Genomic DNA, 121,796 nt, shown 5'->3' with positions numbered 1-121,796 from the left:
GAGAGGGACTCCATCTGGAAAGCAGCCCTCATGCGTCTGGGGATGGCAGATGTAAGTGGGAAGGGAGACTTCATTGGACGCGTGACTATGCATGGGCGACCTCTCCAGCTGGTACCAGGGGAGCAGAGAACTGTGAAGGGCTGCGTGCGCGGAAGGACTCCGGTTCCAGACTGCTGCGCTCTGGTAGAACCAACCTCAGCTAATGGAAACCTGACCTGTCTTCACACACTGTCGCCGGTAAGTGGAGGTGTCGTTTTTGTGACAGTCAGAAATATTGGCGGCGTGCCCATCACCCTTACTTCAGCTACCTCACTGGCCATACTCAGGGCTGTGAAGGAGATCCACAGCATGGAGTCGCCAAAAGAGCAGCAGCAAACCAGCAGACATCAAGCCCGGTGCCACACACAGACCGCGACACATCTAAAAGACATTGACCTATCGCACCTGAGGGATGACGAGCACAGAAAGCTCCAGCAATTCCTCGAGAGAAATGGCGATGTCTTTTCCCACCATTCGACGGACTACGGCCATACGACGTCGATTACCCACCAGATTCCCCTCGTCGACCCCGTCCCTTTCCGTCTCCCCTACCGGAGGATCCCGCCAGCCCTCTACCAGGACGTGAAAGACATGTTGAAGGAGATGAATGATGCCGGTGTTATACGACCAAGCAGCAGCCCATATGCCTCCCCCATTGTCATCGCCAAGAAGAAGGATGGAAGTCTACGCTTCTGCATAGACTACCGAAAACTGAATGGCAAGACGGTGAGAGATGCATACCCACTCCCCAGGATCGAGGAAGCCTTGGACTCGCTTGGTAAGGCCAAATACTTCAGCACGTTGGACCTTACTTCTGGCTACTGGCAGGTGGAGGTCGACGAGCACGACAAGGCAAAGACGGCATTCACGACTCCGATGGGCCTCTTCGAGTGCAACCGGATGCCATTTGGGCTTCAGAATGCCCCTGCCACATTTCAGAGGTTAATGATGACCTGCCTGGGGGACCTGAACATGAATTCCGTCCTCATCTACCTCGATGACGTCATCGTCTTCTCCACGACACTCGACGAGCACCTGGAACGTTTGCAGACAGTGTTTGACAGACTGAGGCAGCACGGCCTGAAACTCAAACCTTCCAAGTGCCGTATACTGCAGAGAGAGGTTGGCTACCTTGGGCACATTGTCTCCGCAAAGGGAGTAGCGACTGACCCGGAGAAGCTGGCGAAGGTAGCTGATTGGCCACGACCACGTAACAAGAAGGAAGTGCAGCAGTTCCTCGGATTCTGCGGGTACTATCGCAGGTATGTCAAGTCGTACTCTGAGATCGCGGCCCCGCTGTACCGTCTGACAAGCGGCGACCCAAGGAAGAAGAGAGGGAAGAAGACAGCTGCGCCGGTTCCCTATGAATGGTCTGATGAGTGTGAAGCTGCGTTCGCTGAGTTGAAGAAGAGGCTCACTTCTGCGCCGATCCTCGGGTACGCAGACTACTCGTTGCCGTTCACCCTAGAGACAGATGCGTCTGGACTGGGACTCGGAGCCGTTCTCTCCCAGAAACAAGATGGCGTACAGAGGGTCATCGCATATGGCAGCAGAGGCCTCAGCCCAGCAGAGACGAGGTACCCAGCCCACAAGCTCGAGTACCTGGCACTGAAATGGGCGATCACAGACAAGTTCAAGGACTTCTTGTACGGTAACAAGTTCGTTGTATTCACAGACAACAACCCGCTGAAGTATGCCACCTCCTCTGCCAAACTAGACGCGACAGGTCAACGCTGGGCAGCTGAATTGGCCAACTATGACTTCCAGGTGGTCTACCGGTCTGGGAAGGCTAACGCCAACGCAGACGCGCTTTCTCGGTTGCCAGCCCCCGACAAGAAGGACCTCTCCCCATCCCGCCCAGGTGATGATAGTAACGTTGAACCTGCTGTCCCCACTGCCCAAATTGCCCAACAGGTCAAAGTTCCTCAACCGCACTTCGAGGCCCTGCCATCATTGAGCGTACAGGAACTCCAGAGGGCGCAATCAGATGATGACGGCATGGCGGCTGTGATCGAGTACATCAGGGAGTCAACCAAGCCACCTAGGCGTCATCGAGCTCAACTTCCCAGCCAGGTCAAGAACTTGTTATGGCAGTGGGAGCGTCTATCCCTACGCGATGGCCTCCTTGTCAGGACGATAGCGAAGGAAGGGAGAGATGTCACTCAGCTGGTGCTGCCCACAACACTTCGACCAATGGCGATGCAGGAACTCCATGACAGGATGGGTCACGTGGGACCAGAGCGCACGCTGGACCTCCTAAGGGAGCGATTCTACTGGCCTAAGATGGAGGAGACTGTGAAGGAGTGGTGCAGTTCTTGTGAACGTTGCAGTCTCAGACGATCTGCGAAGGCAAGCCATAGGGCTCCCCTCACCACCATCCAGACGAGTCGGCCACTGGAACTGGTGTCAATGGACTTCCTGACTCTCGAGAAGTCAAAGGGTGGGATTGAGAATGTGTTGGTTCTAACCGACCATTTTACACGCTTCTCTAAGGCCTACCCGACACGCGACCAGAAGGCATCAACGGTTGCTCAGGTACTGTGGTCGAAGTATATATGTAACTTTGGATTTCCAGAAAGGCTGCTGTCTGACCAGGGGAGAAGCTTCGAAAGCGGCGTCGTGAGGGAGCTATGTAAGCTGGCTGGTATTACCAAGTCCCGAACCACCTCCTATCATCCACAGGGAAATGGGATGACCGAACGCTTTAATAGGACCCTCATCCACCTTCTATGCTCCCTCGATCCCGAGGAGAAGAGAGACTGGAAGAGCCACGTCGAGACCCTGACACACGCCTACAATTGTACCAAACACGAGTCGACCGGGTATGCCCCATTCTTCCTCATGTTTGGACGACACCCACGACTACCAATCGACCTACTACTAGACCGGACTACAATCGACGACGACCTTGACCACGACGGATTCGTGCAGAATCTTCGTGATAACTTAGCCTCTGCCTATGCACGCACCAGTGCATTGGCGAAGAAAGCCAGCGACCGACAAAAGGCATTCTACGACCGACGATCCCGTGACGACCCTCTGCACCCAGGCGACCGAGTACTGGTGAAACGGGTCGCATTTCAAGGAAAGCACAAGCTGTCGGACAAGTGGGAGCCTCATCCGTACGTGGTCACCAAAAAAGTGAGTGAACTTGTCTATGTTGTTCAGCGAGAGGGTGCTGAGACTGAACGCACTCTACACCGCAACCTCCTGACTCGATGCAACTTTCTCCCGACTGAGTGCCATGATACTGCGGAGCTTCCTCTACCAGCCGAGATTCTGACATCCTCAGACGATATCCGTGAGATGGAGACGCCGGAGACTGACGTGGAGGAGGTGGGCCAGACCTTCGTCTATGGTGGTGTACGCAACACTCAACCCATAGAGCAGCGAAATGTCCCGGACATCCCAGTTCAATCAGATGGACTGCAGCCTACCACCGAAACCACTCAGCCCCATCCAGCGACAGAGGACCAGGAGACATGTGACGGCCAGTCCACCATTCCCGCTGACGACGGCGAGGGACGACAGGCTCCGATGGATGACGGGCAGGACGTGGTGATCAACATGCCAGCCGAAGACGACGACCAGCACACTCCGGGGGTCGTCACTAGCCAGCCAACCGCCGAGGCAGCGAGCGAGACGTCACAACACGGCAACACGACTGTTTCCAGCGCAGACCAGGTAGACGAGGACAGTCAACTGAGGGTACGCAGCCGCAGACAAAGACAGCCTGTGGAGCGTCTGCAATACACGAGCCTGGGAAATATAAACCAACTCACAGCAATGCAGGACGCTTTTCGTGCTGCTTGCAACTTTGTTAAAAGTTTGACAACTCCAAATGTAAATATTTAGTGATTCATATATTTAATGGTTAAGTCTCCGAGGACGGCGACTTTTTCAGTAGAGGGGAGGGAGATGGAAGAAGGAAAGATAGATTGGCATAAGAAGGGTGAAATAGGTTAACGTTTGGGGAGCAAAATCAGGGGTATACACAAAATTTTCATATTTGGTTTCGAAATATTCCTCTTTTTGCAATTGCAATCTTTATCAGTATTCATTGGATACTATGTTAAGTGCTCGATACAAAAGCATGTATTTGCAGTGTTCAAAGACGATCACCTTGCTGTACCTGCAGATGTGACGAGCAAAATTATTGATTTTATGTATTGCATTTAATATAATTTCAATATTTTTAATTTGTTAATGACGAGGACGTCATTCAATAATGATGGGGAGGATGTAACACGGGTATGTTGGAGAACATACAGTTGCTCTAGTCTGAGTTCAAGATCCCTCCTTGGTAAACTCTTTTGTTTCCTGATGAAAAGGCCACCAGGCGACCACGCACCCGGCGTTTGTTTGGTAAACAAATCCCTTTCTTACCTGAGAGCTGAATGAACATCATCTGGCGTGGGTCAGCACAAGTTCTTCACTTTGCAGAACTGTGTTGATCAAGCCAGATGTGTTCTCCCCCTGCTCTCTATACAGGTAAGAATTATTCTACTTCATATACTCCCTTGCTCTCTCTGTTATGTTTCACATATTGATATGTTATTAATCATGTGTGTTTTTATTTCATAATCACAGGATTTCCAAATCATAGATATGGTTGAGAATCCGTTATATTAATTCATAACATATGAAGTTATGATTTTACTCATCAGTTAACGTTTGGTCGCCGCCCTGCAATAGTAGTTTATTCCAGTTGTTGAAAACAACCAATGAGATATATACATTATTCTCAGCTTTCTATACAGACTTGATATATTCAAGGAGTTGAGGAGTGATCTGTAGTTGTCTTTAAGCGATGTGCATTTGGTAACTGGCTCAGTTGCAAGATACTGTGGAAGTAATTATGTATTGCTAAGTTAGGCGTTAGCGACTGTGGAAATGCTGTCATATTATCGACAAATTAATTTATTAATATGCCGGTGGATATTTTATTAGATATGCCCTTCGCAGTATTCAATGTATATATAGTGTTAAAATCTAAGTAGGCGTATATGTATGTGGGAACGTGCCCCATACTGCTGTATAGAATGTATAGCTTTTCGTTTAATCCAGAAAATACGTTGCATGTGAAGGAACTCATGGCTTTTCTTAGTGTACTATATCATGTTATGTAGAGGGTGGCATTAGTTTGTGTGTGTGTGTGTGTGTGTGTGTGTGTGTGTGTGCGTGTGTGTGTGCGTGTATGTGTTACCTGCGCCCAGTGTTAGTCACTAGCATATAGAAGAGGTAGTTGATTTCATGTAGAGAAGGACGCTAGTTTTCCTGCTTAGGCCCGCTTGTATTGTTAAAGTAAGTTTTGTACACAAGGCAGTGGACAGGGTGTGCATTCGTATGTTATAGTACGATAGATAAATGGGGTCTGCACGAGTAGACTATGCCGGCTGACCACGGCTTTTTAAGACCGCACTACGGCGGAGGGCCATTGTCAAGTTTCTTTACTTATGTGGAGGCCGGAAAGATGTGCTGGTAGCTCTTTTGTTTCAAGGTCTTAATGGGAGAAGTCCCTCCCCATCTCCTTTTCTCTCTAGGCCTGGAAGAGGCGAAAAGAGGAGCTAACTTTTTGTAGTACATGCACAGTGCCCACGCTGGTTAAAGTTTCTTTTGTATACTTTGTTGGCTTTTTAAACGCTGGGGAGCCCAGCGTCTTCTCGCCTTAGCTTTTATTTTAGTTTGTGAGTTTACAAAGTGCTTAATCCATGGCAGGGCTCTGCATCGGGGCTTTTACCAATGTACAGTATTCTGTTGAGTGTAGTTGAGAGCGTGTATGTAATGTATATATATAGAGATAAGTTAAGCCAATGTGTACAGAAATGAAGTTTGAGTTAATGAGAAATAGTAAATGTAATAGGACATCTGGTGATAGAGTAACATGTAGTTAATAGTACTAAGGGGTAGTTTGGATAATGTGTTGTATGTAATATGTCAGTGTACATAGTGTATGGGGAAACTTGTGATTGTTGCGTTTTTGTAAATTGAAAGTATTATGTATCATGTTGAATGTGAATAAAGACTTTGCAGAACTGTGTTGATCAAGCCAGATGTGTTCTCCCCCTGCTCTCTATACAGGTGTCATATCTCGCGAGGTTAGGGACCCGTTCTTGCATCGTCACCCCCCCCCCCCCTTCTTCTTCTTTTTGTTGAGTGAACGCCCCCTGCGTCCCCTTACCCACAAGCAGGCTACGACTATACACACAGGAAAGCAAGTGCGCTGTTAGCTGTCGCGCTTGCAACGAAACACGGGCGTTACATATATATATATATATATATATATATATATATATATATATATATATAGATAGATAGTGTGATGATGCTGATATTCCTACCGTACGCCTCTGTCATCTTAAATGAAATTATAGTTGAGACAATGTAGATAACAGAAGACATTCATGCGACATCTTCTGTTATCTACATTGTCTCAACTATATATATATATATATATATATATATATATATATATATATATATATATACATATATATATATACATGTATATATATATATGATGTATATATATATATATATATATATATATATATATATATATATATATATATATATATATATATGTATGTAACGACGAGTGAATTATCATAAGTCTTTGGGATAAATCATACATTTCTAACCAGCAACATTTTTCCTTTACTCATCTCTCCTTCATCTCTCCTTCATCACCTTCACATGGTTCAGTGTGCAAGATTTCTCTCAAAGGCATTAATTTACATGAAAATAAAGGAAATACTATCAATGCTGCACAGTTCATAAAAACGTTCCTCCAGGCTTATCATTGCGATGAAAAAAAAATCACAAAAAGATGAAAAATAAAAATTGAGTGACCGTTACGTGTGTTATACAGATGTGATCAGTGTCTGTAGGGTCAGTACAGTGACGATAAGAAAGCCCTACCGATTTGGTACCATTGCATTCTCGGCTTCAACGGCAGTATGTGATGAGCAAATTTTTTTTTCTACACGCAAGTTCCATATCTTTTCTTTCGGAACAGAACAAAAAGAAAATGTTACAACTTTATCAATCTCTTACAGGTTTTCATAATTTATGTGTGTCCGAATGGACATAAGCTGACGGCGGGGACTATTTGAGCACACGATGGAGCTGTGCATGTTTGTATGTATACTAGTACAGTATACAGTAATCACCTCAATTACATGTATAAGTGGAACTCGAAACGATCACATTATTTTGCCAAGTCTCTATTAATTTGGCATGTCCGTATGTGCGTGGATGTGCATGTGCGGAGGGTATCTCTGTGTGTGTCTGTATGTGTGTTTACGTTCGTTTACGTGTGTATGTGTGTGACATGACGTGTGTGAATGTGTATCGCAGTGCTACCACAACCATCACTTCACACAGAGGGACCCACTTCTTCGCCTAAACGACTAAGTGAAAATACTACAAAAAAATATCCACTTTTTTATGCTGTCCGTCTACCTCTGCTATACAGACACACGCTCTATCTGAATGATTCCGTGACAGAGGTCAAAGTCTTAAAAAAAAAGTCAAAATTACAATATGATCAACTCGTATTACACGATGTAACTTACTATAGGACAAGAACCAATGCTTGGCTGAAAAAGGGTACAGTTGTTGGTTGTCTTTTTTCGAGAAGCCATGTGAAAAAGACTATTATTTTATTTGTGTTTAAAGGATCACTATTTTTGACACTTCATCACAGTCATGCTACAAACCGCCCCATTAAAATATGCATAAAATTATACCTTCGACGTGGTGTCGCTGAATCACATGACCTGTGATTTCACATGCACCTAGAACGACTGTCTCACGAAGAGTATTGGCGGACGTATGTACATGGATGTTGGTTGCTTTACTTCGGCAACGCTCCAATCAGAACTTTTGTTTCAGGCGTGGCAACATTACAAATTGACAGACGTCTTCATCGATATCCTGTAACAATTAGGACCACATGCAGCTACTTGCTGCGAAATTAAATGCAGAAATGCAGATATGCCAGCGTACAGATAGGTACCAAGATCGATTCTGATTTCTGAGTGTGACATCACCTTAAGGCAGTTTTTTAAAGGCGTTTCCAATAGACTTGTTTGATATTCTGCAGTTTCAATGAAAGCTGTTTTTTTTTTTTTTTAGAGAGAGAGAAATCAACGATAGATTCGACACTGTTCGAAGTCAGAAGAACATACTACATTGAACAAGCATCAATGTTTGTTTGTTTGTGTACTAGTACTACGTGTGTTTTCTCTTTTAACATTGGACTTTTAGATGTTTGAGTGTACTTGGAAGTACGAATTACGGTCTCTTTGCGCTGGCCTTGAGATATGATACGGTTGTACAAATTGTACTGAATGAATTCCTCACTGAAGAGTGCAAGTCTTCCTGCTGCCTTGTCTTGATTGGTCCAGTCTCATCATTGATATGAATTATTTACAAATTCCTGATCTAAGAGAACGAAATAGTTTCAGAATTTATATGAATTACATAGATTGAGACTAACCTCTTCAAAGATAACTTTTTCCACGCAGTTCAAACTGGGTTTGTCATTTAAGAGAGAGCTATGTTTTTGTATGGTGGCTATGAACAAAACGATTTCTGTACACTTCGCGCTGACCGTCTCCGTTTTTCAACTTTTCTTGAAAAAGTTACGATACTAGAGCTGACCGTAGTTTCAATTCTCGGATTTTTTTGCAGATTTTCTTGTTAGCACATTTGTGATTATAACGCCGCACACTTCCAATTGTACAGTATTTATAGGAAATCATTAATTCTAATTGACCTAAAGTTTATACATGTGACTCGAACTAATGAATAATTTGTCCCTGTCTTTCTCTCAGTCTCTTCATTTTCCTTCGATCTCACCACATGAATAATTTTCTCTATTCCCGATTCTCGATTCTTTGCCTTGTTATAGACAAAGTATTTAACCATCCGACACTATGTATCATGGGGTGGATACCAAATTTTTTAGTTTTTATCTCAAATTTTATCATATTTTCACAAATTTTTCACAAAATATTTGATCACTTTTGATTATCCTCTGATTACCTGACGTAGCAATTAGACACTGTTTTGTTTTTCTTTTTTGTTGGTGACTATCAAACTGCTCACATCTTACATATTGACTGGGTAAACAAAAGTATTCCGACACCAAATCTGTAAAGATTGTCAGTTCGTTTCTTGTTGGCGTTGTTTTCATTGGCTTAATATTTCGGACCGGGTCAAAGTTCGTTGATTCTGTAAGAGTCCGCTTTTGCCCATCACAGGCATTTCCGTAATTTGCTTCAAAATGTCCACATATCTGGGAATTTCGGAAAGCGTCTTGCAATTATGTTTGGGGATGGACTGCTAGGTTCCTATAGACTCGGGCAGACATCACACCCGTCACTCAAACGTAATCTGTGACTGTCGCTGGAGACGCTCTCCTCAAAAGAAACACTTTTCATCTAGCTACAAGCTGGCAGGCTGCCGGGGCTGTAAATGGACAAATTTTATCCCCCGCAATTTAGCGCAAGAGCTAATTAAAGCTGGAGTGATGGACGTAGGATGTTGAATGGGCCTCTCGCTGTGTGTAAATTCACAGATAATGCCTGGCCTATACTCGAATCATAAGACCCTGAATACGATCCAGCCACTGCGCTAATAACCAAACGATACCTTATGCCACAGTTCTTTCTTTTTTCTGCCCACGCCCATTCACCTTCCGAACCCGGACCATTGATGCAGCTACCTGGACCTCGCTTAAATACACCTCACCGTTCGGATTTAACAATACGTAATCGATTTGCAGCTTCGAGCAAAGGCTTGGCTTTGGTTTTGAGGGGAGGAGTAAGAAATCAACTATGTTTAGTCTCCTATAGAAAACGGAAAATCGTAGGAGGGAGAAAGGCCAGGAAGGAATTAGAAAGCGGAGACGGCACAATCATTTGGGGGCAGGGCAATTGGAAGGTGATGCCGTTAAAGAATGATGCTATCTCCTTCGACCGGCCCTTTGTCATCGGTTCCTCCTGGGGCCCCCGGAGTTAAGGCTCGCGCGATGTCAATCTTAACTCCCCATTTCACCTGTCAATATCCTCTGACCTACGCCATTGTGATGAGCAAAACTTCGGTGTGGGGTCTTCATTTGGCTCCAGTTATTATCTGGTTAGCTAACCACAGGCAAAATGGGGAGAAAGGATAATCGTTGTTTTTTGGCCATCCCTCTTGTCAACCGGTAATTTGGTGTCATTAAAGTCGCCGGATAAAAACGAACTCGGCAATTCCACTTTCTTTCTCATCAATGATACAAAAAAAAGCCACATATCTAAACTGGTTGACAGCAAGGTGGGCAGAAGATTCCATCTACAGTTTTATAACCGACTTCCATCAGAATTGTGGACGGAGAGGCGTGAAACTTGGAGACGCTAACAGACAGAGTCATTAGAGGGAAAGTGATACAATGTAAATAACATTGTGACAGCGGTCGCTCAAGGAATTAAAACCGATCAGAGCCTGTTGGTCTATAATACGTGATGCCATTCTAGCTATCATTTATTTTATTGTCAACTCGTCAAACTGCCAGACGAAACGAACGTCTCCTATTAGGATTCTAAAGAATAAGAAGAAGATGAAGAAAGAGGAGGAACAGGAATGAAAAGAGACTCGCTCCGTTACAGGCATCTGCTTAATTTCAGATTAAGTCTTTGAGCCATACATAATGCAGAAGATTGCCTGGAAAAGGGAACTTATGAGGGATATAAAAAAAAAAAAACTGTCAGGACTGGGTATACATAGATTAATTGTATCTCTTTGACATCAGAGGAAACGAAATGAGATCCAAATAGCCCCACCTATATCGAAGAACGTTAAGAACCACATAGCTCTGACTGTTGTTGCCTTTACCCTCGGGGGTGATCCCACACCCCCTTTCACGCTCCTGCATGGTTCCGAACCAGTCAAGATGGTGCAGCAATGCAGGCATTAATTCAGCTATCCATTCCCTATCAATGACTGCAAGGTGTGAAAGTCCTTCGATGGTTCTTTCCTCCAGCGCTTTCTCATCATTAAAAAAAAAAAAACATACTAAGAAAACTAAACTATTCAATGTATTTTATTTATTTTTCGGGGGGGGGGGGTTGGATTTGATGAATTATCTTTGCAATTTACCCATTTAAGAATTACCTGGTACTTTTCTTTACTTTTTCTCTCCCTCCTTTCCCCTATCTCTCTCAGAACATGTACATCAAAAAGACTCATTGATACTCTTTTTTTTTGGGGGGGGGGGGAAGGATGTGCAAAAGTGAAAAGATTTCCTGACGATTATTAAGCTGGCTTTGTAGAAACAGGCGCCGATGTGTCCCGCTCTCGAATAGCCCGACCCAAGTCGAATAGAGGGAGCTGATGAATAATGGTGTTAGCGCTTACAAAATGTTGCGATACGAATAAGAAAATTGAATAATTTGAGTCTGTCATGTTGTTTTGACAACCAAGAATCATACCCCCACCCCACCCCCACCCCCTCAGACTGGGCAGGCCCTGCTAGGTGGAAGGATGAGCCACTCGAATTTCATCTCTTGCAATATTGCTTTCATAGAGTAGACGTCAACGGCACATATTATTAGCAACAACTATTGAATTGAATTTCACTTTTCGATGAGTTTGCACATTCAATCTCCCGCAATACTATAAAAGTTTCGATTAACGTTTGTGTAGTGGATGTTGTTATAACCATACGTTGCTGCGAAGAACATGTTAGATTGAGTGATATTGATCGGTCCGGAAAGACCAGTTAGTCATATTAAGTAAGGCCAAGATGAGGACTATGCCAGTTCGGAGTTTGCTCATGTTTGTACAAAACCTATTTGACCTTTCTTTTTGTTTTTTCTCAGTTGGTTAGGTACTTCACTCGTTTTCAAACCATGTATAAGCTTGCCCGACTTAACAATGTATGAATTTTTTTATCAATCACGCTCAAACGCAAATTGAACTTGTGTAAACCAGGTTACCAGAATGGTTCGTCAATAACACTAGGAGAAGCATCCTTTGCATTGATTGTATTAATAAACTTTTCTTTCTTTATATTGCCAAATATCAGGCTTGTTGTCAGGTGGATTCGCTGACAAGCACCATTTATTACTGTCATGAATCATCGTATCATAGATGCTTATCTTTTGTAAATTTAAAAACAATCACGCCTGCCATTGCCTGCTGCATGGTACAAATTAGTGACCTTTTTTCTGCTCATGCGCAAAGTGGAACCGCGAACTGCCTTATAATAAAATCCGAGTGTCTCTTTGAAGGTATGTTCCAACTGTACTCTTTAAACTTCATTCTACCTATAGGGAAACGTTCTTCTTGCTGACCACTATATTCCGTACCACTACACACTAGTTGTAATCTCGGAAAAAAACGAAACAAAACAAAACAAAACCCCGAAGTCTGCAGGACATAGTTGTCCAGCGGACACGGGATGAGACACCCTACCGGAAAGCTGGGGGAGTATTCTCAAACCTCCACACCTTCCACTGACGTGCAGTCTGGCAGTTTACTTGACACACCAGCCTACATAATGTGCATAGGCTATATAATATATAGTCGTTTTACCACTCTGGATTCATGTCATCCCATCCTGTGTGTATCATAATGATGTATTATTTAAGTTTACACATTTAAAGTGTTTTGCTGTTTAGCATATTCACTGAACTGAAATGAAATAATCATGCCATGTCCTCATCTGTTGTGGCACGAGGAGTAAAAAAAAAAAAAAAAAAGACGGAAATATGTGTATGTTTTACTTCTTTTCAAGAAGAAATGTTGGATTGTGATGAGATTTGGAAATATCTAACGATGGAATATTCTTATTGAGAATTAAACCTACAGTTAAATGAGTGTTCCTTCTTCAATGAACACTCTGTCAGGGCAATTACTAACAAATATCCACTGTCTAAATATTATATAGGCCTATACATAGTATAGATTAATAATAATTATTTATGACATAAGAATTTGGATACAAAATATTTCATTCTCTTTCAGTGATTATACTCAAAATGTTATTTCTAATCAGTATAGATTTAACAAAATAATAATAATACAAAATTTTTGAAGAGTTAAGTACCACTAAGGGGCCCATGCAGGCACATTCAGACCCTGCATTATGCACTTTGCACAATTACCCACATAATATTTTCCACTTTGTTTTCTTTTTTCCCCTCTCTTCAATACTCCATTCCCAAAGCCACCATCATTTTAAGCATATAGGCTTACGATGTGCGGTCTGCTGCATTTTTCCCTTCGTCAATATTCGTTTATTTGACATTGATTGGTCTTACTTGATAACAAATAAGCAAGTTTTGTGAACATTGTGCTCTGTTGTCCGTTATGTTGATAAAGAATTACCAATGATGTTATTTTGTTGTGAAATGTTGAAAAATACAGAAATATAACCAAATAAATTCATCCTCACATAATTATACAAGACAACTGCTTTCCACAGGACTTCATATTTATCATTTCATTCAAACTCCACACAGCCTGAAGTCACACAACTCAAGTCATTTTCTGTTAACACATCTCGCATGAATTTTTATTATTATCTTGCGTTCGTAAAACTCCACATCCTTTAAATAGGAGAAGGATATACATCATATCCTGTGTAATTAAAAAAAAAAGAATCACTGCTAAGGACAATGAAGTATGGCATGAGTTATTTGTATTCTAAGCAACACAAATTTATTACGAACTGCAAGCACGGTTTTGTTTCTGCACCGTTCGGCAGCTTTTGGAACCTTATTTCATGCACGTTTGATAAGCACACATGGTCAGTCAGATGTTACTAATACCGGTAATACACTTTATTACAAGGATAATTCTTTCAGCCGAATATTCAAATAAAGATATCTACTTATTCGTAAACGATACAATTTGATTGTGCTTACAGTGGTTAGTTTTACAAGCAAGAACACAAAACAGTAACGATCATTCGTCTTTTGACGGGGCTACAATTATCCCCTACACGGGCTCTATCTTCATGCCTATCCCAATCAGAGATGATCCAGACTTGTATATAGCCTTTATCAATTTCACATTAAACGACAACATTTTTTGAGGGATTACGAAAATAATGTTCTTACGCTAGCACAGAAATTATCTTGAACGATTACTTCTGATTAATGAAATCTGTTCTTTGTTAATGTAAATTCTGAAAATATTTCGATAATTACAGCTGTAGAATCCCTTCTCACATCAGAATCGAATTGATAGAGTATCATATTCAACCAGGTTTACATTCGAATCGCAATGAAATGGAACAGTGTAAAACTGCGAGAACGGGTTTCTCTTTACCCAAAACTTTTAACTCAAACAAGGTTGGAAAGTGGAAGAAGCTCGACGCAAACACGTGACCATCCCTAAGGGTCACATGATGCGGCATGGCGGACTCTGATTAATGACTGCATGTAGACGGATCCCGTTACATAACGCCATGAACCCTGCATGTTGATCTCAATTTTCGATGGCATAGTAACATATGGAAGCAAGTGATGAATTGACCAAGTGCTGTCACAATACTGGCGGTCAAAGACTTTCACCATGTTTTTAACAATATATACCAGATTAATTACAATCAACTCAGTTTAAACATGTTAAACAGCGCTTAAAAAAAAACATATCGTTTTAATCCTATTAACCTAGTAACACATACATCGAAGCTCATGAATAAAAATCATTACTTTTTACGTTCTTACTTCTTGCTATAAAGAGAGTTAACATTTACACCTTGTTACACATTAAACTATACAGACATTGGATTTCTAAATCCTTTCGTGAAAGCGTTAACTTCAACGCACAATTGATATCCTGTCCGACTCAATTTTATCAACAACTTGTGGCAGAATTCGATACATTTTTATCACCAAACCCTGATTAAGCTCGATCTCGACTGAAGTAAATGTACCATCCTCACAGTTTCAGCTACTGAAAAGTCGTTGTGGTTTAGTGGACAGGCCAATAGACCTTCAATCAAGAGGTACGTCGTTCAAGTCCGCCAGCAGCAGCGCACATGTCCCGAAGTGCTTTTATAGGCAATGCAAGGCAAGACAGTTATTTTCAGTCCCTAGGCGGGGAGATGGGGGGGGGGGGGGGTGATCTAAAGCCGTCGATCTTGCTATGGACATTTCAGTGTTTCCAAAGCCAAAGTTACTATACCACCTAAATCACATGAAACACAAACACACACACACACACACACGTACATAATGTGCTTTTCTTTAACTCGAGCAGTAGACGAGCTAAAATATGTATATACAGTACATCACTATCGTCAGAGTAACATAGTGTATCAAAGTTTGGTCGGTCTATTTGACCATGAGTATTTGGTCTAGCGGCTTCCGCTTGAAGTCCGGGACGGTGGCGTCGTCGGCCGGGAAACCTAGCGGCAGAAGAAGCAGCACCTTCTCGTTGGCTGGACGGTCCAGTAGGGTTCGGAGCTTCGGTCCTGCGTTCATCGGCGTGCTCGTGAGAGTAACGAGACCGGCGTTCTACGAGGTGGTGGTGGTGGTGGTGGGGGGGGGGGGGGAGGTGACAGGAGGCATCATAATACAAACATTGTGCATGTAAAGTTATATAGACTTCACTTGTTTTAAACCGCGGGCCGAGGTGCTTTTTCTTTTCATCTCGTGTCTCAAACTTCAAATCAAGACGTAATTTATTCCACATACAAATTATGTAAAAAGTTATATGAAGTCATATCTGAAACTCGACAGAAACAAAACCTGCACATTTTCTGAAAATTTGGAAAACACACCAAAAAATTGCCACCAGTTTCTCGTTTCCTCGACAGGAATGACCAATGCACAAAACATTGCTCAGAGCATGATTTGCGGACTGTCCGATTTTTTTTTTTATTTCAATTGTTATGAAATACATGCCCTGATAACATTAGTAAGAATTCTATTGGCATTCATGACAATGATAACAAAAATCATCATTATGATAATGATTCATTGTGATAATATTGACGATGATGACAATAGTAATGACAATAATAATGAAAATGGGCAATTTCGTGGCTAGTATAACGTTACATTATTTAAGCAAATTTTCTAATTTGCTTTTGTCACTAAATCCCCATTCATTCAAGTCACAATCATGTTACAACATGTTCATTTTTCCCAGGTTTAGAATATTTAAAAATCTGAATACAATTAAACAAATTAATATTAGAGTTGCCATGGTAACTCAAAAGGCCAGTTGGTAAAGTTGCCAAAAAAAGACATGACTATTATTGCTGAAGACTTTTATTCCATCCATGATTGTATAAATAGACAATAAAGCCGAGGATGCGAAAGCTCCTACTACCCAGCTAGCATCATGCGACATATTATGATTGTCTTCATTGTCACAATCATAAATATACGTATACAGTATGTGTATATATATATATATATATATATATATATATATGCTTTACAGCATCGAGCACTTTTCAATCATATATATATATATATATATATATATATATATATATGCTAGCTTTACGTCAGGTTAATGTGTGTGGCACACATACACACACTATAGCTTCTGACCACACGAGGGGTTTGGGACGAACACCGATCTAGGGCTTTCAATAGCTCAGTCGGTAGAGCACCGGTCTAGTAATCCGGAGGTCTCGGGTTCGAATCCCGATGAAAACCCAAGTTCTTTGCTCAAAGTGTTCACTATATTATGTATATATATATATATATATATATATATATATATATATACATATATATATATATCATATTGTATATTGCGGATATGAAATACAGGTAGAGCAAGAGGAACAAGTACGTACCTGTATAGCTGCCAGGAGAAGACCTACAGAGATTGATGTGCTTATCTCGTGGTAATAGTGCGTCTGTCTCCTACCGTCAGGCCGCTGACCATACGTCTGGAAGTAATACAAAAGATAGGTAGGGATGTTTTTGAAGAGGTTTAGGGGATGGTAATCTTAATGATATCGAGTACAATGATTATAATGATGACAATAGCAATTATAGTAACTGTTAAGATAATCGAAATAATGATAATAATAGTGTTGATGGTAATATTAATGCTAATAATGATGATGAAAATAATAATAATAACAACAATAATGATAATAATAATAATGAATTAAATATCAATAATATTGATAATGATACTAATGATAACGATGTGAGTTCTCAAATACAATGATTAATGAAATCATTGCAAGACGTCAGCCGTTTTGTCTTGCGATATCAAGATAAATTTTACATCTCAGTGATCGCTCGACAACCTCGAGTCACAGAAACTGTCTCAACCTTTTCAATAGATGGCGCAATGCACACTTCTGCTAAGTTCTAAGTTCTCTGTTCAATCATTAAGTCCTGTCAAAATGAATGTCATAACGAGAGTCTTGGGGGAAGATGGAAGGTCTTCGCATCATTTAAAAGGAGGACACTGCCGAGAGGTTCTGTAGCTCAAGCTATGATGGTATTTTCACTGTCCTGTCCCACTGCGTTAAAGAAACATTTTCTCCATTCAAAATGACAAACTTAAAGCCAAGTAAAAAAAGAAAGTAGTTTCTCGTCCGGGTTTTTTGAGCAAGGCGATGAGGGAGGTCCTTACTATTTGATATCTTACTATTTTTTCGAGGATTGTCAAAATGAAAGTAATATGTGTTTCTCGTCCGGTAATTCTGAGAAAAGTAACGAGAGAGGGCTTTACTATTTTCTATATCCAATTTATGAAATGAAATATCACTCTGTTAAGTGGTAGCTGTGTTATGAGAGACCAGGTCCCAAGTGTATGTCTTGCCTGCACTCTCAAACATTTTCAAACAAATAGATATATGTACCATACTTGAAATGAAACTTCATGCATGCAGAAATACATTTGCTTTTTCTTTCCATTACAGATGTCAAGGGAAAATGACCATCTTAATACTGGTATTTAGTGTTGTAATGGCATTTCTGATACCAGTGTACTTGCAATTCTGATGTATTGTGCTATTAATTGAAACAGGTATAAAACATGTCTTTCAACAAATGTACGACTGAAATAAATTCCATGATATTCAAAACACTGCTTTATTTATTATTGTGTTTGTGACATTTTGTGTCCACACAGCTGGTACAGTGTATGTATATGCATTTCTTCACAGTACAATTGTAGCACATTCAACTGGAAACTGGCTTGTACAATTGCAGATGGATGTCAAAATGATACGATTTACGGCATTATAGCATTAAACAAAGATGTTTCTTCATGTTCTAAAAAGACATTTGATAATCACTCATCATTTGGATGATGATTGTACAAGTGGAAACTCGATATAACGAGATGGTCGGGACCGAGTCGTGTTCCTCGTTATAGCCGATATCTCGTTATATCAGTAGACATAAAAGAAGGCATAACATAAAGACATTAATTTGCACACGTGGGACTACCCATCATCTTTCAATCAATACTGATAACTTGCTGTGTGTGAGGTAATTACTCACCTTTATGGGTAAGGAGATGTTTTTTTCGCCAATGAAATCCGATATCAAGAATGTTTTTCTTATCAATTGTAGAATACATGTTTGAATTTGTAAATCTACATAGCTTGCGATTGTGTGAAGATCGTCTGTGGATTGGTATGTGGTTATGGTATGGGTGTTGTGTGTGGAAAGCTTGAATAATGTGGTCCGCACAATGCTGTGTGTGTGTGTTTGACACATTCTGTATGTACATTATGACTGCATGTGTGTGTGTAGATTGGGAATTCCCTACGTAGAAAGCCAATCACAGCATCAGATTGCCTCACACTTGCTAAACGTCATGATGATGTCATGTATACGGCCGTCCCACCACATTTTCTGCATGTATCAGTGCGCACACACACACACACACACACACACGTACACGTACAACATCCGGTGCTAGCTGTAGAGTGAACTGTCATGAAGAAAATGTGTGTGTACAAGACAGTTTTTGGCGCATCGAGCTTTACAATCTCGGACCGTGATAGCACAGGCGAAGTTAAGCTTTACCCGACGACATTTTGTTTTACCTCGCTATATATATATCAGGTTTAATTGGCTATGTTTTTCTTTGTTTGGAAATCACAAAATTTATCTCGTTATAGCAGTTATTTCGTTATAGCCGATCTCGCTATAAGAGTAGCATTTTACATGAACTTGTTTGGAGGGAAATTTGGGACCGGAAAAATTTCCTCGTAATAACCGATATCTCGTTATAGCAGTGTTCGTTTTATATACCGAGCTTCCCCTGCCCTGTATACCACACTACAGATGTAGTGGTCAGTGAATTTACGTCGTAAAGAAAAGTATCCCGCAGAAATACGATACAAACCAGAATCCGTGGAAAAGTTATTTATTTTGTAGATACACCCATTTTATAATTCCACATTTGCTGGAAAAGCGCATTCATTTTCTCTCCAAAATACATTGCCGTCAGGTGCAACGTTTTGGAGCAGAGTGTATACGGGCCTCTACACATTCGAATGTGTTCATGCGTGCGATGGCCTGGGGAGCCGATTTGGACAGCTAGCAAGTTACAGACACGGCCGAAAAAATAGTAAATATCAAAAAAGTCGATGCGGCAACTGAAAATCGATGCGGGCGGGGAGCGGGCTGGGACGAGAATTATGAATTTCTTGGTATTTTCAGCGCCATTTTGAAAATAGTAAATAGTAAAAAAATCGATGCGGCGGCCAAAATCGATGCGCGCGAGGACGAGAAACTGGTTTCTTTTTTTACTTGGCCTAATGGTGAGAAGGAAATAACGTAAATAAAGCGTACTATGATAATTCATATCGATAACGTATATTGGTGACGCACTCAATAGATGTCACCAATTTCCATTAATCTGGTATTCGATTTCTAGAGATATTTGTTCACGCAGAAGCCTGTCTTCATTTAAGAAATTTCTGAAAATATACCTTTTAGCAAATTACACATAGTCAATTTATCATATCATTTGTCTTAAGTTTTGTATTGTTATGTTTTGTTTAAATTGTGTTTGTTGGTTTTCTGTCCATGTCTACACTTTGTACTTTAAAATCAGTTATTTCGTGCATACTCGTACATAAGGGAACTTACTTTACAAGGCCTTTTTGGCTTTAATCATGTTCTCTTTTTTCATTTTCACAGATATGTAAATGATTGATTATCTTTTTGCAGTATTGTAAAATTCAATACTGTTGTATTATTTTGTCAAAAATGAGATGAATAAATGAATTGATATAATTGTGATCACTAATTGATATGCATTTTAGTTTATTTACAAAGAATGGTATACTATTATAACAATGTTCTGTACTACGACTGTTTGTCATTTTCCTATCATGTAACAACCTGTTTGAAGACGATAATGAGGTAGGGCGCCATCTCTAGGTAGGGTTTCCGCCAGGTGGTTCCCACCGCCTTGAGGTCGTCCACCCACGTCTTGCCCATCCTCTTTTCGTAGTTGACCTTCTCCTCGGCTTCTATGATTTCCCGGATGTGCCTTTTAACTTCCGGGTCCTTGACTGCTACGAACGTCCATGGCTCGGTGTGTGCCCCGCTTGGTCCCGTTCCTATAATGATATGAAAAAGGTTCACTGGATACAACGGATGAAGATTTGAGTGTATCAAAGTGTCGAAATTGTAGTTATCTGCACTATTTGAAGAAAATGCTAATAAGTTGTTCTGCTTCAGTTTGCCTCGTGTCGACCTAGTGGAGCTGTTCCTATACATTTCTCTTCGCCCTAAACATATACTTTCTAATACTGTGAACAGATGGATGCATGATACATATTGACCAGGATTGAAGAGATATTGAATACCATGATAACCTCATCATTCTCTCGCATCGGACGTTATGCTTCTTTTTCAGCACCAAGTTGTTGTCTTCATATTAAAACAATGGACCTTCACGACAACTACGGAAATGAATAAATTAGCTGAAGCACCAACAAAACGGGCGAGCATATAGACTTCTGGGGGAAATTGGGCAAACTACAATAAGTATCAGAAGTGAAACAAACGCTTCAGAGAATGATTATGATAGTTAAGATAATGCTCCTTCGTAGAACCAAGGAGCTTCATGGCAAATAGAGAGATGAGATAATGAATCAGCTGAAGCACTATCAGTCTTCATGTCGGTACGGACATGCATATTTCTGGGAACGAATACTGATACCATAGTGACACCAACTCTTAGAAGAATGATTATGACAGTTTCGATAATGATCATGATGATAGGACACTTTCATTGGTTGTTATAGTGTTGTAATCATAACAAGAGGGGAAGAAAGAGAATGAAAAGAAGAAGAAATAAAGAAATAGATAGAATATAATCCACCGGCGAAGTGGATGAGTGGTAAAGGAAGAATAGATTAAAGAGCTCGCAAAGAGTAACGTAAAAATCTTATTTTCAAAGTGTTTCTCGTCTGGTCAAAAGTCTGAATCAATGTGACCATCGTTAATGATGCACAGGACAGACTGGATCGGTGAGAATATTGTACTCACTGCGCTTGTGGGTTTTCGACTGTTACGAAAGTTAAACGACAGCATCCAATTCTCACTGATTCACGAAATAGGCCTGGGCATCATTCGTTTTATTAAAAAAAAATAGGCCCGTAAATTCACAAAATTAATTTGTTGTTTTTCTCCCCATCGTGCGTCCAGTACACCCACAACACTAAAGGTCTGCAAGGTTTGAGCCATGCGTTCGGATTTTACCGGACGTATGGCCATGCATTCGAAATTTACCAGACGCATGGCTCAGTGTGGATCAGTAAAAAATCAAGGCATGATAATTGACCAATCAGATTGCAGAGATTCTAAAGCCCATTTTATAAAAGAGGTCAGACGAAAGCTACGATGAAGTTGAGGAATGTCAAAGTGTCGATGCTGACGAACATGACAGGCCGATGACACGGACGATCGATTACTTGGGAACTAACCCGCCGTCCTGATGAGATTTTCGACGACCGCTTCGGGCACGGGATCCTGCGAGAAGAACCTGACCGACCGCCTCCGGTTCATCTCGCGGTAGAACTCCTGAGACCTCCGGACCATTTCCTCCTCGGCGAACCGCTCCAAAGAGTACGGGATGTGTCTCCCGGATGACGCCCGGTTCTCCCAGTCCAGTTGGAACGCATCCTCTGCAACATACATATTATGATATTATTTAATCGAATTATGTTTCCTTGTACACGTATTGTCAAAGTGTTGTCACAGTTATCACAATGAGTAGAAGAATGCAATAAAAGAAATAAACGTTAAAGTTTCATCAAGAGCAGAAAAAGGAAAGATATTGATATTGTAATATATAAATCAATGGTTGCCTATTCCGGAAAGATGTCATAATGAATAATTATATGGTACAAACAGGCTTTTTAATCTCAATTGCAACGTAACTACTGTTATCAGCACTTTAAGTGTCACTCTAAAATGCCTTCAAGGGATAGCTAGTACAATTTGTACATTAACGCAGTTAATTAGAGCTGGCTATACTTTACCATCGGCATTTGTACCGCATACACTCTTTGGTAGATTACTAGTCTTGCTGCGGCAAACCGCGGCGCCACCGATGATCGGCACTTTATTGTTACTACAGACACGCGCGCACAAGCACAAACAACCAAACTTATTAATGTTTAAGAGTAGTTGTGATTGTAGAGTTGGAAGTCGTCCAGAATGTGACTGATCCTTACGTAAGCGTGCAGCGACATGCGGGTAGGTTTGTAAAAATAGTTTATGGACTGAAGGGTAACAACAGTTATCGTCTGCTCCGCACTTGCTTTAGCCTTTTGTCAAGGGCGAGCGAAGCGAACCCAGCCGAGCGCGACAGTCCAACTCAGCAGAGCTCGCTTCATTCGCCCCATTCACTAACAACCATACAGCGAGAGGGCCTTGGCAAAAGGTTACGCTTGTCTTACGCTTTTCGTAAATATTCATAACTGAATGACAAATGCCTTAAAATTAGAATAACAACATTTTCCAAAGTTCACCCTGATGCAATAAGCCAGTTCGGAGTTCGCTATCTGCTTATTGTTACAAATGAACTTTTTTTTTTTTTTTTGACTCAGTTGCTTAGGCACTCCTCTCGTTTTTAAAACAACATTGAGCGTAAGCTTGCCCGACGTGAATATTACGGAATTCATGTTCAAGCAAAGAATGAACTACGCGTAGACCAGGTGGCCAAAATCAACACTTGGGGAAGCATCTACTTCATTGTTTTGCTTGAAAAAAAAAAATGCATCGACAAACTTTGTTGAAAGAGAGAGAGAGAGAGAGAGAAATGATAACTGCCAAATATCGGGCTTGCTGTTAGATAGGAGTACTGGCAAGCACAATTTAAAGGGATTACATGAATAATCAAAATATTACAGATGCTTTTCTCTGAGAATTTATAATCCAACACAAACCTATTGGTATAAAAATAACCCAACCCCCTCCCCCTGCGCAAAGTTTAACACCGAACAAGGTTATTACTCCATCGATTGGGGCTATTGACATAGGCAAACGTTGCCAAGCTCTTGATTATCAAGTGAATAAACTTTTCGATGACCTCAGAAAGATATTTCTTCATGCCATCAGTGCTATCTCTACGTGCACTGAGGTGAATGGAGCGCGAAGAGGTTCTTGTTTAACTGTCGAATAGAAACTCTTGACGTGTGGACCGCAAAGAATACTATTTTTGATCATATGCACTGTTTGAATAGCAATCACGTTATGACAAAAAGTTGCTATTCGGTTGTCGCCTATAGTGTGATGTTTACTGCGTTGGAGTCTGGCAATAAATGAGAATTAATGGCCCGTAACTTCTGGGTAGATCTTTTTTTTTGTGTGTGTGTGTTAAATCCTGAATGAAATTCCATACCTCATTTACCCGTAACAAGAGTCAACGCATAGCGCGCCGAAGATTAACTTAGGACTTCAGGACTACATTATCGCAAAGTACGTTAACACAATCTTAATGACGAGATGCTCCTATGATGGTTAATGTGCAGAGGAGATAAACGTAAGTATTCATACATGTGTAGTTGTGTGTCCTTTCGTGTTTCTACGCAAAAAAAGACATCACCACCATTCAATTTTAACATTATACAGGGTAGCAAGTTCTAGTCTTTTAAAGCCAGAAAGACCTATGCGCAAACTGTAGTATAGATGGCTTATCTTGGCGTCGCTCAATCTTTGGACCATGTTGGACAACTTTTTGTGGACTTTGCTTCATACGCTGGTCCGTCATCGGCCTAACCCTCCCCCTTTAAAGATAACATCAGCATTTTACACCTTATGATGAGCGGAATCAAGTGGAAAGGCAGACAGATAGCCATTGGTTCATGCAAAGAACATTTCGTATCGAGCAAAAATCATCACTGATGGTATTTACAGATTCAATGTATTGCTTTCTTTGTGTCAAACTGATGGCATGAAGAAACAAAAATATTCAGCCCCATATTTCGACAATACGAGATGATGCCCGACTCAAATTGCCTTAAATGCACGGCAAAGGAACGACAAAGGGAATGACCATTCTTTTAATTTGAGTTTTGGTTGTACAAGAGTGTGTAATTCATCTTTGTGGATGACAATTGACTCTCAAGTTTAACTTGATCTCTCGGTATACTCTGCATGGCGAATTTGGGCTGACAAGAGTAAACCAACCACACTGTATCTTTTTGTATTTTTGCATATTTTACAGTATAATTGCTTCCCATGTTCACCGAATGTACTGCAAAAGGAAATTATTGTACCCTAATTACGGCCACATCCCTTTACCTGATTTATCTATAATATTCATGCTTTAAGTCTTTGAAATATGTTGTAAACTGCAAAATTATTGTTCAGCATGTGCGATCATTAATATGTATAAACGGAAATGTAGCGTCATTTCACATTTGCAGTGTATATCGACAGTTCTTGATCTTCACAGATAACATTATGCAGGGAATAACGACTCTCACATGTGCAGAATCCTGGTTCTGTTATTTAAATTGATAGTGCAAGGTCTACTCCTAAAAAAACGATGTGTCATGACTGGTCGTCTGTATCGTGACTCGATAACTATAAACTGTGCCTTGAACAAATTCAATGTGCCACAAGTCACAAGGCCTTATTAAAATTAATTGCATCAAACATTGCAAATTGATCTTTAGTTAAAAACAGCAACATCGATAACAAGCACAGCCCTCCTGGCACTCTGGAGTGTTTTACAAGTACTTTCTGATTGTAAGGGCCTGTGTAGCTGACGCAATTAAACGTCACCATATCGCAGTATAGTACACGCATTCAGGACCTCTGGGTCGCTCCGATGGGAGCTGAGGCTCTTTGTAGTAAACGAGTTCTTGGTAAGCTATTTTGTGCATTGACAATACGACTTCATAAAAGTGCTGTCTCCATGAACTCCCATTAACTACCGGTATTTCTAGGGTTGGTGGTGGTGGGGTTGGTGGTGGTGGCGGGGGTCGAATGATAAACCTTCACTCTTGTAAAGCGCAGGAGACACAACTGACAAGATTGGGGGGTTCACTGAATGTGCTTTGCTACGCAAACAATTTATTCATATCATCCAACCACTGCACGTTTGGGGTGACTGCAAGATGTAAAAGGGTCGTACAACATGTACGATGTACAATGTACTATAGAAAGAGCAGCAACGGCCTTGAATAATTGAAAGTCAAGCAAAGAAAACCTGGATTCAAATTTACATGCATGTATGCATTGTAGTTGCTGATAAGCCGCTTCTGTAATATATTCAAATTTTATGCATGCTTTGCAATTGTTCACAAGAGTTGTCTTTAACCAGGGTTACAAAGCTTGCCGGAGGCTTGCCCTACCTAGCAACAACTAAGCAGATTCCCGCCTTTGGTACTGAATGGAAGGAGCAGGTGAATAAAGCGCTTCATTACGAGGCTGTAGGAAAGGAAATATCCATAAATTGAAATGAATTACAGAAACGGTCCATGTAGGCAACCCCCGGGCAAACTTTCTCATTCTCATGAATAAACTTTATCACAATATGTGCGTATTTGAATTGAATACGCTAGTGTTGTGATCGATTGTCTCGTGTCTCACACCTCGACCTTCTGGCGAAGAGAGCTATTGTCAATACTATTGACATTGTCAACAGAGACAAAACCTGAACTTACGATGTGCGACTTGTTGATTGCACTCCTGATGACACTGTAGGTGCGTTGCTACTCCACACTGCTACCCAGATGTGTGTTTACATTATTGCGTACGCGAGGGTGTAATGTATGCGAATGGACAAAAATCGATCAATTTGAAAGAAAGTAAACACACAAAAGACGTGACGACATCGAACGAGCCTTGATAGTTCCCAGCACAGTCAGACAGTATCTGTACAGTCCTATTGGAGAAGACAGGAAAACGCACCCTTCTAAACCCTTACCCTTGTAAGACGTTCGTAATCGATGGTGAATTAGCCCGCTTGTGAACTATACTTTTTATGGGCCTACAATCTATCTTTGTGTGTGTGTGTGTGTGTGTGTGTGTGTGTGTGTGTGTGTGTGTGTGTTTGTTTAAAATGCGCCTATGTAAGTATATTTTTATCACATGGTTATCTCTTAGAATCAGGACAGGTTACTACACCATTCAAAATCTAAAGGATATCCATTCATTCAAGCTCAACCACTGTAAACGATGATATATCAGTACTGTATACATTATCATACTCCGTATCAGTGCTCGCTAAGACTACAGTATTTACCCTTCCCCCACTAATTTGGCTGTACTTGTTAGCTTACACCGGAATACACGCACTCACACCCATTTGGCAAGTGGTGGGTATAACGGGGGCGGGGTAGGGGAAGGACATAAAGTCTTGCGCAGTACTCCTCCGTTTCAACTATAGACTGTACATACCCGAATATACACCGGTTAAGTAATGTTTTCAAAATGTACGGGTAAAGTTTACCTCGAATGAAGCGGTCACAGGCTATTGATACCACCTGCACATACCCAGTGAACTGCAACACTTTGAATGCACTTTGTATAGGCCTACATTTAATTTAGTCATAAGCCTCAGGAAGCAACTTTCTAGTTGCCATCGTACAGTGTTTTCTTACGAGGGAATGCATAAGATATGAATATGCAGTTATACTATATGTAGTACTCTGGTCTGTTCTCTTAGTCTGGTTGAACATTTGCTGCTACATCAGGCAAGCCTCTGTCGGGTTGTCATGGACGACATCTGCTCAGGGTATTATACACTCTCTTTTTTTTTTTTTTTTTTTTTTTTTTGGGGGGGGGGGGGCATCACAGTGAAACCGGTCTCTTTACAACATGTGCAACGACCTCGTGACTACGCAGGCCACGCGTAGGCCTATAGGTTTAAAATACTGTAATTTTATGTCGACAATAGCTGGAAGACTTCCAAAATACGAAAAGATGATTCAATGCTTTATGCAATAAGCAAGGTACATTGCTATGACAGTCCATAAGCCAAAAAGAGTTCTAGGTCTATGATTAAAACAACATGAACAGAGATATTTGGAATAGAAAAACAACACCAAATCGAACAGGTCTAAGTATACACATGTATATCTTAGGAGATTCGTCTTATCGAAAATCAACAAGTATATGAACTTCGAGTAAAGAAAAGAGATACAAGCAATACGGACACGAAGATTTTACATAGACACTACCTGTATTATCGTCTGCGTCGTCAGGTTCGCATGATTCTCGTTTGACCTGATCTTTGATTAGCCGATCGAGGTCGTGGTCGTTCCTGGTCATTGAGTCAACGGTGAGGGGCTTCCCAGCCCTCGCTGAACCGTTAATCATCGCCCGATCGTCGCCATTACGTCTCCTAGCATCGCCCGTTCGACTCAGGCATGTAGCGACAACGAAACCGACGACGAGTGCAAGAATATGGGACCAGAATTCGGTCAGCAAAGGAGCATGGGTCTCCAACATGGCGATCGCGCAGGCAGTCGAAAAACTCTGCAAATGTGTACAAGGCGCCGCGTAGCAAGAGGGAACGTGAAATATTACGCGAGTCAGTATAATGTGTCCGTTCCTTTGCGGCGGTAACGCTTCAAAAGGTACGAAGTGAATAAGGCTTTCGCGAAATATTTGCACACGTGCTCAAGCCCAAAGCTGCTCAGCTGTGTTGAGTCAAGTTGAATGTAATCACTTTTACGTTTTTTTCTCCCCCCCCCCCCCGCTTTAAATGACATGGTGAATTATACAATCGACCGAAGAAAATATATACTTGTAAATATCTTAGACTCACTGAAACATCAAGGGAAACAAGTTGCTCCACATTAGCATAAGAACAAACACACATATAACTTGTGTTTCACAGGTTTCTCAATGAAAATTGCCATCACGCATCTAAGCAAAATACACGATTTGTTTTGCTTGTTTGTTTTTCTTTGTTTACATCAACGTACTACTTGCACGTTGAAATTGAAAAGTAAAAGTAATGAAGATACTGGGCACAAGGACAAGATATAAACACACTTGAAAAGAAATCCGTTTGCTGAAAATAGGAAACTTTTGTGGATACACATTTTTAAACTATTTTTTTTCTGTGTGAGTATGTATGTATGTATGTATGTATGCATGAATGCATGTGTCTATGCGTCTGTATGAAATGAAATATCACCCTAAAATGTCTTTACTTGATTTTCTTAACAGATCTGGCTCTCCCGCACAGGAATAAATGACGAATGTGTACAGACTTTCTCTCAGGAAGACGCATATTGCAACTTAGATGTTTATCAAACTTTCGATAACTAAAGAGATTTTTCGCATCTCAGGTATTCACATTATGTTGAAGCCGGTCTTTTTCAGCTCGAATTTGCATAGGGAGAATGAGATCCAGTTTGATCACCCAACGACATACTGTAGTTCGATAACTGTGTGCCCAGCCGAGTGTCCATAACACTTTTGATCCTTAATAATGATAAAAAACAACTACAACACTGACATTGATATGAGCAATAGCTGAATAGCGTACAATTTTGTTGGAGGTAATTTGAAAATAAAGGCATTAATAAGTTTCGATAAAATTCAACATTATTTGCATAAGTTAAAAGATTCAGATTTTGCTATATGTTTTATATTTTTTATATTTTTTTTTAATTTCTTATAATTTAGTGGTGCTTGCCAGCACATCCACCTGACAGCATAAGTGGCACTTGGAAATATTAATAGAAATTCAATGCAAAATGATAGAAATGAATATTTACCTCAAGTGTTAATTGATGGGTCATTCTGGTCACCTGGTTTACGCAAATTCATTCTTAGCTTGAATATGGTTGGATTGATTGGACTGATTTTTGCTACTTCAGGCCAGCCTATGCATTATGCTGCTTTGTGAACGAGTGAAGTGTATAATTGACTGCAGAGAAATAAAATGTTATTGAACCTATGTGCACATGAGCTATCTCCGAATTGGTTTACTATGACGTCACACCTGCCAAACAGACAGAATGGAAGAAAAGAATAATCGGATGTACTTAGACTGGTGTGTCAGTCGTAAACAAAACTGAGGTATCTCTAGTTTAGCAATATTTGGTGATCACTCGACGCAAAATGAATTTCTTATAAAAGACAGTAGAAAATGTGTGAAAAAGACAGCAAATGTCGTTGACAAGAGGGTAAACGCAATGCTAGAACACTGAAAAAGAATACAACCGTAAAGGAACGAAATACGTTTTGAAAAAAAAAAATGGGAAAAAAATGGGAAAAAATACTGCATGATAGTCACAATGCTAAAATTTTCCCGCAGAGTTATTATTATTATTATATTATTATTGTTATTATTATTATTATTATTATTATCATTATTATTATTATTATTATTATTATTATTATTATTATTATTATTATTATTATTATTATTACTATTACTATTATATTATTATCATTATTATCATTAATATTATTGTTATTATTATTAGTAGTAGTAGTAGTAGTAGTAGTAGCAGTAGTAGTAGTAGTAGTAGTAGTAGTACTTGTTGTTGTTTTGGGTTTTGTTTTGTTTTTTGCGTGTGAACCTTTCAAAACTTTCACCCTGAGACAACCATCGGATGAATGTAGGCGCTATCAACGTATGTACTCTCTAATAAGTGCAATTTTGTTTTAAATGTGAAAAGTTTACTTGATTACAAATGAAAAGATTTGGTGCCGTGAAATAGAGCAAAATTTACTAGATTTCTCCCTAGCTATACATAATCATGACATGCATGTGATTAACAGAAGGCATTGTATGGAAATTTGCAACTTGTATTATAATCTAATGATCAGTCTAACCGAAGGTGCATTACAACGTATTTTGTTAATCATATTAGTGTAAGCAGGGACTGATAGATGATTTTATTAACAAAATTGATTTGGAAGCTTCTTTTTTTTTGTGGGCGTATAGAGGAAAAGTATAGAAGTAAAGCAATAATTCTTAAAAAATACTATATGCATGTATTTACATACGTATTGTTTTGGCCACGAAAGTGATAATCACGGCATAATACGTCAGCACAAGTCAACATGCATTTGCATTGCACAGGTTGCTAAGGCTAGCTATAGCAATTTGGGCAATCGCTCCCTAGCCCTTAAGAGCTCTGAATTACTTAAAGGTCCAGTTTACCTTTGGGAGCAGTGATTTCAAAAATGTTCAAGATATCACATTTGATGCATATGTGTAGGTCTGTTGTATCACAAAACATCCTACCATATAACATTTTCGCAATAAAGCCTAAAATATAAGGAGACATCAATGTTTTTCTCAATAAACCGTTACTGTAGACGGTTTAGTCTAGAAACATTTTTACTGTAACTATTGTTCACATTTAGTGTATTTAACAACACTTAACATCGATTATACGGATTCAAATTTTTTACAGTGGTTATTTCTATCCCTCACTCACATTTTTTAACTATATTTTAGAGCACTAAAGCTGGGTTTTTGCTTCATCTGCAAATGGTAAATTATGTCTTTAAAGACAATGGCGCCCTCCTTTGCCCAAGTAACGGTCCGCAGTTCCGCAGTTTATCGGGATTAATCTGCTTTTCGGGCTCCGCAAACTGGGTTTATTACTGGGATTATTACTGGGATTTCGAGTTCCGCAAACTGGGTTTATTACTGGGATTATAGGGAAACTCTCTAATTTAAAGAGAAAATGCCAATCAACAGAGCAGTTCGAGTTACCTAAAAACTGGCAAATTAATATTGAAAAGGAAAAAAAAAAACCACTCCTTAAAGTCTTCATGAAACTGTTTCATTCGTAACACCCACGATCTTAGGCCAGGTAACCATGTCGTCATCTTACATTTCTCTCTCTCACCACTCCCCCACCCAATCTCTCTCCCATCTGTCACACACACACAAAAAAAAAACCCAACAACAGACAAACCCGCATAAACACACACACACACACACACACACACACACACACATACACACACACACGTACACATGCACACATACAATAACACATAAGCACACATTTTTTCTCGGTCTCTATTTTTCTATCAAAAGCTGACAATATGTCGATTGCCGAGCCATGTCGGACAACTATAAAGTGTTTACAAAAATGTACTCGCTTCTCATTTATCGTTTCTCACTAAGAGGGGAATGGAACCCAAATAAAGATGTTCATTGGGTGAATGCAACAATATCAGTGGTACACATCAGTGAAAGTTTGAGGAAAATCGGATAATCCGTTAAAGATGGCGGCACCAAAACTTCCAAAATTCATAACTTTTACTAATGCGATTTGTTCTATTAATATTGATGCATTCACTCATCCATATTATGTATATGTGTTTGGGTTTTATTCCCCTTTAAACCTCTCAACCATGAATTGATATAATATGGTGCTTTTTAATTACATCTATCATGTTTGTCAATAATACACATGTATCAAACTTACAAAATCATGTGTGCACACTGATAGAGAATTATTATGAAGCATTTTAATTCACAAAGAATCTGCGCAGCATGTTATAATGCATGTGACAACAAAAAAGTTTCTCTTTTATCAAAGATTATGTACCCTCCAAACCCCCATGGTATAATTATCCTCTCAGCGTGAGAGAGCGCCAGCATCTGTATTTCTTCTACAGCCTCAGAGGAGATAGTCAAAGAAATATGTATAACATTTGGTGAGGAATGTCCTTAATAATCAGATAATGAGACCTTTCACTACGTTACTAAGAGAAAACATGATGGACTTCACGACATTCAAACTGTCTTTTATACGTTTCCTTGATTTTGTCATCAAACTTTCATAGGCCGGTTACATCGATTTTACATTATGTCAATAGCACTCTTCCGTCGTTGAAAAAAAAGTCGGCGTTTTACACTATTTGCCTGACAGGGTGATCGCCACCGAGCTCTATTCTTCTCATTCCGTGTCGTCTAGCCCACTGAAGAAAATAAAAACGAGGAAGAAACAAAAAGAGAGAGAAATTGAAAAAAAGAAGTATTAATTGTGGGATAATACTCTCCCTTACTCTTTGTCAAAATTAATGGAAAGAAAATAGGATAAGCTGTTGTGAGCGGCTCTCACACTCTGAATTGTTTCTTTTTTCATAGATGTTTTGGCATTAATACAGTATTAAGAAGATGTTCCCCCTTTCTCATGGTTGATAGGAAATATATACTTTAACGGGATAAGAGTCTGACTTATCAGAGTGTATGACAACAATATCATAATAATTATCATATCCTGTGTCATCAACTAGAAATCCCAAAATTAATATAAGAGCAAAATAACGCGTAAAACAAACCTTAAATAAATAAAGACGAATAAGGAAGCATCGTAAAAATCATAAAATCACTGCAAACAAAAAGGATAGGATAGATTATCCTCCATGCTCGAACATCTACCTTAGAAATAAGCGAGGGAACGTACACGGGGAGCTCCAAAATGTATCAATTTACAACGTTCACGTGTTTTATAAAGTTTTATAAAAAGCCTTCCCAGATATTAACCCTTCCTGTGCCAGAGACATCGGAAAGTACGTACAATGCTTATCTGCCAATCGGCACTCAAACCACCAAAGGGTTTAAGAAAGCCAAGATATATTTTAACAAATATGTTGTTGTTGCTTTAAAAAGAAAAAGAAGAGAAGAGAGAAAAAAATTGGACCCTATCAAAAATAAAATAAAATAAAATAAAATGCCCTAGATAATATGACATAAAATCAGACCATAATAAATCTTCAACAAATACAACATTACTATAAGATATAAGAGGTAATGTCTCCACGAGGAAGCTCATAAGAAATGTCTCCATGAGGGAGCTCATAATAAATGTCTCCACGAGGGAGCTCATAAGAAATGTCTTCACGAGGGAGCTCATAAGAAAGTGTCTCCACGAGGGAGCTCATAAATGACAAAAAAAAAATCATATTTTATTTCATTCATAATGAATGAACAAATTTATCAGCGGTCTCGATCGTTGTGTCTCCGGATGGAAGCGGACAGTAAAGCAATTGCGTATGTCCCTGGAGACTCATTTTGTTTTCATTGTCATCAACTAAATCGTCGTGGTCATAGTCACTGCTATTGCTAGTGTGGTATTGACGCCGCTTGAACATTGTTTGTAAAACTTGGAATTGTTTACCTTTTTATATATTCATGACTATCGCCGTTGAGATTGAACCATGAGATTAATTTTCATTAAAACACATCACATATTGTTTAAAAAGTCAATGAAGTCAATGAAATAACTACAGCGACCCGCGTGACGACGTAAACACATTTTACTTTACGACCAGCGAGACGACCCGTCAAGCTTTTACCGTCAACTCTTGATTAAACTGCAAATTAACTCAATGACAAAGAAGAACCAACGGATCTTGCGCAGAATCTTTGGGAACCTTGGAATCTCGTATATAATTTAGGGAAAGGGTTAAGGAAGGCGGGAAGAATCTAACACTCACAGGTGCACAAGTTTGAGTCACATCCTCCCCCGTAGCCCCGGGGGCAGCTACTGCAAGGCGATCCGCTGATGTAGGGTTTGTTACCATTGAAGTTCCCTCTGCAAATGGACAATAGAAAAGCACGTTAAAAACAAACAAACAAACAAACAAACAAACAAACAAAAACAAACGAACGAACAAACAAACAAACAAACACATTAGACAGATATCTTATTGCCCATTTTATCTCACTGCAAAAAGTCAAATCGAACACACAGAGTCACGATGGTGTCATTAGGATCGGACCAAAATGTATAAAAACCATAAGATATGAAACATTTAAGATGCTTTCGAAAACGGTGAAATCGGTTACTCTTTAGTAATAGAAAAAGTAAAAGTCCCTTTATAATACGTTCTACGCATATAAAATTTACATATTCAAAGCATTCATATTCGTGATACACGTATTAGGTCGTGTGATGACAAGTTACTCACCCAGGGCCGTAGTTGCAAACGAGGTAGTCGAAAGGATACGTGACTCCCTTATAGTTGTAGGGACATGTGGCCCATCCACACCCTATGAAGGTCGTGTCAGCCCAAACCACCTGCGTAACGGACAGATCAAATTAATCAGCGCTACTTATTTTGGAAGCCATTTTCCCAGACAGGTAACGTAAAGTTTGAGAAAAAGCCCCGACAAACACAAACCATTCTAAATTGAAAAATGTTGTGTTGTGTTGTGTTGTGTTGTGTTGTGTTGTGTTGTGTTGTGTTGTGTTGTGTTGTGCTGTGCTGTGCTGTGCTGTGCTGTGCTGTGCTGTGCTGTGCTGTGCTGTGCTGTGCTGTGCTGTGTTGTGTTGTGTTGTGTTGTGTTGTGTTGTGTTGTGTTGTGTTGTGTTGTGTTGTGTTGTGTTGTGTTGTGTTGTGTTGTGCTGTGTTGCGTTGTGTTATGTTGTGTTGTCCTATGGGCGTGCAGTATTAGAACGATAATAGCCAAAATCAAAAGAGGTTTACACATCTACAATGTTTCAAGAATAGTAGGGCCTATACATTCCTATAGATCTGCCAGCGCGATATCACTGCCATTACAACAACTCTCCTAGAACAGCACTTCCATCCATCTAGAGCCATCCATCTAGAGGCCTATATATCTGATGCGAAGAGGGACATACAGCTGTATAAAGAGAATTACATACATTTATATGAGAGTGAAAAAGAAAAAACCAATGGGGATATGTAGAAATATTACTGAGAAGCCAGGACAAAGTAAATAAATTCTAGACACAATGATTCGTACACTGGAACTTATGAAGAGATTTCGGTATGTGAGCTTGGTTTACCTATGTTCGCCAAAATACGTCATGATATCAGAGCGGATTTTTTTTTTTTTTTTTTTTTGAGTCGAGAGAAAGAAGCTAGCTTTGTTTGTTCGTTCATTTCCATCTGAGATGGCTGGATAGCCCATATTCATCAGCTACACTAAGCTGGTCTTTCACGGGGTCCAGTTGATTATGAGTTGAATGTGAGGCGAGACCACTTCACCGGGTTAAAACACCCTGCTCTTTGCAATGAATGAATGAAGCGGGATCTTTTTCGTGCATGAGTTGTGACTATCTCACACACGGGACCTCCATTTTATGTCCTATCCGGGGGACAGATTTGATTCTGTGTATGCATTTTATACACACACACATGCACATGATATTTAGACCTATACAGGGCCCTGTTTCATATAGCTGTTCGTAAAGTTACGAACGACTTACGATCGACTGGTAATCAGTTCTTGTGCTGAATTACTGAAATTCTGGTAAGCATATAGCACATCACAACTGATCACCAGTAGCTCGTAAGTTGTTCGTAACTTTACGAACAGCTTTATAAAACACCCCTGGCATATTATAATATAATTATATGATATACAAATTATGATATATATCATAAACATGTTCAAAATGAATTAGTGTTGGTATGTGAGGGAGAGATAGGTGAGAATGGTGCTTGGGAGAAAGGATGAGTGTTTCCGTGTTCATTCTTTTCTCGAGCTTGATGGTTAATTCAATGGGATCACACAAATTGTCATAATCACCTGCGTATAATGACCGCATACAGCACCAGAAGCGCACGTATTCGATGCGTAGTCGTAGTCGGCCTTCTCGTCGTTCCACGAGTCAATGTAGCTGGTCATACTATAGCCGAAACCGTAGGCGATGTTCTGTCCGACCCACCACCACTCATCCGTTCTCCGGTCCGAAGAATCGTCGTGGCTGAACGTACACTGGTCGGCCCATGCTTGGGCGGTGGCCGCCAGCTCCGCGTCCCATTGCTGCATGATAGTAAAGATGGTGATAGATTGTGGGGGGGGGGGGGGGGGGGGGGAATGACACGAATTACGTTATGAAAAGATATTCTTTTTAATCTCCTCTTCAAGTTCCTGGGACTGTAATTGTCTTAATTACAATTTGCAAAATCCATAAGAAATTATCAGATCATGACAGTAACAATAATAGCGGCCGTAATGATATCTTATTTTGTAAAACATATTACCATCTACAGTGGACTCCCGTTTAAGTCCTTCAGACCGGCAGTTTTCTTTCGTTATATCGAAATTTCGTGATAACCGAACAAATAAATATAGGTTTTCCCGGCCAATTTCGTACTTTTGTCAGTCCATTTGATAGAAAGTTCATTTCATTTAGCGAAAATCCTCGTCACTGCACATTCTGTCATTCAAAACTGCAAGTTGTTCGTTCAGTATTTAGCATTTCGATCAATGAAATTTGCACATGTGCCTTTCGAATTCGTAAAACGGGCATTCAAATTGGCACGTACTCTTCAGTCATTCAAATTCGCCAGCACTGGCCGAAAAGGGTATTTCAGTCATTCAATTTCGCGTATGGGCAGGCAGTCAAATTCCAAACATGTTCATTCAAATTAACTTCTTTTTTGAAAAGGTATAAGAACATTTTTAAACGCGTACTTCCATGTGACTTTTTGTTTCGTCCACGCACTGTTAAGCAGTATAAAAGTATCATATTTTGACCCTATATAACCCGAAATTGTTGTTCTGTAATGCCCCTTTTCTTTCATACATGTCATTTTAGGCCCACACTATGTACCAATACTACAGATTAACTTCATCTTCTTATGGCAGCACAAGTTAGATACAGACGTATTTCTCAAGAAGACACAAAAAGAACTACAGGAACATTTTATTATCATACTCTTGCTGGTTTAACTTCCTAGAACTGGCCGACACACTCGGAATAAAGTGCTCAACGGCCAGATAAGTTGTGGCCACATGCACTATCTTCGGACTGAAAGACTCAATAAGCACAATGAAGAAGAAAAAACTGTTGCTAAAATCTCTAAAATGAATACGAAAATATGAAATGTAACGGCGGTTGCAAAACAATGAGTATGTTAAAAAAAAAATAACGAGAGAACCAAAGCATAAACATGCGTGCTAAATGACTACAAAAGATGTTAAATTGAATGCCCAAAAATGAATTCGAATGAACGAGTGCAGCATGTCCGTGATCACGTGACTATATCATTCTAAATTGAATGAACGAATAACGAAATGGTGCTTGTTTTACGAATTTCAATCGGAAAAAGGGGTAATTAGAATGAGACTAAAGGTAATTTGAATGAAGAGATCATAAAATTGAAATACCGAACATATATCTACGCTAAATCTTGCTAAATTGAATGCAGCAATTAGGAATTGGACTGACACAAGTGCGAAATTGGCCGGAAATCTATAATAAAACTACAAAGAGTGGACAATGTCGCAGCATGAATTTTTACTTCGTTGTAATCGGAATTTAGTTATAATCGTGTTCGTTATAACGGGAGTGCATTGTACAATGTATTTATCTACGTCGGACGATTATCGTGAATGACATTTTCATGCCTAAAATGCGACAAACCTAGGTGCCCAAAGATACCCGATAAAACAGGCCCCTCCATATGAACAATAAAAAAAAATAGACAAAGTAATCTTGGGGTTGTGGTCGCCCCTCGGTTGTTGATTCATGTGCGTGGGCGAGTGTCTGCCTGTGAGTGCGTGTTTCGAAGAATGAAATTTATGATCTTCAAGAGGCTCCATAAGTTCAAAGTTAAGAACTATGATTTCCTTCTCACGTTTCTTAGCCTTATATGTATTTAGTCATCTCTTTTATATTGATGCCGTGAATATAGACGAATATTACTTTATTTTTGATCCAATCTAGATTTTGAAATCCTTTTCATTTTCCCATTTATAAAGCCTCCATTATAAAACAAGATAACCTAGAGGAATTAGCGAGAACACGTAAACTTTCGCGTTTGTATCTACATGTATATCATTTAAAGAAATTTCATGTTGCATCTCAATTGAAATTCGTTAAACATGGAAAAGAAAATCTGTAAGTATTATAGAACGTACATCTTGAAAACGGTGCATCGTTTGTTCTATCATTTGTGAACCAAATATAATCAACCTCGCCCTAAATATACATAAATGTAAAAGGTCGGCATGATTACAAGTGGATAGGATTTGAAACATCAAAAACGAAATGTACTAAATATCTTTCGAAATTACCATTTGACAAACAAAATAATGAGTACGCGCATTATTTCTGGCAGGCGGCAAGAGTGCCATACACTTACGAGAGGAACCATATTGGCAGCAGAAGGGCTCACGTCACCGCGGTGACCATTGTGGGTGGCAAGTATCGTCTGCTGGTCTTGCTCGCTCAAACCGTTGTTTCTAGCTGCTCGCTTCGCTCGCAGGGGGTCTGAATCGAGGAGTTTAGCACGGAACAGCGGGCCAAGGGGTTTCAGTGCCTGGCCCTGGCCGTGTTGGACCGGGCTGGCCCGGCCGAAGGAGACGGCCACTATCACGAGAAGACACAGTGAGATTTTCATCGTGGTTGGCTAGCGTTTCTTCCCGTTTGTCTTTCGTATCCAGAATTCACTCTATTTATAGGCCGAGTAAGAGGTATGTATAATCCGTGACTTGGCTTATCCTTTGGTTAATCTTCGGAGAATACAACGTTTGCACAACCACTTACATTTTTGCTACGTCGTAAGCAGTTAGGTTTACCAGATGCTTGAATGCTCTCATGTGTGCATTAAGGATGGGAACGTTAACACATGGCATGACTTTAAAGCGCATCTGTAGCGATTCGTATCTAAGCTGTGATAACTTTAAAGGCATAATTCAGACCAACAATGGATTCTTTGAAGAGAGGATCATCACCAGGCGTGAAGAAGAGAAACGACCTCGAGAAAGAAATTGTAACACTGAGATGCGTTCCTCCTTTTTATCGTTCCTGGATAAAGGTGGCGAGGAGGTCTCGTGATGACATTTCTTATTTGCTGTTTTGGACAGGCGGAGCTTGGATTTTAACTTTGAAGCAAATATTCATTGAACGCTTTCTTCTCATAATAGAACATTTCTGATAACAGCAAACAGAAAGACTCTTTTGATGTGCCAAAACAGAGATGGACACAATGACCTACTTAATGATCATCACCTTTGACCCGTATTGAGCAAGTTTATACAGCGCACTTTCATCTCCTGCCCTCCCTGAACATACGCACGCACGCACAAACACACCCTCACACACCCGTATGCTGTTATAGGTAGAGAGACTGTACTTTCCCATACATTACAACATCAGAGGGCTATTTTGCGAGGAAGCTTGCAATAATAAGCAAGTTGCAATAACTACGATCACGTACTGCGTGAATAGATTTCAGTCAACTTACCTAAAAGCCTTTGCTCAAGTAGACGTTTTGAATTGTATAATACTATGTAATTAAAAACATCATTATGAAATAGGCACAATTACGACAATACTCATCATGACTTTGTATCATGTATTGCCATAATGGAATCTTTCTGGAGTTTAAAACAAATAAAAAAAAAATCTTATGATAATGCATATGTGTGTATATTTTTGTCGATATATCAATGTAAATCCTACCCGTGAGTGGAGAAATGTTCTGCTTTAGTTTTCACTATGCACATGAGGGATGATGAACAATTTGGGAAAATGCAGTTTTCCACATGTTTTCAATGTATAATGTATGTGTGTGTGTATACATATTATATATATATATACACACATATATTATATTATATATATATATATATATATATATATATATATATATATATATATATACATATATATATATATATATATACACATATATTATAAACATATATATATATATATGTATATATATATATATATATACACACACACATATAATATACAGCACATTGAGATATTTAACAAGTGTGAAATGTGCTATATAAAAACCAGCTATTATTATCATTATTATTATTATTATTATATATATATGTGGTTAGGTCATTCATCATGAATGTGAAATCTTTGGTCATTGGAAAATATATATGTTCTGTAAGATTTTATGTCAGCTGCATCTCCATTACCGTTCACCATAAATAAAGGTCTCAGGACTGAAAACAACATGTGTCATTGGTCCAACAGAGTGTTTTTGAATATTGTAGACATGTGCCATGGTCAGGATTTATTGATCAGATCTATAGCATTATGCAAGTACACAGGGGCTGACCCAGGAATTCCATAAAGGTGAGGTGCCTTTACAAAATGAAAGGCGGGCCCATGGCCCCCATTTTTTCTTGTTATTTCTCCATGGAGCGCGCCTGGTGCGCCCCCCTTCTTGATCCGCCACAGATACACTATATTGGTAAAGTTAGAAAATAAAATGCCAAAGACCATTTCCTCAATAGCTAAGATGGTCATGAAGTTTCATTGACCCCGACTTCTTATCCACGGACTATCAAACAGGTGCATTTGAGCATGTACTGTAAACAAAAGGAAGATTTTATTGTATGGGTGACTATAGTGCAATCCCGTTTTAATGAACACAGTTATAATGAAATTCCGGTTACAAGGGAATCAAAATTCAGGTCGCAACACTATCCTTTCTATGTCTTTTTATTGTTTATTAGTGCGGTTAAAATGAAATTTTGATATAACGAAAGAAAATTGCCAGTCCCAAGGACTTTGTTGTAACAGGAGTCCACTGTACAGTGGACTCCCGTTATAACGAAGTCCTCGGGACCGGCAGTTTTCTTTCGTTATAACGAAATTTCGTTATAACCGAATGAATAAACAATAAAAATACATAGAGTTGATAATGTTGCGGCCCTAAATTTCACTTCGTTGTAACCGGAATTTCGTTATAACCGTGTTCGTTATAACGGAAGTGCACTGTATCTATTGTCTTTGATGGAGCTGACAAAAACGAAAATATATCGTACCACTAGAGTGCTTGTTGATGAGGCGTAACATGTTCAATCAGTGCAAGAGTGAGCTGAATGAGCTGCATAATGAAAACAACTCTACACGTGCAATGACATAATGTACACACTGAGTACATGTAGTTAAATTGTGTAAACTGAAGTCACTTCACTGGGAGGGAAATTCCATCCTGAAAACTATGCTATTTGTATGAAAACAGAGAAATCAGAGAAGTAAATCGGTGAAAATTTTGGGGAAAATCAGACACAGAAAAAAAAAAAATCAGTTGTAGACATTACAGAAAAACACAAATTGGCATCTATCTGTAATCTTGTGTTGAGCGGTTTTCCATTTGTTTTGTCCACAGCATTTCATCACTTTTTCTCAAATGTTTCGGGAGAGACAGAACATACCCATTGAGGAGGACATAAAAAAAAAAAAACACATAATAATTATGATGTATGACATAGGAGTACTAAGCAAAGGTCTGAAGAAAACTTTTCATGGGAGAAAAATTGACATCACATGGTTTGTTTGTTTTTTTGTACAAACCCAGTGGAGAGTTGCTCAACACCAACATCACACAGACTTGCCAATATGTCTTGCTCTTTTAACTTAAACAGTTGGTACATGTAATCTTTTTGTTTTCCTTGACCTACTTCTAAGTTTCGGGGTTTACATATAAAGCAACATACTATCATGATGGAATTTTCCTTTAAAAAAAAGCAGGTCATTCTGGCGAAGCATATGTTTCATGCTATCAACTACCACACTTGTAATAATGTATGCATATCCATGGCAAACTTATTTCTGACCCCTTTCAATACATTTTTTTTTTTTTCTATAAATGGGGAGCAGTCTATTTTCAGGGAATGGATTTGGAAACATCATTTTCAATCATATGTTGGGCAAGTCAACTCTTTAGTACATTGTGTTCTTGTATGTGCACATTACGAACTAAAACACACACACATACACACACTCACCACACACACACACACACACACGATAAACATATGGCACTTTCTAAATTATAAGCATCTGCACTGGAGTCAAGAGTACACTGAACTATTGTTTTTAATATGAACTGTTGTCTCAACATATCCAGTGACAGACTGTTTTGTAGACAGATGACATTTCACTATGTTCGAATCGAAATATTAATGTTTAAACTAGGAAATGTGATAGAGCCAACCACTCACATCATGGAAACAAATCTATCTTGTTTGCTGAATGTATGCCAGCTGTTTCCAGCTCGCAATATAGATATCAACTCTGATTTTGAACCGAATAGTTAAACTCATACTGGGTACTCGAGAAAAAAAAAAGGGGAAGATAAATAATGTAAAACATAAAACAAGTGTCAGATTGAATCCACTGCCCTGTGTCACAGGGATTGGAAAATTACACTTGTCAATCAGTGAACAAATTTTCCAGACCTGCTGAAAATATGCTGTCATTTGGCATGCTCCAGATTTTTTTTTTTCCCCTGGAATAATCCATCTTACCAATGCATTCAGCCAGTCCAGGATCTAGATGATCCAGAGAGATAATCAGTCCAGCTAATCCATTACGAAGAGGCAACCACTTTATCCATGAAACACACAACATTATCATTGATCTGCAGGACAGCAGAACTCAGCGGCACTGTTCACAAAGTCGAGCTTTCACAGCTTCTGAAAGCAATGGTCACCCATGCACAAGAGGGGGCAGCATTCCATCTCCATGGTTACCATAGATCTTCTGACTTCTGCATTGCTTCCAAGCCCAATTTCAGCTGTCAACCTGGGTGGCTGAGGGAAGTTTCCGCCTGGCCTTCTGTGCATTCTTCTTCCGCCTCTTCGCTAGGTATCTCTCCATCTTCCCACTGCTCTTCAGTGCTCGGAACTTCTCGGCAAGCTCAAGCTTACGCTTATCAGCTGAATAACAAGACATATAAAAACCAACAAAATATTGCAAAATATCCCTCATTGAGTTCTGCCCTTAAGTAAAGGCTTTTGACAGGGAAAATTCAAATTTCTATCTAAACCACAAATGCAAGCACCTGTATATTCTTGCTAAAATCCACAAACCTCAACTACTCTGAATAGTTTGTAGCACATTTAGTACCCAATGAGATTCTGCCAGGATAGACCAACATGTACTATGCGTATAGTTAACTATCACACATTGTTAGACACTAAAAAGACAGCAGTGAAAGATGAAAATATGGCAAATCTCAAATTAGTACTGCAATTCTGAATGGAAGGTCATGTACGGTTTTGAACTTGTAATAGTCATCACATAGTTACATCACATATGATTCAGGAACAATTATAATTTTTTTTTTTTTCTGAGATATCACTGTACCCATGACTGACTGAAAACTGCTGTCACTTCAAAACTAGTCGAGGATTATCAATGCTATATTGACAACAGACCTAGGAGTATGCACTATAATTCAACGTGGTATTTCTGAAATAAAAAAAAAATTGCACAGTCAGTTTCTTTACAGAGAAAACAAAAATTAGGACTCACATTTCTTAAGAAAGAAGGGCTTCTTCCCTTCTTTTACCAGCTCTTTCTCTTTCTTGACAAGTTTCTTTTCTATGTCCTTGGCTTTCTGCTTCTTATTTTTGGCCTTCTCCTCTTGTTCCTGTAAAATAAACAAATAATGACTATGCAAGCAAACAAGCAACAAACATATCTGTTAATTCAGTATATTTGTGACAAATCTGTGACAGTGCCTTATATCACTGTTGATGGAGATAACATTTAAAATACTTTGCACTTCCTGTCTAACAGTATTGACCTCTTTGGATGACATCACACACTGCACTAAACCATTCAAATATTCATTTGTCTATAAACTAATTTAAATTGTACAGCAATTTAATACACTACAAGTATACACCAAAATATAACAAAGATAATGAAATCTCTATGTATGCAGTACAATGATCCTAATAGAGGTTTTTAGTTTGTATAAACGTTTGTTGTAACTACTGCGTTTTGCAAATTGAATCATCTTCAAGGAGAACTACAAATTTGCTGCAACTTTAACCACGAATTGGGTATTTAACAAAGATATGTGACCCTGCATCACAAACCAACAAACAGTCGCCAGACATGGATTTTTAGTAAAGGGCAGATTCTGAAAGAACAGACTCTAAGCTTAAAGGGATGGTACAGTATTGGTAGAGATGAGAATTTGGCTTTTAACATTTTGCGAGATACCAAGAAACACTTATGAAATAGTACAGAGTATACCATTTTAAGAGGAATTCAAAGTTTATTTGACGAAAACATGACTGAAACATCCAGAAACAAAGTAAAACAAAGCGATCGTAATAAAAGGTGGGTCCAACACTTAATTAGAATCACTCTGTTTTGGATATCTCAGCCATTTCAAAACCAATTTTCATCAAATAAACGTTTGATTCCTCATAGAATTACATGCTCTTTTATATTTCATAAGAGGTTTCTTATTATCTCACAAAAAAAAAAAGTTAGAAAACTGAAATTAGGTCTCAACCAATACTGTACGATCCCTTTAATAACGATGCACAACTTAATACATATGGACTTTCCTAGCCTATCTAAATAATAGAAAGAACGTACATACTCTGCACAAGTGTTTAATGAGAAAGAAGCTTTGAAGTCTAGGGTCTATTCAAGCACTTAATCTCACTAAGCTGTGCTCTGTGCAATGAATGGAACAAAAAACATAATATAAAACTCCACAGTCACCACAATGACGGGATTATCTGATAAAGCAGAAATTTGGCACACTGTATCAGAACATTCTATTCATGACTGCTATTAACTGTCATAGCAGTAGCATTATCTCTTTAAAGATTATTAGAGTTGAAAGTGAATAGTATCTAAAGGGATTTTAATAAGAAAAAAAGGACCTCCAGGACATACGTACTCACATTATCCAACAAAACAAAGTATTCTAGAAAAGCTGTAACCCCCCCCCCCCCCCCCCACTATTTCCCATTCTTTTCATGATTCCACACTCTAGAATTACATAAACAAGAATTGCCCTTTCAGAGAATATAGAAAACTCAAGATGGACTAGGTTGACCTGTTTCACCTATTTTGAGTCCTCACATGAAGTTGGGCTGCGCGACTTTTCGTTGGTTTTGCAATGTACTGTCAAAACATGTTAAGATGCATTAACTTCAGTACTGTAAAATGAAATGGTTACTATTTTATCTTTGAGGATTTTAGGAGGACATCTTTTTTTTTTTTTTGAGGGGGGTGTTTTGTTTTGTTTTTTGTTTTTCTTTTGTTGACAGCTTACTTGAAATACTACCATCACAGCAATATTTAGCTATTACACATATTTTTGTACTATTGTCCCACCGAGGTAATAGAAGATTTTAAGCAATATGATTTTCAATTTGACATAATTATTTTACAGTCACGGTTTTGAGGAGGATACTCGAATGGCATGAAATGAGAGAGAAGGAAGGAGGGATCCTCAAATGCCTCACACTCAGAACAGAAGTAGAAGGGCATTACTGAGGCATCAGGATTCATGCATCTGAACATTAAAGGGGAAATCCAGTCCAAAAATAAGTTAGTCTGATGAAAAAGAGTAAAATTTTAGGAGTTCAACAGTAAAAAAAAAAAAAAAAAAAATTTGACTGGAATCGGATGAAAACTAAGGAAGTTATAACATTTTGGAGTTTTGCTAATTTCTGCAAAACAGTTCTTGTACTGTGGATATGAATATGCAAATGGGTGAGCTAACCATGTCATAACCTCACAATTTTCCATAGAACGTGTACAAAAGAAAATGATGAAAATTCAATGTCTCCGTCGTTGAAGTCTGAAACATGATGTTATTCCTGGTTGAATAAATTTACAATAGTGATCACTTAGATATACCAGGATTTGAGCCTCGGGCATAATTGCATTTGAATTAATACTGGAAATGTCAACAAAATTTATGTACAAACTATATGGTAAGTTGTGAGGGGATGACATGCTTACTTTGCCATTTGCATATTCATATTGACCGTTCAAGAACTGTATCGAGAAAAATAACATAACTTCCTTATTTTTCATTCGATTTTGATCAAAATTATATCATTGAATTTGTAATATTTTACTCTTTCTTAACAGACTAACCTATAGTTATATTTGGACTGGATTTCCCCTTTAAAGAGCCTGTCCTGGACATTCTATGACATGGCAGATGATGCTAGACATTTTCAGATATCTATTAAAGGGTAACACCAACCTCATGTCAAATGTGTACCTCAAACAAGAAGCTGCTAAATTGCCCACGTACCCCAGAAGGTGGATGTAAACTGTTGAGGCACAGCATCTTATCCTCATGTCTTACATATCGTCGCTGGGGCGACAAGACCTCGTATCTCAAAAATGTCAAATGTTCAGGAGAGCCAAAAAACATGGCGGCCAAAGCACTATACTGAATGGGATAGCCGTTCCTTTGACATGCCGTGGTGGCTTCATTTTTTGGGTAAGACAGCTGGGATTTGGACAGGACATCACTTAACCGATTATTTGACCACTAATGCAAAAAAGTCATTTTCACCAAAATTTGAGATACAAGGTCTTGTCACCCCAGCGACGATATGTAAATAAAGAGGCAAAATTCTCACCAGTTTGGTTAAGAGCTTCTGAATCTTTTGCTGCTTCTGCGAATCTTTTGTTTTCTTCAAAGCCTTCTCAAGTTCCTGAATAAGAGCATCAAAAACAAGAAAATAACAACAACAGCAAAGTATTGATATTCAACTTTCACAACCACAGCAAGTATTTCACTGGTTAAAGATGCCTGTGTTGCAATGCTGAGTGAATTTTTGTAGCACAAAACGTTGTATGCGTACAGTAACCTCAAAATGACACGAGGAGCGCAACCAAACATTTTTGGAAGCACATTCGTGACTCTTATTTCACAAAAAGTAAAACCTGGTGAGCCATACCAGCAGAAATAACTGCATGTGAGAAGAAGAAAAAAAAAAACATACAGAGCCCTCACATGGATAACTGTGAGAAACACTTTTCATATTTTTATCACCAATATCAATAGTTCCTGAAGGATTATAACTCAACTGGCAATTGCTGTATCCCTCAATACTGACATATCAGGTGTGAAGTTTCAAACTTGAAAGGGAACTTAACAGGTTAACAGTGAACAGTTGCCTTTGAGATAACACACTTTCCTCCCAAAGAAAATAACAAACTCAACATTGCCTTCTATATTATTGCTGTCGGTAAAAAAAAAAAAAAAAATCTTTTCTTCACAACTGTCACCCTGCCATTGTAATTTACAGTGAAATCTACTGTCATACTGAGGTAGTCCTATAGAGAAATTCAAGTTATTTTTTAAACTCCACAGTTAGGCAGTTATCACATTTGGTGGTTTTATAAAAATTAACATTAATAATCAAATTGTTGACTGCCTTTGTGTAATGACACAGAATATCACTGCAATCTGACAAGAGTAATTCCTGATGTTTGGTTGTGCACAGACAATGTTAAATAATCCAATTGTTTGTAGACAGTTGGTCCACATTCAGTAGTGTTTTCAATGTCATAGTTGTAGTTCAACGTCGTAGTGTTTTCAACGTCTCTTTTAGCTTTTAGTCGTACCTGCTTTTCTTTCTCCCTTATATCCTCAATAAACTTGTAGTTCTTGTCAAACAATTCCTCTCTGAATTTCCCTGACAGGTCATCAAAACGTGGATCTCTTGCCATCTACAGAAAATATATAAAGTAAGAAAGAAGAAAATGAGTTTTGGTTAATCATAACTCGAATAAAAGTTTTATGGAAGCCAGTAAGGTGAGGACAATGCAAATAATTTTGCAGCAATAATTCAGACAAGCATCACTTGATAAAAGCACAGATAGTAAACCCTAAAAACAGATAAAACCACATTTGATACTTTCCATTCCAGTCACAAGACTACCACACACATACAAAAAAAAATAATAATTATCTTAGCAAATGTGAATGAGCTTTTATCCATCCAGTTAGCAACAGCTCTTTCTTTAATTTCTTAGCTAATGACAATGTAATCTATTTCATACATAATGCAGTAAAGAGTACTAATCCATGTCAGCTACTGTGCTGTATTAAACATTTGTCCATAACCTCTGGAGTACAGGTGTTGCTATATATGTTATACATAAGTCAGCTCGTAAAAGGTGAAATAAAATGATCATAAGTTTTGACCAGAAAATTTCTGAATATTCTCATGTTCTTTGTATGATAAAACTAATTCCTCGTTTTATTTGTTTGTTTGTTTGTATATCAGAAATTTCATACATATTCTTAAGTCGAAATTTGTCTACATACAATAAACTTACTTCTAGAGTAATTGAAATTGGAGAAGAAAAAAAAAAAAACCTTCTTTGACACAATATCATATTGATGTCACCTGTCAGCAGAATGTTCTAAGTTTTGACCCAAAAATCACATTTCAGTCTGTGACAAAATCTGACAATTTTGAAAGCTCTTTCATATGATGTAAGAATCATATTCTTGTGATTTTTCAAGCACATAAGACTCACAGACCTGCTGGGTATATGACAATAACATACCGGTTTCTGGACTGGAACGACTTCTCTGAACCTTGACACCTGGATCTTAGACGACACCTCCTGAGGTCTGCAGAGGAAGATGGAAGGACATATTTTTCATCCTTCATCACCATTGATCTTGATGAAATATGATGATGGTGATGGTGATGATGATGATGATAATGATGATAATGATGACAAAATGAAAGCTACACATTATGGTACAGATACAATGATTTGATATACAGCATTATTGTTACCACTGTGATGAGCACCATCTAAAAATGAAACTTGGTCCATGGTGAACTGCAAATCATTGGAGTCTGAGCCTTTCACCACATAAATCTTAAGAGAATACTGTACTTGAGAATGTTGACTATATTACTATTGATAACAATTCTTAAAGAAAAAAAAAGAGGAATGCAATTTCCTTAATTCAAACCTTTTAGAGGCTGCAAGCCAATCAGAAAATACACATAACTTTCAATTTTCTCACGGAAGTGCACAAGGTAATCTGATGTGAAATAGTAATTTCATTTCCAAGAAAACTCTATCTATACCTACAACTTGCATTTGGCTTTACAGATGGACAATGATACTCGTCACTGGTATGTAAATCAAGAACCTTATCTGAGGTTGGTTGTGTTCAAGTAAAACCATAAATGGCAAGAAATAAATATAAAGATAGATAGATAGATAGGTAGATAGATAGATAGAAAAATAGATAGATGGATAGATAGATAGATAAATGACTAAATGAATAAAAATATATATTCATACGTGTCACAGGAATATGTAATATTGGACACTATAAAACACATACTCTAGATAGATAGATAGATAAATGAATAAATAAATAAAAATATACATGTCACAGGAATATGTAATATTGGACAATATAAAACACATAATCTATTGTATACAAGAGATGCCTTCTTGATAGAGTGTGGTGCTAATCTTTCAATATGATTACCACCACTAATGACAAATTGTAGTGCTCACAAAAGCATGCCTGCAGGCATTCATGATTTAACTTAACTACTAAGGATACACATCACAAGCACTGACCTGTTCTTATTTGCACGTTTAAACTGCTTCTGAGCAGCTTGGGATGACTGTCGTTTTGCACCAAACAAGGCTTCATTATACCTGTGCAGAAAAAAAAAAGTTAATTTTGTGAATATCATTCTTGTTTCAACATTGGATGTCTGACTTGTGTTAAGACATTGTCTTACAGTTACCATCATAGTTAGTTTTACAAAAGTAAAAAAGGAATAGATGCACTTACACTTTGGATCCAACTCTCTCTTGAATCTTTTGCAGTTCAGCAAAGGGTATGTCAGATAAATCTGAAAAGTAACAACACAGACTGTCACAAATTAACTTAGTGGAGGTAAATATCTACAAAACAAATTACAGGGGATGGCTAGTAACTGATCAGTGGGAATCAGTGGGAATTCTGGAGGATGATTGTTCCAATCCTTGTGGGATTCATTTAAGAAAACATTATATATCTATTATTGTGTGAAAATTATTTGCTTCAGAATGGTCTCATATTCAAGTAATGTGCAGTTTAATGTTTCCAGGTTAGTGTGCCTGGTCAATGACGGGGCATTAATCTGCACATTACTTGAATATGAGACCGTTCTGAAGCAAATAATTTTCAAACAACAGTAGATATATAATGTACTCTTAAATGAATCCCACAGGGATTGGAACAATCATCCCTCAGCATTCCCACTGATTCCCACTGCTCGGTTACTAGCCATCCCCTTTAAATAGTCGTAATCATTCTGTGCATCATCCTCTACTCAGATACCGGTAGTGAAATCTAAGGTCATCTTAGTGCATTCATAATATAGATCGTAGGGTGTGAAATTTCTATACACAGAAAGTACCAGACAAAGAAATACAATAATCACCATCCTCTATTGTTTATGAAATACACAAATGTAGATATTATCATGCAAGAAATTCAATATCAACATGCAAGGGGAAATTATAATAGTAAGTTAGTAACCAGGAAAATGCCAATAGGCCATGGGCCAAGCAAAGACAAATGAAAAATTGTGTATATCAACTTCAAAATATACTTAATACCTGGACTCAACATCAACAAGAGCAACTGAAATCACCGACACTGTGTGTGTGTGTGTTTGTATGTGTGTGTATTAATCAATGACATTGAAGAAGCATGCTGTACCGTACTGTAGATGGCTGGCTGTAAACTTAAACTCACCTTGTTTGATTTCCTCCTGCATGAAATATTGAAAGAGGAAGAAAAGGATTTGCTTCAATATATGCTTAACTGTTTTTTTTTTCTTTTCAGATTTAAACTGAGCAACTTAAAATAGAAAACAAAAACAAAAATAACTTCAATAGACAACTTCAACTGGTCAGTTTTGTACTACTTCAACTAATAAACTGATCACTGATGAGAAATTCTAACACTAACAGAGAATGATAGATCTATTTTCATTTTTAAAACATAAGTATGGTAACCCTACTACATATCGACCGCCCTTATTGAAACGACGGCGTAGTATTGGCGCACAGAACACTTAGTACACACTTCACTGCGCGCAGAGCACATAAAAACTGATTGGATTTGACAGTTGATGAAGATGTGTGGGAAAACACGAAAATTCACTGTTCATTAATGGTTTGAATCAAGGACAAAATTTCGAATGGATATTTTTACCGAATCGTAATGTAATGTCTATGGAAGTTTCTAAAAAGCTTCGTACAACACGATGTTCAATACAACTCGGTTTGTGTGCATTGTCAATGCAAAAACAGCAGTCGATCTAAATGAGGAGAGGCACCGCGAGGAGCTGAAAAGAGGCCACACAAGTTTGACGGCGATATTTTTGCACTGAAACTTCGAAATGAAAAGGGAACAACAGCGTTTGATAGTCGATAGTGCTGAATTTTTTCAATCATGTAGGTCAAGTTCTTACATGAATTTCAGTGTTAAATATTCTTATCAAGCAAATAAACATTAGATTAGGCGGTCGATGAGTAGTACCTTACTAATAGTATACTAGTAGTAGTACAGTCTTTACTATAGGTCCAATCATCATGATCATACAGAATCTACTAAAGTCATAGGCCCATACTTAACTTAGACATCAATCTTTGCTTACAAACCCTAGAATATAAGACATCTAGAACATAGAATCATAGCTTTATTACATTCTGTTCTAGCTCGCATTCACGCCATGGATGGCCAAATGCGGGGATCCCCAAACTGCAAAGGTTTAAAGAGCTTTGGACATGTTGGAGGGCAAATGTATTCATGTTGTTAGTATCATCAACGAACCGCAATCTCTATATATGGGACTGAAGCTGTTACCTGTTAGCACATTAACTAGCACACGGTGGAAACAAGTAGTCGCATAAACCTGGACTCTGAGGTCACTTTATGATACAGAGTCGGATTGGACATTTAGTTGTAACGTAAACGTAAACTCTGGGATTGCCACTTACCATATTTCACTTTTATTCTTAAAGCAGGAAGCAAAATAATAAAGACACTGTCTACTAGATCCCGGCGGCGTGAAGATCACAAAATTCTACCAAGATACAACGCTGCCATCTAGCGACCAGATAAATATAATGTTCTCGCGCTCTTTCAAGTCAAACTCAATGACAAGTTGCGGGAAATATTCAGCTCATAACATCCACGCCACGCCGCCACCACGCACACACGTTCACACGCAGCTAGCTGTAAATAGCTATGCATGCATGAGAGTCCGAACGAGTTGGCTGAGTTGACTGTGTAAAACTAGGCACGTCGAAGTACTAGTAAGTCAGAAAAGTCGCCTTTCACTCGATACGAACCAGGGCTCCAGTAGTGCTGAAGCGAATCTGTAAAGAACCAAACATGGGAGTAAGTATGAATTATTTTTATTCTAACCTACTGCTATAGCCATAGCCAGACGATTCCTCTTACGACCAGCCGCAGCCAGGATCACTAATAATTTTAGCGGTCATATTATGCTGGAGTTTGAGAGACAGGCAATCCGAGACTCGAGAGACCAGCTGCTAGCAGTAGCAGCACCAACAACAACAACGTTAGTGTAGTAGAGGACTAAGTTAAGGGTAGAAATCCTCTTTGTAATCACGATGAATGTAATGCAAATCATATCTCACACAGCTAGCAGTTCTGTAGCACGTTCTAGTCAACACTTCGGTAGGTGAAAGCAAGCATTAGCTAATTTATGTCTACATGGTCTACACTCACTGCACATTGCATAATCAAATCATGATCATGTTGTGTCTTGTTGTGTCTAACGTTTCACAGTATTGCTCATCATAAAAATAAAGTATTTGTATTGGTGCATGACTGGAGACAGCTCGACAGTGGGCCTGCAATAAACTTTGGAGACTGACACACCTCTTCTACAATCCTTCCTTAAAGCCTAAAGGACAAGTTCACCTTCATTAACATAAGGATTGAGAGAGTGTAGCAATATTAGTAGAACACAACATTGAAAGTTTGAGGAAAATCAGACAATCCGTTCAAAAGTTATGAATTTTTGAAGTTTTTGTGCAGTCACCGCTGGATGAGAAGACTACTGCAGTGTATGATGTCACATGCGTACAACAATAAAAGGAAAATATAAAGAGAATTTCACAAAATTTCATCTTATGAAAACAGTACACATTCCCTTGACTCGTTACTGACATACTATGTTATGGGTAATATTATTCCTATTGCCTTTTTTACAGGCTTTAGAAAGAGGCAATTCAAGTGCTCTAGTTTTATTATGCAAAAAAAGTGAAAATATGTTGGATTTTCTTTATACTGTTGTACTCAAATGACATCACGAGCCTTAGTAGTCTCCTCATCCAGCGGTTCCAACACAAAAGTTTTACAAATTCTTTTGCATCGATTGTCCAATTTTCCTCAAACTTTCACTGATGTGTTCTACTATTCATGCTGCATTCTCTTAATCCTGATGTTAATGAAGGTGAACTTGTCCTTTAATTTGGAGTCACTCGTAGCTAGTTATCGGTTATGTTCTTGTGTAAACCCACAATACAACATTTATGTATTTTTACTTTTTAACACATTCTACTGTGCACAGGTCGACACTGGCACAATGCAGAAAATTATGAGGCCTAATCCTACATTCTCTTGTACTGTAAACATCAAAATTTTTGTGTTATTCATATTTTGCCCTGAGTGACTCAAAAACATATTTGCCGGTTCTTGATTTCGTGGTACGCAATCGTCAACTCATTCAGAATGTGAGGAGAAAATTTTAAAGATATTTTCATTGGTTTTTAGCTCACCTGAAGCAAAGGCTCAAGTGAGCTATTGCGATTGTTCTTCGTCCGTCGTCAGTCCGTCGTGCTTAAACTTTTTACATTTTCATCTTCTTCTTGAAAACCCCAAGACCGATTTTCACCAAACTTGGCAGGTAGCATCCCTAGGGGGTTAAGATCTCAATTTGTGAAAATGGGCACTATGCCCCACCCAGGGGACCCCCAGGGGGGCCCAAACCACCCAAAATTAAGGAATCTTTGAAAATCTTCTCTAGAACCAGAAGTGATAGAGCTACGTTGATACTATGAGTTAGTACATTAATGACTGTACTCCAACTGTAGTTCCAAGTTTGTTCATGCCAGATCCAGGGGTGTCCCCCTTTGGGTGGGGAGGTCCAAATGCTAAATGGGGCCTAAATTGTACATTTTCATCTTCTTGAAAACCTTGTGATGCATTTTTGCCAAACTAGGCAGGTAGCATCCCTAGGGAGTTAGGATCTCAATTTGTAAAAATGGGCACCATGCCCCACCCAGGGGGCCCCCAGGGGGCCCAACCCCCCCCCCCAAAAAAAAAAAAAAAATTAAGGTGTCTTTAAAAATCTTTTTCTCTAGAACCAGAAATGATAGAGCTAAGTTAATACTATGAGTTAGTACATCAATGACTGTAGTTTCAAGTTTGTTCATGGCGGAATCGGGGGGTGCCCCCCTTGGGACCCAGGCAAGGGGTGTGTGGATGGGTCCTGATGGGGCCTAAATTGTACATTTTCATCTTTTTCTTGAAAACCTCGTGATGGATTTTCACCAAACTTGGCAGGTAGCATCCCTAAGGGCATAGCATCTTAATTTGTTCAAATGGGCACCGTGTCCCACCTGGAGGGCCCCAAGGGACCCAAGCCTCCCAAAATTAAGGAATCTTTAATAATCTTCTTTTGAACCAGAAGTGATAGAGCTAAGTCGTATACTATGAGTTACACGTACATTAATGACTGTAGTTTCAAGTTTGAGGATGTAGCAGATCCAGGGATGCCCTCCTTGCAGACAGGGGGAGGGGTGGGGAGGTCCAAATAGTTTTCATCTTCTTCTTGAAAACCTCATAATGGATGTTCACCAAATTTGGCAGGTAGCATCCCTAGGGGGTTATGATCTCAATTTGTTAAAATGGGCACCATGCTACACCCAGGGAGGCCCCAGGGGAGCCCCAATCCCCCCAAATTTAGGAATTTTTAAAAAGTGCTCTTCTCTAGAATCAGAAGTAATAGAGCTAAAGTTGATACTATGATTTGGGGGAGGGGGCCCGAATTTGGACCCTAATTATACATTTTCATCTTCTACTTGAGAATGCCTGGTCAAATTTTGATAGAGCTGTGTGTAATTTAGATTAGTGACTGCGTGAAAGGTGAACCTGTTATACTCAAGTGAGCGCTAGACCCGCGGGTCTCTTGTTTAATTTTGCGCTGGCCAGAACTAGTGCAAAATACGCATAAATTAATGTATTGCAAAAAATTTTTGCGTCTACAGTAGGCCTAATAGCCTCATTAGTATGTCACCTTTCTTTCAGCCAATCTCTCTCCTATATTAAGTGTCCTAGAAAAAAATAAAGAGAAACTGATTCCATGATAATGATGCCAGTTTTTGCCAGTAAAGTGTTGGAATGGATGCACTAAGAACAAATCATGGGTCAATCACTTGGAATTTATTTTGTTCTCTACACACTAGACAGCCATTCAGTTCGTTTCTCAATGGTCATAATTCTTGATGGGGAAAGATATGTCATCCACTAAATTTTATATGATTTTACCATACCACTGCACACAACCTTACATGTATCTTGTTAGGCAGATCTGATGTACATGGATGCACACACGCACACATATTTGGCAATTCTGCCAAATAGCCCTGCGTGAGCTAACACAAGAATGGGGTAGTGTAGAGTGGAATGGCAAAATTAAGCGGGAGTGACGTAAAGAATTTTATCTTTTCTGAGATTGAGTTAGATTATAGGCCTATGTTCAAATGATGAAAAATAACTTCTTTGCTGTCTGGTGATTAGATAGATAGAGACCTGCAGAATATAACCCACAACTGGTATCATTTAATAATAGAAAGCCATCATTTTTTTATTTAGTGGTCTGTTTTTCTTCTTTTTTCTTATTGAAATTCAGCGTAAAAGTGCAAAGGGCAAGGAGAGGAAGCAGAAGCGGAAAGAGGTAAGATGAAGAACTGGATCCTTCTTTTTATAACCTCATAAAGACAAGCTGATATTGCTATAATAGACATTTCCCATCGACACCTGCCTGAGACTTTGAGTACATTGTACTAGTATACACTGGACTTTTCTTCAGGTGGTTAATGGAAGGAATTCATGTACCATGGAGCTAATTCCATGCATGAACATTAATGCAAGTCACCAAAATTGAATAAGTGTTTTAATGCACCAATTTGTAAAAAAAAAAAAAAAAAAACTTATTTCTCTATTTCATGTGCTGTAAAGCAAGATATTTTTGCAGCATGAAATTTTCACGAATTGGAACCAATGGCCTTTTTTCATGGCATAAAATTTTTGTGAATTGCCACTCAATGCCATTCAATGCGTATAGTGCAGACAAGAACTTTTGTGTACATTTTTGCAAATCTTGGCTCTTGCAAAATTCACGAAATTATAATGCATGCGATCATTTGTGATTTCGTTTGACATTACCCATCCCCAGTGGCGGATCCAGAGGGGCGCGCACTGGGTGGGCGTCCCCTCTTTATTTTTATTAACCCATTGAGGACGGTTTGATTTTGCTACAACACACATTTCCCATATACACCTGCCTGAATATACCTGGAACTTGTCGCCAATGGGTTAAAGCAAGAGAAATAAAGAGAAAAAATGGGGGGGGGGGGGGGGGAATGTGCCCAGCCCCCCCCCCCCCAAATTTTTGGAAAGGCGCCTCCCCTTCACAGAATTCCTGAATTTGCCCCTGCATCCGTTCAGACACTGCCCATCAGTATATTAAACTGCAATCAATAAAAATAAGTGCTCCAATCATCAACAAACTGTTTAATGTTTGCCTACTTTTCCAAAGATACATTAAACTTGACCAAAGCAAATATTACATGACGGTACCCAGGGCAAGGCGTGCCTAATCATATTGTGATTTCTCTTGGTCATATTAGGAGCAAGCCAAGTTTGCAGCAGCGAGGGTTCTTGTCGATGCGGCTAATCAACTTGATGATCCGATGGAGAGCTTGGCACCGCCATTCAAGAAATATGAACAGAATGGGTGAGGTTTTTAATCAAGCTAAATTCTCTTCTTTTTTTGTGTGTGGCTATTTACTCGTGTTTGATGGTAGCATTGATGGCAGCATCAACAGTGATAGCTGGGTCCTTGTTGAAGATATGAAAGTCAGCCAGATGTCATGCATTTTGATATTAACTTGGGTATCTCTGCACTGAGCTACAAAATACCGCAAGAGGAAATTATTGATAAACATATACTAATGGTGAAGAATTCTCATGTGTGCAACAAAATGAATACAAATGAAAAACAGTGGAGAGGTAGATGACAAGTTTAGTGAAATGATACCATGACCAAAGAATGTGTAATATACTGCTATATAAGTACAAATTTCCTTTTTCCCAATCACAAAAATCATTAATTTTTGGTCACTATGATCTCTGTTTGTGTGTGTGTGTATGTGTGTGTGTGTTTTAATTTTTGGTCACTATGATCTCTGTTTGTTTGTGTGTGTGTGTGTGTGTTTGTGTGTGTGTGGGTATTGAAAACTTGTAAAGTTAGGTACTAACTTTTGATGTTTCCTCAGGCTGTCGGTATCCATAGAGAGCAAGAAAGTGGCAGATCTGGAGAAGGATGTTACAGACTGGATATTCAACCTAACCAAGGCCAATATGCAGTCATAGTAAGTCTTCTTCCACTAAATACAGCTGTCAGCCTGGTCAAACAGTAAGAACAACTCTAACTAGAGAAGCACTCTGAGAGCGCAGACCTCCGCCAAGTATGCAGCTCATTTCCACCGTCCCACTGGTCTTGTTATGTACTTCCATAGAGATATAGTTATTTCCACCCATACGTACTTCGTGTGCTGAGAGTCGCCCGATTTCCCAATATAGAAGCCTTTGTTACGTCATAAACCCTCAGCTGCGCAGCGCGCCTCGGCCTAGCAGAAACTAGAGCACGCACCTTAGAGCGCGCATGCAAACCTCAAGTACGCGCAGCCTGAGCTCCCAAGTTCATTGACCCTACCTGCCAAAATATCAAAATCCTTCATAAATTACCCAAAAATTCTCGGATCACTACCAAAAGTTAATCGTTTCTTACTTCTGTCATTCTAAACCTTTCCTGCAAGTTTTATCCCAATCCGTTGACTACTTTTTGAGTTATTTTGCACATGGACAAATGAACTAACTAACTAACAAACAAACAAACCAATGGTAACGAAAACATAACTTCCCCCCTTGGCGGAGGTAATAACTTAATTCCAACTCTTAGCATTTTTAAATATTTTGTGATCTTTTATTATTAGGGATAAATGTGTCATGTTAGTTGTTCTGTACACCAGTACTCTTGAGTCATGATGTGCTACAACAAGCGTGAATGAGAAAAGGTGCTGTACATTTCTTTGTATCTAGACCTGTGAGCATACTATCCAAAAACTCTTACGCATCTTAAATTGCCACAAGCAGGTTGTCATTCAATATAGAGCAGCTTCTTTCTCCATGTAATAACTATTATTTTCAAAAGGTCTGAAGTTGTGACCTTTTAGGACACAAATAGATGACGAAACTTTCTGCATATTCTTTCCTTTGAGAAACGTATGGTCTTCACAACTTTGCACCTGGAAGTGCCTGCAATTGAAAAATAACTTCAGTAAAAACCAAAGGTGATGAGAAAGCTCTTTTTTTTCCATCCGCTTGCTCCAGTGACCTCTTGTTACCAGAGTTTGATATGACATAATGTGACAGTTTGAGTTTTTGATCTTGCTATCCGATCTCTGCCTGCCCCATCCACAGTTACGAGTCCAGTGAATGGGGATGGAAGGAGCGAGAAAAGAAGGAGGAGTTGATGGATGAGCAAGCCCGCTATCTGGTCGCCAGGACGGTTGACGACGGCAAGCTGGTTGGATTCTGCCATTTCAGATTTGATATGGACTATGAGGATGAGGTTATCTACTGGTGAGAGACCGAAAATATCCTAATTTTTTTCTTTCGGTTAGATTGTATGAAATTTGTCAAGACAAAAAACGTCATGTAATTGATAAGCAAGTGCCTTAAAATCATCATATACATATTCATGGTTTGCATTACGTATGGGATGATAAACTTCCAGAATCCGATAATAATTCTTCGTTACCACTGTCATGAATTTGCTCATATTTGCTTTTGTGATTGGTAATATCTATGGACGAAATGGTATGTGATAGAAATGATAACTTACAGTGAGTTATACCAAAACAGTGAAAGCCAAGCTTGTAATTCTCATTGCAACATTATCTCACCTTTTTTTTTTCCGATAGGAAATTTCATGTCGCAAATTGAAATATGTAGATCTTACCAAATGCATGTAAAAGTAGCAGACTGCTTTCAAATAACACTAAAAATTCCAAATGCATTGTGGGAATCAAGAGGCTGAATATCTCTTTATCATAATCAGAAATTGTGATACCATCTTTACTGGGGATGTTACCTGTTCTACATCCATGGACGTAAAGCTGTATATTGAATCTATGTGTTGTATTGCCATGGGAAGGCAATCAATTTTTTTTGCCATTTATTTTTATGGGTATGATTTTTTAATTCGAACTTGTAAGACAATTTCACAAGTACTGAATGTGCTCCATTATAATAGAATGCAGGGATCACGTATCAAATCAAAACAATTAAAATCAAACATTTACAGAGCATCTCTGTGTGGGTGAAATAACTTTTCAAGTTTCAGCGTGTTTGAATAGAGATTGCTGTGCATTTCCTCCCTGTTTCACAGATTGTTTCCGATTTGCAAATCTTTCAGAATATCGAAACATTTTTTCATTCTTGGATTGACAAACCTTAGAAATAATGAACCACATTTCACTCTCGCACCACGTATTCTTTCTGGAGTATATGAGTGGCCCTGAAAAGGGCCTACCCAATCCCCAATTCCCTTGAGAACAGTGAGAACATGCTTGCCGAAATGTCCGGAATTGGGTAGGCCCTTTTCAGGGCCACTCAGGTGCACCGTGAAGCCTTCTACCACCCGAAACGAATGAGATGGCACAGCATTTAAAATTGATTTTTGGAGTATATGATAAGCATTGAATAAACAGCATACAATATATGCATAGCTTGCATGTCTTCATCACATATTGTATTTTTGTGGTTATAAAGAAATTTCAATATAAGTGATAACGAGAGAAACCTGCCAGTCCCAAAGAATTTGTTTTAAGGGGAGTGCACTGTACGGGTGTTTCTGTCCCTGAATGAGAACACTAACACAGATGGTTCACCCTTTAGATGTGAATCTTGATATTACATCACTTTTATCAGCTCTCTTATCTTTTTGCCTTTCTCCTTTTTGTCCGTCATGGTTCCAGCTACGAAATCCAGCTTACAAAAGACGTAAGAAGGAAAGGACTGGGCAAGCGTCTTATGCAAATCCTTGAACTCCTTGCATTCAGGTCAGTTTTGATATTGGAAAAAAAAAGAAGAATATCACTAACAGCAATCTTTGCATTAAGATGATCTTTTAATATATCACAGGAAAGATTTATGCCAAAGAGAACAAAACTGCATATAAAAGTAAGTATAGCAAATTCGAGCATAGATGTTAATTCCTTTTTTCCATATTTCTATGTGCCAGTTACGTAGACTTCCATTTTATATCAAAATTTAAAATGGAATTCTGGAAGAAAAAAAAAAAACCCTCAAAATGAAGAATAGAAGATTGAGAATTGCTTCAGACACACTAAAGGTGTACAAAATGTGATTATTTTACCATAGTTTGGAAACGAAAATCTTTTGATGATATCAGGGTAAGCTATATCCATACTATTAAGCAGTTACTTTCACCTTAAACTCTTCTTTGATAGTCGAGTGTCACATTAAATAACTTTACTGAAATGGGACAGTTTTGTTCATGGTTTTTGTTGTTCATAAACAAATGAATTCATGTGTATGTGATCTTATCTCTGTGCCTTTCAAAGTCATTTGAAGTTATAACTTGAGTGTACCTTGATGATAAATGAGACCTTCGGATGATTTTCAGATTTTTGCATTTGAACAACTAGTAATTAGTTGTACTGATGACAGAGTTTCAGAATTTATGATAACTGGGATGAAGAATAAGAATATTTTCAAAATTTAGAACAAATTGCAATGAGCAAGGATGATGACATGGCAGAGTCACCATAAGTATGCATGAGTTTGGGCTCAAGGAAGCAGAACAAAAGATGAAGGCATGCATAGATTATACACAGGTGAACTTGCAAGCAAGCGATATTGTAATGGAATTACTCTGCTACATTTCTGAAATTATGTGAACCTCCTATGTTATCATCCTTGTTCAGTGTAATTTGCTTAAGGTTTTTCAAAGTATTTCTCTGATCAAGAACCACAATAGATTCCACAAATCTATACATGAGTTCTCGATTTATGTACTACATGATGTGAAATTATGAAAATCATCTGGAAATGTCCCTTTAAATCAATGATGCTGTTTTCCTCCAGGACACAAATGAAGAAAGTAATGATCACAGTCTTCAAGAACAACACAGCTGCAGCAAATTTCTTCACCAAAGTTATGAAGTAAGTTCATGGATGAACATCCCTTGTTTCCTTGATCTCTTGTTAGGAATTTCACTCTTACATTGCTCAGATAATTTCTGTGCTTGTCATGCATATTCTGTGTCATTTACAGCTATTGGTATGCATGGAATTATCCAAGGCTGCACACTGGCACCAGTCCAGACCGGTAAAATTCACTGTCGACAAGTAACTACTAGTACTCAAGAATACTGGTCTGACATGACCAGTAAAAAAAAAAATAATAAATAAAAAAAAAGAAAGAAAAAAATCTTTGTCTGAGCAAATCGAAAAAAGGACAAGTTTGATGAAGGGAAGGTTGAAAGACAATTACATTCTTTCACAAGTGATAAGGAAGTGATCATATCAGATTTTGCTGTCCCATTGGCGTCCAAACAGTCCTACATTTTGTTCAATGCATGAGGCTGAATGAGAGGGAAGTTTGACACATGCGCCATGCCAGCCAGGCCAAGCTTGTGGAGATTTCCATGAAAACAGAGTCAATCAATAAATGTTGCCTGCCTGACAAATGAATGCGTGTACAAAGTATGTTCATGCATTCCTTCACTCCCCATCAGATCATAAACCACATGTAAATTGCGTGGGGCCCCTATCCCAGGGAATAGGCTATATGCTTTACAAGTCTTGGTCCCCCCCCCCTTTTTTTTTTTTCAGACGTGTACAGTAAGTTTTAGGTTTGGACCAGTGAAAATGGAAAAACTGGGTACATACTACAGTTCGACCTCGATTATCCGGCCTCCTTTTATCTGGAAATCTCTATTATCCAGACGCGTTCACGCAGTGAAGGACTTTTTTATACCCCCGCCAAACGAAGTTTGAAGGGGGTATATAGGAATCAGCGGACGGTCGGGCGGTCGGTCCGTTGCAAATCTTGCGTCGCGAACTACTTCCTCAGTTTTCAACCGATTCCCATAAAACTTGGCACAGATGTGTGCCTTGGGTTGTAGATGTGCAAGACATATTTTTTGACAGTACCCAAAAGTACGTTGCCATGGTAACGGCATATTATGGGCAAAAATGGGTACAAATCTTGCGTCGCGAACTCCTCCCACAGTTTTTGTTCAATTTTTATGAAATTAGGTACAGATGTTCATCTGAATATGTTAATGTGCAAGACACATATTTCCGCAGTGGCAAAAAGTGCGTTGCCATGGTAACGGCATGTTATTGGTAAAATATAGGGCAAAATGCTTCATGGCAAAACTGCTTCATCAGTGTTCTTCCAATTCTCATGGAATTCATATTGAATGTTTGTCTTAGGATATAGGTCAGCATGACACATTTCTTGACAGTGACAAAAAGTATGTTGCCATGGTAACAGCTCACATATTATGAGCCAAAATGATGGAAAATTTTGTGTTGCAAACTACTTCCTCAGTTTTTGCCCAATTTCCATGAAACTTGGTACAGATGTGTGCCTTTGGTTGTAGATGTGCAAGACGCATTTGTTGACAGTACCCGAAAGTACGTTGCCATGGTAACGGCATATTAATGGCAGAAGATCAAGGAAAGATCTTGCGGATTTAACTACTTCCTCAGTTTTTTGACCAAAGCTTATGAAATGTGGCACACACCTTGATCTTGGTGGGAAGATGTGGAAGACATATTTTTCGGACGTGTCGGAAGCTGCGTTGCCATGGTAACGGCATATAAATGGCAGAAGATCAAGGAAAGATCTTGCGGATTGAACTACTTCCTCTGTATTCGACTGAAGCTCATGAAATGTGGCACACACATTGGTCTTGGTGGGAAGATGTGCAAGACATATTTTTTGGACGTGTCGGAAGCTGCGTTTCCATGGTAACGGCATATTAATGGTGGAAGATCAAGGAAAGATCTTGTGGATTGAACTACTTCCTCAGTTTTTGACAAAAGCTTATGAAATGTGGCACACACAATAGTCTTGGTGGGAAGATGTGCAAGACATATTTTTCGGACGTGTCGGAAGCTGCGTTGCCATGGTAACGGTATTTAAATGGCAGAAGATCAAGGAAAGATCATTCCTTGGGTAAGACTGTCGTCACGGGGCGGGGGTATTAATCACCTTCAGTGATATTTCTAGTTTTTCATCCAAAAATTGAGAAAAAACAGTGACTTTAAACTCAATTAAAATTTCTACAAAACTCACATGATTTACCTACAATATTCCCGACAGAACTAACATAAATTCACACCGCATTATCATTGTAAAAGTGAGCAGTCATGATCTATAAAAATATACTTTATTTTTGTGAAGGAAGGACTACAATTTTGCGCAGATGGCAGGCTAGCATAGATTACACCACCATTGCGGGGTACGCTTCCTGCCTAGCTGCCAGTGCACTGGGACGGCAGCTTGGACAGCAGCTATATACATTAACGTTGTGTCTCCCATCCGGCCAATTCGCTCACCCGGATGAGCGCCGGTCCCGACATGGCCGGATAATCGAGGTCGAACTGTAGTCCGACAGGGACTTGTCGGACCAATGGAAAATGTTGGTTAGTGTGCATAGCCCCCAATTATCACTTGAAACAAACAATTTCCAAGTTTTCCATATGCAAACATCACAATTTACCTGCCAATAGTTACCTGTATGCATTTTGCTCTGTATTCATGCCAAACTGGTTGTCAAAGCTGACAGACATGTCTGTACACTTGAATAAGTAGCTGGCTGTTAACTTTCCTATAGGGAAATGTGTTCTTTACTGTGAATTAAGCGATAGCCGCAACGTCTTCCTGTTTTACTGAACATAAATTTCATTTGTTATGCCTCCGCCACGAAGTGGTGCTGGAGGCATTATGTTTTGGGGTTGTCCATCCGTCCATCCGTCCGTAATGAATTTTGTGGACAGCAGAACTAAAAAACCTTTTGAGGTATCCTAATGAAACTTGGCATGTATGTGTATTAGGGGGTGAAGTTGTGCCTATCAACTTTTGGGTGCACATGCTCAAGGTCAAAAGGTCAAGGTCAAATATGTAAAATGTTACTAATTCCACCATATCTATGCAATGCCTGAAGATATTTTCTGTAAACTTAGTGTATACATGTATTACCCAATTAAGATTCTCTGGTGAAAGTTTTGGGTCATGAGGTCAAAGGTCAAAAGGTCAAGTGAAAATATTGAAATTTCACTTTTTTCTCTGTACCTTGGAAATTGTTCAAGATATCTTCATGGAACGTAGTATATATACATGTACTGACTGGCAGTGATTATCTGGAGAATTTAGGGTTCATGGGTCAAAGGTCAGGGGTCAAAAGTCAAGGGCAACACTTCAAAATGTTACTATTTCCCTCATATTTATGCAATGCCAGCAGGATTATTATTATTATTATTTTTTTTTTTACACTTGGTGTATGCATGTATAACCTAATAGAGATTCTCTGGAAACTTTTTTTTTTTTTTTTGTCTCAAAGGTCAAAAGGTCAAAGATCAAGGGAAAGTGCTGAACTAAATTTTTCCTCCATATCTCGGAAGTGGCTCAAGTTACCTTGAAACTTACTACATATGCATGTTTTGCCTTGATTATCCCGTGAATTTTAGGGTCAAAGGCCAGATGAAAATGGTAACAATGTACTTTTCAATACAGAAGTTGCACTTTTTCTCCATACCTTGAAAATTACTCAATGCATAAACTTATGAATGGGTCAAAGTCAAGTTAAAGTCCTTAAATCCCCAAATACATGCTCTCCCATTCATCCAGTTAAACCTAGGTCAAGGAAGGTGAACATTCAACACATTTGTGACAAACTTGTCATTTTAATATTTTGCCAATTTTGTGAAAATGTAATCACACATTGTCCACATGTAATATAGACCTATTAGGAGTATCATGCATTATGGCTGAGGCATACCAGTAGCCTTAGCGACATTTCTAGTTGAAATTCTATTTCAGATAATAAGTACTGTTTTGAGTGACCTAGTTACAGACGAAGAGTTAGATTGATTGATCTTTCCTTATACAGCAGGACCTCGATTATCTGACCATCGATTATGCAGATTATCTGTTATCTGTACATCAACGTGCTGACACTTTTATGTTTTCATGTATTTTTTTACCAAATCTCACTCAAAACAAACACAACCATTATTGTGCAAATATGCAATACACATTTCCAATCATCACGGGACTGTAACTTTTAAGTCAGTTCATGAGACGATGTCAAAGACTGGTGCTGCTCTTGTCACTAGCACTGAGTGCACGGCAGTGGTTACAGTACAATGCAGTGGCAGTATTAGACAAGTTGCAATATTGATATCATGTCAGTCGGTATCAATCAAACAAACAATGCATGAAGGGATATCTTACTTGTATTTCATTTTATTTCCGTATCATTTTCTTAAATATGCTTTATGACAATGCCATGCAGATAATCATATTATTGATTGAATTGGTATTAACATGTGTATATATCCCTAGCATGATATGCTAGAAAGTGCTGTATTTGAGCTTATATCTCTTATCCGGCCAGATTGATTATCCAGACACCCATAGGTCCCCACGTGGCCAGATAATCCAGGTCCTACTGTACGTGTCATCAATACTTAAGAAACAAAGACTATGATGAAGATGGACCACTTTTGTCACTCGGTCCTTGCACTCGAGGAAAAAAAAAAATAACAAAAATGAGGATAACAGGCAACAATTTGTAATCTGTCCTTCCACCCTGTTTTCATGATAGGTATGAGATTGACGAGACCTCTCCAAGTATATACGACCCCATGAGTGACGAGGACTACGAGATCATGAGCAAAGAGGTCACCACAAAGAAGTCAGCTCCTGGTCCAAGAACCTTTAAATGTCGGGCTAGTCCATCAAGTCCATGTTGTGTTAAGTGTACTTAGCTATGAAGTCATCAGAGGACATACTGTGAAATCATAAATTTTTGCATTCATGAAACTTTTGCGAATTTCGTGAGGAGCCAAGATTGGCAAAAGTTCAAAAAAAAAAAAGGTTTGTCTTCACGTCATGCATTGAGTACCAGTGGTGATTTGCAAACGTTTCATGCCACGGAATAGGCTAGGGATTCCAATTTGCGAAAGTTGCATGTATGTGGTTTTACGGTATTCTCCGTGGGGAAGCTGCATAGCTTTGATTGGGAAAAAAAAAATCCCAAGCTGCATTTGTCATTCTTGCATGTGAGACGTTTCCAGACTTCTGTCCAAGAGTGTGTTTGATACAGACATTTTGGTCTTCCATTCTTCCATTGGTTGGTATATCAGCAAATGTACCAAAACATGGATGATGAAAAATGGGGGGGGGGGGGGACAGAGCCAAGCTTTGAGAAGATTTTCTGAAGCCAAAGTTAATAATGTTGTATATAAGGCATTGGAAGACTTCTCTTTAAAAGTTTGCTTGAGGCAGAACAATTTTGTCATCATCCATGTATTGACATATATCTGCAGGTATACTATAAGGAGAGAAACTGTGCTTGCAGTGTGAATGCCAGTACAAGTTTCACACGCAGGTGGTACTTTCTCAGTATCTTGTGAAATGCTAGCCTCCTTCAATTCACAAAAAATTGTAGACCATAAGGGGTAATTTTTGTGATGTCCTCTAAAGTTTGAAAATTGAGGAAGCTGTTTGAGTGTGCTTTTGGAATTTCATTATGGTTGCACAAGAAAAAGAAAAAAAGAAAGATGCTTGGGTAATACAAGCACCTGTTTTTGTACCCTAAAAAGTCATTCATACTGCATATATTCAAAATACTTCAGTCAATCTTAGCCAGGGATTGATTGTTTATATTGACAAAATATGTGATCGGTTCAAATTCATCTGTCAAATATTTATAGAAATGAGAAGTCATAGTGCAGTTCAATCTACAGAGTATACACTGACTTTCTTAGTTAATTTTATAGTGTTCTCCAATTTAATTTATTGACAGGACTTTTACTGAAAATGGCTCAGGAATCAAAATTTAGTCTGCAGTTTGTTATACGGGAAACTCAAACATGTAGCTCACTTGTTATGTAGCATTATAAGCACGATACATTGTAATGAACATTGTAAGAGAGGCACAATGTGCATTTTCGCCTTACATGTATCATGAACAAGACCTTGAAGCCTTGTTCAAACTTTTGATCTATGACACATGTTCTTGTATAAAACAGTCCATCTTAGTTCACGCTATAACCTCAAATAGTGTGTACCTCTTTTTTTTTCCATTTCTCAAAGTTTATCACTTTTTTCATTCGTAGAGACTTATCTTGTGGTGTGTTTTCTTAAGAATCTTTACTACACAATATAGAAAGAATGCTTGTTACTGTGGTATTACACATTCTGGATCATGTCCATAACTCAATAGCCATTGCTTGAAATGAAGTCAAATTTGGTTAATGAATGCAAAATATGTTTTGTTACAGGGGCTTAGTATTGGGTCACATCTAAAACAGGCTGGGTTCAGTGTAAATTTCCCATCCTTGGCATTACAAATTCTACTTAGGAAACTTTCATCAAGTGTGTATACACTGTAACAGTTTATTGATATTAGTCATGGATCCATTTTGTCGAAGGTCAAAGGTCAGCAGTCAAGAACAAATTCTTAGGGTATACTTTGTGTTAGGTATTTTCTGATTTTATTGTTTTGTTTTTTTTAAATGAGAAGTCAAACACTCCACTTGAACAGGCCAGCTATGGTTGGCTAAGCACCACAACGAAGATTGTAGGGTTGGTTTGTGAGTAATACTCAAAACATCAAAGGTTGAGTTTATGCATGTGGCAGAATATGTATGTAATCAATATCTACCAGTAGACAAGTGTAACATGCTAAGAATTGGTCAATGAAATGAGGGCAATTAACATTCCCATTGACACTGAGGCTCGTTTCTTGACAATGAGGTGTGAAATTTCTTTGTTGATTGTCATTCAGAGGATGTATTTAGTAGCGTTATTCTGTCCTGTTGTGGTTTTGCAGACAGTTGCAAAATTGACTACAGAGATTCATACTGACATACACATATCTCATAGTTGAGATTGTTTGATTTCATCAGGGGCAAGGTGGAAAAGATTGAACAGTTATCTGAATCTCTTCGTTAGAATAGTTACCCATGCCAAGTGACAGCTACATCTGTGCCATATTTCGTGTTTTGCTTAAAAGCTCATTTTCAAAGATGTTCCTGATGTACACTGAAAATGTCAAATACAACTGTAGTTTGTTTAACAGAGAAAGTCACCTCCATGTTCAGGTTGACCAAATAAAATCAGTGGAACCTCGTTATAACAATACTGAATGAAGCGAAATACCTGTTTTAAAGAGGTAATTTTACATGCCCAAATTCATTTTATATTTTGTTTTTATTTGTTATATAACATTACCCAATGTAATTCAGAAATTTCAGGTCCAAGCAGCTTGTTGCATGGGGTTCCTCTTAAGTGACTTGAAAAATTATTTGCTGATATCAAGATATGTGTGTATGTGTAAGGCTTGTTATTTTCTTTGTATATGTGAGACTAGTGTTTCTTCAAAAACAGTATTAATTTGAATGAATCTGTTTAGAAAATGAAATTCAATGTTCTAGATACTGTTTTCCTCTAATGTCTTCAGGAATTGTTTTCGTTTTAGTTTAGCTTAAGAAAAAAATATCAAAAACTTCCAAAGAAGTCATGCAAAGGTGAAATGAAAACGTTGTAATGCTACTGAAACAGTGAAAGAAACATAGCTGCAGCAAATTACTTCAGATTTACGTACATCAAGGAGGTATACCTCCTTGTGTACATCATGTGGTGACTTCATATGTACATAGTCCTTCACTTGAATGAAAATACACTACTTTTTCCTCTTAAACAGTGGTCTCTGACTGTAAGACTTCCTTTTGATGTTGTTGTGAATTTTAAGGTCTATTGCTTGCACTGCACACTTTTAAGTGATCATGGTATTGAGTCTTGTTCATAAGTCATTTGTTGATAAGGATAAGGGTTTTAAGTTGCCACTAAACACATAGTGTTCGAGACAACTTAATGCCCTTCTCACTCTCAACAGACGAAGTGGTCCCTAAAGTTGGTGTAAACACAAAATTCAATTAAATGTATGCCCATATATATGTATATGTCTATAATCAATAGCAGGTGGACAGAAAATTTCTTTGGAAACTTACACTAGACACCAAATGTTAATTTTCAATATATATATATATATATATATATATATATTTCATTTTTTTATTATTATTTTTTTTTTGCATCTTGCCCCATTGTCAAAGAGATTAACAGGCTGAGAGAGAATAATGATAATCATTGTAATATATATCACCAGTGGTTGGTGTACACCGTAAGTTTCCGGAATAATTTTTCTGTTCCGCTGGTAATATTTTTGACCAGCACGTAGACAAAAGATTCCTTGAACACACACACACACACACACACACACACACACACGATATATATATATATATATATATATATATATATATATATATATATATATATATATATATATATATGTATATATGTATATGTAGGAATTATATCAGAGCTCAACACTGACTTTTTTCACTGGAGATGTTGTCCAAAATAAATGGAAATATAAAATATTTGGATTTTTGGAAATTTGGTGGCCCAACAACAATTTTAGTGGCCCTGTGCCACCAATAATGCTGACCCCTGTACACACACACACACACACACATATGTGTGTATATATATATGTGCGTGTATATATATATATATATATATATGAAGAGTTTGTTTGCAAAAACCGATAAGTCCATATTTGCCAAATGGAGATATTTGTGATTAAAGGTCAAGAAAAATAAAGAGAATAATAAGAAAATTTTTGCTTCTTTTGACCATAACTTCAAAAATGTACCTGTATATGGAGTGACCAATGTATCATTTAAAAGGTATTATTTTGTACTTTATGACAGACATCGTACTTCAAAATCTTCAAAAATGGACTTATCGGTTTTTGCAAACAAACTCTTTATATATATATATATATATATATATATATATATATATATATATATATATATATATATATATATATATATATATATATATATATATATATATATATATATATATATATATCACTGTGTATGTGTGCTCTACCCCATCCCAGAACAACAAACTGAGACTGGACTCTAAGGCAATGTCAAACTACTATCACAATTTACCCATATGTAAATATACATTGTATATTATAACTATTGGAACAAGTTCACGCGGTTGAATGCAGGTTCATCCATATTTATTGCAACTCTGAGTTTCATGCAACCTCAATGATTGCACCTCATGGAGGTTGCATGAAACTCGGAGTTGCAATAAATACGGATGAACCTGCAGTCAACCGCGTGAACTTGTTCCTATACTTCTGTCTAAAGCTCTTCCTTTGAGGATATCGAGCACTCTTCATAGTAGGATAGAATCACCAAGTGTATACATATGAGGAGTTTGTTCGCAAAAACCAATAAGTCCATGTTTGCCAAATGGAGATATTTGCGATTAAAGGTCAATGAAAAAGAGAATAAGAAAATTTTTGCTTCTTTTGACCATAACTTCAAAAATGTACCTTTATATGTAGTGACCAATATATCATTGAAAAGGTATCATTTTGTACTTTATGACAGAGACCGTACTTCAAATTCTTCAAAAATGGACTTATCGGTTTTTGTGAACAAACTCTTCATTTATATATATATATATATATATATATATATATATATATATATATATATATATATATACATACATATATATATATATACATACATATATATATATATATATATATATATATTTATTTATTCATTTATTTATCTATTATCATACATAGTACATGTAGCAGGCCTTTAATATCCGCAGTCACGGTCCACATAATACAGATCTTTTCCATTAAGCAAGATGTCTGTGGGAATAAATGATCGTTTTTCCCAATCTCACATTCACAACAGTCATGCATAAACACGGAAATACACACAAAATGCCCTTTTGTTTGATGTGACAGATCTTTGTGAAAGTCCACGACATCGTAAATAGGTAATACATGTACGTTACAATATGATGATAAGATAAATTTCGTGGATCTCAAGCTTTATAGTTCAAATAAGAGAACATCATTTACCGGTGCAGTAATTATTATTGTATTATTGAAAAACGGCAAAAGTGTAATTAAACGAATACAATGTAGAACATTGAGGTTAAGCAGGGAGCTGTAGATATGGAGCATTAAATAATTTCACTCCTGCAGTGTCATATTCAACACAATCTAGAAGTGGTTACAGAACTGCTACGTCAGTGATATATCATAAGGACAATTAAAGTGCTCTCACAGCAGAAAAGACCACATCTGCAGCCCTGCTGCAGTTATGGTTTCGATTATCTCTTTCAATGTGCTGGCAACAATGAATGTGTGTGCTTTACATCGAGAAACAAACCAAATGCAGTGTTAAAAAAAAAAAAAAAACGCTTATAGGAAAACAAAGCCCAAAGAGCAATGTGGATTTAGTGAAAGCAGCAACATTATAGAACACATCAGGAACGTTTGAGGAAAATCGGACAATCAATGCAAAAGTCATGAATTTTTAAAGTTTTGGTGTTATAATGACTGGATAAGGAGAATATTAAAGTTTATGATGTCATTATTGTGTGGACAACAATACAAAGAATATAAAGAAGACTTCTTCAAAAATTATTTTTTCATGAAAATTACGCATTCCATCAATTTGTTACTGACATAATATGTTAAGGGTAAAATCATTCCCCCTGCTTTCTGAAAGAGGTTAATCAACCAAGTGCTCTTTCATTAAATGGACTGTACAGTACTGGTTGAGGTGGGGATTCATGTTTTGAACATTCCTAAGTGAGATAATGAGAAACCTCTTATGAAATATGAAAGAGCATGTAATTTTAAGAAGGATTCAATGTTGATTTGATCAAAATTGGTTTTCAAATGGCTGAGATGTCCAAAAAAGTGATAATAATAAAAGGCGACAGGCGACAGGCGACGCCTTTTATTAGGATCTCTATGTTTCATGTTGTTTTTGGATATCTCAGCCATTTCAAAACCGATTTTCGTCAAATAAACTTTTGATATCCCTTAGAATTGCATGCTCTTTGACATCTCGTAGAGTGGTTTCTGAATATCTCGCAAAACATTAAAAGCTAAATCCTCACCTCAGCCAGAAAAGTGAAAGTATGTTGAATTTTCTTCATATTTTCTTTATTATTGTTGTCCACACATGACATCATGAACGCTAGTTGTCTCCTTATCCAGTCATTACAGCAAAAAAAAAAAAAAAAAAAAAAAAAAAAAAACTTTAAAAATTCATAATTTTTGCATCGATTGTGCGATTTTACTTTCACTGGTGTGTTCTAATAATGTTGCTGCATTCCTTCAATTCACATTGCTCTTTGGGTTTTGGTTTTCCTTTAACTACTAAAGCAGAAAATCACGCTGGAACACACGTAAGTGGAATTCTTTATCTGATACTAAAGATTACTATTTCAACCCCTGGGTGCATAAAAAGTATTTAAATGTCCTCATCATGAAAAAAAAAAAGTATTATTTTTAATGGCGCATTTACGGTCGAGGAGAAGAGAAATATGACCCAAATCTTTCCTATATAAGCTGTTCCAAACAAGGCCAGGATTCCATTCAAAATTCAAAATTTAAAGAATTTCGGGGCGGAGAGATATGATTGACATTGAGTATAGAAGCGCAGGCAGTTGAGACGTATATGGTATATTGACTTCGGCGAATGCTAGTTAATTAATATGATACATAAATGTACAAACCTAATGACTATCTGCAGAGGGCTAGGTCAGACACCATCGATAAAATATTGCATCAATGGCAGACCTACTGATTCTGATAGTAGATACTCTTTGGCAGAGATCAGCAGAAGAGCAGAAGACCAAAGTAATTAGCAGTGCTCTTTGGTGAGTGGAGACACCAAAGAGTGCCGATAAACCTCTTTGAGGGGGGAGACAGACACCTACCTCCCTCCGCGCGCGTTTTAGTGCGCTGTTTTTAAAGTGGCGCGCGGAATTGAATCGACCCGCCGGCGAGCCGAGCTAGCAGCAGAGCATTGCACCACCACCATATACCACCACCTGCTTATGTACCACCACCGTACCTGTCAGTGACCTCCTGTCCCAGTGTACCTGCACCGTACCACCGCACACGTACACACTCGTACCATCCGGAGAGTCTGGAAGTGTATCTGTTCGAGTGAGTTACCATTTTGTATTTAGGGCCTATATTTCATGTATCTGTTGTATTCTGACGATGACCTTCCAGTTGGTGACAGCCCGGTGGAGCTAGGCCTAGTTTCCTAGTCATACCGCCCGACCGGTAATGACGATAAATGTCCTTAGTCCCATGCCATGCTGGCCGTAGGCTAACTGCGACCAGCCCCAACACGCAGTACAACTGTGTATAAGGAGCGTCCCGGGGCTAGCCGTAGGCCTACGTCGTTATGCCCATGCCCCTCCGGCCTTGTACTTAGATGAGCGCATCTTATATAATAGAGCCATGCAAAACGACTCTTGTCTTAAAAATCAGATTTCTGTGGCTATGCTTCAGCTTAGATATACAAAGGTACCTTGAATTTAGTGACAATTGAAATTGAGTCAATTATATGTGGCATGTGGTTTGTTGCTTTCTTTAAAATTAAATAATTTAGGAGATTTTTAGGCCTTTGACTAGAGGGCATGTTAAAATTTACTCTTCAAAGCGGATGATACCCAATTCAATACACATGGATTGAGTGCATGCAGCAAAAACATATCAGTCAAAGTTTGAAAAAAAAAAAAATAGGACAACCCATTTAAAAGTAATGAATTGAAGTGTTAAGTTTTGATACTGCCATGACATTGGATTAGGAGACTACATTTGTAGCTAAGACGTAGTTTATGATGTCATGAAAAACAGTAAAATTTTACTGGTAAACTTATTTATGTGACTATAATTGAGGAACATAGAAAATTAAACACATTTTCACCTTTCTCACCTAATAAAGAGCACTTGACCTGCCTGTTCTGGATTTCACAGAGAATTAACCCAATGTTGTTGTGTTTTTCCTTGTTACTTTTATTGTCTCAGAGATGGTCTGAAGGAAAGGAAAGGAAATAGAAAATGGGACTAAAATGTCCAAGTAACAGTAGAAAAGCTTGCTGTCATGCAGACAATTCTTAAGGTGTTGTAATATATTTGTTGGTCATTTTCCATAAGTATATCAGATTGATGTTTTGTAATATTTTCCCCCCTCTCTGCTGGGTACACAAAATTTGTTGGTAGCCACCACAAGAAGCCTCAACATACTGCGCAACATACACTGCAAAATGTCTTCCCGCCCTCTAAAAATCTATTTCTGTGGAAGCATCCGGGGCGGCAGGCAGGATGCAGAGCTCTACGCCAAAATCATCAAGCAACTTGAGCATTACGGCAAGGTTCTGACCGAGCATGTGGGCCACAAGGATGCTGCTGTCACATGTAGGTGGAATAGATGATAACCTGCAGACCTAGCAGAGCAATACTCTGAGTAAGACCGGTGCTGTTGGAAAAATTTGAGTCTCATGTTTTGATATACCTGACCGATGAATTCATGTGTTTTGTTTCATTGATTTCTACCCAAAGTAGCATCTTCAAAATAGGTGACAGAAACAATGTATACATACATTCTATGACTGTATGCACATTGATTTTTGTAGGAACACCAGTGTTCCTCGAAATGGCTGGATGCATATTACAAAACAAACGTTTAGTTTATGAATAGGAAATTAATGAAGAGACCATTGAAGGGACTGTACAGTACTGGTTGAGGTGGGGATTCAGGTTTAGAACACTCCTAAGTGAGATAATGAGAAACCTCTCATGAAATATGGTTCAGAGAATGTAATATTAAGAAGGATTCAATGTTTATTTGATGAAAATTGGTTTTCAAATGGCGGAGATACCCAAAAAAGTGATAATAATAAAAGGCGACAGGCCACGCCTTTTATTAGGATTTCTTTGTTTCATCTTGTTTTGGGATATCTCAGCCACTTCAAACCCGATTTTTATCAAATAAACTTTTGATACCCCATAGGATTGCATGCTCTTTGACATCTCATAGAGCAATTTCTGAATATCTCACAAAACGTTAGAAGCTAAAGACTCACCTCAACTAGAACTGTACAGTCCCTATAACATGATATACCCCATGTGTTTCACATTGTTCCTGCATTATTATACCAGTATGTTTTGATACCATTTGCTTTACTTGCAGCCAAAACAGACGTGGAGATCTACGAGCAAGACATGGAGTGGCTGGAGGACTCTGATGGTAAGACAAAGCTTACATCATGTAAGGGTCTCATTAATCATTAACTCTCATTTGACCTAACCATAGTCAAGGCCCGTAGCCGAACCCCCCCCCCCCCCCATTTGCCAGCAGCACTCCAAAAAAAAAAAAAAAAGAAAAGGAAAAGGAAAAAAAGAACAAATTGGTCGCGGAACTCCCCCGGTTGGAAAAATTGCGCTGAAGCCTGTTTTTTTTTTTTTTGGGGGGGGGGGGGGTTTGTTTTGTTTTGTTTTTGTTTTTGTTTTTGTTTTTCGCCTGTCAGCTGATGAAACCTGGAAGTGACACAAGAAACAGACAAAAAAAAGTTGCAGGGGGAGCATTTTTTTTTTGGGGGGGGGGGTTTGGGGTGCGTGTCAGTTCATTAAACCTGGAAATGGTCCACTTTTTCTACTTCTGAACCCTCCCATAAAAATCTTGGTTACAGGTCTTGGGTCCCCTGTTTCCTGTTACTCAGTTTATATAGGATCCAAATAAACACAGTTCTGGTTGAGTAAGAAAAAAAGGAAAAGAAATGTGTACTCCATTCAGCTAACACAGATACCACTATGTGACAAGCACATAAAGCCATTAGCCTTTATTAATGGCCCCTGTTTTTCCCAAGACTTGTGAATAGTCTAGAATTGCACTTTGTTTATGAGATGAAGGGGAGAGCATCTGATTTGTGATGTATTTCTTTACTGAATTCTGTACATTGAATGCACATCCGTATGCTCTGCAACAACACCTGGGGCGCATTTCATGAAGCAGTTATGTTTCTGACAAACTGTTACAAGCTACTAAAATCCTTGCATCTGATTGGCTGAGAGCAAATTTGTCCGACAAAGTTGTCAAACAAAATAATTCATGAAATGCCCCCCTGAATGTATTGTTCAGTTACATATACGTGTACCATCCATGAAGGTATTTGTTTGTCATGAAGTGTATTAATGGTACACAATGTCTGCATATTAGGACACACCCTGTATTGGGCACACTAATTAGAAATAGTAGTATATTAGCTGATTATAATGCAGAGATTATACTTTACTTTAATAGACAAACGTGCCAAAGTATAATAAAGAAATTGTTCTTGTCATTGCCATAGTACTGGAGTATGTGCAAGTGAAACTGTAGACTTAGGAAAAAAAAACACAGCAAAAGACAGAATAGATCAATCAAATTCAATTGATGCTACACTTTTATATTTCAAGCTGGACCTAACTCCTTGCTTATATGACTTTTTTTCCGCCCCCCCCCCCAAAAAAAAAAAAAATATATATATATATACAAATGTATATACACTTATATATGATATAGATGCAAGGGAAAAAACAATAAAGATGAATATGGTAAAATTTACTTTAGTTATAACAATTATGGTCATACAGTATAAGTGTCATTCGTAAATGTAGTCGCATGTTAGTTTCCAGTTCATGAATATCTCAATGCATCGCCGTTTATTTCACCACCAGCTGTTGTGGCAGAGGTGACACAGACTTCAATGGGAGTTGGTTTTGAATTAGGGCGAGCAGTGGCATGGAACAAGAGGGTTCTTTGCCTCTTCAGACCTGGAGATGACCGACGTGAGTCAAATGAGTTTCTCTGTCTGAGCTAGGATCACAGCTGGCTTCAATTACATCCACTCAATACCAATGTTCATCCTAATTTATCGCTAGATAAGAATAGATTGATTAAAACTTGCATCAATACAAGTCAGTCACTATATTGTTATTTCACTTCTTTTTCTTTTTTTTATGTATTTTTATTCAACTGATTGATATCCAGACAAGAAGCATAGGAGATAAGTTTTGTGTGTCTGAAGGAATTTTTAGGGGCATTTGAAATTGTATGGCTGATCTTCATATTTCCCTACATTTCATGAATGTGACAGATGGTATGTGCAGTGCAGAAATATTGTAGTCAATAAGCATATAATATTTATTGTAAATCTGCAGTTGTGATTTTGGCCTAAAAGTGAAATCAAAAGATATTTTTTCAAGTAAAGTATATTTGATCATCAATCAGGTTAATTCAGGTCTACTTTTTACAACACTGAAAATCTATGGAATATCTCCTATGGTGTATGGTGTAAACTATTTCTTTGAAGAATGGTTTTGAAATTTTGCTTGCAGTTTACTGCATATTTGTTAATATGTTTTCCAGAATAGCTATTATGAAACCCCAGTATTGTATTTGTACATTCCTTGTGTTTTATTTAACCCATCTGTGACTGTCTCTGTTTAACTCGCAGGATTATCGGCCATGGTGCGAGGGGCTCACGACGGTAAAAACTTCCTTGTAAAGGATTACAAGGAGGAAGATGTCCCTGGCCTCCTCAAAGAATTCTTTGGCTATTAATTGTCAGGAATCAAAACCAATTTCAAGATTGCCAAAGTCTTCCACGTCCTTCTTCATCTTATGAGGGAAAAGTCCACTCCCAAAAATGTGTTTGTCATTAGGCAAGTCAATGCCTGAATGTGATGAGGTTGTGGGTAAAACAGCAGGGAATAGTTTTCCAACTCAAATTTGATTAGCAATTTCAGCTGATAAACAATATTTCAAAATAGCATCCTGCACACTTTTATGGAAGAAAACTGCTTTTACACAAAAGTTAGTTTGTGTAGCAGTGGTGTAAAAATGCATGGCAAAGTGCGATGCGATACAAGGAAAATTATTCCCTGAACAGACAAGTAGAATCAGAAGGCTCGTGGATGTGATTTCTCTATCATTGAACATTCCTTTAAATTTGTTGTTTTACTTGTACTATATGAATTGAATCATACCTTTGTTTTGATAACCATGAATTAATATACACTTTCACACATCATTACAGTGTGCCAGTAATATTGTAACAAAATTATGATTCATCTGCCAGCTGTAGAAGGTCTACATTTGACATTGTGCTGGATTTGTGTTATCATCCCTACTGCCAAAAAATATCTGTAAAGATGATTTACTAGGATGCCAGACTGTGTAGAGGAGGTAGGCATTCTGTGTACTCAATGCTGCATGATGTGTGAAATTAGCACATTCCCAGATATGATGTATTTTTATCACAAATTGTAGTAGATCTGTTTTAGCACTGTAGGGTAGGTCATTCCATTGCAGACAGGCATAATTACAGTATTTGATTTGCAATCTTATCAACATTGCATTTATACCTACCACTATAAATCATCATGCCATCGCACAGCGCTCTCTTGAGACCCAATTCCATGTGTCTTTAAATTGCAGAGAAGGATGACAAAATGATGATCTATGTACCAGGCAAAAATAAACACACATATTTGACTATGCAACACTTTGTACACTCATACATACATTCATACATCATGGAGACAGTTCAGGGGCTTGGGAATAAATATGGCAAATTATTTGTATGCAATGTACATGGTGATAAAATGAATGTGTGAATGCAACCCCCTCAGTTTTTATACCTGTACATACAGATATGTATAAGTTCATATTATTTTCTTTGAACCAACTTCTTCAATTCATAGGTGATCATACAAAGTGTACTGACAATGAGCTATCTGTTTAATACATTGTAATTTGTTTCTCAAGATTTGAGAAACATTTACCTGGTACATGTATGTAGTGATAGGTCAGGCATTGGTGTCCCAAAGTAAGCAATAGTGATTTGGTGATCAATTTCCACCTTCATTCTACCAGATTTGCTAATTATTTCCTGTACAGCTGTGTAAACTATTGAGCTATGCCTTATACATGTATTTGAAAAGTTGACAATGTACAGTGGATCAGTGTTTAATATTTTACACAGTAAATCTTTGTTTACTACAAAGTTAGCAGGCATTTCTGATTTCTCAGGATTACAGTCGTGAGTTGTTTAGTATTTCATGTTGTACGTGTATCACATACGGGTCATATGATTTGGATGTATGACGGTGTCCGTGATTTGTGAATGCTTTTCAATTCATGTATGCAGCACTGATAAAAGGCATTTTAAGAAAATTAGCAGTATCTCCAGCGATACTTTACTAAGCCTATTCAGTGCAAAAGACTGCCTCTGTAGTGTCATCTTGCAATAACTGAACAAGTTGACAGAAATTGTGTATAATTTCAGTGTAATTATGTCGCTGAACTAAAGTGTGTGAGTACTGTTCAAGTATGTGATGTAAATTTAACAAGACACTTCATGCTTCAAATTCTAGCCTGAAAGTACATGTACCAGCTCTTGTGCAGCTGTATGTCTTGCTCACACACAAAGTTTAAATTCTCATTGGGGTGTAGCAATTTGCACTTCTATTTTGAAAATTCAATATATGTAATTGAATGATTGTCATGATGCTTATTTTTTAGAAATATTAAAAAAAAACAACAACCCTGGGGTCAGTCTTTCATGGAAATTGAGATTGTTTGTACTGACTATGGGGCACTTGTGTAGAATAACATTAGAAGTACAAATGATGATTAAAAAAATGTATTTTACCAGATGTTTAACTTTTTTGTTACCCTCAAAGCACTGTCAATTGACCACCAGAGAGAATGTGAACAAGAAACAAATGTAAGTTGACCAAAAAAATAAAAAAATGATTATCATTTGTCAATGACTGACAGCATTTTTGATATACGTATGCTGCTACTAAATGTCTTTGTGTTGAAAGTTTATGAAATAGGACAGCTTCTAAACGAGCTCACAAATTTGGCTTTCTCACAACTAACCAACTAGACTGCTGTAGATGTCGGTACTGTACTTCTTAAAAGTTATATGTCGTCTACAGAGGGTAAACATGGTTTCTTGCTGGACCTCTGCTGACGTACAGAATACTGTATAACACTTGATGAGTCAAATACAGCAGTTCTTCATGTTTTCATGTATGTCCAATCTTTATTGTTCATACCAATGCAACATGATTTGTACACTGGAACAAAAGATTTGTTAAAATGGCTTTGCTAAGATAAAAATGATGAATATAACAGAAATCTGCACATTCATTGCTCTTTGTTACATGTATTTTGTCATTTCCAAACTACAAGTGTACATATACTTGGTCACACATCCATCAGAAAGAACAAAAAGCATTGTCATCAACATTTCAGCTTGTGATGAATGGACATTTTGTGAATGTGGTGCACCAAAGCAGGAGAGAGTGGAACATTTGTTCTCTGATTCATGGCAACAGTTATCAGAACAGTTAGGATGTAACTCTTTTTATTTCTATGAAAAATCTTCAGTCTTCCAAAGTTTTTTTTTTTCTGTTTGCTTCTTTTAGTTTTGTTTGTTTTGTTAAATGCTTGCCTAAGAATTCCAGATAGTGAATGTTTAAATTGGGGTAAATGCTTAAAACATGGTTACATCCACAGACTTAAAAACAAACCAGAAAACTGTCCATAATTCGGGCATCTATGGTTTGTGATGTCAAAACATTATTTCCGAAAAAAAAAAATCTCTATAAGGATTTGACTGTATCAGCGATTTAACTCAATTTTACAAATACATCTATAATATATAAAAGTGCAAACTAGAATTATGTCCACACAGGGCAGCACAGGGATAGATGTATTACATAACCAGGATAAAGATGGTAAACATGGACTTTGACTTGCACCCTTAGCAAATTCCTGGTCACACTCTATACACCTCTTGTAAAATAAACATTGTACATGTATACCAAAATTTAAACATCTAGTGGTCAACAATCATCAATTTCCACCAGAAAGAAACTCAAAGTTCACCATTTTAATCTAGCATCCCTACCAGTTTGATTATCTCATTTGCATGTTCAGCACAAACCGTCCGGCCTGAAACAATAATTTCACACTGGCGGAAGTGATTCTGAACTTGATGAACCATGTGAGTACAAAACTACCATTCAACTTGCAGCCTTATCGCTTTCATAAACCAACAAAAGCAACAAGGTTCTAATACACTTGACCATAATACACACATTGCTGTTATTATGCCCATAGAATCTAAGAATTGCTGCGATGTCCAATATTTCCCTACAAATAATGAAACAAGTCTTCCATCTTTTTTTTCTTTTTTTTTTATTTCGGTGGTGGGTAGGGGAACTGTTGAGCCTTTTCAGGCAAATATTTTTCAAAGATACTGTACAGTGTATATGGGTCACAAAAGTTTCGGAGTCCTTTAATAATGGATGTGGGGAAGTATTTGAATGGTATCATATAATATTAATCAGATTTCATTGTCATGGTAGAAATTGTGACAAAATACAAGCATAAATGTGTATTTCTACCATCCCTCAAAGGGAATCATACTATCCGCTAGTACACTGTCAAATATACCAGTGGAGTTTTCATCCACTGCATAATGGGCAGACATCGATTTGGAAAAGTCTAGACTTGTATCTTTGTCTGTGTCAATATTGCGATCAAGCTGAATAGCAATGCTAGACCTTTGCAGCAGCATATAAAAAGGATTATTTCCACAATGTACAGATCTATAATAATGAAAGAAAAAAAAAATCACTCAAATGCATTGCACAGTACGAGGACAGCCGACCTCTATAATCATCCACGAGTACAAATGTGGATGATACGGCTAGACCTGTTAATAAGAACAAAAAGGTGTATTAAAAAGGTATACATTATTTACATATATATTATGTACCCTCAATTTTTTTGAATGCGTGAAAAAGAATACTGTTGAAGAGTACATTTGTATAATTGAAAAGACAGCAATGACACAATAAATGGTAAGCTTTGTTTGAAACACTCCTTGGTTACAACTGAAATGAAATATAGATGCCAATCAAGAAATGTGATTGAAAGTGGTATGCAATGTACCATTTCAGACAGATGCAAACCACTAAAATTGAGTGATATAAATAATTGAGGGTCATATACGTGTACAAAGACATATTCATGCATACTGTAAAAGTGGAAATTTTTGCGCATTTCGTGCAACCAGAAGCTGGCCCGAAAATAAAAGCACACAAATATTTTTTCGTGCCATATGTTCCAGTAGTTGATGTCTTGATTCCACGGAATTAAAAAAATGCGAAACTCTTCTTACCCGGCTAAGCGCAAAAAATTAGTCGCGTGAAAATATCCACTTTTACAGTATGTCGGTGTCTAATTATCAACAATTGATATTTGTCGAACACCAGTATTGTCTAAGATATTTGGTGCTATTGTACCAAAAGGCATTTTCTCTGCATTGGATATCAGCAAATTATGCTGCTTGTTCTTTTTTTTTTTTAAATAAAGTAAAATGCTAGTTTGATACTCATGTGTCAATAGATGAAGTCTACTTTGACAGCAGATGGTCCAGTTAATACTGTAAAACTAGAACTTTTTGCATGTATCTTTAATTTCACGAATTTGCAGAGAATTGCAAAATGAAAATGCTTGTGAAAGCTCTTGTCTACACTATATGCATTGAATGTCAGTGGTAATTCACCAAAATATCATGCCGGCAAAACAGGCGCTGAATCTGATTCACAAAAATTTCATGATTTACAGTATTGTATTCAAATCTTTTGTATGCATGCCTTTACAGCACAGGAGGTTCCTGACAGACCGGCTTGCAGCTCATAGCAAGAACTAAAGCATGGAAAATGGTTCCAAATATCGAAACACATTGAACATGTACAGGTGGCTAATACTGTACACATTGGTACTGCATCTTACGAGATAATCCATACATTTAAATACATTGGTACACAAGCCTACAGATATGTGTAGAACAGTCATTCTAGCCAAAACGGATATGGAATGTTAACAGAATTTTCATCACAGTAGCTTGGGGAAGTTACATACCATGCTTCAAGCATATACACTATTTTGTTTTTGAAGTCAATAGGCAAGAATACAATTGGAAGAATTTAGAATTCAGACTAGCAAACTTTGATAGGACTTTACTTTGCACAAAGAAAAATGAAGATAAAGGACTGGCACGGGTACCTGAGAGTAGACAGCAATGCTACAAGATTAAAAAAATAAATAAATAAATCATAATCAGCTTAACTTTGAATATTGCTTCCACGGGATGTGTACCAGAAATTGATCAAGGAACAAAAATTCCATCAACATAACATATGAATGTGAATGTATGTGTGCATGTATGTGAATATGCATATAAGTATGTCTAAACGTATTACTTCTCCTTTTTTTTTATTCAATCATGCACTCAGTTCTCTCTATACTAATAAACTCATACTTGGAATTTTGAATCCAAAGGTATGCAGCTGGCATTTTGTGCCGTGAAACAGAACAACCTTGGACATACATCGATAAGGCAATGTTGCGACAACCACCTTGTGTGAGAAAAAGAATTTTTCTTCATGACTTGTGTGCCATGGCAGTGTATTATTGCATCTACTGTCTACCATAGGTACCTGTACCTGTGCCAGTCCAATTGAGAAATTTCATTTTCCACTGTGACATATCACTTGAATAACAACTACAGAATAAAGGTGGTCACATGATTTTGCATCTGAAGTCAACATGCTCACAATGCTAGAATTCTTTATATGTCATAAACTATAAATCTTTAAAACTTGGCAAACATCAGCAATGACTGTTAAAAAATATCATTACAATAACAAAATACTTCATAGTTCTGTCGTGTATGTCCATAACTGTACATTATCAAAGATGAATATATACATACACACACACAAGCGCATTTATAGAGGGTGCATTCTCGGTGATAGATTCATGGACGGAAGTGGAACATATAAACTCTTTGAGACAAATCAATTTCTACACCATAACTACACTCTCTTTTATGTAGTTGCCCCTTGCTTTGTGAGTCATCTATTCTTTACAAAATAACCTAGTTTAAAGAAACATATCTTCTCTACCAGAAGGGTGCAAGAGACTTATCCAAAGAACCATTTGCCAGTTTCAATTATTTATTGGAAAAGTGCAAGCAATCGTAACCCTAGAAACTGTGACATCACATTACAGTGCATATTTTATTTTCCCCAAGGTGAAACTTGTCTTTAAAAAAATCAACGTTGATAAAAGTGTGCGGAGCAAAACCAGAAAGCGTCCTGAGGTATATGTGTTTTGATATATAAATCTATATTCATAGTTTGGCAAAGTTTGGCTCAATTTTCATTTTCTGCTGACAGTGAACTTCAAAAAGTGCCACCTTCAGCGAGAAAATGGTGCAACCTATTACTTCATGTGTCTTTTTGGGTGGAAGTTGATGCAAAATAATCTGCAGTCTGCTTTGTCAGGTTAAAAACTTAAAGCTCTCACACCTTTCAACATGGGGAAAAAAAGTGAGACAGCCTTTATCTTAATTCACATCTCTTTACTGTTGGTAACATAATGGCAGAAAGCACTGATCCATTCATGTATGTATGTAGCAGCACTGCTAACTCAAGATTTATTTTACAACCATTGTGTATTGGGATGCTACTGATTAATCACAAGGCTTGAATAATAAGACGGTTACTCTTCCAGTCTGTAAAATCACACCTTTGCGGTTATCAGAGCAAAATTTTACCATTGCCTTTATTAGCAAGGCTCGACATCACCTATTTTGTCTGGTGGCCCATGTGGACCACTAAAATCTTTAAATCTGAAATTCTAGTGATTCTGAAAAGATATGAAGTGCCTCAAACGGCAGAAGTGACTATCCATTTGAATCTCAGGTGCCTGACCGGGCCACTAAAAGATACATTTGGTGATCCGACATCAGTTTTTAGTACCCTCGCGGGCCACTGAGCCACCTGCTAATGTTGAGCCCTGCTTATAGGCTGGCAGAAGAATGAATCACAGAAAGGATGCTGAACCAAGCCATTTCCATACTTAATCAAATTATGCAGCAAAATTCTACATAAAATAATGTCATCTTGGACTTGCATTCTGCTCCAGCATCATGAGGAAACTAGAATTGGATGGAGCAGATTGTGGATGATGAATATGTAATAGTTCAAGATCTCTCTCCTCTGTTTTAGTGGTCTGGATATCGGGGCAGAAGAACACAATGTTCCTTTTACTGAATTGATTGTCCGCAGTAATTAGTCAAAGCCTTATTTCAGAAAACCAATTTAGCACTGACATCTCTACACATGATTAATTCACTGATTCTACAGAGACTACAAAAGTGACTTCACTTGGGAATGCAGAACTCACAGTACTGAAATGTTCATTTCGGGATGACAGAATACTAAAAACCATTTTAAGGAGAGTAGATATTGCATGGATATGTATTCTTAGTGTCCATACTACCTATAACTCTGTTCCTGAATGACTATCAAAAGTCATCCTGACCTCCAATGATGTCACAGGGTCAAAGGTCAACTCCAAGGTCAAGGGTCAACTCCAGTGTCATCTCTCCAACTTGCCTGTCTCTATGAGCCAACACTGTTGGCGATGTCACTTATTTTCACATGGGAAAATCTACACCCTCATTCCTCAACATCCTGATCTGAGGTGATGCAATTGAATCCTATATAAAGATGACTACGTCTGGCTGAAGTCACAAGATGGAAGGTCAGACAAAACTCCACGTGGATTCCCTCCGCAATGATATCAACCTTTACAGTCTGACGGGTATTCCATGGATCCTCCTCTACCAGGGAACACTCAAACATAAGTATTAACATAGGGAGCTGTCTGCTCCCTACATCTAGTTCGCCATTTCTTGGGGGGGCATGTTTCACAAAACAAATAGTCTTGAAGTTGTGCCCCACATAGGCACATTGTGGATAAACTTTGTTCCTTTGGAAAGTAATCCTCTTGTATAAACCCCTGCCAAACCATTGCATCTTTTTACTGTCCTATCAGAATTGAGCTCCTTTGCTCTTGTGAATTTGAGGCAGCTGAAAGTGTCCATACACATTCTTGGAGGCAGCAGGCTGGTATGTCTAGAGGGAACAACCAAAATGAAAAGAGAAGACAAATTAGTATTTTTGATTGCAAAGTTCCAAAAACAACTCTGAAATTGACATACTTGCATATGTACAAACCCATCTGCACATAGTATCCCTAGCACAGTTCATAAGTAATCCATCTATTTCATATTAAAGTGAAAATCATTTGCAATGTGTAGGGAGTGTCAAGGAGGCATCCCCGTGTGGCTCGTTTTGTTTGTTTTGTTTTGTTTTTCTTCAGACTAGACTCATTCATGTTTAGTGAATGAATATCTCTAACCCAATGATTCACATGATATATGCTTTATACTGCCCTCTTTGGCATGAATGAGAAAGGTGAGGAAACCTTCAACATCTGTGTATATGACCTCTGTAAACACACCTATTTTACATCTTGTGTATAGTCTGTGGGTAAACCACAATTAGAGGCCCCAGGGGAAAAAATGAGAGATGTAAACAGCTGATAATACATATATATAATATTACTGGAAAAAAAAAATGCTCCTGCCAATTTAATTCTCTCAGTACTGAATGTGCCATATAATGCAGAGGTCCCTAATAACTCCGCATCACTGACTCGTCAGCAGGACTTCTTGCCGATATTGGTGGAGGAAAAACCACTCCTCTTAATTGAATATGAAGTATTCATCGACTGGAATTAAAAACAGCCCATATAAGAACACACAGAGCTCTCCACTGCCACCTCTACATTTCAACACATGTCATGTACTTGAGTAATATTAGATATACTTGGTTGATGTCTTAATGCTACATTAAATCAGACGGAAATTTTTGCAAAAATTTGCCCATTCGCAAGAGAAACAGATATTTTGATGTTCTACACAGCATTGCCAATTTAAAAAAATGTTATGACTTCAGCAAATAAAAGGCTTTTGAAAATCCTGCAAGCCAAATGAAATATATATGAACCTCCCCCCCCCCCAAAAAAAAAAAAAAAATGGTTAAAATAAAAGAAAGATGTTCACTCTACCTAATGGACTTTGATGATGGGACTCAATTTGTCAAATTATGCAGCGGATTAAGACTACATTTGTAGGAGGAAAGGTCAAAGTTTAGGACTTGTTGGGACTATACCTTGCCAGCGTGGTGCTTATTGTAGTGGGTGTTGGCTAGACTGGGCAGCATGCTCTGTCGGTTCGTGTGGAGTTTGGGGAAACTGGTGGTACCAAAGGACTGCGTCGGGTAGGTGCTGATGCTGTGGGCCACCTTGGCATTCTGCACCTTGGGCAGCACTGAGTTGGAGAAATTCTCACTCTCATGGAGCTTGCTACCAGCTTTCCTCTGGAAAATTACAAAAGAAAAGACCCAAATATGATTAAAATTAGCAATGAAAGTTCTACAATAATACCTTCAGCTATGCAGTATCAAGTAATGAAACACCGTAAATAAGTTGACTTGCTGTCTTTCTGATACCCTGCACTCCTGTTGTAACAGGGTTACAATGAAATTCTCATGACAGAGAAATAAAAACTCAGGTCCCAATAATCATCTATATATCTTTATGTACTTTACTTTTTGGCTATAACAAAATGTCCATATAATGAAAGAGAAGTGCCCGTCCTGAGGACTTTATAATGGGAGTGCACTGTACAATGTACCTTCATTTGTGCAGTACCATGAAATCCTGCAAAAAAAAAGTCTACTTACTTATTGTCTTTCTAATATGAATATATTGTTTGAAAATGTTTTAGCAAATTTTCATTTTGTGACTGTTATACACACACATCGCATTTGCCTTAGAAATGTAAAGTTTGTGTCTTGAAATATCTGGAAAAGATTGAGATACTGTAGCATTTAAAGAAGATTCATGGAGTGTATTAATGTCTTGATACCAAACATACAAACATTCTAGATGAACCAAATATCTACTCTTTCTCTCTGAATTTTGTGGTTTTTGTATGAGACAAATGAGACAACTGAAGAAGTACCATCTCAAACCAGGCAATGTGAAGTGCTTGGATACTGAACATCATATTGACTTTAGTTTTTTTTTTTTTTTTTTCACTGAGGGGGCAAAGAAAACATTCAAAGATAATAGATTTATCATGTATGATAACATTCACTCATCAGTCAACAACTTATTGTATGCTTATGTGTGCTTACGTGTCATTATCCCGGTGAACTCCTACTGGTGTTAATAAAGGTGTGAAAAGGTAATTGGAATACAAATATGATAAGGCTGTTGTTTCTGCACTGGTCTCGGCACCTCCCAAGCCTACGGGAGAACTAAAAAGGCGTGTCTCCATCTTGGAGACGGAACATTCCATATCGAATAAGTGAGGCATGAGGGAAAAGAACAGAAATGCTGTCAATTACTGTAAAACCAGAAAACATTTGCAGCACGAAACTTTTGTGAATTGGCGATGGAATCCATGAGCATTGTGTAGACAAAACTTTCATGTGCATTTTACTTTTGCCAATCCTGGCTTCTTGCAAAATTTGTGAAAGTTTCATGCACTCACAAAAACCTCTGGTTTTACAGTAATATCCTTTACAAGGGAAAGAACTCATTACAAGATGTCTCTATCTGGTACTCAAAAAAACATGTAATATATCACTCAGCTATTAAAAAGGAGGAGAATGTTGAACTTGTTTGGCCTTACCCTAGCCTTCCTTCCAGTCTTGTAGGTTTCAATCTCCGTCTCCTTCCCCTCCGGATGACTCTCCTTTGCAGTTTCCTCGGAAACCACGGATGCCTGGTCTCCCGCCTGCGCTGCCTTCTTCTTTTCCGCATGCTGCTTCTTCTTGTCTGCATCTCTGCATGCATTGGAATTAAAGGCAGCTCAAGTTTTATGTGATGTGTCTTAATATTTCTGGTTGTTTTTCTCTTCACACATTCACACAATGCTGTATATCACCTCAAACAAAATCTGCAATATCTGGATGCCTTGATGAGTGAGGTTTTCATCATAAGCAAAATCAATTGGAAAGATAATGATAAAACTCTCTTCATAATACATCCTTTTTTTTTTATAAAATCTTGCTTCAAAATAATGGTATGAAGCTACTTGATCAAAAAGGCTTCCCAGAAATACCTCTTGCACATAAGTCATCTCATTCCGGAGCTCTACTACATAGGGTGTTAGAAGATAAAAAGAGTGGACAACTCATTTCACCCTCACATGTTCACCATGTCAAACTGCCGTTGCTAATGTGTGCAGACAGGTTAATATTAAGAAAGTTAGGTAAGCAGATTTTTAGCAAGCCTTTTCTCATCACCACATCTCCCTGAAAAAAAGTTGGTATTTGGAAATAAAGGAGTGCCATTGCATTTTCCTGTTGTTGTTGGTGGTGGTAGTGGTGGTAATGGTGGTAGTGGTGTTGTTGTAAAGACGCCTTGGGGTCTTTGATTTTTTTTTTCCAATCTTGCTCGAGTGTTAAAAGAAAAACACAAAGAAAAAAAAGTTTCCTGAATCAACTGATGATTAAATTGGCATCAGATATATCCAGATGTATGTGTACCATGTGATCTGTCTTTGCTCTTGACTTTTGCAATTCTTGTTAAAAAATCCAGGTAAGTTGGACATACATGTATTTTATCTACCTCTTAAACACAAACACAATGAAAGAGAGAAGGGGGTCAAGCATATATCACTGTGGAATAGAATCCTCCAAACTTAATAAGTCACTCAATAATTTGGCTGAAGAGGGAGACCCACATACTACAAGCCTAGAAGTTTCATCAAATCAGGATTATCTAATCTAATCTGCATTACACATTGCTCTTTATATCACACGAGTGTGATGAATTACAAAGTAAGAAAGGTGTTCAGTGGGACACTATTCTGAAAAATATGTCTGATAGCTCCAATTCTTATCTCTTTGTCATTGTGATCATGCTCTTCTTTACATCAATCTATGACCATAAGAGATCACGCATCTTTCAAAGAATTAAATAAAAAAGTCAAAGGCATAGCTTTATGAATGCATGACGAAAGACCACATGTAGAGTTAAGTATTTGATTAGACATATCTACTTGATGTGATAATGAAGTCACTATTTGCTGATTCTCTCCTGCTGTCACGTTTTGCTACACAACTTTTAAATGCACTTTCCAGACTTCTTCGTTTACAGCAAAAAGGAAGTAAGTAACATAACCATTTACTTAATTGCTGATCCTATTTGCTTTATTGAAAAAAAAAATCCAATATCTAACCCTTTTCAAAACAGCAAAATTATATCTTTTTTTCTCCCACAAACTCATTTGTGGTTTCACACTTTGAGGCATATCTGGACTGAAAGAAATGACAATATTTCAAATGAAAAAATTCTTGACAATGACAAATGACATTTAACTGAACTTGATGTCTCAAAGTTGCGATGAAGGATACTGGAATCATTTCCATATTCTTATCAAACTTTGTGACTTTATCATAGACCAGTCAGATAATAAGGTTTTGGATTGTCCATTCTTCTCAGACATTTCATAAAATCTTTGCATACTGTCACTGACAGACTACTACATGGTAACTCACAATTTCTGCATAATTTCTGGATATTTTCTTTTCTAAATCACTTAAAGGGAAGGTAAACCCGAAGAGCAATGTGGATTGAGTGAAAGCAGCAACATTAGTAGAACACATCAGTGAAAGTTTGAGAAAAATCGGACAATCTATTCAACAAAAATTCACTTTTCTAGAATTATGAAAGAGCAGTGGACCAACCGCTTTCAGAAAGCAGGGGGAATAATTGCTACCCTTAACATATGTCAATATCAATTTGATGGAATTTGTAATTTTCATGAAAAATGGATTTTTGTAGTATTTTCTTTATATTTTCTTGATATTGTAGTCCACTCATACGTCATAACCTCTAGTAGTCTCCTCATCCAGCGGTTCCAACACCAAAACTTTAAAAATTCATAACTTTTGCATCGATTGTCCGATTTTCTTCAAACTTTTACTGATGTGTTCTACTAATGTTGCTGCTTTCACTCAATCCACATTGTTCTTGGGGTTTATCTTCCCTTTAATGAATAAAAGTCTTACCTTTTGTCTGTATGAGCACTGCCATCATATTTAAATAAAAAAAAAAAATCTTCATTCTTCATCGCCTTCCCCTTTCTCTCTTAATCTTCTCTCCATGATTTTGCAACCATCTCCTAACCCTCCCCCCCCCCTCATTTCCATTTCATCTTTTTCCTCACACTTTCAAACTTTTTTTTTACTTGATTCTTACTCTATTCTTCCTCACAGATATCCCTGTCTCCTATTCCCATCTCCCTCAGTGCAACCTCAACTTCCAGCTCACCACCTCCCTTTGACCATCATTACTTCTAGCTTTCCTTACACTCTCCCTAAGTTACTTTCCTTCTCCACTCTCCTCTTTCTAGCTAAGGTTTTCTTCTGCCCCCCACCCCCCCCCCCAAAAAAAATAAAACAAATCGCTTTAAGGACTCTATTCACATGGTACTGCACACCTCTGTTCCTGTTAATCAAATTTATTTTAGCACTGAGGAATGCAGTAAACGTCAATATTTTTGCATGATTAGTTTTTCACGCTGCGCAGCTCAAAAAACACATTTGCGGGTTGTTGAATTCGCGCTGGGGAATTGTCAACCCATTCCCAATGTGCAGAGAAAATAATTTGTGCTAGCCAGAAGTAGTGCGAAATATGCAAAAATTAATGTACCAAGAAGATTTCTGCATTTACAATAGCATTATTCAACAAAACATTTTATAAGCAGTGCTTTCATTGATTATGAATCTATGGATATCTAAATATATATATCTTTATCTATTGCTGTATATCCAACTCAACTGGTGCAACAACAACAATAAAACTCTTATGTTTCATTATTTCTTAATTCAATTACTTGCCTCCCTAATTGTTATTTCTTCCAAATTCATCAGTTACATCTGCTTGAATCCCTGTTTTCATATACTCTGATATATATCACATTTAATGAAATATATAGAAAACATCTTGCAAATTTACAGGAATGGGTGACAAATTCGTACAAACTTTTTCAGATGTGCTTTACATGTTGAAAAAACACTCAATTAATTAATATGAAAAATATTATCCTACAATTGTACTCCATCAATATCACAGCTAAATACAAGATAAAATTTCTTCCAGTCTTATCATTAATTCATTTAATTCAAAACTATTTGTTATTATTATACTTAAACTTCTGGCATATTTGCAATTTTAAACAATCAGTCTCAAATGTAGGTCTCTCAGCGCAGGGATATCAACTTGAAATTTGAAGTTTCATGGAAAAATAGGCAATATATCACAGCAAGGTTCAACACTACTGGTGGCCCCAGATGTCACATCGCCATTATTTAAGAAATGATGCCTTTTGGTGGCCCAATTGGGCAACCAAAAATTTGCTATGTGTATACATTGTTTTCATATGTTTTTCTCACCCAGCAAAGGGAAGAATAACTCGCAGCTCACAGACTGCATGAATTTCAGCTAGATGCCTCTGCAAGGGTTGCTAGATCACCAGTTTATAGTCTTAATGGCCAAGCTGAGTCTATTCTACTGTCAAAGTTGGCCAAAATACATATTTTTGATGGCCAAATTTAACTGCGATTTAGTATAATATGTCAATTTGACATAAGTGTACCCTGTGTAAAAAACAATCATTCCACGAATATGTAGTCAGAAGGAAAAAATCCTATTCATGCCTCTATTTATGAGTTTGAACTTAGTCACAGTACATGGCATTTGATGCCCTTTATCATTCCTGCCAATTTCAAAACAGTTATCATGGTTTATAATTGTCTGAAATCTGTATCAAATTAATTCAGCTTGTGAAATGTTTTTTTTTTTCTTATTTCCTTGTCACAGTACATCATTTTTGAAGCCCTTTAATACACTGCAAATTTTGAAATAATTATCATGATATGTAATTATCTAAATGCTTTATTCAATTATCATATCTTTAATGTTTTTCTTAATTTTGTGGCCACCAAATTTCATTACTGGGTTGCAAAAAAAAATAATAACACAACAACAACAAAACAAAACAAAACAAGATTTGATGATTTTGGTGAATGGGCCACCAAGGAAAAAGCTTAGAGCCGTGTTACTTGACATTAAATTTCAAAAGGACTTGGAATAAGATAAATTGCCTATAAGCATGAACATTTTCTTTTCTGAATATCCCAAATATCCCAAATTCTAAAAATGTGGACATAAAGAAGGAAAACTGCAAATATACAATAACAACTGAAATACTACCAAACACCCTTTTCATGAAGGTATTTTTTTTTTAATTCAATATTGTTTTAAGTTAAAATGCATGCAGTCACACTATTTTCACACTTCAAATGCTGAAAGGAAGTTAAGTGAAAAATATTGCAAAACACACAGGGTTCATGAGAGCAATAAATGGTTGGAAGTGTGGAAAACTAATATTCAAGAAGCAGTAACTATGTGGAGGCATAGCAAATCCCAAAATATCAGTATTTTTAGGGAATAGCTTTACTTTGCCAGTATCACCTTTCAAGGCATCACTTTTAGAATTGAGAAAACAGTTCAAGCATTTTTTTTTTAATGCTAAGTTTTGTGCAGCCAAAATGGAAAATCTTACTCTTATAAAAATGCAGGCAACATGAGTGACAATGAAATTGTGGGTCTTACCTACAGTAGTAAGAGAGAATGTGTGGTTCTTCATAATTGTATCCCATTGAAAAAACAGTCTGGCCTTACAGAATCACTCAAAAAGTATGACAATCACGCCGACAAAAATGGCCCATCAAGCCATTCTCACAAACCATGGCACTTCCACTGTGAAACAAAGGCTTCTGAACACTAAATAAATCCATCAGAGGGTAGAATTCACATTATCTAAGTCCAGAGTTGGTAGAATACCACTGAGAAACAAATTCAGAGAGCTGAGATAGATATGATTATGGGCAGTCCAAGATATTTCAATGCCACATGCACGAAGAGGATATAAGCGATGCTACTGAAGCAGCGACCAAATGTGAACTTCCAAACTATTCCTCACTGACTGCAACTCTTAAATGGGCAAACAGTGGGGGACTACGGGCAACCGTGTCGGTTCACCCCCTGCAGTACCTATGGCAAGAAAAGCGGACGCACTGTCACCTACTTTTGGGGGAAGCTGGGGAATGAAAATGACGCGTCCCTTCACAACAAGGTCAATGAGTGTGGGCAGTAACCATTATCAGGCGGTATCGCCCAAACACAAGATAAACATTGGATTTATCTAGTATTGATTCAAGCATGGCCAGGAACCCATCTGAGGAGACCCAAAGAGATGTTCACTAATACAGCTGTTGGTTTACAGGAATGACGCAATTCATGTAAGCTGCTGTTAGTCATTAAACTAGAGAAGATCAAAACATTGAGTTCTTCAGGTGCACCATATTCAAATGATATCAAAGAACATTGAATACAGAATTTCAAGATAAAAGAGATCAAATAAAATTAATTCACGGTAAATATATGAACATAAATACTTGTGTTTGTGCAGATTTGTGATTTGTTTAAAAAACAGAAGGAACCTAAGCATCAACAATACCTTGTGGAATGTCTTTGTGGATACAAATACAAGTTTTAAGAATTGTAGTAAGTGGCAAATTCCTTTCTTATTTCAATTTTGGTATACTAAGTTAAGAAAGCTGCCATAAAATGCAAGAGTTCTTAAGAGCAAATATCAACATTACCTACGCCCCAACAGCTTTTAGGTATTGGGCACCTTTATAAATTCTTCTTCTTTTCAATCTATGTTTGGTAGTGATAGGCAGGGGTCTTATTCTCAGTCTGGTGACCCATTGGCTATCTTTAGACAGAACAATCAGATGCGTACTGTGTATCTGACTATGAGCAACCTACTTAACACAAAATTGCATGTCCGTCGTCCCCAAAGCAAACACAGAGTCTTGTAGCTGCACAGTGATATCTTGTAAGTGTGTTTACCCAGCACTGGACACTCTGTCACCTCATTACTTGAAGCACTCTGACTATTGGTCTTGATATACTCAAGCTTAGCCACCAACCTGCCTGTAACCACACCCCCCCCCCCTCTCTCAATCTAGTGGGTAGAATTTTAAATCACAACCTTCTTTCAATCTATATCATATATTACAATCTTACAGAGATTTATCTCCGTGTGAGATATTCCTTCATTTTGTGAAGGTCAGTACCACCCATTAACTTGCACAAAATCAAATAACCACAAAGAGATTTACAGCAACGTCTGTCTATCAACCAATCTCTTCCTCTCAATCTCTATCTCACTCTCATATATATATATATATATTTATATACATGTATGTATATATTTATCTATCATGTATGCATGAACACATATAAATATATGTACATATGAAGAGTTTGTTTGCAAAAACCGATAAGTCCATATTTGCCAAATGGAGATATTTGCGATTAAAGGTCAAGAAAAATAAAGAGAATAATAAAAAAATTTTTGCTTCTTTTGACCATAACTTAAGAAATATACCTGTATATGTAGTGACCAATATATCATTTAAAAGATATTATTTTGTACTTTATGACAGAGATCGTACTTCAAAATCTTCAAAAATGGACTTATCGGTTTTTGCAAACAAACCCTTCATATGTTCATATTCATAGAACATAATGAGATATGCATTATAAGATGGTAGACAGATGGATCAATGCAAAGAGAGACAGATGAAGAAATAGATATGCATGCAAGGTATTCATGTCACAGACACTCAATCAATCAAACTGACACAATGACACTATAATCTCACCTGAGTTCCTTGAAGTAATGGTGCCGTATGACCTGCTTGGCGGTGATCCTCTCGTCGGGGTCATACGTGCAGAGTTTGTAGATCACCTCGACGCTCTGCTGCGAGGCGTGGGGCAGGAGCTTCTCAATGCCAGTGCCCTTCTTGGACGGGAAGTTGTAGTTGATTCCTCTCGCTTTGCTGCATGGACACAAAAGTGAAAAAATTGTGATGATGATGCTGCCAACACCAGCTAGAAATACCCCATTCTGGAGGAACTCTCACCAACTTCATGTCAGAAAATAATTAATTCTGTGTATGGTCTACTGAGTTGGCCACATCACTGCAACATATTCCTCAGCAAAGCACGCTCTATTGCTTTTCCTACATCAGTATTATCTAATAAGGTCATTCAAAAGATCTGAAATAACTTAGACACAAGCATCTTGATATGTCATGCCTAGTGATACCAATCTACACTTGTATTCTTCAATAGAAATCACTTTACATTGGAAGAAAACTCATGCCGACTGGCTGATTTACTGGTAAAATGCTATCACCTCATCTTTTTCTTTTCTGTCGACAGTTAACATATCAATTTTGTGGAACATCCTTGCCTGACAGAATGAATTACATGCTAATGCAGCAGATTTTTATAGGAATGCTCATGAAAGGAGTTATGAGCGCATTTTGCACAAAACCGGACTTACTTCCTGAATTTGTTGAGAAGGGTGGTGTCTGGCGTTCCCATGACATCGTGGATCTTGGCAATCTGGTCCACTTCATTGGCACCAGGAAACAGTGGGTGCAAACTACACGGATAAATCACAAAAAGTGACATGAGCCTCCAGGGCATAATTGCCTCAAGTCCCAGGAATCACATTCCTGTGATTTCTGGGACTGCACTCCATTAGTTTATTTTTTTTTCTAAATGATGATACAATATGATACTATTATCTTATTATAATGTGTACTTTTTATTGTAGGTGTTCAGTATAAAGGTAGAGTGAATAATCTTCTTTCCTTGAGCCCTTTTTATAAATTGCAATTGAAAAAAATAAACCACAAATTCTTGTTCATGTATTCTAGTTCCTTTCATAGGTTGCTGAATTTTCAAATTCATAAGTTCCTCTTTCAAACAAATTAAGAAAAAAATATATATATATCACATATATCTATATCTATATTTTTTTTTCCATATTATTTTAGGGCAAACTAAAAAAACTTTAACTACTTCCATGTATGGTAATATTTCTCCAATAAAGAATATGCAGTAGATCTCTGAGTTGCCAAAACCATGATGAAAAGATGATAACTTCTATCTTATAGCAATATTGGTCAAAGACTTGATAAGCTACTTACATCAAACTCTTTTACTAGCTTACCTTCAATTATGGGGCTTTCACATAGGTACTCATTCAACAGTCTTCCAATGTGAATCAAGACTTTACATTTGATATCCCTCTCCACATGATCACACAGAATTTTTATATTGAGGCAATCTTAACAAGATTTCTTAAGTTTTTTCCCTTCACTTATGAATTTACAAACTTTCTGTCTTTCTTAAACATCACATCTTCACTATTTCTTGGTCAGATCCTTCCTGATTTCGTACAACATAGGAAATTGAATAAAATCTCATTTCCAAGGCATCAACTTTCATACCGAATATTACTACATACAACAAAACATATTCCAGGCGTGATCTTATTTCATTTCTAAATTAATTGCATGATACCCAACGCGACAATCACCTTAGAATTTCAAAGAAGACACAGCCTACGCTCCACATATCCATTTGGTAGGAGTAATACCCGTCTGTTAATAAGCACTCCGGAGCACGATACCTGTTGCCGTGGAAACACACAAGGGAAGTGATGATAGGGGATATTGTGTGTACATAGAATTGAATCAACAGAGTACAGAGTATGCATATCAAAATTGCTTTTGGCAAACTGCTATTCTTTAATACCAAAGCAACAGGGGTCATGTTTGTATCCATGGCAGGAAGTTGCCCTTGTGAATTCCAAATCAATAGCACTCTTACAACCGACATTGCATTTGCATTATGTTTATAGAATTGCCATTTTCTTTTCTTTCCTCCTTATCATGCTCACTCTATGTGTATTGATTTTTCTGCTCTGTATGTATGGTTACCCTCCAACTTTTTTTGGTCCTACAGCTGTATAAGTTTGCTTTTGTCTCTTTTGCTTCATGTTTCTCTTGCTCTGCTCTTTTTTTTTCTACATTACAAGCAAACGGTATATAGAGCTGTATCATATTCATGTCATAATTATTGATTTTTCTTTTCTTTTCTTTTCATATCATGATCATCTCAACTTTACGATTTTGATTCAAAATATAAATTAAACTGAAATGACTAATAAAGAAAACACATTAAAACATTAAACAAACTGTCATCTATTAGACATACATGCAGAGCAGAGCAATGCCTCTATAAGGCAACTGGATGCTTGAAAAAATACCAGAAATGTTGCCTTTTTTCCATATTTTATTTTTTCATGGTAGGAAAAGAGTTGACCACATGATACAACTTATCAACATTTTTAATTTTGCACTATCTTGAAATGAAACATAGCAAAACCTATCAGGGGTTTCAGTGGATGTTTTTTACATCTCTGTGGTGAACTTTCAGCCCATATGCATACATTTAACATGCAGGAGAGTTTTTTTCTTAAGTTTCATGAAGCTGTTAAAATGAATTGAGATCATCATATACCACTGATAATAATGCTTTCTTCATAGCAACCATGCGTTTGATTGTAAATTCTTACATTTAGTATTGAAACTTGCTCATGATTACAACTTTCATAGGGTACAAGAAAGAATACATAAAGATGATTTTCAAGCTCCCCCCCCCCCCCACCAAAAAAAAAAAAAAAAAAAAAAAGTGGATGAATTGAATTTTTTTTCCATTATCTTCTTTTTATGACACTTACCATCTTGTTGAGATGTATTCTGTGAATGGCTGTTTTGAATACACACTCCGACATGAACCAAAGTCAGCAAGCTTCAAGTGGTCGTCCTGTGGTAGTGAATACGGCAATAAAAACATCAAGCTCACATGAAGACATGATGGATGCAATACATTGGTGTTTCTCCTCGAGGACCAAAAACACACATACTGTATCTTGGTTGTCGAGCAACCCAAGATTTCCATAGACTTGACTGTTTACTCAGTCTTCTGAAAGCATTACTCGATTTTTAAGTCAACACGGGCTCACAAGCACAGTAATGATTATTTTTCTATGTTCTTTTGTGATGTACTTGTATGCTTGAAATACTCCTCATAGAGATCCAATATTAGCATCTCAATAAAGATTGTCAAGGGAGATGAATTGCAATTTCCTAAATAAAATCAGAATTTCATGATAAGAAATTGTATTCATAAATATTCTTTCAGGACAAAGTGTGTCATGGAGGAAGTACAAACAATAACATCTGCATGAAAAATAAAATTATGAATAAATTATACCATGTAAAATGATCACTCTACAAGAAACAGAGAAAGAGGGAGAGATAAAGAGAGAGAGAGAGAGAGAGAGAGAGAGAGAGATAGAGAGGGAAAGAGAGGAGAGGGAGATGGAAATAGGTAAAGATATAGCCATCCATCAAAAATCCCCAACTGGAATTTTTCAAAATGTCATTTCCCCCAACACAAAGCATTCCAAATAAACATGACAAATGTTGTTTTCACATTCAAGAGCATTACATTTTTTTCTTCAATAGACATCCCTTTGGCAAATAATGCACTTTATTAGTGTTTATTGAGGTCTATCGAAGATCACTACATCGTGGCCAGGCAATCAATAAAAGTTGACGGCAATCAACACCGCTAGCACGGTATTGCTCATGCACTTAGAACACGCAGGGATAACACAATTTGTTGTCATGGTGACCAACGTTTCATTTTCCCCCCATGCAGCGAAGAATTTGAGAGAGCACTTATGTGATCAAGACAAGGATGTGTTCACATTTCAGCTGCGGACTGTCGCATGTGATGTGCTCACTTGTGCATGGAATTGGGGAGTATTGTGAGGCTCTGTAATTGCATTTAACCTTCTAATTGCTAAATTGATGCAAGTATGGCTTTTGACTCACATCACAAATTTACTCGCAAGTCAGGACAAAAATGAGAGAAAAAGGAAGGGATAGATGCACATGGAATTTTATGCTACAATAACTACATGTTCCTGGTTTGTGTATGAACATGAATATGTCTGCACATAAAAAAAACAAAACACAAATGCACGAATATGCACACATATTGTATGTTTGAATGGCTCTCTCACTGAGAAAACTGACATGATATGCAACTATATCGACAATGTTTACTTTATATCTGTCATGAGTGCATGTAAACGGACAATACTTAATTACTTACAATACATGTAGTTCACCAAAGTCAATGTCATTTGTTTTATAATAATAATGACAACAATAAATAACCTTCACACCACAAGTTTAGCAATACGCATGACATTGGTGCAACTGTAATAACTACTGTACATCAAAGCTTTTATTTTCGTAAGGGTTTAATTTTTGTGAATTTCTTTAATCGCTGTTGGGCCACAAATTTAACAACATCAAAAAATATTGACACCTGATGCATTCTGGAGTGCACAGACCAGCATTAGTGCACCAGACCAGCCTCAGTGTCAAATCACAGAAAACATCTCATGAAAATGTCTGTGACCTCCTCATTCACTAAAATATCTTTATATGAAAATAACAGCATTTACAATATGTAGCGCATAACACATAGTGTATAGTATGTCCCCACGCACTCACATCTGCTGAAACAAACACTGTCAAAGTAAATACCCTTAATCTTTCAGTAACTTGTATTACGGTGAGCATAAACACCATATCTTTTTGAGTCATTAAAAAAAGGATTATTTGTCTTTAGAAAAATCAGATTTGAAGCATCCTCCTTGGATCTAATCTCTGTTTTTCACAAAGTCACTCTCATTGCATACATCCTACTGGTTCACGCAAAGTGCACTTACTCGTATAAGGACGTTCTCTGGTTTGACATCTCTGTGAAAGATTCCATTTCTGCAAAACAAATACAAGATTTAAAAACATATAACAGTCAAAACACTAATAGCATCGAACTGGCAACAAGAGTGCAAGTCGTGGGCGCAGACTTGCCATCGCCATGACAACAAGACATCACTTGGTATATGGCAAGCAGTGGAGTATAAAAAATGCAAATGGCACACAGCAGCCAACACCTGATTCAAGTGTAACTGGGTGATATACTGGGTAGCTTTACAGAAACAAAGAGGAGAGATTGTCAGAGTACAGTAACCCCTTGGAAAATTTTTTCTTGAAATGTGTCTCTTGTTCTTGGACAAGTTATTTCAAACATATTGGTTAAAGAAGATTTTTTTTTGTCATACAAAGCAACAGCACAAATGTCATTTCAGTGATAAATTGATTGCAATCAGCTGTAATGTAATAATCATATATATTCATGGTTGTAAAACATGTACTTAATGTAAGCTTTGGACTGCGCTAATTCTAATCTTCATTAAAATGCTCATGGACTTTGTAGAGTACCTATGTTGCACTCATAGAATCAGCCACATTCAAGTTTCTTAATTGCCCATGAGATCCAATATGACTCAAACCGATACAAATTCACATCAATCTATTCACAGATGAAGATCCAACAATTTTTACTCCATAAAATTCCACGCGTTTCCATACCAGGAAATTGCGCACCTATACTACTATACAGATGCAGTACTCTGCAGTCATCACTTACCTATGCATGTGTTCTAGTGCCTTGATTAACTGGAAGATGTAGTTCTTGACTTTTTGTTCTGGTAAGTAGTGCCTCCTCCCTAAAATGATAAAAAAAAAAGTATATATGTTTGGAGAAAATCGGATTATAGCCTATTTTCAAATCAGATTAGTACCCAGTGTAAGATGAAATGCAAGGAGAAAGCTAATGCACTGTTCCAATTATGATTTCCCCAAATGCACTTAGTCTTGCATATCCGTCATAACAACATCAACACACACCATGTCACGGATAGGATAAAGCATACAATATGCTTGCAGTGTATACAGCCTGTTCCATTTCTTTCACAATCTTCATTTCATCATGCTTTTAACATACAGTATACAGTGTATCTATAGATACGTAATATCTCGACCTGGGCCGGTATTCCATAAACTTCTAAGACAAATTGCTTAAGTTTAAGCAATTTGTCTTAGATTTTTGCTTAGCTAAGAAAATTGCCCTAACGGTATTCCATAAACTGTAAGGCATTTTTCTTAAGTCGGGCGATTTGGCTAAGCAAAAATCTTAAATTCTGATGACGTCATAAGCAAGATATTCATGTCATCACCGTTCGCGAACAGCTGCCCCGCGGTGAAAGTCTATGTATTTTACGTGTTTAAGCAACAATCGCAACTACCCTAGCCACCCATGGAAAAAGATGTAGGCCTAGGCCTAATGCACACTTTTCAGAGGCCTTTTTTTTTTTTTTTTTTTTTAACAGGAGCAACGTCTTCATATTACTCTAGGTCTCACAGTGTCTGGAATGTCAGTAAACGGCCTACTTATTTAGTAGTAGGCAACCTAGACCTAACAGTTACGTGTTGTTTTGGATCTTTTCGGCCAAAGTTACGGCCTTTTTAACGTTAGTGAGACTCACACCGCAATCACGAGAATCAAAATCAAAGCGAGTACTTATATTTACACCCTAACGTAGTTACTAGGCCCAGATAACTTTAGTATTCCGTACTCACCGATCCGGTAGAGCCGGAGAGGACGCTTTGTGACAGTACTTGCCTGACTCGATACACAAACTGTGATCGCCGCACGTGTATAAAGGGCATTACATACGTCTACGCTTATACCTAATGCATGTAGGGGGTTGTGGCATAAACGTAGACTTTATATCCGGGCGGCTATGTGCGTTCCTCCAGCTAGCTGCGCGCTCCACTCCGCCGCTAATGCGCGCTGAGAAGGAGGTCGAGGGCACGCATATACGCGCAACACATACCCCCCCCCCATTCCCCCGTGACCCATGGCCCCACACCGAGTTTCTACCATATTGTTACTGTGCAAGTTCCCACGAGACGCACACGAGACGCTTCGTCAAACCCTGAACTCATTTCATTTTAATATACTGATGAAATTCTTTATTTAGCAAAAAGATGAAAAATCATGAGCTAAAGCCACCATCTTTTCTACATTGTTATGCTACACCCATAATTTTTTCTTACTGGAACCCAAGTTAAGACAGCTCAATAGCTGTCTTAAATTTAGGGTAAATTTCTTAGACAAATGTCGTTATGGAATACCGACGGCACATTTTTAAGAAAATATGCTTAGCCAGCAAGCCGAAATCTGTCTTAGGTAAGATAAAATTCTTAGCAAAATTCTTAGCAAAATGCTAAGACAAATTCTTAGCCAATTTTTATGGAATACGAACTTAAGCTAAGAATTTTATCTTAGCCAGAAAATAAGCAAAATTGCTTAGATTTTCTGACTTAAGCATGCTTATCTAGTTTATGGAATACCGGCCCTGAAGTTCAAAATGTGCATACTGTCAATTTCAATGGGGATAAATTTCTGTTTGCTGATGCTGCAACACAGTTCGCGCGAGTACAAAATTATGTCTCGTCGAAAGTATTTTGAGGATCAGCGAAATGTTCCTTCACAGAGGCAGAGGAGACAAGTCTTCAGCACAAGCTCGGATGTGATTGTTCGGTTTTGCGTGTGCTGCTCATATTGACCCGTATACATTTACTTCGCGAGCTAGTGCTGTAAGTCGCTAGATCAGCGCCGATATGCTCCAAAACCGTAAGCCAAACGATTGAGAATGGCGTCATTACGTGCGTTCGGCTTAGGAGAGTAACTTCGGCTGCTATCGTGTATTCGGAACCGGTCTAGTTCGTACAGTACATGATACTCGATCTCTCTGTAACACACAGGTGAATGGGAATTTTGCACAGAATGCGTAGCATGAGCACGATTCAGAATTACCATTGCGAGCTTTTTCTCACGACGACCGGGTATATTTAACATCTAATAATATTTTCATCATCATTACACAATATTTGGACGATAAGTCATCTACACTTTACATTCAGTAATGTGATTTAAATCTTTTCCTTTTATGTTCGGCTGGACAATTTCTTAGGACAAAGTATTCTAATCTATGTGAACAGACAACAATTTGTAAAATTACACTATAATCTCTTCTCACTCATACAAAGTACACTTGTAAACAAGGTAAGAAGCACAGACAAATGAGATTGGCATTTTATGTACTTGGAACTGCATACTTTTCCTTTAAAAAAATCAAGTCAGTGTCAGTTCAGCTGAAATTATGGATACTGTTCTTTTGTCAGTAGCATATCATCATACAAATCATTCAATGTTCTCATATTTGTAGCCATGAAACATGACAAAAATGACTGTAAAGCTGTATTATGTTTCTCTTGTGGTTTTCTGAAAGTTAATTATTGCTTGATCAAAACTAAAACCATTGGCCAAGAGCAAAAAATTGTTTGACAAAATTAATTTCTCGGGTGGCTCAAGCCTTCTGTCACTGCTTTGTGGCATAAACTCACCTCGTATTAGTTCATAGATGTTCATGTCCATCAGTTCACATATTAGTGAGAGGTTGCCCGTTTTCCTGTCACTGTTAATGCAAAAAATACAGAATGAAACATTGTAAAGGATATTTGGAAGGAAACTTCATTCAAAGACAGGTTAATGCCAAATACAATTTTGCATAAAACTTTTTCTTGAAAATCAACAAAGCTGTTACTTAAATATGACTAGCAGAATCACTCTACACGTACAACATACAGTATTTTCATGTTCCATGATAAAAGCACTTTTTCTAAAGTTAAGGAATAGCATAAGACATGAATTCCTAACATTTATGTAATGAAAAACTACAGTTTAAAGATTTCAATTGTAAATGATGTATCTTTTGGGTAAGCCATAGAAATGATCTTCAAAGGCTAATTGCAATTTTGTTCACTTATAAAATTCCTAAAGAAAATATTTCTAACATTTATAAAATATTGTCAAGCAACTACGCTATTGCTCTTTACTGGCCATAGATAATTGAAAGAACAAAATTAAACATGCAATCTACGAGTATAGCAGTAAGAGATGTGGGAGTATTCCAAATATTCAATGCGGTACAACTGCAATCACAGATATCACAGTGAAAGGCTACAGAGTATATTTTTTAAGAAAAAGAAAAAGGATGACACATACAGTGAAGGTCATATATTTTCCTGCTCTGCACAGAATGATGAAATAACTAAAGCTGTACACAGATTGTACTGTGCATGCTATATTTGAGAAGCTCGAAGTTACTACCAATACACCAATGTTCATGTCTACAACACAGGATGAGCATAGACTTTTAATATTATACAAGGTAACTTGATGGTATGTACGTATGAATGCGTACATTTAGACCAGTAGCCTTCTTCTCCAGGAAAAACAAATATTGACCACAGTTCTTTCTTCAATCAAACATTCTTAATGGAACATATAGTACTCAAACCTTCCAGATGAAAGATCACACATTGTAAATATACATGTATTCTTCTCCTTTGACCACACCAGCTCTCACCGTACCATTATAGCAAGTAGGACCTACATGTATGCATACAGTTTGCTTGTAAATTATTCATATGCTTGTTGATTTAAAACATGCAACCATTAAGTGTCTGCATAGACTTTAGGGCCCGAATTCACGAAGGTGGTACAAATGAAACCATGGTTTAAACCATGGACAAAAACCATGGAGCGCCAATTGTTGCATGGAATATTTCATATCAAAATCAGTCATTTCGCAGATGAAATGATTATTTTGTAACGAAATTACAACATTTTGTAACTAACTGAACATTTCGTCTACGATATGATAATTTCGTTAACGAAACGGTCATTTTGTCAACGAAATGACCAATTTCGTAACGAAATATTCCGTGCGACACTTGGCGCTCCATGGTTTTTGTCCATGGTTTAAACCATGGTTTCATTTGTACCACCTTCGTGAATTCGGGCCAAGATGTCCATTTCACAGCAATGGTTGTTGTTCTTGTTACTATCGTTTTTCATGGCAGGAATTAGTTTTTTAACCTTTCTCTTACAGTACAATGGCAAAGAACTGCATGTATACACTAGTAGTAGTTAAAGTAGTAAGTATAGCATTTTCACATGGATTTGTAAGGGTAGTTAGACAAACTCATGCGAACAAGCCATTCTCAATAAGGGAGCCTATAAAGCAATTCATCCTTGGAAAATGTCTACCAAAAAGTTATGTTCACATGCAAGACTTCATGGAAGCTCTTTAATAAAGATCAATTTATAGTGTTAAGCATTTTACTAGATTCCTACATCTCATCACTTGATTTCTTTTAATTCTTCATGCAGTTTACAGATATCTAAAACAGTTACAATGTATACCGCATTACTTTATTATAACCAGTGTATCTTTGATTTTTTTTTTTTCACTGTACATATCATGATATCAATGGAACAAGATGCATACATACATGTACTTACAGATTTGATAGGGTAATAAACTGTCTGCCATTGCAATTGCTTTTATTTTTAATCAGTTAGGATGGGTCTATCTTAAAATACTTTACAATTCTTATCGCATTTGCAAGCGTTAACTAACAGCCTGCCTTGGGACTGGAAAAAAAAATGAAGCTCCAAAGCCAAATACAATACACTTGAAAATATTCATTGCTCTTAGGGACAGAGCTTATGTATATGGCCAAGGCTGGTGGATTATCACACTTTACAGGAAAACTACCGTACAATACCAGCCTTTTGTTTTGAGCCTGCCTGGAAGGACTGAAACATCTCTATTCAGCTCTTTCCTGTGGCCTGCAATGGTTTGTGTAGATGCTTACTATGACAGAGGTGGGCTTTGTTATTCAAAACAGAGTGGCTTTCTTTTATCTGCCACGTAGTGCCACCGCCTGCTGCGAGGATTTCACTCCCCTTTGTATCTAGGATGAACTGGTATCATTATTTTATCGGCACTAGCCTCTGGAGATCTATACCTCTTTTCTTGCCAGCTACGTACAGCTTTGATGAACTTAAAGCACACTTTAATTTGCACTTCAGTATTACTATTTTGTATTTTCTGTTATGTTCAGCTGCAAACTGAGTCTCAAAGTTATCATGAAAATATATGCCTTGAGTTCTATTACACAATGGCATGCTTCTGCAAAATTGCAAAACTCTATCCAAGTTGAATATATTATTCATGGTTAATTACTCTAATTTTTCTGATGCCTTTTTTTCATTAAATGAATATGTTTGTCATATCATTTGTAAATTGTTGTACACTCAGCCATGATTCATGCTTATCATTGTCAGACAGAACAGAAGTTTACGCTACATGTATGTCCTTTGGATGCATTATCACTAAAAAAAAAAAAAATCATACAAATATAAGTACCGGTACATGATTTTAATAAAAATGTACAATTGTATTCCACTTTTCCCTGCTTCTAAATGGGAATCAGATATTAATGTCAATAAATGGAAACATCAGTATTAATTGGTTTTGTCACTGAATTGTGAACAATGTATGCTAACCTTTTTTTAGTGCTGTTAACACAAGTTTCATGAATTCTATAGATATCAAACTCATCACACAGTAAACTTATACATTCCTTCTGCTTAAAAATTGCATACATTAGCTAAGTTCTTCCTCTCCCAAGACATGAAAGCCACATGACAAGAGATACTTAACAACCCACATTGCCCAAATTATATTGAGTTGATCTTAGTGCCCCAAGCCTCATCTTCCACCTGCCTAATATCCTCTGAAAACAATTTGTTCTCTAAATTGGCAGCCTTCTTTCTCTCAAGGTCTAGCACCTGTAGATAAAAGACTGAGCTTCCTGGCCTCAACTCACATTGCAGAGCAAGAGATAAAATAAATCGGGGGGGGGGGGGGGGGAAGGAGTGTTACAAGATAAAAATACCAAATGCAAGCTTCACAAGAACTGCAATGTACATGTATATACAATATACAGTGTAGTTACCTGTGGTTGATTCAGGCATGGCACTACATGTACAAGGTGAACCCTCTACAAAATCTATCCATTTGGATGCTTAACTTGCTTTCATTCAAATGTAGAGGGACTAAACTTTATTGGAGAAGGAGGGAAAAAAAATCATTAAATTTTCACCAGTTTGAATAAAGTACCACTGGTACTGAAAGTCGTACAATTATTAGTCTGAGGCCTACATCTACATTGTGAACCCCTAGCAGAGCATAAGCATGCATGCACACACACACACACACAAACTGAAATAAATGCTTGAATTCAAACACAATGGTATACTGCAGATACCAAACTTGGGAATGAATGTGCATCTATTTATTTGATTTATACTCACAAAATGACTTCTTTGAGTTCCAAGATGTTGGCATGTGGACTCAGTCTCTTCATGGCCTGGATCTCCCGCAGATTATTCACCTGTTCCAGGCTACAGATGGCATAGGAAAAGAGAAGAATTACTCTTAGAAGACAGTCTCAACACAACAAGTACACCTTGATCAAATTTTCTTTCCACAAGCTTACATTATTAGTCTTGTCAACACAAAATAATCCACCCTAAACATAACTGCAATTGCAATTACATTAACAATAATGAAGATGATGATGATGATGATGATGATGATAATGATAATAACAATAATGATGTAAAAAAAAAAATGACTTTTAAACAGATGGATTCCAATAACAGGAAAAACTTCTGTAAAATTTGGGGGATATTTCCCCTGAATTCTAGACAGCAATGCCTTCTTCATGGATTCTCTTTAATTCATATCTTCACATCACAAATCGCATCATATGCTACAGGGCTCTCAAGGACAGAGTGCTCAAGCATGAATATATTAAAAAGCTCTTTGTTACTGTGGCAACAGCAAAATATAAGTGTAAGTTGTACATCTGGCTCTAAACCAAGTTTCATAAAGGCCACTGTCATGACACAACTGTGTGCAAATGGGCATGAATAATAGATATATTACATTTGAGTATGCACATCTTATATGATGGCAAGCTGAGAATTGAAAAAGTGCACATGTGTGATGGTGTATGCTGTAACTACAGTGTACATGTAGCACCAAGTTAACATGACACCAAGACTGAGTTTTGTGAAATCAGCATTTAAAACATTACCTTTTAAACATGCACTGTATCATTACTGACTAGCCAAAAACAGCAGGGGTTAGAATGGGCAGTTGCTTCTTTCCTCTTTTTCCTCCTAAACAAAGTGCTTTTGTTTAGAGATAACAATGAAATTACCAAAAGAAATGAAGTAGAACTTGACAAAATGTTATACATGTATCTAACTATCTAATACACTGTACTTCATATCACAATATGTGAAAACGTTTAAAATCTTAGGGAATATGAAGCATCAAAAGAGTATGTGTACTTTTGCTCCCCCATATATCACAGAAGATTTTCTGTCACGCAGCCTTGATTTCTGGTAAGACATCAAGGATTTTTGCGTGCCAAGATCAATGCTCTTGAGAGAATGTGGCATTGAGACAGACCAGCGAATGCCTGCATTATTGATCACCAGTCGACAAAATGGAGGACAACAAAATTAATGATGAAACGCAGCACAAATGGATCTGCTGCACTGTGCAAACTGATTGCGTCTTCAATAAAAAAGGGATGTGTGATGGAATCTCCTGCCATCAATTTGTGTTTAAAAAAACTTGATCATTAACCATAGTGTAATCTCCAAACTTACAGTATTACTCAGTAATGAATTTGTATCAAGACAAAGATATGATCACTGAACATCACAGTATCATAAATACTTTAGCAGTGCACATGATTACATTTCTGTATTGACCCTTGAACACAACATTCTGCTACAGAAATCCAAGGTATACCAGATGCCATCAGTTAATCTACCTCATTAGATGAATGCAATATATACAAATGACTTTAATACAGCATTTTGGTGTACAGTACATGTATTACAAACTATGCCTCTGAGCCTGTTCACTACACATATCCAGTACACTGTATGTTCTACAACCCCTAGCCAAACCCATCATCATCTGGGAAGTATTTAAAGGCACATAGACCCGATGGTTTAGTTGAATGCACACGTGGAAGGACGGCACAAGTTTTAGTACAGACACCTGCCGATCCCCCTGAGCGCTTACGCTTAGACCCATTTCCACGAGTCCGCTGAACTGGGTCTACGCATCTTTAGTGCTGTTATTACACCCTTTCCTCTTCTATATGTGGTAACAACAAAGATGTCAATCCACACTACAGTATATTTAAACTAAGTAGCCCGTACAGTATGTACAAAGATAAATGGGCATACCTTTGATAATTCTGCTTCATCTTTTTACATGCATAATATGTTCCATCTTGTATTTGCTGGCACTTCAGCACTTCTGAGAAGGTGCCCTCACCTTTCTTCCCCAAGATGCGATATTCTGTTTGAGAGACAAATTCAGTGAGAAATTAATCCAAATACACATAAACAATTTAAAACATATACAGATGGGAACACATAGATATAACATAGATAGGAACTTAGGAAGTATAAATCAAAGTCAAAGATAGACAGATATAATATAGATAAATAGATTGATGGATGCATGGATGATGGAAGATAACAACAATTGTATGACACTCACTTACATTGTAAGTGGTCCATCAAAAGTGACAGTATGATTCAAGTTTCTATGGCAAAATACTATCAAATACACGATATCAAAGCAGTACGACTTCATAGGCACATTTTAGCTGTACCTTATCTGAGATTCTTGAAAAATGCTGAACATTGTCTCATTGGTTTCCATTTCTCGCTCATCTGGTCTAATCTCATCCTTCCTTTTCCTTTCTTTACTGATAATGTTTAACCTACTTGTTATAATTTATGGGCATATAGTTCTCACATATTCATTATAACTATATTTGCAAAATATATTTAAAAATGTCACTACATGATATATGAAACAAATTACTATTTGGAAACTGATTTGGCTTTTGATTATATGGGTAGGACTTTTTTTCACATTCAAAACAATTCAGAAAGATGCAACAACACTACAATAACACAGTTACTTCATTGTGTTTAAACAAAGAATTCAATAAAGAAATCAACAAAAAATGTCGACTGTAATAACACACCTTCAACTTGCATACTCCACACTCAACTAAGAGTAAGTAGATCTCTAAAGATTTTCAATCTTTGATCAATTATACTCTAGCAATCACTGACAAAATGCCGAATATTCCCTTGAACTTAAGTGTCCACGTATGTAAACTATATTCGTTGATCTCTTACTCTATGGTAATAATAATGTGAAATTTGGCAAGATAATTCCGAAGATCTCTTTTGAGTATAATCACACATATAACTGTAAAACCAGACAGACACAGCCCCCTTTTACAGCGGGGCCGTGCGAGCCATCGATCTCCATTCACGGCGAAAACACCGGTGCCACAACGTTCAGTGTGTACACTAGATACAGTGATCTCCACGAACAATCTCAGGTAAACAGTACATGTAACTAATAGTGCGCGAGAAACTTACTGTGCATGTTTTCAGTGATTAATATCCACTGGCATGGCAGAAAAAGGACAAGATGGCTGATCCTACGGCATCTAGCGTTAGAATTCCGTGGAATCTAACGTCAGGAAGATATCGACGGTCGTCTAGATATATGTAGCTCCATTTTAGCGCATATCCTGAGACATAAATCCGTCTTCCGTATTGAACCTGTTCGTTCCCCTATCCCGTGAACACATGTTACGGCAACAGCGTCTTATCTCCATTCACATTCACTGCATACATATTAGTTAAATGGGCGAAGCACTTGGTACGAGTTGTGAAATATCCATGCGCTTATACTTTCCAACGTGTTTGCAAGTATGATATACTTTATTTACTAAAACTGTCTTTGTGTGGCAATTTTAACATATATGTATATATCAACAATTTCACAACTTTCAACATTACTACGATACTTTTTCATGATATTTTGCCAGTTTTCTCTTCTCTTTAGCGAACTTGTACTGAACTAGATTTCAAACAGCGCACGATTATTCTTTTAACTCCTCCCAAACTTGGTTGCCTGTGGTTACGAGGTACGCTATCGGTTTATCGAGGGAACTTTTGTTCCAGACCTAATTGTTAGCTTATTGATTTATCCTCCAGCTTTATGTGTTTGTAAAAGCTCCTTTAGTGCCCGATTTGAAAGGTTGCGCAGGTTTTTTCGGCTATTTTTTTTTTTGGGGGGGGGGGGTTCGGGTGACGGGGGAAAACAGCAACAGTGACATTGCGAGTAGCGTTGCGGGGGAAGAATTTACCCATCGGCTACTGCTACTGGGCAGTTCTCGATCACATCACGCGGTGAGTGAACGGTAGGCAGCATCTGCCGTTGTCTGGATTCCAATGAGCAATTATGATTTGATGCAGGGAACAATAAAATTATTTGTTGATCGTACAGACCAACAATTATTATCTTGTATTTCATAATGAATTTCATTAATTTGCTTATTCATAATATTTGCCTTTGCATGAAATAAGATATAGCTACAGGGTTTTTTTTTTTCCTATATATCATAGAAACAGTGATATACTGATTCAAGAAGTTAAGAAATATCGTTCATGCCTCCCCCCCCCCCCAAAAAAAAAAAAAGATATCTGGAATTGCGTCAATTTTCATGTAAGTTCTTCTGTTGATGTCGTCAAAAATCACCTTGCTAATTCATCTAACAAAAATAGCGATATCTGCGACAATATGACCATATTATTGAATATAGGCCCACACAAAACATATACACAAAATTCATACACACATACACACAAACATACATACATGCGTATGTACACCCAAACACACATGCACATACACATTGCATGCATATGATACATTTTACTATAGAAATACATTATGATATATATATACACACTATAGGGGCCTACATAAATAAACACATGATATTATGAGTCCAACTGTAAGTACTATTGTGTCTGTGGGCGTGGTGCAATGTATGATGTGTGATGATTATGCACTGTCAGTGAAACACGAGAAAAAGAACAGAGAGAAGTACTCTATAGGGGAAATATCAAACATAGTCCCTTTCCTTAAAAAAGCCAACAAACATAACAGAACTAACAAAAACACACACAAACACACACGCGCGCGCGCGCACGCGCGCGCGCACACACACACACACACACCCTCTCTCTCTCTCTCTCTCTCTCTCTCTCTTATCCAGAATCTGCTCTTGATCAGGCCGTGATCTAACGCTCAGTCTAGTCTTGTCAAGATTCTTTTCTTTATGCTTTCTGATCTTACGTATTTAGACAATTTTTCTTTGTATTTCTTTTAGAATTATATGTTGCCCTATGTCCTCACGCTTTGTTGTCGTTTGTCATCCAGTGATGACGGGGAATTTGGATTAACTAAAACTTTGGAACTTCATAACTTTTGAATGCATTGTGACTAGCGTGTGCTAATGACATTTCTGCATTTACTGAATCCATGTGTATATTTGAAGTAAATTGCCCTTTAAGAGTATCCGATTTATGTTTATAAAAAAATAGAATTTATAAAGATGACAAAACAGTGTGTGAATGAATTAATATGTGCATGTTCGTTAATGGGGTTTGGTAATCTCTACATGATTATTGCGTCTCTTTTAACTCTTTATCTTTTTATATTTCTGATGATCTTGACGCACGGTCCGACTTTAACCGGCGTCACATAACATCACATTATGCCATACATAAGTATTATCATCATTGGCAGGTGTCTGAGTATACATCGCCTTTTGCAATGTGGAAGGCAGCTCGCTATAATTTGAGGACACGTACACAGACTGACTATACATGGTTATCATATAGACAGATTTCATTTCTTTTTCTCTCTCTCGAAGTTGAGAGAAAACTGGTCTTTAAAAGGCTTTCAAACTAGACGCAGTGACATGGACATTAAGTATAAAATGTATAGTTGCTCGTCAGTTTCGAAAAAAAGGTCAAATAGTTTTATGGTTACCCAGGTCAGCGGGAATCGGTACAAGGAATCCCAACTATTGGTTGAGTTGTTTGTCTGCTAATTGTTGTTATTGTTGTTGGTATACTTGATGCGTACAACTTCTAATTGAATGGAAATTATGATTTTTTCGTATTAAAGAAGATTATTGCCTGATTGACTACTTATTGGGGACAGAGAGAAATTGTAAATGTTTTTTTGTATTGTATTTCGTAGACATTTATTTTGTAGATTTCATTTTTCAAGAAACACATCGAGATTTCTTTTTGTTTAGCGTGGAGCATGCGTCATTTATTATGTCAAAATAAATCTGTCGGAAGTACTGTCATCGAAGGAGATATATACTACATCTAATACGACATGTTATTTCTTACTTTCATTTCCCGTTGTCATTACACCATCCTTTTTCTTCCCCTTTCAAATTATCTCTCTATCCCCTTTCTCTCACTCAGTTGTATAATACGGTTTCACTCTTTTTTTCCTTTCGTGTTGACCTCTGCTTTTCGATTAGTGGCTGTGGATGGCTTCTGTTTTCAAAATTCGCCAGATAGCTAGCAGCTATTCTTTTTATGGCTCCACAACGAACGGAAATGTCTTCATTATCATTCTAGTTGTTATTTTTTTCAACTGTTCAATGGACTGTGCCTGTCACAGACATTTAGCTCCTGCGACATTTGCTGTGGTCTTATTTTTCTCGGACTTAAGGTTTATAGAGTTGTGATAGAGTTTTATGTTTTAGTTTGATGTGGGGATTAGGGTTAGGGCTATGTTTGTGAGTTGAATTTATGTTTGGCTTATAGAGTGGTATAGATATTTCATGGAAGCAAATGTCGCAGGAGCAAATGCATAGGACCGAACTGTAGAAACACGTCATCATGCAGAGAGTGTAAACACTGTATCGCCAATGACATGGGACTATATAGTCGTAACTGAGGTTTAATTTCTTTTCATTTCATTTCATTTACTCATTTTCATTTTCAACATTTTTTTTTTTCTTTGGCAAAATGTGTTTGGTATATAACGTTAAGATTAAGAATTACGTGTATCCATTGTGTAGGTTCATTGGTGTTAAAGGGCCTTATCCACGTCAAGCTCTGCTTATGATGACGGTCCCCTGTATTGATTTCTCCTTTGTTTATAGTAATATGAATACAGTATGCCTTAACATGTTGCTCTGATTCATGTTATTATAGAGACTGATGTTATGAAATTGACATTTCTTATAATGATTTGTATGTTATACTCTCCTTTTTTTTTTTGCATACTCTGTGTCACTTTGTTTTCATTTGTTATTGTATCTGGAGAAAGAAAACGCAGAAATAAACCAAACCAACCAACCAACCAACCAACCAAAGAATATAAGTGTACACAACATATTATTGTGCGAAAAAGTGCAATATACATAATCTACATTCGAACGCTATACTGGATATAAAGCTTACTAATGTTTGCAAATTTTACTTATTTACACGTAATTCCTCTCCGAAGGTATCCATGGCAATCGTGTTCGAGATATGTCCGACTTCCCCAAACGAATGTATGCAATCTGTTTAGCTTTAAAGACACACTTAAAGGAAGCTAAAACGTGTCTCTTTATACTACAGAACATGTTTTTTTTTTATAGGCAAGCAACGTCAGCGGATAAATTGTGCACTTGCAGATTGATATTCTATCAACTAGGGTAACAGAATTTTAACCATATTCAATTTGGTAAGAGAGCCAAATACCACTTCAAGTTTCAAGTTAATACCAATTGAGATATAAAATAGGTGAAATTTGCCCATGGATATTATGTTGCTTTTACGTTCTTTTTAACTATCTTTAAAGAGCATGAAAAGGAAGTTTCGATCTATTCTTACAGGCAAAGTTATGATCAGCAATGTAACCCCCCCCCCCCACACACACACACACACACACAAACTTTTGGCTCTTTGAGGAAAAAATACAAACTGAAAATAGCAACAAAACCTTTTCGAAAGTCCCTAGACTCATCCTGTCACTTTAAAAAAGTTCCGCCTCCTATAATAATATTACGCCCTTGATTTATTGTGGTTGTAACTTTGATCGTTTACCCTTGAAGATTTCCGCTGGCATTATTTTAACAATAATTATTGTAAATTTCACATTATTTAGTTCAAACACTTCGTCCACAATGTCTCCTTTTCTTTTCCAACTTCCTCAACAATCACTGCCGCAGCCATTATCAATTCATTATCGTAGACATTGTCCGTTGTCGTCATCGACATTCTCCTCCTTCTCATAACTGCTATTTTTTTTTTTTTTTTGAGGGGATAAAGAGGACATCTTTGCATAATGGCGGCTTGCTGGAACAAAAGCAATGCCATACAACTTGCTGACAAGTCTGCAATTTATTATTATTATTTTTGTCCGTGATTGACAAGTATACAGAAGAAAAAAAATATAATTCAAGTCGAAATACTTTTCTAATAATCTCAATTCAGTTCATTTTTTTTTCTACATAGCAACATAATCAATACATATATGCACAGTGTAAGTGAGGTCAAGAATTTCAATATGTAGTCAATAGAAAAAAAAAAGAGAATATAACATTATACTCTAAAAGGGGCTCATCCAAATAAGCATGATAATGATAAGCCAATCAGAGTATGGAGATGGGGAACCCACTGAAAAGCGAAGCTTGTTCTTTCATCCATCCTTATTTTCATGAAATTGAGGCCACGACAATTTGTTCAAATATTCATAACTATAAAAACGGCATATACCGGTATTATGGCGATTTTATTTTACAACAAAAGTTACTGGCATTTTGCAATCCGCTATGAACGATTGAAGAAACCATTGAGATAACTTTGCAGCCATCGCTATTCGTGACAAGAAATCGAAGTCATTAGAGCTGTTTGCGTTCCAAATTGCTATTGATCAACGTGAGATTGATAGTGTTGTGCAACAGCAAAGTGGAAATTACAATACAACTTATTCAGCCAATGACTAGCTATGAAAAATGAAAATCTATCCTGAAATTTCTCTTCCGTTTTGAAAAAAAAAATGATTTGGACAGTTTTGTTTATCACGTCTTGTTATGCATTCATTCTACTTCAAGGATTTGTACCTCAATATACTTAACTTGGAATAATTACATGTATTATTATCACCCCTTCTTCACTGAACAGACTTGCTCTCCCGTCACTTCGTTTCTGACAGACTTTATCAGCCGATGTAGCATGTCTCCCTCTCTTGACTAATAAAGCGTGGGACGTCCCCTTGACGACAGCAAATTTGCATACATAATTGAATAGCGTGTGTGTACACTCTACTACACACACCACTGCACTCGACTCACGATCAAGACAGGTTCGTACGTTGAACCGATACGCGAGAAAACCTCGATGGAATGTACACCTAAATTTATTTGCTGCGACCTGTTTTGATGGCCAACATGGCATTCTCAGGAACGACAACTTTTCCCTACAAACTTGACCTCGAGCCTCAAAAACAAAGTGTCTTTGTGACACAACTCGGAGAGAGAGGGTAAGTCTTGCTTGCGATCGTGACACACTAGATTTCTATGTGTACTCGTATTCTACTGAATATCTTCACCACAGCTCGGGCAAGGAGGTAGTAGGCTCGCCTACGTGCTAGTACCTCCTTGGCTCGGGTGACAACTCCACACACCAACACCCTGCAACAGGTCTTGACTTTTGTTGTACATCGTATCAAAATCAACAACAAATAGATTGACGAAGCGTCGTCGAACGCCACTTTTTTATGACTTTAAACTTCAAAGGTGAAAGCGATGAGTTTGAGTGACTGATTGCGATCTTCCTGCAAAAGTTGTCATGTAGGACTGCTGTAGAAAATTGATTTGACCAGGCACACTGCACACACACACAGTGGGTATTCAAACACAATGGGAGATTGAAGAAGAAGAAGCAAACCTACCTTTATCTTACCATCTCATTAGAACTGAGGTGCAATCTAGGGTGAAATCATATTAACAGGAAGAAATGCCCATATCTTTTTTTTTTTTTTTTTTTTATTTGTCAGGCATTGCAATTTGTAGTGACTAGTGTATTAATTGTGGAAGATAGATTAACAAAACTAAATGATATCTATATGATGTATGAATAGTGGTTACTAAAACTTTAGACAGGTATCTTGAGCGACTATATGGCAAAATAAAAGGAATATTTGTCCGGTTTTTAACATGTGCTTTGACAGCAATGATTATAGAAAACTATTACATTTTCTGCATATATATATATATATATATATATAATTTCTTATAGGTCCTACATTTACAATTATATAGTATTTTCATGAAAACTTAATGATTAGATGTATGTATATAATAAACATTTAACATTCCTTGATAGAAAGATACATAAAGAGAAAGATATGCATGCATGTAAGATTTAAGATTTTATTAAACTCTATCATGTGAGTATATATGATTGCATAAAATTTCGAGAGTACAGTTTTTGTTCACTTTGTTGTTATTCTGCAGTGACGAGGAAGATGACAATGTCAACAGATATCCAATTGTGAAAGAGGTGAGACTGACTTGCATTTGAACAGATGTATACAACTGGTTTTATATATATATATATATATATATATACTGCTGAAATATGAGCAGGCTAAATCATATGTTCAACTTTGTATTCTATTTTATCTGTGATTATTGACACATATATTAACTTTGCATTGTAAGCAGATTTTTTTGAAATGGACAGTGAGTTTTGAAAGAATAATGACAACAAATTGTGAAGATACCCTTATTTCATCAACATATTCATGTATTCGTACATGGTACTGTACATGCATGTATACATTTATGTGTGTGTATATCTATACATGTGTATAAGTATATTAGTGTGTATAGCGTGTATTTGGGGGTCTCTATTTTCATAGTTCACATGAAAGTGTTCCATGTATTTTGAAAGTTAGATTAACCCTGATTCTTATGTTTCAAGAAATTTTGCTTTGAAGAGACAGCTCTACTTTTTAGTTGTACATAGCTCCTTTTTCTAACTTAGCTTCATTACTGTTTATTGTAAATTATGTCATTTGGAGGATGCCGTGCCCACCCGAGCATTGAGAATTAAGGGCTTCTGGGACGAACACTGCACTAGGGCTTTCTATAGCTCATTCGGTAGAGCACCGGTCTGGCAATCCGGAGGTCTCGGGTTCGACTCCCGATGGAATCCCATTTTCTTTGCTCATGTTCCCAGTATTTTAGGTAGAAAAACTTATATTTGGCATCTTTGTGAAAAAAAAAGTGAAAAGAACATAATGTGCAATTATTTGAAGGAACAATTTCAAGTTGTAAAAGAAATCATTGCAGGGAGGGCAACAGAAGATGCTGGAGATAATTGAAAACACACTGGTGATGTGTGTTAACTTGTCATTTCTCTCTCGCTTTGATGTAGTCGGCAGGGAAGCTGATAGAGACTGGGCTCAACACCTTACAGAAGACGCTGCTCCTGAAACGGGAGGTGGAGGTTGATGATGTCACCCAGGAGCTCCACACCAAGCGGATCCAGTTCCAGAGCCGCATGGAGGAGTGTGAGAAGAAGAGGGCGGAGCTGCAGAAGAAGCAACAATTGGTGAGGATTTGGATTATCCCAGAGTTCCATTTCATAAAAAGCTGCCTTTATAGCAACTCTTACTGAACTGGCGAGTGTCCTGGCAATGTTAAGAATCTTGCTTCCTGATTGGCTGTTAGTATAAGAAACTGCCATTCTAGCAAGAATTGCTGTCGTAGCATATTATGTGAGGAAACACCCTGATTAAAGTCCTTTCAAGTTTAGAGAATATTTTTGGGTGTTATGGAATAGGGCAAAACGTCTGTTGAAGGAGACCTTGTACGAAGCAAAATTAAGTGAGATAATGAGCACATTACTGTATAAAAACAGGCAGAATTGGACAGACTTTGGATTCATAAAATGCAGGTTGACATATTGGGAAAATACCCCTAAAATGACAACTATTCAACCAATTCTAGCTCAGAGTCTGAACATTTGTTGGAATTATTTGTGTAAGTCACGTGTGTGGCGTGGTATTTGGTTGGATTTTGGCTTTTCATTTATAAAGTTGGTTTCAGTTTGAAAAAACTAAGGAAACATCAAATAGAAACTATGCCTTAATACTTACAGAGTTGCCTTTGTTGCCAGAATTACTGTTCATTCCACATGAAGATTGTCAAGTTTTTCAATGTATACTTTTGTACAATTTTGTTTTGAGAAATTATGTGAGATACAAGTAGAATATGGATGTGGGGATAAGAGAGTCAATATTGTCATAGAGGACAGAGAGAGAGAGAGAGATTGGGGAAAGAAATGGAAGAGATGACTTGTGCATCTTCAGCATAATGTTTTGCTAACTGCACCACGTTGATATTCTCGACAGATGAAAGACAGAGTCGCCAAATTCGACAAGTTTATCCAGGAGACGGAGGCCAAGAGGCGGCGTGCTATCCACAAATATCAGCAGGAACTCAAGTTGAAGGAACAAAAGCAGCTGGAGTATGAACAACTTGCAGAACAACTAAATGAACTCAAGAGCATGTAAGTATATATTCTACTTTACAAAAATGTTTACTTTTATTTGAAAAAATTAAAGTGATTATTTCCTGTTTATCAGCAGTCTATGTTTGAAATTTACACGGTTACAATGTAATTCTACATCAGTTCATATTGATGCTAATGAACTGTGTGAAACAGTACCAGAAGGTTCAGTGCTATTTCATTGTGCTTTATGGAATGTCACAATGACATAAATGCCATTTATACTCTTAATTTTGTCCTTGACAGATTAGTATCAGGTGAGATATCATGCTTTCATTAATAATCTTGTATTATTTTGGATGTGGCAAATAAATGAATGAAGAGAATGTTTTTCTGAATTATCACATGCAGTAAACAGTTGTCATTTTCTATCTATGAGCATTATCTTCTTCAAAATATTTGAGGTACCTTGTCATTCTGCCGCAGAGTTTGAAAAGTTAGCATATTGTTGAAAGTGTAAACACTCAGGGAGAAGGGTGCACACTTGTTTCTCTGTTTTATTCCTGCTAAACAAATGGTCATTTGAACTGGGCCAGACTAAAAGCAAAACTTATTATTTACTACGTA

The 121,796-nt window shown here is 37.6% G+C and overlaps 7 protein-coding genes across 9 annotated transcripts in view; 3 read left to right on the top strand and 4 right to left on the bottom strand.

Moving 5' to 3' along the window:
• Positions 1-15,374: 15,374 nt before the first annotated feature.
• Positions 15,375-27,959, bottom strand: LOC140231134 (iodotyrosine deiodinase-like). The gene is made up of 5 exons (XM_072311289.1): positions 27,689-27,959; positions 21,977-22,177; positions 20,385-20,605; positions 16,856-16,951; positions 15,375-15,557 (listed from the first exon to the last, which is right to left on the bottom strand). Exons 1-5 carry the CDS (start codon positions 27,957-27,959, stop codon positions 15,375-15,377), a joined length of 972 nt encoding a protein of 323 aa, XP_072167390.1.
• A 4,037-nt stretch (positions 27,960-31,996) lies between these two features.
• Positions 31,997-38,905, bottom strand: LOC140231124 (peptidase inhibitor R3HDML-like). Its single transcript, XM_072311279.1, has 5 exons — positions 38,568-38,905; positions 36,004-36,240; positions 34,413-34,522; positions 33,939-34,036; positions 31,997-32,417 (listed from the first exon to the last, which is right to left on the bottom strand). Exons 1-5 carry the CDS (start codon positions 38,823-38,825, stop codon positions 32,410-32,412), a joined length of 711 nt encoding a protein of 236 aa, XP_072167380.1. The 5' UTR covers positions 38,826-38,905; the 3' UTR covers positions 31,997-32,409.
• Positions 38,906-42,259: 3,354 nt separating this feature from the next.
• Positions 42,260-52,355, bottom strand: LOC140231107 (ribosomal RNA processing protein 36 homolog). Of its 2 annotated transcripts, XM_072311269.1 has the most exons (9): positions 52,229-52,355; positions 50,979-50,994; positions 50,028-50,088; positions 49,808-49,888; positions 48,761-48,827; positions 47,810-47,914; positions 46,819-46,893; positions 43,718-43,835; positions 42,260-43,119 (listed from the first exon to the last, which is right to left on the bottom strand). In XM_072311269.1, exons 1-9 carry the CDS (start codon positions 52,229-52,231, stop codon positions 42,974-42,976), a joined length of 672 nt encoding a protein of 223 aa, XP_072167370.1. In that variant the 5' UTR covers positions 52,232-52,355; the 3' UTR covers positions 42,260-42,973. The 2 variants fall into 2 exon arrangements, with proteins under 2 accessions (XP_072167370.1, XP_072167363.1); XM_072311262.1 differs by lacking the exon at positions 52,229-52,355 and having other exon boundaries at positions 50,979-51,000.
• A 160-nt stretch (positions 52,356-52,515) lies between these two features.
• Positions 52,516-66,889, top strand: LOC140231090 (N-alpha-acetyltransferase 40-like). 2 transcript variants are annotated; one of them, XM_072311245.1, is made up of 8 exons: positions 52,516-52,631; positions 56,176-56,220; positions 57,176-57,282; positions 57,824-57,919; positions 59,031-59,192; positions 60,590-60,673; positions 61,722-61,799; positions 66,479-66,889. In XM_072311245.1, the coding sequence occupies exons 1-8, from the start codon at positions 52,626-52,628 to the stop codon at positions 66,639-66,641; spliced, it is 741 nt and encodes a 246-aa protein (XP_072167346.1). In that variant the 5' UTR covers positions 52,516-52,625; the 3' UTR covers positions 66,642-66,889. The 2 variants fall into 2 exon arrangements, with proteins under 2 accessions (XP_072167346.1, XP_072167353.1); XM_072311252.1 differs by lacking the exon at positions 52,516-52,631 and adding an exon at positions 52,898-52,934.
• A 6,994-nt stretch (positions 66,890-73,883) lies between these two features.
• On the top strand, positions 73,884-81,001 carry LOC140236442 (5-hydroxymethyl-dUMP N-hydrolase-like). The gene is made up of 5 exons (XM_072316370.1): positions 73,884-73,966; positions 75,035-75,229; positions 76,005-76,061; positions 77,531-77,641; positions 78,310-81,001. The coding sequence occupies exons 2-5, from the start codon at positions 75,079-75,081 to the stop codon at positions 78,414-78,416; spliced, it is 426 nt and encodes a 141-aa protein (XP_072172471.1). The 5' UTR covers positions 73,884-73,966; positions 75,035-75,078; the 3' UTR covers positions 78,417-81,001.
• A 5,781-nt stretch (positions 81,002-86,782) lies between these two features.
• Positions 86,783-112,221, bottom strand: LOC140231084 (MAPK/MAK/MRK overlapping kinase-like). The gene is made up of 13 exons (XM_072311239.1): positions 112,215-112,221; positions 110,994-111,108; positions 109,032-109,121; positions 105,209-105,279; positions 102,384-102,462; positions 101,620-101,668; positions 99,550-99,635; positions 98,344-98,436; positions 97,300-97,401; positions 96,614-96,790; positions 89,497-89,650; positions 87,968-88,174; positions 86,783-86,866 (listed from the first exon to the last, which is right to left on the bottom strand). The coding sequence occupies exons 1-13, from the start codon at positions 112,219-112,221 to the stop codon at positions 86,783-86,785; spliced, it is 1,314 nt and encodes a 437-aa protein (XP_072167340.1).
• A 5,878-nt stretch (positions 112,222-118,099) lies between these two features.
• Positions 118,100-121,796, top strand: part of LOC140239465 (coiled-coil domain-containing protein 42 homolog) — a 7,590-nt gene continuing 3,893 nt past the window's right edge. Inside the window, exons 1-4 of the mRNA XM_072319333.1 lie at positions 118,100-118,191; positions 119,168-119,213; positions 120,093-120,269; positions 121,072-121,229. Of these exons, the coding sequence (XP_072175434.1) occupies positions 118,100-118,191; positions 119,168-119,213; positions 120,093-120,269; positions 121,072-121,229 (473 nt within the window). The remainder of the gene's footprint in view (positions 118,192-119,167; positions 119,214-120,092; positions 120,270-121,071; positions 121,230-121,796) is intronic.

The sequence above is a fragment of the Diadema setosum genome, chromosome 1, assembly GCF_964275005.1.
Source record: "Diadema setosum chromosome 1, eeDiaSeto1, whole genome shotgun sequence".
NCBI classification, from domain to species: domain Eukaryota; kingdom Metazoa; phylum Echinodermata; class Echinoidea; order Diadematoida; family Diadematidae; genus Diadema; species Diadema setosum.
This window is presented reverse-complemented; position numbering and strand designations above follow the sequence as displayed.

What these genes read in the sequence shown, in the direction of transcription:
- LOC140231134 (XM_072311289.1), bottom strand. Translation starts at nt 27,959, where the DNA reads ATGTTGGAGACCCATGCTCCTTTGCTGACCGAATTCTGGTCCCATATT. An exon ending in CGACGCAGACGATAATACAG is followed by an intron (nt 22,178 to 27,688) that starts GTAGTGTCTATG and finishes TGTATGTTGCAG; the next exon opens with AGGATGCGTTCCAACTGGAC. An exon ending in AAATCTCATCAGGACGGCGG is followed by an intron (nt 20,606 to 21,976) that starts GTTAGTTCCCAA and finishes ATATCATTATAG; the next exon opens with GAACGGGACCAAGCGGGGCA.
- LOC140231124 (XM_072311279.1), bottom strand. Translation starts at nt 38,825, where the DNA reads ATGAAAATCTCACTGTGTCTTCTCGTGATAGTGGCCGTCTCCTTCGGC. An exon ending in TATGCGGTCATTATACGCAG is followed by an intron (nt 34,523 to 36,003) that starts GTGATTATGACA and finishes TCCGTTACGCAG; the next exon opens with GTGGTTTGGGCTGACACGAC. An exon ending in GTTTGCAACTACGGCCCTGG is followed by an intron (nt 34,037 to 34,412) that starts GTGAGTAACTTG and finishes GTCCATTTGCAG; the next exon opens with AGGGAACTTCAATGGTAACA.
- LOC140231107 (XM_072311262.1), bottom strand. Translation starts at nt 51,000, where the DNA reads ATGCAGGAGGAAATCAAACAAG. An exon ending in GCAGGAGGAAATCAAACAAG is followed by an intron (nt 50,089 to 50,978) that starts GTGAGTTTAAGT and finishes GTTACTTTTCAG; the next exon opens with ATTTATCTGACATACCCTTT. An exon ending in TAAGGGAGAAAGAAAAGCAG is followed by an intron (nt 46,894 to 47,809) that starts GTACGACTAAAA and finishes GCTCTTATTCAG; the next exon opens with GAACTTGAGAAGGCTTTGAA.
- LOC140231090 (XM_072311245.1), top strand. An exon ending in GGAAGCAGAAGCGGAAAGAG is followed by an intron (nt 56,221 to 57,175) that starts GTAAGATGAAGA and finishes TGGTCATATTAG; the next exon opens with GAGCAAGCCAAGTTTGCAGC. An exon ending in TTCTTCACCAAAGTTATGAA is followed by an intron (nt 61,800 to 66,478) that starts GTAAGTTCATGG and finishes TTTTCATGATAG; the next exon opens with GTATGAGATTGACGAGACCT.
- LOC140236442 (XM_072316370.1), top strand. Translation starts at nt 75,079, where the DNA reads ATGTCTTCCCGCCCTCTAAAAATCTATTTCTGTGGAAGCATCCGGGGC. An exon ending in CAAGGATGCTGCTGTCACAT is followed by an intron (nt 75,230 to 76,004) that starts GTAGGTGGAATA and finishes CTTTACTTGCAG; the next exon opens with CCAAAACAGACGTGGAGATC. An exon ending in CAGACCTGGAGATGACCGAC is followed by an intron (nt 77,642 to 78,309) that starts GTGAGTCAAATG and finishes TTTAACTCGCAG; the next exon opens with GATTATCGGCCATGGTGCGA.
- LOC140231084 (XM_072311239.1), bottom strand. An exon ending in ATGAAGCAGAATTATCAAAG is followed by an intron (nt 109,122 to 110,993) that starts GTATGCCCATTT and finishes TGCCATCTGTAG; the next exon opens with CCTGGAACAGGTGAATAATC. An exon ending in GAACTCAAAGAAGTCATTTT is followed by an intron (nt 105,280 to 109,031) that starts GTGAGTATAAAT and finishes TTGCATTAACAG; the next exon opens with TGACAGGAAAACGGGCAACC.